Source organism: Mobula hypostoma, chromosome 3, assembly GCF_963921235.1.
Source record: "Mobula hypostoma chromosome 3, sMobHyp1.1, whole genome shotgun sequence".
In the NCBI taxonomy this organism is placed as follows: domain Eukaryota; kingdom Metazoa; phylum Chordata; class Chondrichthyes; order Myliobatiformes; family Myliobatidae; genus Mobula; species Mobula hypostoma.
The window spans coordinates 131,605,199-131,749,377 of record NC_086099.1 but is presented as its reverse complement, the minus strand read 5'-3'; the positions used below and the strand labels follow the sequence as shown (position 1 = coordinate 131,749,377).

General features: G+C 41.3%; 1 protein-coding gene across 1 annotated transcript; it reads left to right on the top strand.

Moving 5' to 3' along the window:
- Positions 1–23,746: 23,746 nt before the first annotated feature.
- itgb8 (integrin, beta 8) lies at positions 23,747–139,494 on the top strand. Its single transcript, XM_063043746.1, has 14 exons — positions 23,747–24,428; positions 24,673–24,758; positions 29,411–29,576; positions 37,327–37,573; positions 37,712–37,877; positions 39,532–39,690; positions 42,116–42,211; positions 44,476–44,565; positions 74,113–74,247; positions 82,884–83,304; positions 119,255–119,477; positions 125,960–126,057; positions 126,563–126,682; positions 134,503–139,494. The coding sequence occupies exons 1-14, from the start codon at positions 24,305–24,307 to the stop codon at positions 134,712–134,714; spliced, it is 2,343 nt and encodes a 780-aa protein (XP_062899816.1). The 5' UTR covers positions 23,747–24,304; the 3' UTR covers positions 134,715–139,494.
- Positions 139,495–144,179: the final 4,685 nt, after the last annotated feature.

Below are 144,179 nucleotides of genomic sequence, written 5' to 3'. Positions count from 1 at the left end.
AAATTCCCTAAAAGTGGCGTCACAGGTAGATAGGGTCGTAAAGAGAGCTTTTGGTACATTGGCCTTTATTAATCAAAGTATTGAGTATAAGAGCTGGAATGTTATGATGAGGTTGTATAAGGCATTGGTGAGGCCGAATCTGGAGTATTGTGTTCAGTTTTGGTCACCAAATTACAGGAAGGATATAAATAAGGTTGAAAGAGTGCAGAGAAGGTTTACAAGGATGTTGCTGGGACTTGAGAAACTCAGTTACAGAGAAAGGTTGAATAGGTTGGGACTTTATTCGCTGGAGCGTAGAAGAATGAGGGGAGATTTGATAGAGGTATATAAAATTATGATGGGTATAGATAGAGTGAATGCAAGCAGGCTTTTTCCACTGAGGCAAGGGGAGAAAAAAACCAGAGGACATGGGTTAAGGGTGAGGGGGAAAAGTTTAAAGGGAACATTAAGGGGGGCTTCTTCACCCAGAGAGTGGTGGGAGTATGGAATGAGCTGCCAGACGAGGTGGTAAATATGGGTTCTTTTTTAACATTTAAGAATAAATTGGACGGATACATGGATGGGAGGTGTATGGAGGGATATGGTCCGTGTGCAGGTCAGTGGGACTAGGCAGAAAATGGTTCGGTACAGCCAAGAAGGGCCAAAAGGCCCGTTTCTGTGCTGTAGTTTCTATGGTTTCTATGAGAGTGGAGAGATTTAATAGTAACCTGAGGTGTAACTTTTTCACCCTGAGAGGGTCAGTATGTGGATTGTGCAGCAAGAGAAAGTGGTTGAGGCAAGTACATTATCAATGCTTAAAGGGTACTTGGACATGTATATAGATAGGAAACTTTTAGAGGGATTTGGGCCACAGGGACAAGTTTAGATGGGAATCTTTGAAGGCCTGGTCTTTTTCTGTGCTGTATGAATCTATTGTCCTCTGGGGCAAAGATATTCACTGTTTTCTGTGAGAGGAGATTTCCACACAGAGTTTTAAATGACTGGTCCCCTATTTTGAAACTATGTACCCTTATTTGATCATAAACAAGAGAAAATCTGCAGATGCTGGAAATCGAAGTAACACACACAAAATACTGGAGGAACTCAGCAGGCCAGGCAGCGTCTATGGAAAAGAGTACAGTCGATGCTTCGAGCCAAGACCCTTCAGTGGGACTGGAGAAAAACGGTGAGGAGTAGATTTAAAAGGTGGGGGAAGAAGAGGGAGAAACACCAGGTGACAGGTGAAACTGGGACGGGGAGGGGTGAAGTATGGAGCTGGGAAATTGATTGGTGAAAGAGATACAGGGCTGGAGAAGGGGGAATCTAATAGGAGAGGGCAGAAGGCCATAGAAGAATGAAAAGGAGGGAGGAGCACCAGAGTTGTAATTGAAAGTAGCATCACAGATAGATGGTTGTAACAAAAACTTCAGGTACACTGCCCTTCATAAATCAAATTGTTGTAGAAGTTGTTTAAAATGCTTGTGAGGCCTAACTTGGAGTATTGTGTGCAGTTCTAATCATTTAACTACAAGAAAGAGTCAATAAGATTGAAAGGGTATAGAGAAAATTTGGAAGGATGTTGCCAGACCTGGATTATTGGGAAAGGTTAGGACTTCATTCACTGGAGGGTAAGAGAATAAGAGGAGATTTGATAGATGTATACAAAATTATGAGGTCTATAGACAGTGCGAAGGCAAGGAGACATTTTCTACTGAGGTTAAGCAAGACTAGAACTAGAGGTCATGGTTTAAGGGTGAAAGATGAAATGTTTAAGGGGACATGAGGGGGAACTTCTTTGCTCAAAGGGTGGTGAGAGTGTGGTACAAGCTGCCAGCAGAAGTGGTGGATGTGGGATCAGTTTCAACATTTAAGAGAAGATGGGATATGAATGTGGATGGGAGGGATATGGTCAGATATGCTCCAGCTGCAGGTCAATGGGACTATGCAGAATAATTGTTTGACACAGACTAGATGGCCAAAAGGCCTGTTTCTGTGATATGGTGCTCTAACACCCAGAATCAGAATCAGGCTTAATGTTACTGACAGATGTCATGAAATTTATTGTTTTGCATGGGCAGTACATTGCAATATATATATTAATAAAACTATAATTTACAATAAGAAAATATTTTAAAAAGAAAGTTAGATATCATGCAAAAAGAAAGGGAAAATAGTGAGATAGTGTTCATGGATTCATTGTACATTAAGAAATCTGATGGTGGATGAGAAGAAGCCGTTCCTGAAACATTGAGTGTGTGTCTTCAGTCTCCTAAACCGCCTCCTTGATGGTAGCAATGAGAAGTGGGCATGTCCTAGAAGATGGGGGTCCTTAATGATGGATGCCACCTATTTGAAGCATTGACTTTTGAAGATGTCCTGGATGCTGGGGAAACAGGTGCCCATAATGGAGTTGGCTGAGATTACAACTTTATGCAGTTTTTTCTGATCCTGTGCAGTGATCCCTCCATATTATACATTAATGCAACCACTTAGGATACTCTCCATGGTACAACTGTAGAAATTTGCAAAAATCATTGGTGGCATACTAATTCTCCTCAAAATCTAAATGTAATATACTCAGTGTTGTGCCTCCTTTCTAACTGCATGAATGTGTTGGACCCAGGATAGACCCTCAGAGAAGTTGACACCCAGGAACTTGAACCTTCTCCTCTTTCACTTCTGATCCCTCGATATGGACTGATGTGTAACCCCTTGACTTACCCTTCTTGAAGTCCACAATTAATTTCTTGATCTTACTGACATTGAGTGCAACGTTGCTGCTGCATCACCACTCAACCAGCTGATCTATCACTCCTGTACGTCTCTTCATCGTAATCTGAAATTCTGACAACAATAGTTGCATCATTGGCAAATTTATAGATGGTGTTTGAGCTGTGCCTAGCCACGCAATTGTGGGGATAAAGAGAGTAGAGCAGTGGGCTAAGCACGGTCTTGAGGTTGCCGGTGTTGATTGTCAGCAAGGAGGAAAGGCTGTTTCCAATCTGCACGGATTGTCGTCTCCCAGTAAGGAAGTCAAGGATTCATTTGCAGAATGAAGTACAGAGGCCCAGGTTTTGGAGCTTATTGATTGCAAGGATTGATTGTGAATGCTGAATTGTAATCAATAAACAGCAGCCTTATATAGATATTGCTGCTGTTCAGGAGATCCAAGGCTGAGTGGAGAGTAGGTGAGATTGCATCCACTGTTGATTTATTGTGGTGATTGACAAATTGCAGTAAGTCTAGGTTCTTGCTTGGGTATGAGTTGATTCCAACCATGACCAACCTCTCAAAGCACTTCACACTGTAGATATGAGTGCCATTGGGTGATAGTCGAGCCTATGACTCTAAAATTAATGTGTTACAACAGATGGTGATGGGTGCAACAGTAGCACATGAAAGCTGGTGAGATCACTGTAACCAAATCTGGAGTAATTGCCTACAGCTCAAGGAATTTCAGCTTTAAGATATGGGATTGGTATCTGAACTGTGGATACTCAAATACACAGGGGAGTGTGAGAGTTACTGGGTCATTATATTCCATGCAAAGCAATAACTTTCCTCAAATTAATTATTGTCGGTTTCCCAGCAATTAGCAACAGCGGGGTGTGTCTGCAAGTGAGGCAGATACGGGTATTCAAGCTCTTGAGGTGCCACAACCCTGGAAGAGGTAGGTATTCTTATGCCTTCTGTGAATGAGGCAGAGACTACAGGGAAGACCAATGAAATGACTCAACCAGAGCACTATAGTATAGAAATCATCTGAGCTGGGGGAATGAAAGGAAATGTAGTATTAAAAAGGAATAGTGTAATTAAGTAAGGCAACCCCTTCATTATAGACATTGAAATAAAGAATCTGTTTTTTGAACAACCCCCAGTCTAAACACATCTTTCATTAGAAAAGGTGACCAATTTGTCTATCATACTGTCAGAGTGATGTAATGTTACAATTTAGAATTATAAAATTACTTTAGTAGCTATAATTGATGTCCTTGCATGTTCAAGTACATTACATCACTTGCAGCCAAAGCATAAAGGGAATTTGAATTTTGACACATTTAACAATTGGAGAAGTTTTTGTCAAATCTCTTCCAGTTTAGCATGTAATCAAGGCTTATCACAATATACTGTCTGCAAATATTAAGGGGAGATTGATAGAGGTATACAAAATGATGAGGGGTATAGATAGGGTAAATGCATGCAGGCTGAGGTTGAGTGGGACTACAACCAGAGGTCATGGGTTAATGGTGAAAGGTGAAAAGTTTAAGAGGAACATGAGGGGAACCCTCTTCACTTAGAGGGTGGTGAGAGTATGAAATGAGCTGCCAGCACAAGTGGTGCATGCAGCTCGATTTCAATGTTTAAGAGAAGATTGGATCGGTACATGGATAGTAGGGGTACTGAGGGCTATTGTCTGGGTGCAGTCAATGGGACTAGAGAGCTGAAATAGACTAGACTGGACAAAGAGCTTGTTTCTGTGCTGTAATTTTCTATGACTATAATGCCAAAAGCAACAAGTATTTTACATGCAGTCAGTTGCCTTCTATAAAATGTTTTGTACATCTCTTTTATGTGCACTGCTATTTCACGCTAAAGCAAATTTCAATTTGTTTAAATTATGAAACAACTTGTGGTATTTATACACTTCATTTAAAAGATATTTGGATTGTTGCTTCATGGAACTGAGTTTATTATTTATGAAAATAATTCTTAGCTGGTGATACAGGAATTGCATTATTGGACTGGAAGATTTGGGCATTCCAAAAAAAAATAGATTTTGTCTGCATAAATAATCTTTACCAAATTTGTTCATCCTTTGTTATGGACATCAGCTGTCTCCAATAAATTATGTATACTTTGGAGCAGATTTTGGATAAACTCATATTATTCAAAAACAATGAATAACATCTGCAAAGTTGAAAAGGCTACTGTTATAATTAAGTGAGATTTTATAACTGTTTGATATACTAACATGAGATTCAACATTGTTTAATGTCATTTCCAGTACACAAGTATAAAGGAGAATAAAATGATTGTTACTCCAGATCCAACAGCCCAAAAAGTACACAATAATAAAAAAGCAATAAATATAAATGCATAAGTTTGTTTATATGTGTAGATTGATTATACATCCATAAAGTGATGCTAGTCGTAGGAGTGACAGTTCAAAAGATGACTTACAAGAAATGATAAAGTAGTGGTGGTGGGGGTTGTGGAAAGGTGGGTTAGTGATTGGAGGTGTTGATCGGCCTTACTGCCTGGGGAAAGTAACTGTTTGTGAGTCTTGTGGTCCTGGTGTGGATGCTACGTAGTCTCTTTCCTCTTGGGAGTGGGACAAACAATCCATAAGCAGGGTGGGTAGGACACTTCATGATGTTGCTGCCCCTTTTCCAGCACCCTTCTCTATATATGTCCTTGATGGCAGGTAGGCTGATGCCAGTGATGTGTTGGGCAGTTTTGACTACCTGTTGTAGAGCCTTCCCATCCACCACAGTGCTCCTTCTGTACCATGTAATAATGCAGCATGCTAGGATGCTCTCGACTGCGTGTCTGTAGAATGATGTGAGTATAGATGTGCATAATCCTGCTCTCTTCAGTTCCTCAGAAAGCAGAGGTGTTGCTTAGCCTTCCTGATTGTGTAGAATGTGTCCTGGGACATGAAAGGTTACGTGAGATGTTCACACCCAGGAGTTAGGAACTGCTCACAATTTCCACTGCTGTGCCACCGATGTAAAGAAGGGTGCTGTTGTAGTATTTGTCTTAACCTACCCACTCATCAAAAGCCACTCCCCGTGGGAGGCAGGGATTGGCCTGTATGAGGAGCACTGCTGCCCCTCCAACTAGCTGCAGTTTAACTGATGATGTCACAGCGCCAGCCAAGTTTAAATCAAGCACGTGGTAAACGACTTGGGTTGCCGTGGACCAGGTAGACAAGGTGTCGTGGAAACAATAGGCAGTGGGGAGTGTACTGCAGTGCAGAGGGCCCGGGCACACACTTTAGACAAATATTTGCCACTGTGTATATGTTTAGTATCTGCTTTGTCCTTCCACACCAGGCGCTCAGTTTAGAGAAGTGTCTGTGACCGTGTTTAGCTTGAAGAGTTTACTGAATGATTAGTGTCTGTTTTGTCCTGCAAATAGACAACTAACCTACTCAGTGTTGGTGTGGGTCTTCCGTCCCACTCACCGAGCCCTGACACTGATTTTCCACAGGCATCAGCGCTGAGAGCAGGCTTCGGTGTTTGTGCAGAAGGTGAGTATCTTTAGAAAGGAAAATTAAGAAGAGAACACGCTGTGTGAGGAGAGCCAAGTCCCGGAGTGGACCAACAACAAAGCAGGATTTGGAAATATCACCGACCCACTGGCGGACAACAGGACGCCCGTAGACTGGTGAGACAAGTTGGACTCTGTGGGGTGAAAATCAGACACCACATCATGTCTGTGCTTAATAAGACAGGGTTCCATGAGAGGAAGGGGAGCTGGAAAAATGCTTCCGGCTGCTGGCAACCGTGGTAAAGTGGCAGCTCGAGAAAATCTCACAAAAGCTGAAAGAGGAAGATGGTTTGAGGAAATAGGCGGAATTGCTAAACCTGTGATGTGTTGTTATGGGAGCAGTTCCCCAGGCAGCGCAGACCTGGGACAGGGAGTTAGAGGATAGGAACACTGAGAGGGCCGTTCAGCTAGTGGAGGTGAAGCAGGTATAGGCTGCCCACAGGGCTAATTGGCAACCGAGCCCTGGTGTTGTAGGGAGGCGATCCTGACACGTGGACGTGAGAATGGTGAGGAAGGAGAAGAGAGGTGAGAAGAGAGCCTTGGGGATCCCCCTCTAAGTGAGCACTCTTCCCCCTCTGTAGCCATGCCAGTACAGGTCAGACCGGTGGCTATGTGGTCCCAGACCCAAGCAAAGGGGCCGCTGGCCCCTAGTCCCTCCAGCCTCCGTGAAACAGGGTAAGGAAGAGCAGCAGGCTGGGGGAGAGGTATCAGGGAGATTACACAGCGGGTCACACCAAGATGACTACCATCAGGGAGTTCTCCGCCGAGGAACTGGCAGAGCTGGGAGACAGGTATAGGCAGAAGCCAGGCAAGCCTCTGCCTACGTGGCTGCTGAGGTTCTGGGACACAGGGAGTCTATCCAATGGGGAGATGTGTACCCTCGGGGGCCTGTCATCTCACCACATGAACAATCATGCCCTGAGAGTGCCACCCGCTTCTCGGGGGGGGGGGGGTGAGAATTTGCTATGGGGCAGGGTGATAGTGCATTGAAGGTCAGGTATCCCTCAGTCTTCCAGTGGGACTTTCAGCCCCAGGAAGAGTGGAGCACCATGGAGGAAGGGACCAGAGCCCTTCACCAGTGGGCTCTGATCACAGAGATCTACCATGACAGTGACGTCCCACTGGAAGGTCATAGGTTAACCTCAATCATGGTGGGAGTATTTCGTTAAGACAGCAGCTCACAATTTGAATTGCATGGTACTGCCAATAGGGGGTACCAGGGCAAGCTATAGGGGCTTCCAGTTTGAGACAGTGGTGTTCCCCTTAATGGGACACATGAGAGGGTACAATGAATGCTGTCATCAAATTATTGGAGGGATTAGAGCACATGGGAGGAGATAATCAGATGCACAAATTAGATAATGATCTGAGGGTGGAAGCCCTCGCCTGGCCTGTAAAGAAATGTTTATGGCATTGCTCTGAGCCAGAGTCCTGAGGGAGCAGGTAAATGGTGTTTCCACTCCCACCCTCCATGCCATGTAGAGGAAGCACTGCCAGAGAAAGGGAGGTCAGGAGACCATTAAGGGAGAAAGGTCCTTCTCCGAGCCCTCTCCCGATACGGGCTCCTTCTGTACTCCGCAGGATTCCTCACATTCACTCAGGGTTCCCTCTATCACTTGCTAAAGGCTCTGCAAAAGGCACTGGAGGACCTTCAGTGGCGGGGGGGTGGGGTGGTGGGTGGCCCACTCTCATTCAGGGGGAGGGAAATCATTCACCCTGCACGCTTCCCCTCTTATATTGAAGTGTGAATGGTTTGATTTTGAAAAATGTTTCATAAGGTGTGACCACACATTAGTTCACTTGAGTGAATGTGTGTGTGTGTGTGTGTGTGTGTGTGTGTGTGTGTGTGTGTGTGTGTGTGTGTGTGTGTGTGTTAAATCTGTATTGGAAGTCTGTTAAATTAACCCTATGCTTCAGCAGGAAAGGTGACCAATGAAATATTTTCCATTGGATGAACCCTAATGCCTTCACCATCGTTTTGGGGGATTTTAACCAGGCCGGTCTGTAAAACAATCACTAAGCAATTACCATCAGCAGATCACTTGCAGTACAGGAGGAAACAACACACTGGACCATTGTTACACACATCAAGAATGCCTACAGTGCTACTCCATGCCCTCACTTCAGGAATTCTGATCACCTGGCTGTATTTCTACTCCCTGAGTATAGGCAGAGATTGAAGACTGCAGCACCAGCAGTGAGGACCAAGGGAAGCACAGGAGTGCCAACAGGACTGCCTTGAATCGGTGGACTGGACTGTATTCAGGGATTCATCTTTGAACCTGGATGAGTATGCTGCAGTTGTTAGCAACTTCATTGAAACACGTGTGGATGAATGTGTGCTTACAAAGACTTACTGTACATTCCCAAACCAAAAGCCGTGGACGAACCAGGAGATATGTCGTCTGCTGAAGGCTAGTTCTGTGGCATTCAAGTCTGGTGACCCAGACCTGTATTAGAAAACTAGGTATGATTTGTGGAGGGCTATTTCAAGGGCGAAGAGATAATTTTGAACGAGGTTGGAGGCGACATCGGATGTACAACAACTAGGGTAGGGTTTGCAAAACATTACTTCCTACAGAGCAAAACCCAATAGTATGAGTGGCAGCAATGCTTCACTACCAGATGAACTCAATGCCTTCTATGCCTGCTTTGAAAGGGAGAATATATCTACAGCTGTGATGATCCCTGCTGCACCTGATGACCCTGTGATCTCTGTCTCAGAGGCCGATGTTAGGCTGTCTTTAATGAGAGCGAATCCTCGCAAGGTGGATGGTCCCGATGGAGTACCTGGTAAGGCTCTGATAACCTGTGCCAACCAACTGGCGGGAGTATTCAAGGACATTTTCAACATCTCACTGCTACAGGCATAAGTTCCCACTTGTTTCCCAAAGGTGACAATTACACCAGTGCCTAAGAAGAATGAGCTGGACCTTAATGTCTATCGTCTGGTAGCACTCACAACTACAGTGATGAAATGTTTTGAGAGGTTGGTCATGACTAGACTGAGTTCCTGCCTCAGCAAGGACCTGGATCCATTGCAATTTGCCTATTGTCACAATAGGTCAACGGCAGATGCAATCTCAATGGCACTTCACATGGCTTTAGCCCACCCAGACAACACCTATGTCAGGCTGTTGTTCATTGACTATAGCTCAGAATTTAATACCATCATTCCCACAATTCTGATTGCAAAGTTACAGAACTTGGGCCTCTGTACCTCCTTCTGCAATTGGATCACTGACTTCCTAACTGGAAGACCACAATTCGTGCAGATTGGTGATAACATCTCCTCCTTGCTGACAATCGACACCATAGAACCATAGAACCATAGAAACTACAGCACAGAAACAGGCCTTTTTGGCCCTTCTTGGCTGTGCCGAACCATTTTCTGCATAGTCCCACTGACCTGCACATGGACCATATCCCTCCATACACCTCCCATCCATGTATCTGTCCAATTTATTCTTAAATGTTAAAAAAGAACCCGCATTCCCATCCCTCCCTCCACATTCATATCCCATCTTCTCTTAAATGTTGAAACTGACCCCACATCCACCACTTCTGTTGGCAGCTTGTACCACACTCTCACCACCCTTTGAGCAAAGAAGTTCCCCCTCATGTCCCCTTAAACATTTCATCTTTCACCCTTAAACCATGACCTCTAGTTCTAGTCTTGCTTAACCTCAGTAGAAAATGTCTCCTTGCATTCACACTGTCTATAGACCTCATAATTTTGTATACATCTATCAAATCTCCTCTTATTCTCTTACCCTCCAGTGAATGAAGTCCTAACCTTTCCCAATAATCCAGGTCTGGCAATATCCTTCCAAATTTTCTCTATACCCTTTCAATCTTATTGACTCTTTCTTGTAGTTAAATGATTAGAACTGCACACAATACTCCAAGTTAGGCCTCACAAGCATTTTAAACAACTTCTACAACAATTTGATTTATGAAGGGCAGTGTACCTGAAGTTTTTGTTACAACCATCTATCTGTGATGCTACTTTCAATTACAACTCTGGTGCTCCTCCCTCCTTTTCATTCTTCTATGGCCTTCTGCCCTCTCCTATTAGATTCCCCCTTCTCCAGCCCTGTATCTCTTTCACCAATCAATTTCCCAGCTCCATACTTCACCCCTCCCCGTCCCAGTTTCACCTGTCACCTGGTGTTTCTCCCTCTTCTTCCCCCACCTTTTAAATCTACTCCTCACCGTTTTTCTCCAGTCCCACTGAAGGGTCTTGGCTCGAAGCATCGACTGTACTTTTTTCCATAGACGCTGCCTGGCCTGCTGAGTTCCTCCAGTATTTTGTGTGTGTTACTTCGATTTCCAGCATCTGCAGATTTTCTCTTGTTTATGATCAAATAAGGGTACATAGTTTCAAAATAGGGGACCAGTCATTTAAAACTCTGTGTGGAAATCTCCTCTCACAGAAAACAGTGAATATCTTTGCCCCAGAGGACAATAGATTCATACAGCACAGAAAAAGACCAGGCCTTCAAAGATTCCCATCTAAACTTGTCCCTGTGGCCCAAATCCCTCTAAAAGTTTCCTATCTATATACATGTCCAAGTACCCTTTAAGCATTGATAATGTACTTGCCTCAACCACTTTCTCTTGCTGCACAATCCACATACTGACCCTCTCAGGGTGAAAAAGTTACACCTCAGGTTACTATTAAATCTCTCCACTCTCATAGAAACCATAGAAACTACAGCACAGAAACGGGCCTTTTGGCCCTTCTTGGCTGTACCGAACCATTTTCTGCCTAGTCCCACTGACCTGCACACGGACCATATCCCTCCATACACCTCCCATCCATGTATCTGTCCAATTTATTCTTAAATGTTAAAAAAGAACCCATATTTACCACCTCGTCTGGCAGCTCATTCCATACTCCCACCACTCTCTGGGTGAAGAAGCCCCCCTTAATGTTCCCTTTAAACTTTTCCCCCTCACCCTTAACCCATGTCCTCTGGTTTTTTTCTCCCCTTGCCTCAGTGGAAAAAGCCTGCTTGCATTCACTCTATCTATACCCATCATAATTTTATATATCTCTATCAAATCTCCCCTCACTCTTCTACGCTCCAGGGAATAAAGTCCTAACCTATTCAACCTTTCTCTGTAACTGAGTTTCTCAAGTCCCAGCAACATCCTTGTAAACCTTCTCTGCACTCTCTCAACCTTATTTATATCCTTCCTGTAATTTGGTGACCAAAACTGAACACAATACTCCAGATTCGGCCTCACCAATGCCTTATACAACCTCATCATAACATTCCAGCTCTTATACTCAATACTTTGATTAATAAAGGCCAATGTACCAAAAGCTCTCTTTACGACCCTATCTACCTGTGACGCCACTTTTAGGGAATTTTGTATCTGTATTCCCAGATCCCTCTGTTCCACTGCACTCCTCAGTACCTTCCCATTAACCCTGTATGTTCTACCGTCCAACGTGCAATACCTCACACTTGTCTGTATTAAACTCCATCTGCCATTTTTCAGCCCATTTTTCCATCTGGTCCAAGTCCCTCTGCAGGCTCTGAAAACCTTCCTCACTGTCTACTACACCTCCAATCTTCGTATCATCAGCAAATTTGCTGATCCAATTTACCACATTATCATCCAGATCATTGATATAGATGACAAATAACAATGGACCCAGCACAGATCCCTGTGACACCACTAGTCACAGGCCTCCATTTGGAGAAGCAATTCTCTACTACCACTCTTTGTCTTCTTCCATTGAGCCAATGTCTAATCCAATTTACCACCTCTCCAAGTATACCTAGCGACTGAATTTTCCTAACTAACCTCCCATGCGGGACCTTGTCAAAGGCCTTACTGCAGTCCATGTAGACAATATCCACTGCCTTCCCTTCATCCACTTTCCTGGTAACCTCCTTGAAAAACTCCAATAGATTGGTCAAACATGACCTACCACGCACAAAGCCATGTTGACTCTCCCTAATAAGTCCCTGTCTATCCAAATGCTTGTAGATTCTGTCTCTTAGTACTCCCTCCAATAACTTACCTACTACTGACGTTAAACTTACCGGCCTATAATTTCCAGGATTACTTTTCGATCCTTTTTTAAACAACGGAAAACTGGTGCACCTCAGAGGTGTGTGCTTAGCCCACTGCTCTACTGTCTCTACACTCTTGACTGTGTGGCTTGGCATAGCTCAAATACCAGCTATAAATTTGCTGATGATACAGTCATTGTTGGTAGTGTCTCAGGTGGTGATGAGAGGGCGTACAGGACTAAGATATGCCCACTAGTGGAGTGGTGTTGCAGCAACAACCTGGCACTCAATGTCAGTAAGACAAAAGAGCTGATTGTGGACTCCAGGAAGGGTAAGATGATGGAACACATAACAATCCTCATAGAGGGATCAGAAGTAGAGAGAGTGAGCAGTTTCAAGTTCCTGGGTGTCAAGATTACTGAGAACCTAACCTGGTCCTAATATATCAATGCATTTATAAAGGAGGCAAGACAACAACTATACTTCATTGGGAGTTTGAAAAGATTTGATATGTTAAAAAATACACTCAAAAACTTCTATAGATGTACTGTGGAGAGCATTCTGACAGGGTGCATCACTGTCTGGTATGGCGGGGGGCGGTTTGTGCTACTGCACAGCACTGAAAGAAGTTGCAGAGGTTTGTAAGTTTAGTAGCTGCATCTTGGGTACTAGCCTACAAAGTACCCAGGACATCTGCAAGGAGTGACGTCTCAGAAAGGCAGTGTCCATTATTAGGGACCTTCAGCACCCAGGCCATGTCCTTTTTTTACTGTTACCATCAGGTAGGAGGTACAGAAGCCTGAAGGCACACACTCAGTGATTCAGCAACAGCTTCTTCCCCTCTGCCATCTGATTTCTAAATGGACATTGAACCCTTGAACACTACCTCACTTTTTAAATATATATTATTTCTGTTTTTGCACAATTTTTAATCTATTCAATATACATATACCATAATTGGTTTACTTATTTTTTTTAACTTTTTTTCTTCTACATTATGTATTGCATTGAACTGCTGCTGCTAAGTTAATAAATCTCACGATAATAAATCTGATTCTGATTCTAAATTGACAGGAAATCTTATCTTTCAAGAAGGCTGTGCATTTAAGCAGCTGTGTGAATGTGCTCATGTTTCGTGGGGTCCCACCCAGTAGTCTTTTCTTTCCCTTTGATCTTTAAAAAATGTGTTAAAGTTTTCCACTGTGGAAATCAATTGTTTGTTCTGGGTTTTGCAGTTACTTGTGAATGATCTGAAGGAAGCACAACACAAGCATGGATTAAGTTTGTTTTTGGAGGGAGATGAGTCTGCCATTACACATCCGCTACCACCTACAGGCAGCATGGTTGATCGAACATCCTGTGAACAGGCTGCTGAAGCAGCAGTAGTTATCAGTTACTGACCTCCAACCGTACCTTTCAGGGGCGCCTGAGTGTGTTGTATCAGGTGGTGGACAACCTGAGCTCCTGGCCGGGACGTCCTTCATGTTCCTGCACTTGGTCGTGTCAGATCCTCCCTAGGTAGAAGAGGTGGAATTGGAGGAGGAGCCAGGAAATGTTTGGGGCCACCAGGGCACGTGGAGACTGGGTATTGGTATGTGATCCTCCACGATATTCCGTGTGGGAAGAATTTAAACTGGAGGTGGCAGTGTTTTTATTTACGAGGTCGAGCTGCGAGCTCGACGTCAACCCAGCACGGAAGGAGAGCACGCTCGGGAGCGGTCTGTCACTGGATCGTACTCGGGAACCTCCGTTCTCGAGCCTGGTACAGATCTTGCTGCGCCACCAGCCAACCTGAATTGTGGTGCACGAAACAGTGAATATGATGACTGACTTAATGGGGGCGTAGAGGATAATCTGTCTAAAAACCCAGTGATTAACCAGTAGTCAGTGAGTGTGTGACCCCGACATTACTGAATAGTGAAGTGGTGGATGCTGACGGCAGTGGTGATGATGATGATGTTTGGTGTTAGATCATACAACATATTCCTACAGATGCCATGCCAGTATGCGAACCACACCAATGCTTTGGGACTGTTGTGTCTGCATGAGGGCACCATCCTACACTGCAGAAGAGATGCTGTTGATTCGTATCCCTTTTAACAATAAAGAACAGGACTGCTGGAAGAACTTGTCCAACATCTCGGGCTTTGGTATTCAGTTTCGGGGAAAGCTGTGAGGGCGGAGTCCATAACCCATCGTATGGGAATGGCTTAAGGAACCTAAATCTCAGTAACCCCTGGTGGAGTAGGTGTTTTAAGGGCTGGTGCTTCCCTACTTATGACTTGTCTAATTCTATACTCCCAACTTGGAGAGTAACCTCTCTGCCAGCAGGGAAATGGATGAAGTGTTGGTGCAGGCACAGGTCCAACCAGTCAGTGGGGAACAATAAGGGTGAGCAGGAGCAGTATCCTGGGCCAGCTGTGTCAACACTGAATAGTGCCCAGGAAGGTTCTGTCGGTAACCATATTGTTGAGTGTCCAGCGTGGCAGGAGTAGGGTTTTTGATCTGTACTATACAAGAGCTACTTCTAAAGTAAATTATCCTGAAGTGCTCTATCAGAGTTAGAAAACAAAGTTGGGCACCAAGCTTTAGGAAGAGATATTAGGCTGATGACCAAACATTCTGTTAGCTAGATAGGTTTTAACGAGTGTCTCAAGCAGAAAGAGAGATAGGAAGGTTGAGTAGTTTCAGAAGGTGCTAGTAATGGACTGATTAAATACATACAGTCAAGAGTTGAGAATGCAAACCGTACAGATAACTTGTTGAAAAGCACAGGAAGAGAGAGAACTGAGGGTGCAGAGGGATTTGAAGATCTGAAGCCACTGAAGGTCGCCAAGCAGAGGTGAGGTGGTGCAAGTTGGTGCTTTACTGGGGCAATGACCAAAATTAGATCTCAGCATCTGTCAAATTAAATATTATTGGTAACTTTTAGTGTACTTTGTACTATTAGTGATGTTCTAGTGTTAGGAGCAATGTTGTGGAAACAACAAGGGAATGATCTATTTTAAATTAGTGTTGCACATTGAGGAAAAATAGAGGACCAAGTAATTAAAGAGTCTTCAAGTCATAGTGATGATAATATGACAAAAACTGTTATAAAGATTGAAAGTGATTTAACTTGACATGTAACTAGGGAACTAAAACTGAATAAAGCAAACTATGAAGGCATGAAACATTACCTCACTAGGGCATGTTGTAAACTACATTGAAAAATGTGTCAATAAACAAACTGAACTGAATCAGTAAAGAATTAAATAGAGTTTAAAAGAAACATGTATTCCTTTAAGGAATAAAGTCCGAAAGGGAAATACAGTCCATCCATGGTTATTAAGAGAAGTTAAAATTAGTAATAGATGAAAGAAATGGCAGAGGATTTTACCAGGGAAAGCAGTAAGCCAGCAGATATTTCACAAAGGACAAAAACAATTTGTTAAATGTTTTATAGATAAATCTATTTTCTTCTTCTTAGCCTCTTCCTCGGACTCCAGGATGACATTTTTCTACCCCAGTTTTCTAGTTCTGAGGTGATTGATGTGGCCAGTGCAGAAGCTAAATTGGAGCTGAAGGTATTTGATGGGGTAGGACATAAATACAAGGTTGTGTGTACACGTGATCCTTCAGCCACAGACTCTAAGTTTCAGTGTGCTCTTGGCCCGGGGTCTCAATGTCCTTATCACTTCCTTCATCACTTTGTGTAATTATGGGCCAGGAGTCCCCAGAAATCAGAGGAATGCTGTGTTTTCTGAAGGAAGCTTTTAGAGCATCCTTGAATCCTTTTCTCTGTCCATGTGGCAGTCTCTTTCTGCGACAGAGCACAGAGGAGTGTCCATTTAAGGAGTTTGGTGGATGAGCACACAAACGTCACGACTTGACCAATATAGAAAACCGAGTGTAGGAAGGGTTTCAGTATTGAGGTGTTGGCGTAGAAAGAATGCTCACATTGCTTACTTGTTCTTTGAGTGATGCTGGAGGATTTTGCAGGGACAGTGTGGCAATAGCTATTATACAGAATATGGTGTTTTTTGACCTCACTGTAGCATTTGGCTCCAGCAATTGAGAGTGACTTGTAGAATACTCTTGCGAAATTCTGTAGCCCACAAGAATTCACCCCCTTGTCAAGCTTGGTAAATCAGCAAACCAAGATACCAACCAATGGACTAGAACTGAGCAAATCACAATGGGAACAGATGTTAAAGCGAAGTATACCTCATTGCCCCAACACTACTTTCAATCATTTTGCTATAAAATTATTAATTCCAACAAACTTCATGCAGATGAGAACCTGACCTTCAGAATTTTCAAGGAACCGTACAACCTATGGTAACTACGTTCGGCCCCAAAACCTCAGTGGAATGGCCACAGTACGAAGACTATGATTGTTTTTTTTTGCATATACTCATGACAGAGTTTAGTGGCATCACTGATTTATTTATTGAAGGATGTAAGAGTATGAGCTTTACACTCACTATTCACAAGATAAAGGTATTTAATAAACCTGTCCTCGCTTGGCCATGGTATCATTTGACGAAAGCAGGTCACAGCAAAGTAATCTTTTGAGGAAAGCGGACCAACGATGACACTCTCCAAGCTTTCAATGAATTACGGCAGACATTGGACACTTGAGGAATAGAGTGTTTGAAGATCGCGCCCTCAGACATGACAGAAAGCTCACCATCTACTGGGCAGCTACTATCCTCTTTCTTTCTGAGATTTACATCACCAACAATAGGCAGCTCAAGGCACAGAAGTAAAAGAAAGGGAAAAAACATAGCTGTCCCCTAATAAATTAAGATAAGTGGAATTGCACCATGGAAATGTAGATAAATTAAAGAAATATTTTAGACTATAGAACATGGAGCATTGCAAAACAGTACAGACCATTTGCCCCATGATGTTGTGTTGAACTTTTTTCCTATTCTAAAGCCATTCTAACCCTAACCTCTGATATTTTTCTATTATCCATGTGCCTATCTAAGAGTCTCCTAAATGTCCATAATGTATTTAAATGTCCACAAAGTATCTGCTTCTACCACCACTGATGCAGGGTGTTGAATGCACACACCACTCTCTTTGTAAAAAAACATAGCTGTGACATCCTCACTATATGTTCCTTTAACTATCGTAAGATTATGACCACTTAAATTAGCCATCTCTGCCCTGCAAAAAAGGTCTCTGGCTACCCAGTCACTCTATGAGTCTTATCATCTTGTACAACTCTAACAACTCTCATCTTCCTTCGCTCCAAAGAGAAAAGCCTTGGCTCGCTCAACCTGTTCTCATCAGACATGCCTTCTAGTCCAGGCAGAATTCTATTAGATGTCCTCTGCACCCTCTTTAAATCTTCTACATCGTCATCATCATCATCATCAGGTGCCATGCTCAGTTTGAGTTTTGACTGCCATGGCCCACGCACTCCTGTTTCGGGTCAAGTGGATCAATTCATTGGTATTCACTTCCAGTTCTCTGGCTGCTGTCTCCATCATCATTTGTCTTTGCCTTCCTCTTGCTTTCTTCCCTTCAATCTTTCCCATAATTACCGAGCATTCTAACTCCTCTTTCCTAATCACATGTCCAATGAAGTTACGTTGCCTTTTCATGTTCTCATACATCATTTCTCTTTTTGTGTTTGCTCTGTTCATGACATCCTTGTTAGATATTCATTTGGCCAATGATATTCTTTTTTGCATCCTCCTCAAAAACCATATCTCTGCTGCTACAATTCGTTTCCTCATGTAGTAACATGAGATATCGCCCAACATTCTGAGCTATATAACATAACTGGGTAAATGTAACATTTTAGTACTCTGAGGTTGGTTGTCATGCCTAGTTTAATATTGGTCAGTATACTCTTCATTCTCGTAAAGGTGTCTTTCGCCATCCCTATTCTTCTCTTGATGCCCATGTTGTACCTGCCATCTGATGTCACCCTGCTTCCTAAGTAGCAAAAGTTCTTTATTTGTTTTATGTCTTCCCCTTTTATTCTCAGCCTACAGCTAGGATTCTCCTTCTTTTTGGATATCACCATACATTCTGTCTCTTTGCAGTTGATAGAGAGACCCATTTTTGCACTTCCTTCAAAAATTATATCAAATAAGTTTTGTAGTTCTTCCTCCATACTTGCAATTAACACAGTGTCATCTGCATATCTGAAATTATTGATGTTTTTACCGCCAACTTTGATTCCCAAGATGTCTCTTAATTTTTGTAATATTGTTTCACTGTACACATTAAATAAATCAGGGGAGAAAACACACCCTTGTCTAACGGCTCTCTTGATTTTCGTAAACTGACTCACTTCTCCATCTATTCTTACAGCGGCAGTTTGTTCCCATTACAGATTTCTGATTAGGCGGAGTTCTTTCGAATCTAGGATCTAGAGTTCTACATCCTTCTACATCCTTCCTCTAATGAAGCAACCAGAACTGAACACAATATTCTATGTAAGATGGAGCCAAAATTACCTCACAGCTCCGGAACTCAGTCTCCCTAGTAATGAAGGCCAAAAGACCATATGCCTTCCTAACAATCCTATCAATTTGTACAACAGCACTGAGGGGTCTATGGACATGGACCTCAAGGTCCTTCTGTCCCTCCACACTACTAAGAATCCTGACATTAACAATGTATTCTGCCTTCAAATTTGAACTTCCAAAGTGAATCACTTCACACTTTTGAACTTCATCTACCACTTCTAAGCCAAGCTCTGCATCCTGTCAATGTCCCATTAGAACCCATGACAACCTTCTGCACGATGCACAACACCACCAAACTTTATGCCATCTGCAAATTTACTAATCCACCCTTCCACTTCCACAAGTTATTTATAAAAATCAGAAACAGCAGGGATACCAAAACAAGTGACACACCCGCCCCTACACCTCCTCCCTCTCTACTATCCTGGGTCCTAAACAGTCCTTCCAGGTGAGGCAACACTTCACCTGCGAGTCTTTTGGGGTCATCTACTGATGCTCCTGGTGTTGCCTCCTATATATTAGTGAGACTTGACGTAGATTGGGAGACTGATTAAACAAGCACCTATGCTCATTTTAACAGAAAAATCTGCATCTCCCTGTCGCCACCCATTTCAATTCCACTTCTCATTCCCATTCCGACCTGAGAGTCCATGGCCTCCTCTACTGCCGCGATGAGACCACACTCAGGTTGGAGGAGCAACACCTTATATTCTGTCTGGGTAACCTCCAACCTGATGGCATGAACATCAATTTCTCAAACTTCTGTTCTGTTAATTGCCCCCCCCCCCGCACCTCTCTTTCACCATTCCCCATTCCTGTTTCCCTCTCTCACCTTATCTCCATACCTACCAATCACCTCCTTCTGGTACTCCTCTCTCTTCCTTTTCTTCCATGGTCTTCTATCCTCTGTAATCAGACAGCGCCCCCCCCCCCACATCCAGCCCTTTTCCTCTTTCACCAATCATCTTCCCAGCTCTTTACTTCACCCCTCCCCCTCTCCCTGTTTCCCCTATTACCTGCCACTTTGTATTTCTTCCTCTCCTCCCCTGACCTCCTTATTCTGACCTCTTCCTTTCCAGTCCCGAAGAAGGGTCTCTGCCCGAAAAGTCAACTGTTTACTCTTTTCCATAGGTGCTGCCTGGCCTGCTGAGTTCCCCCAGCATTTTACATGTGTTTCCTTGGAATATTGTGCTCAGTTCTGGTTACTTCATTATAGACATGGAAGCTTTAGAGAGGGTGCAGAGGAGATTTACCACAGCGCTACCTAGATTAGGGAGCATGTCTTATGAGGACAGGTTGAGCAAGCTAGTCCTTTTCTCTTTGAACAAATGAGTCACAAATGAGAGGTGACTTGATAAAGGTGTATAAGGTGTTAAGAGGCATACATAGATTGGATAGCCAACACCTTTTTCCCAGGGCGGAAACGACCAATATGAGAGGGCATCATTTTAGGGTGATTGAAGGAATGTATAGGAAGGATGTCTGAGGTAGATTTTTTTTGAAATATAGAATGGTGGGTGCATGGAATGCACTGCCGGGGGGTGGTAGAGACAGATTAAAATACTTTTAGATAGGCATGTGAAACACAATGTGAGAGGGAAGTGTTAAGTTGATCATGGAGTAGGTTAAAATGTTGGCACAACATAGTAGGTCGAAGTGCTTGAACTGAAATTCTGTTCTATGTTCTATGTAACACAAGGCTATAAACATTCTTAAAAGGAAAAAAAAATGCTTTATGTAATGAACAGCTAAGTATCCCATTTCTAAAAGCAAAGTTCTGCAGTCTGGACATATCCTGTTATTAATGGACAATTAAATTAGAGAAGGACATTCCAAGAACATCACCATTCTCAACTAATACAGATCCCAACAAATGAATGTCTAGGACACGACTGAACTCCTGGTAAATGATATTAACTAGAGGGGCCAAGCTGATATCTTTTGTATCTTTCCTGGAACTCCACGATCTCAGAAGCCAGTCTTTTGACAATTTATTTATTTCATGTAATATTAAGAGTCAGCTGAAAGAATTGTATCTTGCAAAGCCCATTGGAACAGCTGGCATCCCAGCTAAAATGCTGAAGATTTGAACTGTGGAAATAGTTGCACTTGTTATTCAAACTAGCCCAATAGTTTCAATACTGTAATTTCCTCAAAATTGTTGAATTATCCATGTGTCATATCCATAGGAAGCAGGAAAATCCAATTAGGCTACACACTTCCACCTGTGGTGGAAGGTCTAATGAAATGTCTCTTGACTGCCAATAAGCAACTAGTGTTCTTCAGTCCCTTGGTCCAAATGTGAACAAGAGCGTTAACTTCCAGAAATGAGATGAACATACCTATCCTCGATATAACATGGAATCAAAGAGATCTGGTAAGATTCAATTCATTGTGAATTGAGAGGAAAATTTTCAGTGTCAACATATCTTGTGCTTTGGATGGCTCTGCTTGTTGAAGGTCAATTATCTCAGTCTGAGTGCATCTCCAGAGGGTATTCTTGGGCAGTGTCCTCGACTCAACCATCTGCTGTTTCTTCAACAATGTCAGAAACAGTAATTGAGACACAAGGGACTGCAGATGTTGGAACCTGGAACAACAAACAATCTGTTGGAGGAATTCAGTGGCTGCTGGTTCACCCACTGAGTTCCTCCAGCAGATTGTTTGTTGCTCCAGAAATGGAACGCTTGGTAATGACTCACAATACACAATTCTATTGAGAAGGTTAAGCAGACTGCTTCTGCATGTGGTGACACCTAGATATGTTATGACAAATGAGCCATGACACCATGTTTCTTCTCAATTTTTTTCTCTTTGCTTTGATATATACCTATGCCCTTGAAGAAATTTGCACTTATTTATACCAGTATGTCTTAACCTGATTCAAAAAATTAATGTAGTAGCAGAATTAGCAGATAACTGGAGAATAAGAGTACAGTATTATTGAGCTGAAAGCAGAAGAAAAAATTACAATTTTCTTTTCAGTAAATGTGCTGAAATACACTTTGCAGAAGTGCATAATTATGTATTGGTTTAAAAAGATGATTAGGGAATTAATTTAAAAAGGATATTGGTGATTATGTAGTTCAGAACTGCACAAAGACTAAACTAAAACTTCTGCTGTTATTTAAATAACTTTCACAAGTATAAACATTCATACCTTAATACTTTGTTACATGCTCTGCACTTGTATTCAATACCTGTTATGTATTTTTTTTAAACTTTGCCTCAAGAGGTGAAGTGATACAATTTGGAAGGTCAAACTTGAAGCAGAGTCCAAAATTAAAAGTGGGACTCTTAGTAGTGTTGAGGATAGAGAGATCTTGAAATCCAAGTCCATAGATCTCTCAAAGCTGTCGCACAAGTTAATAACAAGCAACACACATCAAAGTTGCTGGTGAACGCAGCAGGCCAGGCAGCATCTGTAGGAAGAGGTGCAGTCGACGTTTCAGGCCGAGACCCTTTGTCAGGACTTCGTCAGCACAAGTTAATAAGGTGATTATCTGATTTGCTAGCCTTCATTAGACTGAAATGAGCTCTACAGAAAGCCCAGTCCATCACAGGCAAAATCTTCCCCACCACTGAGCAATTGACATGGAGCACTGCCACAAGAAAGCAGCATCATGCTCTCTTTTGCTACTGTCTATGGACGGGAGGTACAGGAACCCCAGATTCCACACTACTAGGTTTAGAACAGTTATTATCATACAACCACCAGGCTCCTGAACTGGTGTGGATAACTTCACTCACCACAACTCTGAATTGATTCCATAATCTACAGATTCAATTTCAAGGACTCTTCAACTTATGTTGTCAGTATCATTTTTAAAATTTGTACAATTTATCTTTTTTTGCACATTGATTATTTGTCATTATTTATGTATAATTTCCATAAATTCTCTTTCATTTATATTCCTGTAAATGCCTGCAAGAAAATCATTTTCAAGGTAGTATATGGTAACATATTTGTACTTCAGTAAATTTACCTTGACTTTGATTTTAATATCTGTGTGAATATGTGGGCTTGTAATGGATGTTTGTTACTAACTTCTGATCGCTCTGCTGCTGGAGAGGGAAAGGTCTGCCACTGGGCCCAGAGAATGTTACCCAGGTTTTCTGCATTTTGCATATAGACTTGAACCATAGACTTTTTTTCAGTCCTGTAGTTTTTTTTATATACGAGGGGTGATTAATAAGTTCATGGCCTAAGGTAGAAGGAGTCAATTTTAGAAAACCTAGCACATTTATTTTTCAACATAGTCCCCTCCTACATTTACACACTTAGTCCAGCGGTCGTGGAGCATACGGATCTTGGACCTCCAGAAAGTGTCCACAGCAAGGGTGATTGATAAATTCATGGCCTAAGGTAGAAGGAGATGAGTTATACTGCTCTCATTACATGCACATGTAGTTCAACTCTTTGAGTGATTATGCAGAAAGTTTGAAGTAAGAATGAGCTAACTGGGACTAGGAAATTAGAAACTGTCTCTAATTGCCCTGTAAGACAGTGACTGGAGAGAGAGCAAAGACAAAATGAGATGATGATAAATGACAAAGAAAGGTTCGGCTCCATCACACCTCTCTCCCTGCAGAAACAGTCAAACCTGTTCTAAAGAACTTTCATGATGAAAAGTCATCGAACTAAAAGGTTTCCTCTCATTTTCTCTCTCCAGACAGAGCACGATTTCGGGTGTTCCCAACAGTTTTGTTTTTATTTACAAACACAAAATACTCTGCAGATGCTGGGGTCAAAGCAACACGCACAACATGCTGGAGGAACTCAGCAGGTTGGGCAACATCCGTGGAAACGAACAGTCAACGTTCCCACGGATGCTGCCCGACCTGCTGAGTTCCTCCCGCGTGTTGTGCGTGTTGTTTTTATTTACGATAATCGACGAGTTAAGAGAATAATCGCCTCTTTGATTTTGACGGGAATTTATCCGAGATAATGTAATGTTTGCTTTTAAAAATATAATTACAGTGGGATGCTATGATCGAAGTGAATCTTCGCGTTAGGAGGCAATGATGTCCTTTCCACCTTTAAAATGCGTCGGTGGAGGCCGAGTCTCCACAGTCTCCGCCCATATTGCCGTAGCAACAAGGATTTTGACTGCATAGTTTCAAAAGCTAATCGGAGAAGCTCCCTCTGTCCATTTTATACACTGCGGTGTGGTTGAATCTGTCGTTGCGACTTTATGTGTTAAACTTACTGAATGGTCTTTGGAACAAAGAGAACTGATTCTTTGTCCCCCCCGTCTGAAAAAAGACTTAAAGGAAGTCTTTAAATGTTGTATAAACTGCTGGGGGAGTAGTTTATTCTCCTTTGGACTTCCCTCGCCTTGCGATAGGCTTCTCGCTGAATGAGTGGGTGATTCGAGAGACTTCGAGGCTTGTGCACAATAGAGTGAATGTGTGTCGCAGAGCAAAGAGCTAAGTCCGTCAACGAGTGCTCGGTGCCCTGGGGATGCTTCGCTCTGGGGCTGGTGTGATTCTCTTCGTAGCTCCGGCGCTCGTCTCGTACGCTTTGTCCGATCACATACCCACGCTATGGAGCTGCGCGTATTTGTCATCGCAGCCGGTTCCTTTCCAAAAGCCAGGCACTTTCCAACGAAGGCGGTCTTAAGCGTTGTTCACATTTTGGCTATCGCGGTTACAGCAAGCAGGACAGGTGGTGAGTTTACAAGTGATATTATACGTGATTGTTTTCTAACTCGCCCCCACCCCCACTATATGGTAAACATCCGCGCCGCACTTTGAAAGGGAGTGTATTTCATTAAATCTTTATTTATTTTTTGTTTCTCGAAACAACTGTGATTGATACATTGTGGTTTGTAATTAGACCTTCTGGAGAAAGAACAACACAAAATAAATGAGCTATAAGGTTTTAATTCTTTCCATTGTTTTCAACATTGTAGTTAAGAACAAATGCACTGCCGAAAAAACGAACCGCTGCTCCGAATGCCTGCTCCTTGGTCCTGAATGTGGATGGTGCTTTCAAAAGGTACTTTGACCAGTGATCTGTTGCTCTTAATGTAAAATGACTGGCTTTTTGAGTTCCTGAGTAATAGGAGCCCAGATTGAGGGTGATAAAACAAAGGACCCAAAATGACATAACACAAGAGATTCTGCAAATGCTAGAGTTACATGGCTAGGAAAAAATTGACATTCAATTTATTATTATTTGGAAGATTTAAGATATTAAACAATTGAATATTCCTTGTTAGTTCGTGTAGTTAGGTGAAGCAGTTAAAACCTGGCGTTCTGAAATGGTGTTTCATATTGATTCTACTATTGAGTTTCCCGTGGATATGAACACCACTCAGGTCATCACGGTCCCACTAATGCTGTTCTTTCCACTGGTTCTGATTTATTTTGCTGCTTGTCTGATTTCACTATTCAATATAGTACATTTCTGACTGGATATCAGAAAGACAGAAACAAAAGATACTAAACTAATTTTGATTTTCTGACACTCAGGCAACAATGAGGTAGTAACTGTATCATATTCCACTGAGGCATATCTGGTGGCAGTGGACAATGTGACACTGTTGCTTGTTTGGCACTAACAACAAAGGATGAATTACAATTGTATTGTTCCCATGAACTTTCTCTGTAGCTCTCACTTCTGACTGGTTGCTGGCCGGGTAAAAAAGGCAAAGTTGTGGGAGTCATGGAGGATTTCAATATGTAGGCAGATTGGGAAAATCACGTTGGTGCTGGATCCCAAGAAGGGGAATTTGAAGAATGCCCAAGAGATGGTTTTTGTTAGAGCAGCTTGCGACTGAACTCATTAGGAGAAAGACAGTTCTGGATTGAGCATTGTGTAATGAACCCCCAGATTTAATTATGGAGCTTAAGGTAAAGATATCCTGAGAGGCAGTGATCAAAATATGATAGAATTTACCCTGCAGTCTGAGCATGAGAAGGTAAAGTCAGATGTATTAGTGTTACAGTCGAGTAAAGAGAATTCCAGAGGTATGAGGGAGGAATTGGGCAATTTTGATTGGAAGCGGACACTAGCAGGGATGATGGCAGAACACCAATAGCTAGAATTTCTGTGAGTAACTTGAAAGGTGCAGGATAGATGCATCCAAAGCTGAAGAAGTATTCTAAAGGGAGGATGAGGCAACCACGGATGATAAGGGAAGTCAAAGATGGCTTAAAAGCAAAAGAGAGTGCATATAATATAGCGAAAAATAGTGGGAAGGATTGGGGAGCTTTTAAATACCAATAAAGCTATTTAAAGGCAACTAAAAGGCAACTAAAAATATCATAAGGAGAGAAAAAAAGAAATATGAAGGTAAGCTAGCTAATGGTATAAAAGAGGATAACAAAAGTCTTTTTATAGATATATAAAGAGTAAAAGAATGATGAGAGTGGATATTGAACCACTAGAAAATGATGCTGCAGAGGTAGTAATTGGTGGGAGGGGGGAGTCAAAGAAATGGTGAACAAACTTAATAAGTATTTTGCATCATACTGCTGTGAAGGACAGCAGCAATATGCCAGAAATTGTATCTGGGGGCAGAAGTGACCATAAGTGAGTGTAGTTGTTTTTGCTAAAGAGAAGGTGCTTGGGAAACTGAAAGGTCTAAAGGTAGATAAATCACCTGAACCAGACGGACTTACACCGCAGAGTACTGAAAGAGGTAACTGAAGAGTTTATGGATGCATTAATAATGGTCTATCAAGATTCATAGATTCTGAAATGGTTCTGGGGGACTGGAAAATTGAAAATGTCACTCCGCACTTTAAGAAGGGAGACCAGTTAGCCTTGTCATCATCCCAACTGAACAGTGACAGGCATTGAAGTTTCATTGCTTCAATTCTCCCGATTATGGTTAGCTGCCTCTGTTCCTTTAAGACGCAAGACTGCCAATTATTGCCTGCCACATTCATTCATGGAAAGTCTTGTGCTGAGCACTCAGTGCTCAATCATATGAGTCCCATTTCTTCTACTTTTTGTGATTTCGCCTTTGGATTTTGTTTGTGTCGCCTTGTTCAGCCTGAGTCTGAGTCAGTTCTAGACTGTACTCCGCATTTGGGGCCACCACCTTCCTTAACTCTCACGTTACAAGCCTGACTTCAGTGGTTGGAAAGATGCTGGAATCCTTTATTAAGATGAGGCTTCAGGAACTTGGGGGCACATGATAAAATAAGCCAAAATCAGCATGGTTTACTTAAGGGAAATCTTGCCTAACAAATCTGTTTGAATTCTTTGAGGAAATAACAGGTAGGACAGACAAAAGGAAAGTCAGGGGATGTTGTTTACTTGGATTTTATGAAAGCCTTTGACAAGGTGCTGGGAATAAAGAGGGCCTTTTCTGGTTGGCTTCTGGTGACTAGTAGCGTTCTGCAGTGTCCAGAGTTTAAATTGTTCCTATTCATGTTGTATGTCCACTATTTCACATTGGATGATGGAACTGATGACATTATGCTCGAGTTTGTGGATGATACATACATAGGTGGAGGGACTTGTAGTGTTGAGTAAGGAGTGATCCTGCAGATCAGGAGAATGGGCAAAGAAGTGGCAGATGGAATACAGTGTTCAGAAGTGTATCAACATGCACTTTGGCAGAAGAAATAAAAGTGCAGACTGTTTTCGAAATGGGGAGAAAATTCAAAAATTTGATTTACCAAGGGACTTTCGAGTCATCATGCAGGATTTCCTAAAGGTTATCTTGCAGGTTAGTTGATGGTAAGGAAGGCAAATGCATTCATTTTGAGAGGACTAGATTTTAAGAGCAAGGAAGTAATGCTGAGGATATATAAGGTATCGGTCAGACTGCATTTGGAGTATTGTGAGCGGTTTTGGGCCCCTTTATATAAGAAAATATATGCTGGCATTGTTCAGGGTCCAGAGAAGGTTCACAAGGTTGATTCCAGGAATGAAAAGGTCAATGTATGAGGAGAGTTTGATGGCTCTGGGCCTGCTCTCACTGGAGTTTAGAAGAATGGGGGGCGGGGGCGGGGAATCTCATTGAAACCTATTGAACATTGAAAGACCCAGATAGAGTGGATGTGGAGAGGATGTTAGGATGTTTCCTGTTGTGGAGGAGTCTAGGACCAGAGGGCACAGCCTCAGAATAGAGATGTAGTACAGAGATGGGGAGGAATTTCTTTAACCAGAGGGTGTTGAATCTGTGGAACTCATTGTAATGGACAGCTGTGGTGGACAGGTCATTGAGTATATTGAAACCGAAGGTTGATAGGTTCTTGATTAGTCAGGGCTTCTAAGGTTATGGGAGGACACGGGAGAATGGGATGGAGGGGGATAATATATAAGACATGATGGAATGGTGGAGCAGACTTGATGGGCCAAATAGCCTAATTTGCTCCTACACCTTGATCTTATGGCCTTAACCTAACCATTTATAACCTTAGTATCCTGTTTGGTGCTTAGCTAAGTTTTGAATCTTAGTGGATATGTTCATTCTGTTGGATATCTGCCTGTCACTGCCTGACAGCTTGCAACCACAGGGTCTGCTGCTCACTGTTTACTGCGAGGGATGTGAAGGAGACTCAGCACTGACCTAATACAGGTTTATGAAATCATGAGGGTCATAGATAAGGTGGATTGGGGGGGGGGGGCAGTAGGGTTAAAGCTAGGGGACATTAAAGGTGAAAAGGGAGAGGTCTAAAAGGGACCTAAGTTTTTCCACACATTCTGTGGTGAGTATGTGGAACAGGCTGCCAGAAGAAATGGCCGCGACGAGTACAATACTACAATTTAATCTCTACAAAACATTTATACAGGTTCATGGATAGGAAAGGTTATGTGGGATATGGGCCATGTGCAGGGAAATTGGACCAACTCAGGATGATACTTTGGTCAACATGGATGAGTTGGACTGAAGACTATGCTTCCATGCTGTTTAGCTCTATGACTCGACCAGTGAGAACTCGCACCACTCACACCCCTCTTTGGTAGCACAGCAATGGAAACTGCGAGCCATTTCAAACTCCTGGGAGTGCACATCTTATACAAACTCTCATGGTCCCAGAACACATCCTTAACAATCAGGAAAGCTCACCAATGCCTCTACCTTCTGAGGAGTCTATGCTCATCTATACTCACGTCATTCTACAGACAGGCAGTGGAGAGCATCCTAGCATGCTGAATCATTATGTACACAATCTACACTGTGGCAGAAGGAAGGCCCTACAAGAGGTAGTCAGAACTGCCCAGTACATCCCCAACTCCAGTCTACCAGCCATCAAGGACATAGACACAGAGGAGTGCCGGAAAAGGGCAAGTAACATCATGAGGGATCCCACCCGCCCTGCTCAAGGACTGACTTGTCCTACTGCCAACAGGGAGGAGGCTATGAAGCATCCACATCAGGGCCACTAGAATCAAAAACAGTTAGTTTCCCTAAACAGTAAGGTTGATCAACACCTCTACATCCCCCAAACCTCACCAGCATTACTTTATCATTAAAGTCATCTTATGTACAGACACTCCTGTGCCCATTGTCACTTTGTGGAAATACAATCAATCTATGTATATATGCTCCCTTATGTATTTGAATTTATTGTGTTTTTATTACATGTACTTTATCCAATTTGTGCTGCACGGGATCTGTTGTAACAGGTTATTTTCTTCTCCTTTACGCTTGGATACTGGAAATGATTGAATTTTGAATTTGTTAGGAATTTTCAGAGGGAGCACTGCAAAGAAGGTGTGACTTGATCACCAACCTAATTCAAAGAGGCTGTGATTCCGATTTCGTTGAATCTCTTCATGTCAAAAAAATCGTGGAAGAACAAAAGTATTCTCAGCTGGTCCCTGGCAAAGTCTCTTTACAACTACAACCAGGTTTGAACCAGATTATCTTTGTCTTAACATGTTGGTGGTGTTTGAACATGCTTTTGCATTGCTTAATATCACAGTGATAATTTTAAGTTTTGTTTGACTTTAACTTTTAAGTGGTGAAATTAAACTCATTACAATTATGGTGTATGTGAATAACTGTTCATGACATTAATGTTTTAAGATAATACTTTGCAAGTGATGGCAATTGTTATCGATGATGGGTATTTTCAATACTACTGTTTGAATTGTACAAACGTTTGTAGATGACGTTCCTGTTGTTGAACAATAGTCTTTTCTTGTACTTTTTTAGAAGTATACCTTGTCTTTTTTGGTGCAACAGTTATTCGACTATAAATATTATAAAAAAAATACACTCAGTAACATGCTCAGAAACAAAAAATCATCTTTGAGTAACAAAAGAATCCTGTTTTATGTTGCTTCAAATATATTTCTCTTAGGCAGACTGGTTTTCATAAACCATTCTCAAACGTATCACAAATTGAATCATGACTTCAACCGGCTTCCCTCTAGAGTGTCCTTAACCGTCTGGAGGTTTGGGCTTCATTTTATAACTCCAGTATGCTGTGGGTGGACTTTTGAAATGACTGTGAAGCTCCCCTGGATCTCTGTACCGGGCAAAAGCTGCTCGAGTACGGAGCAACTCACAGCTTTTCTCCTTGTGGCAGTGAAGGGGAGATAGCAGGAAGAAGATTGCTGTGAAGTCTGGGGAACCATTATTGGACAAAAATGTAACTACCTTAAAACTTGCTCTTTTGTTTCAGTCCCATGCGTTCCTTTTAACATCACTCATTTAATGGATATAGGTGGGCACAGCCTATTCCTCAACTACTAGGACCCTACACTTGTACTTCTCACACAGTAACATATTGCAAGCAGACAGGAACCGTAGCTGCTACACTGCTGACAGTCTTTGAGAAAATGACTTGGCTGTTCTCAGAGGAAGGAACAGGCCAGTAAATAACTGTTATTTTGGTTTATACTCACCTATTCTAAGTGGCTAAGTAGTTATCATTTATGATGGACAGGATATACAGGTAGGTGCTCGTTTTGAGCTGAAAGTGATGTTTTCTGATTGCAAGACTGACCACAAGCTTCTGTTTGTCTGTCACTTTAATTCACAAACCCTGTCCAACTCTGACCTTCCTGTCTGCAGTGTTACAATGAGGCCCAATTCAGGTGACATGGCTATTTCTGTCAATCATCATGTTGGCTCAGTTCTTATTTCTGCAGTCTGTCCTACTAGGCAGCTCACTCTGCCTCACCATTTACAACAGATTACATGGATAAGGAAGTTTAATATGCTGATCGGTGTCCCCATTAAGCCATTTCAACTTGTCCTATCACAGACACTCCCATTGTTCTACCCATTTCCCTGGCCCTACACGCATCTTTGGAGCATCTGGACAGTAAAGACATGCATATTAGCCTATTGCTGATTAATTACAGTTCAGCCTTCAAGACTAAAATTTGAAGCGCACTCATCACAAAAGGCAAGACCTAGGAGTCAGCACCTCCATCTGCAAACGGATCCTCAACTTCATGATCAACACACTGGCACTCCATAAGGCTGCATGGCCAGCCCCAACTCTACTCCCTGTACACTCACAATTACGAGGGCAGATTCTGCTCTAGCTCCATCTACAAGTTTGCAGGTGATAGCACTGTAGTGGTCTGTATGTCAAAGGAAAATTATGATTTGCAATATAGGAAGTAGTTAAAGAGCTTGTTGCATGGTATTATAATAACATGTCCCCCAATGTCAACAAAACAAAAGAGCTGGTCATTGACTTCCTGAAGTCATGGTGCACGTGCTCCTGATTAGGTCAGTGATGCTGAGGTAAAGAGCTTCAGGTTCCTAGAAGTGAAAATCGCCAGTAGCTTGCCCTGGTTTAACCACATAGACACTATTACTATCACCAACACTGTTATTCCCTCAGGAGAATAAAGGAATTTTGATGTCCCTGTTGACACTTCGATGCACCATGGAAAGTCTCCTACCCGGATGCATCACAACTTGATTGGGCAACTGCTTTGCCTGTGACTGCAAACAAACTGTGAAGTATTGTGGATGTAGCTCAACGTATCAGAGAAACTAGCCTCCCTTCCCTGGACTCTGTTGATACTTCTTGAAGCCTCAGTAAAGTGGGCAATGTAATCAAAGACCCCACCCACTCTGGGCATTTTTCTCTTCCCTTTCTCATTGGACCTAAGATACAAAAGCCTGAAAGCATGGACTACCATGCTGAAAAAGAGCTTCTACAATGCAGTTCTGAAAGAAAGGGTTCTGGGTCTGATCTGGGTAAATGCTTAAATTTTCAACAAATACTGTCTAACTTGCTGAGTGTTTTCAGCATTTTAGAATATGAAACACTTATGGAGGAGGTTTTGAGAACATCCTTGAATCATTTTCTCTCTTTCCTGCTATGATAAAATTTGCAGTTGTGTATTTACGGATGTCCAAAGCAGCCAGCTGTCATTAAGGCTTTGATAACCAAATTGTTGGTTTGGGAGAGGACATTAATATTAGTTTGCTTATTTTATAAATAGATTTGGAGATTTCGTGGAGATTCAATTGGTAGTACATCTCCACAAATAGTTTAAGTCTCTGAAGATGTGTTATTTCCATATTTAAGGATTAAATTTTAAATTTACATCATTAAACTTCTACTGTTACTCATCAATAACAGCAGGTTTTCACTTGTGTTGGGCAAAACATAACATTTCTTTTGTTAAAATAATGATTTAGAGGCATACCGACAATAATAACAAGTTTATTCTGTGTTTAAAATACTATTCTAAAGCTATGATGTTGCGTGAATGAAGTCACCAGAGAAAAGTGTACTGGTAGATATTTAGCACCTTCTTTATTCAACACAACGAGATGCACCAGGTAGCATATGGAGACGCTTTTAGTGAAAGGGTATCTTACGTGCTAAACTTCAAAGGGCAATTCCATATTCACAATGTATCCACAACGTTTCTTTGAAAGTACACACAAATTTCACACCTTCCGATTCGCACCCACACCACAAACATCTAAGTGAATTTCAATCTGCACTGTCTGGTCTGTGATTCAAAGTTTGCAGGAACCTATTGTTCAGAGCTGCATTTTAAATTAAATCTACAATTTGTGTTCGGATTTGAAAATTGATGGCTGAAGTCATTTGCTAAATGTAAGTGTGCTAAACCCAAAAATGGCTTCAACAGGAGGATGTTTAGTAATGAATTTTAACATATAGAAAAAGCCAGACGAGATATAATTCATTTCCTAGCAAGTATGAAAACTCTAATATTGCAAAGTTTACTCTGACTATTGTACGCAATGGATATTATTGCTCGGTGCTTAAAAAAGTTATACTCTCTATCGTAAAACTAATCATTTGCAAGTTTTAGACTTAGAAAAATAGACCTGGGAGCTACTCTAGAAAGAATACTCATGAAAAGATCTTTCGTGCAATACTGCCATAGGATTATTTGATACTCAGATGTCAACATTGCAATCCATTGGAACCTAAAACTGGAATTGTTGGCAATCGGAAATAGTTAGCTTGGCTGTTCATTTCACAAGTGTTAACCAAACTCTTAAGTCTTGCATCTATTGTTCCTTTTCTGTAAAAGAATAGTAGTCCTATCTTCAAGTAAATTATGGCCAATGCATACCTTATAACATAAACACTGCAAATGCAACAGAGCACTAGACACCAATGGATGTTGCCAATGATGCAATGGAAAATACTTTGAGCGTGTTTTACACAACTTCTGTACCATAGAAGTAAGATTATAATTAGTTCATTATTTTGCCAGCTGTGTTTTATGTTGAAGGTGAAAAACTTGTTTTGACTAATTAATTGCGACATTCAGAAGTGTAATGCTCCATGCTCTTTTCTAACCAGAGCCAGTGTTTTCTTTACACTACAGCAGCCGCACATTCTTCTTCCAGTTGAAGATGGAAGTTATCTTCTGATAAGCTGCAGAAAGGAGTTGGCCGGACTCGCTTTATTTCAAAGTGTTGCCTCCTCACTGCACATCTGCACTAGTTGAATGCTGGCTGAAAGATATATTTTTTTTCTTCTGTGACTTTCCGGAGATTTGTGTGCAGATAATTGCAATTGCAAAAATGCAGAGAATAAAGCAAGTTTATGACTCTGAAACTAACAACATTAATTGACATTTGATATATAGAACATGGTAATGTCAAGCATAATAGCACCAGTTCTGTTATGTGGACAGTTTCATTGTGCAATATGCTAAGATTTCAGCTGTCTTTTACTGACTGACTGCAGTTTGTTCCCTTGTACTATCTTCCAATGGGACAAGATTCAATTAACAGACTGAAATGCTTCCAATTGCTGTGGCAAGCAGGAGACACAAGCATAAATAGTGTCTATAAAATAGCAACTTCAAGCAGTCGAAACAACCATGAGAAACTTATGGAGAGATTTTTTTTAAATAGCAGAATTGCCTTCTGTGGTTTAAGTGAGAAAAAAAAAAGAGGACATCATAGCTATGCTGAGACAGGATGGAGTTACAACACAGTTTCCAGCATAGGCAAAAATCCTAATCATCACTGATGAGGAGCCGTATCAATCAAAGAATCATTATAGGACAGAGAAAAAGACTGTGAATGGTCATATGGCATTTCCTTGCTGAGTCTTATTCTCATTTAATACTCTACTGCATTATTCAACAATCTCCAGCTCAAAGGGAGGAAAGAAAGAAAACAAAGGGAGAAGCTCAGGATACAGAGGGGAATAAATAGACAGAAGCTAAACAGAGATAAAGAGTGAAATTCTCAAAAGTGCAACTTCATGAAAGAACATAAATTTCTACACTTTCTGTTACTTTTCTAAAAAGCATTGATCCAATGTATAATAAACTAATTTAGCAGAAAAAATGCTTTTGGCGAATACCATTTTATTCTCTGAAATTTGTTCGCTTTTATTAATATTTTTCTATTCAAAATAGTTGTATGTTTCTTTGATTCATGTATCTGTGGCAGTGCTGAATGTAATTATGAAAAGCTGTATCCAATTTTGAAAGTTTCTCAATATAATGTCCAAGGATACACATTGTATCAAAAGGATAGGCAAGAAAGCAGAGGGAGTGGCGTTATTCTTGGTAAAAAATCAAATCAAATCATTAGAAAGAGCTGATGTAGGGTTGGAAGGTTTTGAATCCTCATGGATAGAGCTGAAGAACTGCAAGGGTAAAATGACCCTGATGGGAGTTGTATACAGACGTCCAAACAGTAGTAAGGATGTGGTCTACAAATTACAACAATGGGAGGCACAAAATGCATGTCGAAAGTTCAATGCTACAATAATCTTGGGGGAGTTCAATATTCAGGTAGATTGGGGAAAATCAAGTTGGCGCTGGATTACAGGAGGGGGAGTTTATAGAGTGTCTATGAGATGGCCTTTTAGAGCAGCACATGGTTGAGTCCACTAGAGAATCAACTATTTTGAATTGGCTGTTGTGCAATTAACCAGAATTCATTAGTGACCTTAAGGTAAAAGAATCCTTAGGGGAAAGTGATCATAATATGATAACATTCACCCTGAAATTTGAGAAGATGAGCTAAAGTCAGAGGTATCAGTATTACACTGCAGTAAAGGGAATTGCAGAAGCATGAGAGAGGAATTGGCCAGGATTGATTGAAAAAACCACTGGCAGGGATGACGGCAGAGCAACAGTGGCTACGATTTCTGGAAGCAGTTCGGAAGGTACAGGATAAAAACATCCCAAAGAGGAAGAAGTATGCTAAAGGAAAGATGACACAACTGTGGTTAATAAGAGAAGTCAAAGGCAACATAAAAGGCAAAGAGAGGGCATACATAATACAGCAAAAATTAATGGGAAGTTAGAGGATTTCAAAAACCAACAAAAGGTAACTAAAAAAAAGTAATTAAGAAAATAAGAATGGAATACAAAAGTAAGCAAGCCAATAATATTAAAGAGGATACCAACAGTTATTTCAGATACATAAAGTGTAAAAGAGAAGTGAGGGTGGATATCGGAAAGCTGGAAAATGATGCTGAGAAGTTGTAATGGAGTACAATGAAATGGTGGACGAACTGAAGGTTGATAAGTCACCTGGACCAGATCTGAAGAGACCATGGATACATTAGTAATGATCTTCAAAGAGTCACTAGATTCTGGAATAGTTCCAGAAGACTGGAAAATTGTAAATGTCACTCCACTCTTCAAGAAGAGAGAGAACAAGAAGAAAGGAAATTATAGGCCAATTAGTTTGATTTTAATAGTTGGGAAGATGTTGGAGTTGACTATTAAGGATGAGGTACATGATAAAGTAGGACATAGTCAGCATGGTTTCCTCGAGGGAAAATGTGCCTGACAAATCTGTTAGAATTCTTTGAAGAGCTAACAAGTAGGATAGACAAAAGAGAATTGGTTGATGTTGTGTACTTGGATTTTCAGAAGGCCTTTGACAAGGTGCCACACATGAGGCTGCTTAACAAGCTATGAGCCCATGATATTGGAAGAAAGAATCTAGCATAGATAAAGTAGTAGCTGATTGGCAAGAGGTAAAGAGTGGGAATAAAAGGAGACTTTTCTGATTGGCTGCCAGTGAGTAGTGATGTTCCACAGGGGTCTGTGTTGGGACTGATTTCTTTTTACATTTTATGTCAATGATTTTGGATAATGAAATTAATAGCTTTGTTGAAAAATTTGCAGACAATATGAAGATAGAGGGGCACGTTGTTTTGAGGAAGTAGAGAGAATAGATGAAGAAATGACAGATAGAATACAGTGTTGGGAAGAGTATAGTCATGCAGTTTGATAGAAGGAATGAAAGCATTGACTTCTAAATGGAGAGAAAATTACAAAAAACTGAGGTGCAAAGGGTCTTGAGAGTCCTTGTTGGATTCCATAAAGGTTAATTTGCAGGTTGAGTCTGTGATGAGAAAGGCAAGTGTAATGCTAGCATTCATTTCAAGAGGACTAGAATATAAAAGCAAGGATGTAATGTTGAAACTTTATAAAGCACTGGTGTGGCCTCACTTGGAGTATTGTGAGTGGTTTTGGGTCCCTTATTGTAGAAAGGTTGAGCTGAAGCTGAAGAGGGATCAAAGGAGATTCACAAAAATGATTCCAGGATTGAATGGCTTGTCATATGAGGAGCATCCGATGGCTCTAGGCCTATATTCACTAGACTTCAGAAGAATAAAGGGCGACCTCATTGAAACCGATCAAATAGTGAAAGACCTTGATAGAGTGGATGTGGAGAGGATCTTTCTTATGGTGAGAGAGTCTAAGACCAAAGGACAGAGCCTCAGAATAGAGGAGGGTCCTTTTAAAATGGAGATCAGGAGGAATTTCTTTAGCCAGAGAGTGGTGAATCTGTGGAATTCTTAGCCACAGGTAGCTGTGGAGGCTAAGTCTTTATGTATATTTAAGGCAGAGGTTTATTGATTTTTGATTGGTCAGGGCATGAAGGGATATGGGGAGAAGGCAGGAGATTGGGGCAGAGAGGAAAATTGGATCAGCCATGATGAAATGGCGGAACAGACTCGATGGGCCAAATGGCCTAATTCTGTTCCTGTATCTTATGGTCTTACAAGTTTAATATTTAATTGAAATTTTCTAAATTTTCTGTTTTCATGCCTTTCCAGAAATGTTATCCAATTTCAGATTTCTATATTTGCTTCTTTTTTTGTGTGTTATCTATGGTCATTTAACAACCACACTTTTCCTACATTTTGCCAAACAGGTGGTGAGACAAGTTTAATAGTGGACGTTCATCAACTGAGAAACTACCCTGTAGATCTCTATCATTTAGTTGATACATCGGCATCAATGGTGACCAATCTGGAAAGGCTACACTCCATGGGATACTCTTTATCACGAAGGATGGCAAAATATTCCAGTGATTTTCAGTTTGGGTTTGGATCATTTGTTGATAAGCCAGTCTCTCCGTTTATTAACATTCATCCAGACAAGCTTATTAACCCATGCAGGTAAGTACTTACTCGATCAAAATCAAATGAATATCCCCCTTTCAGGGGCATTTGAAATGTTTCATTAAAACCTTCTAGAGTATATTCAACATCGTTTGTATCTGGTGTCAAAATGCATTTTTTTTTCTTTCAATGTAGCGTTTATGAGACATCTTGTCATCCTGCTCATGGGTTTATGCATGTGCTGTCACTGACTGACAATATAACTGAATTCAGGAAAGCAGTGGAGAAACAAACTATTTCTGGAAATGAGGACACACCTGAAGGAAGTTTGGATGCATTGCTCCAGGTTGCAGTTTGTGAGGTGAGTTTTGCTTGACAGCACCACTCAAAAACCATAACAATTTTTTTTGCCATAGTAGTTCGAGGTAGTTGGTATATGGAATGAGTTTCCTTTAAAATAATTAGGCTAAATCTATTAAAAGCTAATGGGATATTAGAGTTGCTATAGCCTTCCCCCAATATCATTGGCTCTCTGCCCCTCTCCCAACCTCGGCAGTCCAACTGGCAGCCAGCACTTCAGCACTGAGGCTGCCTCAACGTAGTTGGCTGACGAGAATCTCAGAAGGACTTTGCCGGACTGTGAAGTGCTGCCCCATCTAAACCAGCAGTAACCAACTCTTTTTTTGTCATGGACCAATACCATTATGAAAGGGGTTCATGGATACCAGGCTGGGAACCCCTGATCTAAACTGTCAGCATCTTCATGGTCATTGATGTATTTGTGAACCATTTTAACTCTTATGATCGTTCAATACTAATAGGGTATGTTTATAAGAATTTGTAAGAAATATTTATATTTCAAAATCATATTTACTGACATGCAGCATGACTGGTCTTGGGTTTATTAAGTGTGTATATTGTGAAAGTTGTTTACTTGGAGAAACTAGGACATAAATTTTATTGTGTTTTAATTATAATAGCTAAAGGTCTTAGTCAGTTCATTTATTACTAGGAGTTGAGTTCGTTCACCACAAATAGTCTTATTATACCCAATCAAGACTTGCCTGCAAGTTCACATATTGTGAGCCTTTCAAGTGGCTCATCAGTCATATCTTCCTCAAGTAGCCAAGAATGTAAAGAGAGTGCTGGTGAGCAAGCATCTGGTTAACTAAGCACAATGCATTTGTAACATGCTATACATGGTCACATTTTGATTTGAAAGACTAATATGCAGTTAGAATGAAACCTATTGTTGTGAATAATCAGCATCTGGGTTTTAAAGTCAAAAAGCAGGAAATTCATGACTTAAAATTGTGGGCTTCAGTGTCCCATGAGGAAAATACGGCTAAGTTTCACAACAGTTTAATATATATATATATATATGTAATCCCTATCCCACCAGACTAATTATTGTAATAATTGCTATGAAATTACTGAGCAGATATTCTGCCATCGAGTTGAATTCCCTCCACCAGATTGAGTGAGCTAATTCACATCTATTTTGAATTATCATTGCTGTCCACTAGACCAATCTTTATCATTGTTATCTTCAAATGATAGTAAAAAAAAAACTCCCATTCCTGTGGCAATCTTCAGATAGCTTTATTCCATATCTAAACTATGCTGTCTCTACTCTTGGAATGTTTCAACTTAACTCAGCACAGAAAAATGTTTAATTCCCAAGCACTGAATAAATGCTGAGAAAAATAATTTATAGCATGGAATGTTGCTAACTATTGTTATCATAAACACAAGAGATTCTGCAGATGCTGGAAATCCAGAGCAGCACACACAAGATGCTTGAGTCCTGATGAGGGGTCTCAGCCCAAAATGACAGCTGCTTATTCATTTTCAGAGATGCTGCCTGACCTGCTGAGTCCCTCTAGCATTTTGTTTGTGTTGCTTTGTTACCGTCATTTGCCCAAAGAGATCAGATTCCAATTCTCCCTGGGTCTTCACTGACTGTTATAATCGAGTACTTAAAAATAAAAACTACTTTCTTTCTTTTGGTTTAGAGCCAAATAGGATGGCGTAAGGAAGCAAAACGATTGCTGCTGCTAATAACTGATCAGCTATCTCACTTGGCACTTGACAGCAGATTGGGAGGTATTGTCCTGCCTAACGATGGGAACTGCCACCTAAAGGACAATATGTACACTCATTCGACTGTTATGGTAAGGTAATTCAATGCTTAATTGCTTTGTGATACCTGGGAAAATATATATTGCAGTATATTTCATGAATGCACATAGAAGATTCTCTTTTTCATTACTCATCACCTTCCCCTCCCCTACAGCCATATTTTGTTACCAATATAACACCATAAATGTTATTGAGGCCAGATTATTTGTCTGGGGAGAATACATTTATTTTGATTTCCAAAAAATTACTCGTCTTGAAGCCTTAACCTGGGGAAATCAGACAGTGAACTGGATTCACACCATGACTTTCAACTTGTGATTTGAATTCCTTTCTATCCCTTTTCCTCTTCTCTTCCCTTCTCTTCCCCTTTCTGAATGGAAAATGCTGGAAATAGCAGGTCAAGCAGCATCTGTGGAGGTGGGAACAGGGTGTTTCAGGTCAATGATTCTGGAAATAACAATGTTTTACATCACAGAGGGAGGCAGGAGTGGAGAGAATATTGGCTTATTGCACTGGTTGATTATTGTCACGTGTACCAAGATCCAGTGAGTGGAAAGCTTGTCTTGCATAGTATTCACATAGATGCAGTCATTACACAGTGCATTGAGATGGTACAGGGTAAAACAATAACAATGCAGTGCAGGTAAACAAAAGAGTGCTGTGGGATCATAATGAGGTTGATCGTGAGGTCAGGAGTCCACCTTATCATACAAGAGGCCTGTTCTAGAGTCAGAACCTGTTCTTGAACCTGGTTTATATCTGCTTTCAGCCTTTTGTATTTTCTGGAAGAGGAGAAGAGGGAGTATCTCAGTGGTGGGAGGTGTAATTGATTATGCTGGCTGCTTTATGGCTCTTTCTCTTTCTCCCATGGTGCATTCTCCTCTCTTATCAGATTCCTTCTTCTCCAGAACTTTGCCATTTCCAGTTATCACCACACAGCTTCTTGCTTCTTCCCCCCCTCCCCCAGCCACCCACTTGGCTTAATTTATCACTTTCTAGCTTGTCCTCCCTCCCCCCCACCATCTTATTCTGGCATCTTCCACCTCCCTTTCCAGTCCTGATGAAGGATCTTGGCCCGAAATGTCGACTGTTGATTCATTTCTGTAATCACTGCCTGACCTGCCAAGTTTCCCCATCATTTTGTGTTTGTTGTAGTTTTATTTCAGTTCTTCTCCTTCTCTTTGTCTGGTCTGGCCTGCTGGTCATGTTTCACATCTTCACCATTAATTACAGGGCAGAAAATGTTAACCATGTTTCTCTTTGCACAGATGCTGCTTGACCTGTTGAGTTTTTTTTGGTTATTTCAGATCTTTGGTATCTCTAGGCATTCTACTTTTTACATTTTACTTCATATGCTGAAAGAATGACATCTGGTGATGGTATCTGGTAGATCAAACTGGCAGTCATCGAGATTTATTCCCACTGATTCTCTTCCCATATCACAATCTTATTGACCTTCTTCTGAGGAGCCAGTTCAAGGGATTCTCTCCCAAACAGGCAGTGAACTCATGAAATTGTGAATACCAGGCTCCAAAAATACCAAATAAAGATGTAATTTTATCGGTACTAAAATAAATAGAAATGTTGTGAGGAGGACATTGTGCTTCTGCAATGGGATATAGATAGCGATTGTGATAGAATGATTGGGTGAAAACTTTGCAGGTGTATTTTAATGTGCGGAATGTGCAAGGTCATGCACCCCAGTCACAGAAAAAAGGTGGATTATTATCTAAATGAAAAGATACTGCACATGAGTGAAGTTCGGAGGAATCTAGATGTTCCCGTACATGAAAGTTAAAAAGGTATGACAATGTTGGGCTCCATTGCAACCAGATTTGGAATCAAGTAAGAAAGTTTATTACAGTTGTACAGATTATTGTTGAGGCCACACCTAGAGGACTGTGCACAGTTTTTGCTCCCCCTACCTAAAAACAGGCTTATTAATGTTGATGACAGAACAAAGGAGCTTCACCAGGCTAAGTTCTGGATGGGAGTGTTATCCGCTCAAGTGGGGCCAGAAGGTCTAGGTCTCTATACCTAGGAGCTGATAAGACTGTGGAATGGAAGACCTTATTCAAACATACAAGATCTTAAGGGACTTTATAATATAGATGTTGAAGAGATTTTATGATTGTGAGAATCCTAAATAATTAGATAAGGTTGAGGAAAAGGGTCTGGTCGTTTAAAACCAAGGTATGGTTGTATCCATTTTCAAATGTTTTTAGGTGCTGCTGATGTCTAGATATGGCTAACTTATCTCGGATTGTCATGTTTAAGCAGCTAGTATTTAAAACTAAGGTCACAGAAATGTATATGTGAATTATACCCAATTTACTCTAATTAGATAAGGACAAATCCTTTAATTATATGGTCATGCTAAGCACAAAATGCTCTTCACAGATCTTTCCAAAATGCTCTCACCATGTCGTGTATAACACTGATCCATTCTTTTAACAGGAGCATCCATCTCTGGGATTGCTTGTGGATAAGTTGCTGGAAAATAGTATCCATGTAATTTTTGCAATTCAGGGATCAAGCATTAACTGGTACAAGGTGAGCTCACCATTGCTAACATTAGGGAAAGTTTGATGCAGTGTTGGCAGTTCATAGAACTTAGAACATAGGAAAGTACAGCACAGGAACAGGCCTTCAGACCACAGCCCAATGTTGTGCCAAACCAGCTAAATAAAACCCTCCCAAAAATGTATCCCTCCTAACTACACAATATCTGTATTCCTCCATCATCGTCACATTCATGTGCCTATCTAATTGTTTCTTAAAAAGCCTGTAATGTATTGTGTGCAGTTTTGGTCCCCTAATCTGAGGAAAGACATCTTTGCCATAGAGGGAGTACAAAGAAGGTTCACCAGATTGATTCCTGGGATGGCAGGTCTTTCATATGAAGAAAGACTGGATGAACTGGGCTTGTACTCGTTGGAATTTAGAAGATTGAGGGGGGATCTGATTGAAACGTATAAGATCCTAAAGGGATTGGACAGGCTAGATGCGGGAAGATTGTTCCCGATGTTGGGGAGGTCTAGAACGAGGGGTCACAGTTTGAGGATAGAGGGGAAGCCTTTTAGGACCGAGGTTAGGAAAAACTTCTTCACACAGAGAGTGGTGAATCTGTGGAATTCTCTGCCACAGCAAACTGTTGAGGCCAGTTCATTAGCTATGTTTAAAAGGAAGTTAGATATGGCCCTTGTGGCTACAGGGGTCAGGGGGTATGGAGGGAAGGCTGGGTTCTGAGTTGGATGATCAGCCATGATCATAATAAATGGCGGTGCAGGCTCGAAGGGCCGAATGGCCTACTCCTGCACCTATTTTCTATGTTTCTATGTTTCTATGTATTTGCCTCTACCACCATACCAGGCAGCGCATCCACCACTCTCTTGAGTGAAAAAACATAACCTTCACATCCCCTTTGAACCTGCCCCCTCTCACCTCCAATGCATGCCCTCTGGTATTAGACATTTCTACCCTGAGAAAAAGATACTCTGTCCATTCTATCTATGTCTCTCATAATCTTGTAAACCTCTATTAGATATTATCCTCAGCTTCCGATGCTCCAGAGAAAACAGACCAAGTTTGTCCAGCCTCGCATGATAGCACATGCCCTCTAAACCAGGCGTTTCCTGGTAAACCTCTTCTGCACCCTCACCAAAGCCTCAATATCCTTCTTATAGTGGGGCGACCAGAAATGTATGCAATACTCCAGATGTGGCCTAACCAGAATTTTACAAAGTTGCAGCATAACTCAATGCCTTGACTTATAAAGCAAGCATTTCATAAGCCATCGTAATCACTCTATCAACCTGTATAGCCACTATAAACTTGGATCCCAAGATCTCTCCTCTCAGCATCACTGCTAAAGGGTCTTGCCCTTAACAGTGCACTGTTTTCTTGCATTTCCTTACCAAGGTGTATCATCTCACATTTATCTGGGTTAATCTCAATCGGCCATTTCTCTACCCATATCTGCAACTGATCTAACTTTCCTGATTTCACTTTCCTATGAAAAGTGAATTATTTTGCAGTTGATCAGGTTACATGTAAAGCAGGGATACAAGAGACTGCAGATAGTGGAATCTGGAACATTTGGCACATGAAGCTTAGAAAAATAGAGGGCTATGGGTAACCCGAGGTAATTTCTAAGGTAAGGACATGTTCAGCACGGCTTTGTGGGCCGAAAGGCCTGTATTGTGCTGTAGGTTTTCTATGTTTCTAGAAAAACGGTGAGCCAGGCAGCATCTGTGAAGGAGAATGAACAGTCAGATTCTGGGTTGAGACTTTTTCAACTGGATTGAAATGTAGAGGGGAGATATCCAGTATAAAGAATCAAGAAGTGAAACAAACACCAGCAAGTGATAGTTAGATCTGGTGAATTGGAATGATAGGCAGATAGTAAGAGTGGAAATAGTGACATAGGCTAGGAGGTGATAGGCGGGGAGTACGAAGGGCTGCACGTTCATTGCTTTGATGACTGAATTATCACTAAATGCAGCTAATAAGATTTCAAACAGCAGTTGAAGGTACATTATAATTGTTGGTAGAATTGTTACAGCGTAAAATCACTCCAAACGAAACAAAATTTATAGCAATTTTCTAAGGTTATTCTTTTCAGGGGTCATTTGTGCTCACATGAACAATTGGATGTAGCAAATCTAAGAATTGATCGTTCATGTCAGTTTTAAATATAGAATTTAAACAATTTTTTGTGGTTGTTATTGATTTTAATGATTCCACTTTTCTTGGAAGCCTTTTTGCAAAAAAAAAGATTAATTTAAAAATAAATCAATTCTCTATTTTGCTTGAAGGATCTTCTTCCCCTGATGCCTGGTGCATTTGCTAGGCAGCTAAATTCAGAACTGTCAAACCTCTCTGAACTAGTGGAAGGCGCCTATCAGGTATGGTGCTACCCTTGATATCACTCTGCATGAGTATGTGAAAATGCATATCTTAATGAATGATTAAACACTTCAGCAATCACATTTGTAGTCTAGGATTGTTACAGCTTTGTTTGTAGACGTTAGATTCATGTTACTGGACCATTTTTATCTTTCTAACATAAATTTTAACCCAGTTGTACAATAACATTTTCAGAGCCTTCCAAACTACTACCTGAAGTTTTACAACGATGGCTAATATTTCCAAAAAATATGGACTTTTTTTATTCAATCTTGATATAACTATTCATTTGTACAATGGGTTGCGAGTATTCTGATACATTTTGTTTTCAATTTAATGCCATTTGTAACATTTACATTCACTGTGACAAAGTGCCTGAATAACAGCAAAAGGATTTATTACCAAGTGTCAATGTTTAGGTAAATATTGTCTTAGAAATCTCCCAGGCAAAAGTAAATATTTAGAGTTAATTGGATGTTGATGTAAAAAATCGGATGAAACATTTAGCTTGACAGAAGAAGAACCGTGGTATGCTCTGTAAAATGCCCAAGGTTGTATTGAGAATTATCAAAGTATTCTCTCTTCATTCCCATTTATTAAAAATATGGCTTTCCTCCTTTTATTCAGTTTTTATCATAGATCATACAAGACATCTGTTGTTCATTCCTTTGGGAGGTGTCACTTCAAGTTAGTAAAACAGGTTGCTGTACAAAGGAATTAATCCTTTCAATGCTTCTTGATCAACCCATTGAATCAGGTAGCTCCTGAAAGCTTTTGGAGCCAAGAGTAAGCAAATGGCTTGAACACTTTACTCTGATATGCATTTTATAAAATGCGCATGTATTACATTAGGATGAATAGATTTCATATCAGAGCTTTTATAATACAGAACTTAGTATGTTAGTGAATTGATTTTTGCTAGTACGTTAAGAGAAGTTTGTGCTTTCAAGTGTTGCACACACAGAATGAAATGACTGTTAGCAGAGCAAATCAAGTGGTTAGCCCACATGATTACCAACCCAGCATTATAGCCACTGGTACGTACGGGAAGGGCACAAAAGTGTATTTCACAGGATAAAAAGAAATAATGAAAATAGAGGAAATGCACCCTCTTTACCATATTTCCACTCTTGCCCTCTCAGCAGCTGGCCCTATTGATGGACTGCTGGGTCAGAAGTGCTGGAGGTAGGTGCCCAGAGTTGAAGACCAACCATGGCCACCAGAATATATCATGATTCAGTGACTGGTAGTAGGGAAGAAATTCAGACCATTAATCAGTAAGGAATGATTATGGATTTCAAATGAAAAGTAATTATTGCTGCAGATTGCCTGAGGACTTGTGGGGATATAGTTTTGTTCTTTGCACTTTTTTATAAAGCATTTTTCTACTGAATATATCTTATGCTGTTTCTCGTTAGTATGTTGCTTTCCTGGAGTCCTGAGTAACAAGCTGGCTCATTCTAAACTCAATTGATTTGCAAAACAGAGACCCAAATGGATGATTTGGAACACACACAACATACTGGAGGAACTCAGCAGGCCAGGCAGCATCTATGGAAAAGAGTACAGTTGATGTTTCGGGCTGGGACCCTTTGGCAGGACTGGTGGGAAAAAAAAAGAGTAAATTTAAAAGGTGGGGGAAACGCAAGGTGATGGATGAAACTTGGAGGGGGAAGGGTGAAGTAAAGAGCTGGGAAGCTGATTGGTGAAAGAGATACAAGACTGGAGAAGGGGGAATCTAATAAGAGAGGACAGAAGGCCATGGAAGAAAGAAAAAGGGGACACTTCACCTGTGAGTCTGTTGGGGTCAATCACTGTGTCTGGTGCTCCCGGTGTAGCCTCCTGCATTGATGAGACACAACGTAAACAGGGAGACCATTTGCCGAGCACTTACGCTCCATCTGCCAGAAAGAGTGGGATCTCCCAGTAACCACCCATTTTAATTCCACTTCCCATTCCTATTCCAACATGCTGTCTCTACTGTCGGGATGAGGCCACACTCAGGTTGGAGGAACAGCACCTGATATTCCATCTGGATAGCCTCCAACCTGGTGACACAAACATCGATTTCTCAGATTTCCAGTAATGGCCCCCACCTCTCCTCAGGCATCCCACCCTGCAAAAACTCATTTCAGGGAGGTAGCACCATCAATTTGCAGGAGATTCCTGGAACTTCCGGGAGAGGTGGGATGTCTGCAATAGAGTAGCTCCTTAGCAGCTGGCCAGCTGGTTTAAATAACGTTAGCTATGCTAATGAACGAATGACACCTGTTAAACTCACCTCAACATGTCTTTTACATTTTAACCCACCATGGGCAATAGAAAAGTCACTGTTGCAAACAGTGCAGCGAGCAACACTGTGATTATTTTGACCCCTATTAGGCAGGGGTACACTTTAGTGTAGTCTGGGGTGACATAAGTTTTATATTTTTTTTGGAACACTCTGCCATGGCGTGCTCTCTCTCTCTTTCTCTCTCTCTCTGTCTCTCTCGTGGTCACTCTTTGTGCTCACTCGCACGCTCTCTCGCACTCTTGTTTGCGTGCTCTTGCTCTCTCATGCGCTCTCTCTCTCATGGTCGCTCTCGCACTCTCGCTTTCTCTCTCTCGCTTGCTCGCTCGCTCTCAAAAAAGTTGATTTCCGTGATATTGTATATAATTTGCGGGCATCAGGGAGCCGCTATTAATATGCGGGAGACTCCCGGAACTTCTGGGAGAGGTGGGATGTCTGTCTCCTTCACCATTGCCCATCCCCTTTTCCCTCTCACCTTATCTACTTGCTTGCCCATCGCCTCCCTCTGGTACTCTTCCCCTTTTTTCTTTCTTCCATGGCCTTCTATCCTCTCCTATCAGACTCCCCATTCTCCAGCCCTGTATCTCTTTCACCAATCAATTTCCCAGCTCTTTACTTCACTTCTCTCCCTTCCAGATTCGCCTATCACCTTGTGTTTCTCCCTCCCCTCCCCCTACCTTTCAACTCCGACTCCTCTTTTCCTTTCTTGCGCTGCTGAAGGGTCCTGGCCCAAAATGTTGACCATATTCTTTTCCATAGATGCCGCCTGGCCTGCTGAGTTCCTCCAGCATTTTGTGTGTGTTATCTGGATTTCCAGCATCTGCTGATTTTCTTTTGTTTGTGATTGGATTATTTGGACATTGCCAAATTGACATTTTCGAAATGGAATGATGGTTTCAGGTGGGGGTGGTGTTGTTGTAAAGAGGAGCTGTTGTTTCACTTTCGTCCATTATCATTGTACTGACACAATTTTGTTGCCCACTGGCCCTGACTGTTGTTTGGTACAACAGATCTGTAGGCTCCTCTAATCCCAGGAAAATACCTTGTCCAGGTGGGCAATTTTTATTCTGGAATCCTAACTATGTCAAATTAGACTGCTTTAAAATAAGTTATTTTGCCAAAATTATGTCATTATAATTGTTACCGAGCTGAGTTTTTGGCTTTTTGCCCATTGTCAACCTCTACTGTATAATCAGGTCACAAAGAACAAGTAATACTGCAGTTAAGTAGTCACCCTGTTATCTTGAAAGAACAGAGCCACTTTGTTGTTCCACTAAGCTGTTTATTCGTATCAAACCTTCAGGGCCAGCTTCTGATCTTAGGAAAGATTTAGTTACTCTTCTATTGAAGATTGCTTCCAAATTCCTGAAATTCAGGAGGTTGAGTTGATTCAATATTAACATGTTCACTGGATATTTTCCACAAATGCAAGGGGCTCCAGACAATTGTTTGGCAGGGCATTCAGAGTGCAGCAGTTCTTAGAAGCTGCATACAAGCATAAAAGGGAAGACAAGCATATAATTAAGTCATATGCTGTATTTCACTGAAGCCTGGTGGCATTGTAGAGCAATTTGAAATTTAACCTGCCTAACCCCATTTAGCAAAGAAACTTGAATGTGTACAGAAACAAGGACAGATGAGAGAAACAATAATATTTGTTGATGGTGGAATTCCCCCGGATAGCCAAATGTGCAGCAAGACAGGAAAGAGACTGAGGCACAGCAGGGAAGAGCAGTGGGTCATTTAGCCTTCCGAGCTTGCTTTGCTGAACATTCAGAGAGCTGAGTAACTCAATGCCTTGTACCCCTTGTTACCTTTACCAAATACAAATCTACTATACTGTGTGGTGAAGATCCCAGTGGTTCCAGCAGGCGAAACATTTTAGGAATGGCTTTAGCTCTGTCATTTGTGCTGATGTTTCCCTAGTTTAACTCTGAATGACTGCTCTCTGAATTTAATGGATTCGATTTCCTGCTGTTCTTACTCACTGCCCAAGCTCTGTACATACCTACAGACTGCTTATTCTTTGGATGTACAGTTTATGGTCAGGTGGATCACACCCTTCACCATAGAGGCTTTAAGCAAGCATGAATCCTATTGAGAGAAGGCCTCAGCCTGGTATGCAGTCTCCTCCGAGGAAAACCTGTTCAGACAGGTTGAAATAAATTTTTAAAAGGTATACTGAATTATCAGAATTTTAAAATAATAATAAATATCAAAACATGTAAAAATAAAGTGAAATAAGTGAAGCATTTACTGTTTTCCGTTGACAGTATCCCTGTTCTGGGCTGACTGTATCATCATCATCATCAGGTGCCGTGCCCAGTTTGAGCTTTGACTGCCATGGCCCACACACTCCTGTTTCGGGTCAAGTGGATCAATTCATTGGTATTCATTTCCAATTCTCTGGCTGCTGTCTCCATCATCATTTGTTTTTGTCTTCCTCTTGCTTTCTTCCCTTCAATTTTTCCCATAATTACCGTGCATTCTAACTCTTCTTTCCTAAACACATGTCCAATGAAGTTACGTTGTCTTTTCATGATCTCATACATTATTTCTGTTTTTGTGTTTGCTCTGTTCATTGTTACGTACCTTGTAACTGGGTTGCCAAACCAGCAGAAATGGACCACTTAGTTGGAGTCTGGATTACTGGAACTAAGAAAGTTTTATTAAAGAAATAAGTAACACAGTACTCTAATGGTAAGGATATAAATGCAACAGGTTAGCAATGAATAAACACACATGTACACAGAACTAGGATAATAGGATCAATCAAACTCTATCGCAGTCTAGGGGTAAAATGATCAGTCTCAAGTGACACAGAGTTCAGTTCAGTTTCAGTTCGCAGTAATCGCTGTCGTGCCGTTGGGGAGAGAGAGAGAGAGAGAGAGAGAGAGCGAGAGCGAATGATGATATTCAAATCGGATTCAACAGACCGACCTTTGTTCTTCGCAGTTAGCTATCGGCGCGAGCACTTTTTAATGTCTTCTGAGGTCACCGACTGTGACACCTCTGTTCCGGATACAATCGTGCTTTTGCAGTGAACCCGGCACCCAGGCAAGGGTGGACACACACACCAGGTTCCCGCCGACCGTACCTTCTCACCCTGTGCGTCTATGGTTGGTCCTGCGACCAGACCTCCAAAACTCCCACCAACTTGTGGGGGCACACCGCTTTTCCAGGGTCTTGTTATCTTGTGGTGTCGTGTGTGTGTCTGTTGCCTTAACGAACCTGTTCCTTTTATCCCCCTGCTGGGGTATTGCCTGTCCATCAAACTTCAAACAGTTCAGGTTCAAAGCAACTGGTCTCTGACAATATTCGGAACTGTGTCTCCTTTCGTAATCTCTCTCGTCTCCCATTAACATTTCTGAAAGTTCCCCCATTGTCTTTCTTATCGGCCTCAATCTTCTGATAACTTGGTATTTTGTCACATCATGACATCCTTGTTAGATACTTGTTTCGTCCATGATATTCTTTGCATCCTCCTCAAAAACTACATCTTTGCTGCTACAATTCGTTTCCTCATGTTACTAGATATTGTCCAACGTTCTGAGCCATATAACATAACTGGATAAACGTAACATTTCAGTACTCTGAGGTGGGTTGTCATGCCTAGTTTAGTATTCGTCAGTATACTCTTCATTCTTGTAAAGGTGTATTTTGCCATCCCTATTCTTTTTTTGATGTCCATGTCGCACCTGCCATCTGATGTCACCCAGCTTCCTAAGTAGCAAAAGTTCTTTACTTGTCTTATGTCTCCCCCATTTATTCTCAGCCTACAGATAGGATTCACCTTCTTTTTGGATATCACCATACATTCTGTCTTTTTGCAATTGATAGATAGACCCATTTTTGCACTGTCTTCAACAACTATATCAATTAAATTTTGTAGTTCTTCCTCCGTACTTGCAATTAACACAGTGTCATCTGCATATCTGAAATTATTGATGTTTTCACTGCAAACTGTGATTCCTAAGATGTCTCTTATTTTTTGTAATATTGTTTCACTGTACACATTAAATAAATCAGGGGAGAAAACACACCCTTGTCTAATGCCTCTCTTGATTTTCGTAAACTGACTCACATCTCTATCTATTCTTACAGCGGCAGTTTGTTCCCAGTACAGATTTCTGATTAGGCGGAGGTCTTTTGAATCTAGATCTAGAGTTTTCTGTAATATTTCAAATAACTTATTGTGCTTCACTTTATCAAATGCTTTTGTGTAGTCGATAAAACAAACAAACAAATCTTTTTGCACTTGAATAGCTCGTTCTGATAGTATCCTTAACATCAATATTGCGTTTCTTGTACCTTTGTCTTTCAGGAAACCACATTGTTCTTTGCTTATTTCAGCTTGTGTCTTACTTTTAGCTCTTCTGCTGTTATTCCAATCTCATAAATGTCATTGATTGAATCAGTAAGTTTTTCAATTCCATAATCTTCAAGGGCAATAATTTGTTCTATTACTAATTCATCAGGACCTGCTGACTTTCCTTTCTTCATCTTATTTATTGCATTACGAACTTCAGATTTTAAAATACTTGGACCTTCAATGTTTTTCTTAATTTCTGGTTTTTCGCCTCGATTGTTTTCAAACAATTCCTGAATGTACTCAGTCCATCTGTTCATAATCTCATCTTTTTCCATGATAATGGCACCATCCTTTGCTTTCAAACATCCGCCTGAAGATCAGAGGAAATTTTTACCAGTGATATTCTTGATTTGTTGATGTAACCTCTTTAGATCAGTAATAGGGATTCTTTCTATTTGCTCACGTTCCTGGTTTAGCAGTTCTTCTTTGGCTTTTTGACATAAACTTTTAACTTTTTTATCTAAGGACTTGTATTCTATAGGATTTGCTTTCTTCCATCTCCTTTCTTCCATTAGATTTTTGATTATTTCATCTGTCATCCATTTATTCTTTGTGCTTTTTTTCTTTTTTAGGAACCTCTGACTTTGCTAATTCTACCAAGGCATCCTTTAGAGAGTCAAATTTCATTTCTACATGATTGCTATCATCTTCAACAGATTCTTTTTCTAGACATTGAAATCTGTTCCTTACTTCAATTGTAAATTTTTGTCTTAAGTTATCTTCTTTAATTAATTGTTTTTTTGCCTCTTTAGTTTCTTAAGTTTTACTTTTACATGACATACTACTGGGTTATGGTCACTATTACAGTCTGCACCTGGATATGTTTTGCATTGAGTCACTGAGTTTCTAAATCTTTGGTTTATAGTAATAAAGTCAATTTGATTTCCAGTGTTATCACCTGGACTTTTCCAGGTCCACAAGCGTTTTGGATGGTTTTTAAAGCAAGTATTCATAATGACCTGATTATTCATCTTGCACCATTCTACCCATTTCTCACCTCTTTCATTTCTTTCCCCGAGTCCAAATTTTCCTAATGTATTTACATCAGCACCTTGTCCTACTAGCAGTTAGAGTTCACATGACAATAACAATATCTTGAGATTTGCATCCATTCTTTGCTTGTTCAAGCTCTTCATAGAATTTATCTATATCCTCATTTGTTCCACCTGTTGTTGGTGCGTATACCTGTATAATTGCTAAATCGAATGGTTGTCCTCTGAATCTAACAAGGAGCATTCTTTCTGATATTGCCCAATGCCCTAAAACACTTTTTGCCATGTTTTCATCCTTAAGAATTCCTACTACATTAGTATGGGATGTTTCACAAGAATAAACTAGTGTTTTATTTCTAATCTGACATGTTCCAGCACTTATCCAACGAACTCCCCTAATTCCCATGGTGTAAATCTTCGTCTTTCCATTTCATTTATCACATTGTCCAATCTTCCTGCTTGATATAGGGTTCTTACATTCCAAGTGGCAATAATTTTCTTCTATGTTACTTTAATTTTATGAGCAGTAGCTTGATGATGGTCGGGGATCCCCTGCTGGCCAGAATCAACCCTACCGAGCGAAACATCTTCAGAGTTGTCTTGGAGATCCTCTTGATGCTGTTGTTGTGTGATACGTTTTGTGAGTTTGACCATGGTTTTCTTAGCAAATTGCAACAGCTTGCTATTGCCTACCGTTGGACGAACTAAAGAAATCACCATTTCTCTTCCCAAATGTTCATCCGCCTATACTATAGCCGTTGACATTTGAGGTCCTAGCTCATCCGCCTCCTCTGTCATAAGTTCAGCTGCTGAACCTGCCAGATCTGTCGTTGGCCTTCGCTCGTATCCTGAGCAGGAACCCTTGCGGGTGCTACTGTTCCAGGTCAGAGCAGCCCTGGGAGCAATGAATGACTAAGGGGTAATTCCACCTTCCCCAAAGCTCTGGAAGTCCCCAATCAGAGCCTCATCACCGGTTGCAGTTTGGAGTCATACCCAGGACTGACTGTTTGTATGCCGACCCTTATCCTAGCAAGAAGCTGTGGCTTGGATACTGAATATATCCAGGGGCCATCTTCAGCCATTTCGGTAACAGAGAGTAAAGTCACATTTACTACCATTTGTCTGGTAGCACACCTCCATTTGACTGCATACACCAGGAAGTCATCCTGAGATGTCAGCACAGTTCAGACCTGTGTAATACTAGCTCGTTCTGGACTTTCACCACCAGAGGCAAAAAGTTATCCATGTCTACCCTGTTCCTTTTTTAATTTTAAATCAAAGTTCAAAGTAAACTTCTGTTCAAAGAATATACATGTCACCTTATACAACCCTGAGATTCATTTTCTTGTGGCCAAACTCAATAAATCCATAATAGAATAATAACCATAATGGAATCAATGACAGACTGCAGTGTGACTGTGGTGTGAGTCCTCAGGTCCCTACACCTGCAGTGAGAAGATGTCATGACCTTGGGTGGTGGGGGTCCCTGATATTGGATGCTGCCTTCCCGTGACAATGTTTTGTATAGGTGTGCTCAATGGCGGGGGGGGGGGGCTCCACTACTTTTTGCAGGATTTTCCATTCAAGGGCATTGTTTTTTCCATACCAGGCTGTGATGCAGAGAGTCAGTATACACTCCGCCACACATCTATAGAGGTTTGTCAAAGCTTTAAATGTCATGCCAGGTCTTCACAAGCTACTAAGGAAGTAGAGGCACAGCTGTGCTTTCTTCATAACTGCACTTAATTGCTGGGCCCAGGACAAGTCCTTGGAAATGATAACAGGAGGATTGGTTCATGGACCTCTCATTTCCTCCTCCTGAAGTCAATAATCAGCTCCTTGGTTTTGCTGACATTGAGTAAGACACTGTTGTGACACCACTCAGCCAGATTGTCAATCTTCCTCCTACGTGTTGATTCATCACCACATTTGATTCGAGCTTGGTGTTGTCAGCAAACTTGAAAAGGAGATTGGAGCTGTGCTTAGTCACTTAAGTAATTTATCATCCATTCAATCTTCTTAGAATGTTTATGTAACTTGTTGTTATGTAACTTTTTAAGCTTGGGTGAATCTGTGGTACATTCCTGGTCAGTGCTAATATATCATTAGAATCACGGAAACATCCTGCATAGAAACTGTCCCTTTCAGCCTGTCTCATGCCTGATGGCCACGTTAGGTCTGTATCTGTCTACACCAGCGGTTCCCAGCCTGGTGTCCACAGACCCCTTGGTTAATGGTAAGGATCCATGGCATAAATAAGGCTGGGAACCCCTGCTCTGCACCATTAATATCCAAGTTTTTGTCCAAACAACCTTCAAATTGTAATTGTATCTGCCTCCACCACTTCTTCAGCCAACTCATTCCAGATATTCATCACCAAATGTAAAAAACGTAATCCACAGATCTCCTTTAAATTTTTCCCTCTTACCTTCAACATGTGACCTAATCCTAGATTTCCTGACTTATGAAAAGACAATCATAATAATGTCCCTCCTACTTTTTTTTTATGAAACTCTCAGTCGTCCTTTTCAGGCAAGATTCTGGTGAATTTCTTCTACATTCTTTCTATTGCTGCCTATAGTTTGTCCGAAAAGTGAACATAGCATTTAATTCAGTATCTGACAAGAGTTTTAGGCAGCTAGTAAATAGTATTCAAATGCTCTTGATTAACGTTTGGTTATGATGGCTGGTTCTTCGCTTGTGAAGATCAGGAGGGAAAATTCCATTGCTGTAGAAATTTTCTTCTCGCCTACACTGCGTAGGTTTACAGTGAGGATCAGTGCATGTGAACCAATTCCACTCTTTAGACTGGGGGGCATTCCACAATGGCACAGCGAGCTGCGCCGACTGTGGAGACCGCAAGGCTGTAGATTGAGTTTCGGAGCTTTCCTTCTCCTAGACAGACTGCCTAGTAAGGCTCACGGGTCCCATCTGCCTGGGTTTGGAATCAGAGTTGTCCTTCTCCTCGGCTGGTTGCTAACCTAGGTTGATGTGTCCAGCCCACCCACCCAGTAATGCACTCGGTCGTGCCATGACATCGCAAACTCTGTAAGAACAGGGATGCCACGTGAAGGTGTTGCTATAGACACAGTAGTGTAGGAGAGGCCATATGCGAGTGACCTCCTGTATAGCAAGCCGAACAGTGGTCCTGTGGCAATCACTACACTTGGAAAGGTGCGGCTGTGGAAAACCACTTCACTTTAAGTGAGCAGGACATCCAGGCTGGTGTGCACGCACCATTGTACCAACACTGTATCTCTTCTGTGTATGCTGCCTTATCTTTGTTGTTGATGAGACCAACTACTGTTGTGTAATCAGCAAATATGATGATTTGGTTTGAACTGGAGGTAGTGCAGTCATTTGTCAGCAGTGTGAACAACAGTGGGCTGTGCATGCCGTCCTGGGGGTTGCCGGTGTTCAGTGTGATGGAGGTAGAGGTGTTTCTGCCAACACTGACTGACTGTGGCCTTTCTGTCAAGAAGTCCAGCATCCAGATACAGAGAGAGGTGTTGAGACCCAACAAGGACAACAATGTTTTCAAGGAGGTTGTTACTGTGTCCTTGTGGACCTTCTGATCACTTTGTTCATGGTTTGCGAGCCAGTTGATAGGGGTAATTGGCTGCATTGCGCTTGGAAAAGGTTATAGTTGTACGTGACAATTTTATAGTTTGTCAGCGGGATGCCTGTGTTGTAGTTGGAATGGCTTATCAAACTTGTCAACAATACAGCTGATCTTATGAAGTTGGGTACTTGATACTTTCTTCACATCACTTACTATCCACTGAATTTGACTGAGTGATATTTATCACCTGGGGAAGGGGCTGTAATGGATCATCTGGCACATCTCACTGGAGGTTGTTGTAAAATCTCTACTAGTTGCATGCTCCAGCATCATTGACAAATGGGGATGTTCATGCAGCCAGCAATTCATGTTAGCTATTTAGTTGTCCACTGGCATTTGGGATTGCACTGCAGAATCTCATTTAGGTTGTGGGATCACTTTGCTCTGTCAACAGTATCTTATGTGCATGCATGTCTTACCATCTCAAAAGTCTGGCAATGTGTTGACATTTACTATTAGTTTCAAAGTTCCAGAGTAAATGTATATGAAAGTACATACTGTATAGACTGAGATCCAGTTTCTTATGGGCATTCACAGTAAATACAAAGAAACACTATAGAATAAAAAAATGCACAAAAATATGGATGAACACCGAATATACAATACACAATTAAGTTGTACAAAAACAAAAAGAAAAACAAAATTATAATAGATGAATAAGTCATAAATAATATTGAAAACCTATGTTCTAGAGTCATTGAAAGTGAGTTCATGGGTTGTGGAATCAGTTTAGTGTTAAGGTGTGTGAAGTTAGCCATTCTGGTTCAGAAGCCTGATGCTTGAGGGTTAATACTGTTTCTGAACATGATGGTGTGGGGGCCTGGATCTCCTTCCTGATGGAGGCAGCAAGAAGAGAGCAAGGCCTGGATGGTGGGGGTCCTTGATAATGGATGCTGTTTTCCTGTGACAGCACTTCCTGTAGATGTGCTCAGTGGTGGGGAGAGCTTTACCTTCGATACACTGGGCTGTATTCACTTATTTTTGTAGGATTTAACATTCAAGGGCATTGGTGTTTCCATACCAGGCCATGATGCAACCAGTTAGTATACTCTGCACTGTGCATCTGTGGACATTTGTCAAAGTCGTAGATGACATGCCAAGTCTTCACAAACTTCTAAGAAAGTGGAGGTGCTACCGTACCTTCTTTCTAATGGCACTTACGTACTGGTCCCAGGACAGATCCTTTGAAACAATAACGCCAAGGAATTTAAAATTATAAGACCTAGGAGCTAAATTAGGCCACATGGCCCATTGAGTCTGCTCCGATTACTGACGTTATCTGATACCCTGATGAGGAGTGGCTCATGGACCTATGGTTTCCTCCTCCTGTAGTCAAAAATCTGCTGTTTGGTTTTGCTGATGTTGAGAGCTTGTTGTTGTTGTGGCACCATTCAGCCAAATTTTCAATTTTCCTCCGGTATACTGATTCATTGCCACCTTTGGTTCGGCCAACAACAGTGATGTCATCAGCAAACTTAAGTATGATGTTGGAGCAGTACTCAGCCACACAGTAAAATGAGCAGAGTAGGGTGCTAAGCATACAGCCATGTGGTGAACTTGTGATGATGGCGATAGTTGAGGAGATATTGTTGCCAATTTGAGCTGAATGGAGTCTGCAAGTGAGGAAATCAAGAATCCAATTACACAAGGAGGTATTAAGGCCTAGGTCCTGGAGCTCATTGATTAGTTTTGAGGGCATGATGGTTTTGCGTGCAGAGTTCTAGACAATGAAAAGCGTCCTGATGTATGCATCTTCACCATCCAGATGTTCCAGAGACGAGTGAAGAGCCAATGAATTGGCATCTGCCATGATGGTAGGCAAATTGGAGTGGATCCAATTCGCTCCTCAGAAAGGAGTTTATATGTTTCATTACTAACTATTGCAGTTCCTGGCATGTTCCCTTGTGTCCTGATTGAGCTAATTTTGACTCTCTAGTTTGATGGCAATTGTCAAGTGGGGTCTAGGTCTATCATTCTGTCATGTGTTTGCATTTCAGCTGTTACTGATGGACCATGGATTCCCAGCACTGAGTTTCTGTGCTCTGAACTTGCCCTGTTAACTTTGCCTCTGCGAGCACTGTGCAGTAGATAGTCCGACCATTTCCACCATATTTTGGCTATAGGTAGAATGATGAAATCATTGTTTATGCTTCACTGTACCCCTGTGGACTTTCCCCCCAATAACAAGCATGCTGATTTGGATACTGCACCCAACTTCAGCTCCTGACTAACCAGCTCAAGGAGCTGAAATGCACTCAGGACCGTAAGGAAGGCTCAAAGCCTCATTGGTGAACCTTTTGCTGAAGTGGTCATACCCAGAGTGGAGGCTTCAGATAGTGGATGGGTGACTACCAGAAGAAGTAAAGGGAGTGAGCCGTCAGTGCAGGCTCCCCTCTGGCCATACCCCTCAGCAACAAGTAGACCTCTTTGGATACTGCTGTGGAGATGACTAGTCAGGGCACAGCAGCAGCAGCCTGGCCAGTGGTACTGTGGCTATACCTGAGGCTCAGCAGGGAAGAGTGAAGCCAGGACAGAGAGATAGGAGACTCGATAGCTAGGGGGAAGGACAGCAGATTCTCTGGCTGCAGACGAGAAGCTGAGATGGTGTGCTGCCTCCCAGGTGCCAGGTTTCAGTTTGTCTGTGGGGCTACAGAAGATCCCCAAGGGAAGGTGCGCCGCAGAGGTTGTGATGCATGTTGGACCAACAACATAGGTAGAAAGGCGGATGAAGTCCTGCGCAGTCAGTATAGGAAGTTGGGGAAGATGCAGAAGAGTAGGACCTCCAAGGTAGTAATCTCTGGATTACTCCCACTACCCTGTGCTGGTCATGACAGGAATAGGATGATAGTACAAATGAAAGAATGACTGAGGAAGTGGTGCAGAGGGCAGGGTCTCATATTTCTGGATTACTGGGCTGTCTTCCGGGGAAGGTATGACCTGTTCAAACAGGATGGGTTACACCTCAACGTGAGTGGGACCAAGATCTTTGTAGGCAGGTTTGCTAGAGCTGTTGGGGAAGGTTTAGACTAATTTGGCTTGGGATGGGAAATGGAGTGATAGGGCTGAGGATGGGACAACCTGTATGCATGTTGATGCATTGTGTAATGAAACTGAGGAAGTGTGCCACCACACCAACACCTGGCCCCAGACAGATACTGTACCGATTTGTGGAGAATGCAGCAATTGGCAATCGGCACTGATCTGGGCCGACAATTATGTGTCGGGCAGCACATAATTAATTAGCATGTGTATTTCGGCTTTTCTCTTAAAGATGAGCTGGGTGCATCCCGGCTACTGCTGGACCCCTGCGTGCTTCGCGGCAATGTATCACTCGGCGGCCTGGAGGGTGGGGGCCACTGCACCACCCAAACTCCGACTCAGCCTAACACACCATCATCAGTGTGCTTGGCGCTGAACCAATTCCGGTTAGTGATACTTCACTGTACATACATTATTTCTACTTTATATCGGCTGTGTATTTTTACATGTTATTTGGTATGATTTGGCAGCTTCATAGTTTAAAGATTACTGGAGAGCGCGTGCACCGTATTTTTGTCAACAGCGCTTGCGTGAGATTTTCGCTCCAGAGAACATTTCAGTAATGATTGTGGAAAAGTATTTCTACTTTATATAGACTGTGTATTTATCATATCATTGCTGCTTTTACGATATGTTACTGTTATTTTAGGTTTTATGTGTTATTTGGCATGATTTGGTAGGTTATTTTTGGGTCTGTGAATGCTTACAAAATTTTCCCATATGAATAAATGGTAATTGCTGCTTCGCTTTACGACATTTCGGCTTATGAACCGTTTCATAGGAACGCTCTACGTTCGGATGGCGGGGGAAACTTGTACCTATACTGTAATGGATTTACTTATTTATTATTGTTATTTTTGTTATTTTGTTTTCTCTTCTACATTATGTATTGCATTGAACTGCTGCTAAGTTAACAAATTTCACGTCACATGCCGGTTTGAGATTGGCATGTATGACATTGTGGCTGAAAGATCACAGTTGGGAGCTTAACATCTAAAGCAGAGAGGGTGGAGTGGCTCTTGGTAAAAAAAAAATAAAATCAAATGCTTAGAAAGAGGTGACACAGGATTGGAAGATGTAGAATCCTTGTGGGTAGAGTTAAGAAACTGCAAGTGTAAGAAGTCCCTGTTGGGAGTTATATACAGGCATCCAAACAGTAGACAAGATGTGGGATATAAATTTCAATGGCAAATAGAAAAGTCACGTAATAAGGGGAATGTTACAACTGTCATGGAGTAGTTCAATATGTATGCACATTGGGGAAAATCAGAAACACATGAAATTCTGCAGATGCTGGAAATCCTAAGCAACACACACAAAATGAAGAAGGGTCTCAGCCTGAAACATCGACTGTTTATTCATTTCCATAGATGCTGCCTGATGTACTGAGTTTCTCCAGCATTTTGTATGTGTTGCATTTGAAAAATCTGGTTGGTGCTGGATCTCAAGAAAGAGAATTTATAGAATGCCAGTAAGATGGCTTTTTAGAGCAGCTTTGGTTGAGTCCCCTTGGGGAAAGGCAATTCTGGATTGGGTGTTATGTAATGAACCATATTTGATTAGTGAGCTTAAGGTAAAGGAACCCATAGGAGAGTGATCATACTGTGATAGAATTCACCCTGCTGTTTGAAAGGGAAAAGATAAAGACAGATCTATCAGTATTCAGGTGAACTAAAGCAAATTACAGAGGCTTGAAAGAGGAGCTGGCCAAAGTTGATGGGAGGGGGACACTAGCAGAAATGATGGCAGAACAGCAAATGATGGCTGGAGTTTCTGGAAGCAAATCAGAAGGCACAGCAAAGATATATCCCAAAGATTAAAGCATCATACTATAAAGGGAGAATGAGGCAACTGTGGCTGACAAGAGAAGACAATGACAGCATCAAAGCAAAATAAAGGGCATATGGTAAGTTAGAGGATTGGAAAGTTTTTTAAAAAATCAACAGAAGGCAAGTAAAAAAAAATATGTGGATAGGAAAGATGAACCATGAAGGAAAGTTAGCGAATAATATCAGAGGATACCAAAAGTTCGTTTCAGATATATAAAGAGTGAAGGAGAGGTGAGAGTGGATATTGGACAGTTGGAAATTGACATTGGAGAGGTAGTAATGGGGGCAAAGAAATTTGGGATGAACTGAAGTATTTTTCACCAGTCATCACTGTGGGAGACACTAGCAGTATACCAGAAATTTGAGAGGGACAGGGGGCAGCTATGAGTTTAGTTGATAAGAATAAGGAGAAGGTGCGTGGGAAGCTGAAAAATCTGAGGGTAGATATGTCACCTGGACCAGATGGACCACACCTTAGGGTTCTGAAAGAGGTAGCTGAAGGGATTGTGGAGGCATTAAGAATGGTCTTTCAAATATCACTAGATTCTCAAATGGTCCTGGAGGACTGGACAATTGCAAATGTCACTACAGGTTTCCCCCGCCATCCGAAGGTAGAGCGTTCCTATGAAACGGTTCATAAGCCGGAATGTCGTAAAGTGAAGAAGCAATTACCATTTATTTATATGGGAAAATTTTGTGAGCGTTCGCAGACCCAAAAATAACCTACCAAATCATGCCAAATACAACATAAAACCTAAAATAACGGCAACATATAGTAAAAGCAGGAATGATATGATAAACACACGGCCTATATAAAGTAGAAATACTTTCCCACAATCATTGCCTGCACTGTTCTCCGTAGCGAAAATCTCATGCAAGTGCTCTGGGCAAAAACGCGGCGCTAGTGCTCTCCAGTAACCTTTAAGCTATGAAAGCTGCCAAATCATACCAAATAACACGTAAAAATACACAGCCGATATGAAGTAGAAATAATGTATGTACAGTGTAGTATCACTTACGGGAATCGGGAAGACAGCGCAGAGCACACTGATGATGGTGTGTTAGGCTCAGTTGTCGGAGGTTGGGGTGGTGCAGTGGTACCCACCCTCCGGGCAGCAAACCAATACCGATCCATGAAGCATGCAGGGGTCCAGCGGTAGCCGGGAGGCACACAGTACATCTTTAAGAAAAATGCCAAAATAAACAAGCTAATTAATTAAGTGCCGCCCGGCACGTAAAGGTCGACCCAGATCAGAGGCGATTGCCGATTGCATCGCCTCTGATCTGAGCCGACAATTACCTGCCTGGCAGCACCTAATTAATTAGCATGTTTATTTTGGCTTTTTTCTTAAAGATGTGCTGTGTGCCTCCCGGCTACTGTTGCAATCTCCGCGAATCGGTATCTGTCCACAGCCTAGGAGTTGGGGTGGTGGGACACTGGGGTGTCATCTCATCGTCGCCTGTTTCCATTAGGGCAGGCAAGGTCATCTTCTTCTATCTCTGCCTGCCTCGATGTCGAAGGTCGAGGTTCGTCGTCTGCTGTGGCAGATGTGGAAGGCTTGCTTGACTGCTTAGCGTCGCGCATTTTTAGATCATACAATTCTTTGTAAGAACTCAAACCATCCTGAAAATATCCCCTAAACCGACATACCCTTTCAAAATTAAAACTGTACTTTATCATTACTCATTCGGTTTCGATTGTTATCCTTTCGTCTTCCAATTGCATCAGCTCTTCATCTATCAGTTGTTGGTCATGGGATGCTAAAATCTCTTCAACATCATCTTCGCCAACTTCCACAAGCCAGACTCACTTTGTCCTTACTTCGTTCACCACGGTCAAAGCGCTTAATTATGTCTAGTTTTACGCTAAGTGTAACACCCTTACGAGCTCTTCTAGGTTTTTCCGATACCATAGAATTCATCACAGGCACGTGTTTAAACAATGCCGGCGAGAGTCCAGGGGAGGAGCGGTTGCTTGGGGCGCGCGGCACGCTGCTTTTTCCGTGCGCTGCTTTTTTTCGTAACAGTGAAAACACCTTCTGTTAGCAAAAACAGGGAACTAATTTAGGTCTATCGTAACAGTGAGGTTTCGTAAAGCGAATGTTCAAAAAGCTGGGGACACCTGTATACATTTTAAGAAGAGAGGAAGGCAGAAGGAAGGAAATTGTAGGCTTGTTAGCCTAACTTCAGTGGTTGGGAAGATGTTAGAGTCTATTGCTGAAGGGGGTTATTCTGGTTGGCTGCTGGTGACAAGGTGTTCTGTAGGGATTGTTACTTGGACGGTTTCTTTTCATGTTACATGTCTGTGATTTGGAGGACAGAATTAATGGCTTTGTGACCAAGTTTACATATGATAGAAAGATAGGTGGAGGGGCAGGAAGTGTTGAGGAAGCAGGGAGTCTGCAGAAGGACTTGAACAGTTTGGGAGAATGGGCAGCAAAGTGGCAAATGTAACATAACGTAGGGAAGTGTATGGTCATGCAGTTTGGTAGAAAGAATAATATATAGGCTATTTTCTAAGTGGGAAGAAAATTATAGCACAGTACTGGCCCTTCACCCCATGATGTTTTGCCAGTCTTTTAACCTACTCTAAGACCAATCTAAGCCTTCCCTCCCACATATCCCTCCATTTTTCCATCATCCATCACCCTATCTAACAGTTTCGAGGTCCTGAAGAGCGAATATAGGGGTCTAGGTAAGAAGCTGAAAAGCAGGATCTGCTTGTGCCATGGCCAGTGACGATAAGATTAGGATGACATGCCAGGTGAATGTGTGGCTGAAGAACTGGTGCTGGGAGCAGGATTTCAGATTTGTGAATCATTGGCATCTCTTCTGGGGAAGCTTATGACCTGTACAAAAGTGATGGGTTAAATCTGAACTTGAGGGGGACTAATCTCCTTGCAGGCTGGTTTTTTAGAGCTGTTTAGAAGGGTTCAAAATATGTAGGCAGTGGACAGGAGCACAAGTCAGAGAATGGAGAAGTTGTTGCCAAGTTAGATGCAGCATATAGAAAGACTGTGAGGAAGGATAGGCATTGGATAGGATGTAATTGCATTCACTTGATGGGTTGAAATATGTCTACTTTAATGTGAAAAGTATCAGGAGCAAACGTAATGAAAATAGAGCATGGATCAGTACATGGGACTACGAAGTTGTGGCCATCTGAGACTTGGCTGTCAGAAGGGCAGCAATATCTGCTGGATGTTCCATAGTTCAGATATTTCAAAAGGGACAGGAAAGGAAGTGGAGTAGTGGCAGTGATAATCGGAGACAGTATCACAGCTGCAGAAAGGGAGGATGTCATGAAGGAGTTGTCCACTGGGTCAGTGTGGGTGGAAGTCAGAAACAGGAAGGGAGCAATCCTTGTGTGGGAGAATTACATAGACCTGCCCAACAGCAACAGAGACACTGTAGATTAGATTAGGATGCAGATTTTGGAACGGTGCAAAAATAATCGGGCTATTGTCATGGGTGGCTACAACTTTCCCAGTATTGATTGGCGTCTCCTTAATGCAAAAGGTTTAGATGAGGCAGAATTTGTTAGGCATATCCAGGAAGGTTTTCTGACTCAATATGCTGACAGGGCAACTGAAGGAGAGGCCAAACTGGATCTAGTACTAGGCAATGAACCAGATAAGGTGTCTGATCTGTCAGTGGATGAGGAACTCAGAGATATTGACCATAACTCCTTGACCTTTACCATAACCTTGGACAGGGAATATATGATGACATGGATATTTATAGTATACTGCTATTTATAAATAGCTGTATTTAATTGGGGAGAAAATGTATTATGATGCTATTATGTGGGAACTTGGGAGCGCAGGTTTGGAAAAGATACTCTGGGTAATGCAGATGGGAAATGTGGAGATTGTTTAGAGAGCACGTGCATGGTGTTCTGGATAGGTTTGTCCCACTGAGGCAAGGAAAAGATGGTAAAGTGAAGGAACGCACATCAAAGTTGCTGGTGAACACAGCAGGCCAGGCAGCATCTCTAGGAAGAGGTACAGTCGACGTTTCAGGCCGAGACCCTTCGTCAGGACTAACTGAAGGAAGGGTTTCACCGATGCAGAGGAGGCCGCACCGGGAGCACCGGATGCAATAGATGACCCCAACAGTGAAACCCGATGTAGATTGGGGGACCGCTTCGTCGAGCACCTCCGCTCCATCTGCCACAACAGACAGGATCTCCCAGTAGCCACCCACTTCAACTCTGCTTCCCACTCCCATTCAGATATGTCCATACATGGCCTCCTCTACTGCCATGATGAGGCTAAACTCAAGTTGGAGGAGCAACACCTCATATACCGTCCAGGTAGTCTCCAGCCCCTTGGTGTGACCATAGAATTCTCCAACTTCCGGTAATTCCCTCCCCCTCCCTTCCTCTATCCCTATGTCACTCTGCCCCCTCCCCCAGCTGCCTATCACCTCCCTCATGATTCTGCCTCCTTCTACTACCAATTGTGTTTTCCCCTATTCTTTTTTCACCTTTCCTGCCTATCACCTCCCTGCCTCCCCTCCCCCACCCCTTTATCTTTCTCCTTACTGGTTTTTCACCTGGAACCTACCAGCCTTCTCCTTCCCACCCTCCCCCCCACCTTCTTTATAGGGCCTCTTCCCCTTCCCTCTACAGTCCCGACGAAGGGTTCCGGCCCGAAACGTCGACTGATCTTTTCCACGGATGCTGCCCGACCTGCTGAGTTCCTCTAGTGTGTTGTGAGTGTTGTTTTGACCCCAGCATCTGCAGATTATTTTGTGTTTAGGAGCTCGAGAGGGTCTTTGAAGAATTACGAGGGCTTTGAGTAGGATTGAGGGAAAACCCCAAGGCATTCTACACATATGTGAAGAACAGGAGGGCGACTAGAGTGATGGTATGACTGATTTAGGGAGAAGATATGAAACGTGACTGGAGTCAGAGGAGATAGGGGAGGTCCTTAATGTATATTCAGTGTTCATCTGTGAGATGAACCTTGACAAGGGCTGATATGCTGCAATATATTAATGTTAAGAAAGTGGATGTGCTGGAACTTCTGAAAAATATTAGGATAGATGGAGCTAGACAGAATATACTTTTTGTTACGATGAGAAGAGACTGCACCTTTGGTGATAATTATTGAGACTTCACCTGGCATAGAGGTACCACCGGGAGATTGGAAATTGGCAAAAGTTATTCCTTTGTTCAAGAAAGGTTATAGGGATATTTCTGGTCATTATAGACTAATGAGTCATGTCACTGGTGGGCAAACAATTGGAGAGGTCTTAGAGAATTTAGTGGAAGGTTTTACGAACTTTAGTGGAAGCATTTTCTGATTACAATTGTGAGGGATGGCTTGTGCCTTACAAGCTGCCTGAATTCTTTAAGGAAGTAATAAACAAATTGATCTAGGCAGAGCAATCGATGAGATGTATCTGTATTTAGTAAGGCATTCCAGAAGGTTCCCCACAGGGGGCTCATTCAGAAAGTCAGGAGATGGAATACAAGGTGTTGCTCCTTCAAACTGAGTGTGGCCTCGTCACAACAGTAGAGGAGGCCATAGACTGACATGTTGGAATGGGAATGGGACGTGGAATGAAAATAGTTGGCCACTGGGAGATCCTGCTTTTTCTGGTGGTGCTCAGTGAAGTGCACTCTCAATCTACATCAGGTCTCACCGATATACAGGAGGCCACAGTAGGAGCACCGGGGTTATTTTCCAGGGGTTCAATACCCACTCTCAACTCTCATTAACTCTTTACATAAAATTGAAAAATCTTTGGTATGCTCTTTGATATTATTAGGTAGCTTACCTTCCTGTTTCATCTTTTGTCCACATTTTTTTTTGGGTTACCTTCTGTTCGTTTTTAAAAGCTTCTTCCCATTCCTCTAACTTCCCGCGAATTTTTGCTATATTACATGCCCTGTCTTTTCCTTTAATGCTGTCTTTTCCATTTATGTTGTATCTGATCCCTTGTCAGCCAGAGTTGTGTCATCCTCCTTTGAGAATATTTCTTTATCTCTGGGATGTATCTATCCTGCAACTCCCAATTTGCCCCCAGAAAATCCAGCCATTACTGTTCTGCCACTATCCCTGCTAGTGTTTCCATTCCAATCAATTTTAGCCAGCTCCTTTCTCATGCCTCTGTCATTCCCTTTACTCCACTGTAATACTGATATATCTGACTTTACCTTCTCCCTCTCAAAATGTGTATCTCATAGGCATTCTACAAATCCCCTCTCTTGGAATCCAGCACCAGCCTGATCTACCAATCTACCTGCATACTGAAATCCTTCATGACTACTATAACATTGACACTTTTACATGCCTTTCTATTTCCCTCTGAAATTTGCATCCCACATCCTGGCTACTGTTTGAGGGCCTGTGTATAACTCACATCAGGGTCTTTTTAGGTTTGCAGTTTCTTAACTATACCCACAAGGATTCTGCATCTTCTGATCCTGTGACTTCTTTCCAAGGATTTGATTTCATTCTTTTGCCAACAGAGACGCCCCACCCCATTTGCCTATCTCCTTGTCCTTTGAGTGCAAAGTGTATGCTTAGATTTTAAGCTCCCAACTTTGATCTTCATTCAGCCACAACTCAGTTAGTGATGCCCGCACCGTCATGCCTGCCAATCTGTTACTGCGCTATAAGATCATTTACCTTATTCTGTATACTGTGTGTATTTAAATATAACACCTTAATTCCTCTATTCTTCACAGATTTTGATTTTGCCTCTATGTTACCCTTGAACTCATCACACTGACTGAAAATTTGCCCTATCATATGCCTGTTCATCCTTACAATTTCACTACACACTGCACTGACACGTGTACCAGCTGCTTCATCCTCAGTCCTGGTTCCTATCCCAACTCCTGTTTTAAATGATTGGAGAAAGGTATAGTGAGGATGTCAGAAGTAGGGTTTTTTAAATGCAAATGATGTGTTCATGGATCACACTGCCAGGAGTTATGTTGGAGGCAAATACATTACAGACATTTAAGGAACTTTTAGATAGGCACATGGATGAAAAAAAATGGAGGGCTACACAGAAGGGCAACATTAGTTTACTGTTGGATTAGATTAAAAGTTTGGTACAACATTGTGGGCCGAAGGGCCTGTACTGTGCTAAACTGCTCTATGTTCTGCAGTATGCTTCCCATAAATTTGTCTCCTTTTTTTCTCCTGCCTTGGAGGTATGTCCTTCAGGACGATGGCAGCTCATTCAGAGGAACAGTACTCTTTGTAGCTCCTCTGCCTTTGGTGACCTCTGCTCTGTGTTGTGTTCAACATTGAGCAGTGACATTTAATCAGCTGAGAGGATGTGGCTTTTAATCATCAGGAGGAGATATTCTCACCAGTGTTTATCTTGGTGCCGGTCAGGATTTAAAGCGGACAGTTCCAGTGGCTGCTCCTATTCATCCAAACAAATCTACATAAACACATCTGGTAGATCTCTACTACCATTTAATACCTAATGAAGCATTTCAGTTTTCTCCGTCCACAAATAACAATTTATATGTTTTGCCCCAGAGCTGATTTTATGATCCTTTACAGCATAAAATGGTTCTCATGCTAAGCTCATGAAGCAATGCAAATAGTTAGTCAAAATCCTTTCACTTTAAGAAATGAGTTAACATTACAGAATCAAACTGGAAATTAAAAATGTAATAAGGTTTCTAATAATTATTTTCGGAACTCGAGTTACACAGGTTTATTGACAGTACCCATGCAGTTTACTGTGATGTTCAAAGAAAAAATATCTCCCAAAGTTTAGAAAGTAAGTTCATGTTTACTTTATCAGTGGGGTCTCCACGGAACTCTGTGTACTGACAGCTTGTATTGATCAAACCAATAATACAGATAATTATCAAATTTTTTGTTTCTAGAACTTGGCTATGGGTTGATTTGTTGCCAATTTGTCACGAAATGGAAAGCAAAATTTGTTTTTCTTTCGAAAGCTTAAAATAATGCAGAGAAGATACTAAATTCTTCTCTCCATTATTTTAAGACATTAGTTACAGATTATTAAGAAGTGTTTGTCTAAAGCTCTATTATAGATATGGATGCCCAAAAATCTTGCCTGACATAACACTGTCGAAGGTTCTGTGTTTATTTTTATTAAGCTGGTCGCTGCAAAGGACCAGAGCTTTATTTTGAACAAGTATAGGGTAGGCATCCACATTTTTCCTAACTCCTTCTCAATCAATTGACTGTAAACAGATTATTCAGTGTTCATCACATTATTGTCTGTGGAAGCTGGCTGTGCAAAAGTAACATCACCTTTCCTGCATTTCACCTTCAAAAACAAAGTACTTCATTGGCTATATATTTCTGTGGGATATTTTGTAAGGAATACAATAGGATTGTTAGAAAATATTTCCCTTATTTCCATTACTTTCAATCTGACTATTTTGATTTGGATCTAATTAGATTAAGGAAGCGAATAGTTGAGTTTTGGCAGTGCCATGATACATTTGGTACAATTTTTAAGGTTCATGCAAGAACAATTGCGAATTAATATATATTTTGAAATCAGATAAATATTACTTTCTGTGTAGGTGTCGCTTGAAGTTAAGGGATCTCAATTCAGTATAGTTCAGCTAGTTGCACCGAAGTACTATGTGTAATTAGGCATAATAATAGTAAACACAACAGTTAGTAGGTGTAAACTCAAAATTCTCATGCTAAATTTAGTAACTAAGCTTAGTGGTCACCTCAAAGTAGGCTATTGCACTGACTTCTGGTGAAATTACAAGAACTTTTAGAAAATTATCAATGCTTGTGTTTTCACAAGCTTAAAGCATTTTCCCAGTTTTAACGTGGCCTTATCAGTACAGGCTTAGAAGTAGTCAATAGGAAAGTTGTTTTTAGTGGGTATTACTTTCTTTTCCATTTATATTTGCACAACCCTCCTTCAGGCCTGTGCCTCAGCCAGAATCAGATCTGTATTTAGATTACACACATACTCGGATTACAATTTAGGTTATGATGAGATCTAAGGGCACATCTAGGATGGTCATGCTCCCTAACTAGTTACATCACCATTTCTTTTTAGTACATATTCTATTAAAAATGAATGTACAATTGATTATATTTTTGTACTTTGAAATGCCATGTTAAAGTTGGAAAAATACTCTTAATTTTGTGAAGCAATTGAAAGAATTATAGGGCACTCTCCTATTTTTCTGAGTCTGAACAGAATATTCTTCATTCACTGATTTCATCATTGCAACAAGCATTGAATAGCAAAGATTTTGGAAAAAGAAACCTTTGGTGCATTTAAATTTGACCATGCTTCAATTGAACAAATTGCTGAATGACCACCTTATCATCTACTGTGATTGGAACTCAATGGATTTTGTGGCGGAAAGTTACTTCCACTTTTGAAGTAATCTTGAATACATAAATTCATGCATCACTGAAGGAAGCTGTTCAATCCATTATGCATGTTCCATCTTCCCCTCTCACCTCTTTATCTAGTTTATTCTTTTGAAGATTTAGATTGAATCTGCTTCCAGGACTCTCAGAAGCTGTATATATAAATATGTTTTTTAAATACGCATGCTCCTTTTGATTCTTTTGTCATTAAACTTACAAATGGAATGTTAACTAAAAGCATAATTAAGGAAAGAATGACAGCAGCTGAGATGGCATCAGTGGAAAAATGAATGGTTAATATTTTGTGTCGTAGAGCATTTGTAGCACGGATAGAGATTATTTGGCCCACTGAGTCCATTATGACCACAGTGCCTCCTCAGCTAGTCCTAATTTCCTGCATGTGGCCCATATCCTTCTAATCCCTGTCCTTCCATGTATTTTTAACCCAGCCAACCTGTTCATATTCCATACCTTCACAGCATGGTCCGGGTCAATTTTGACCCGGCTCAAGAATCCCCTCATAACAAGCGTTTATACCAAATTTTGAACCACAGATCTATTTAGAACATATAAATAGCCTATCTGACATTAATAAATGGGTGATTAATCCTTAGTTAATGTTTCAGCGATCTAAAATCCATTTCAATAGATACGGGTCAAATTTGACCTGGAACACCTCAATGTACAAAAATTTGTAGCACATGTACAAAAGTATAAAATTTTTAAGTATAATTTAACGCAAACAACAGGAATTCTGCAGATGCTGGAAATTCAAGCAACATACATCAAAGTTGCTGGTGAACGCAGCAGGCCAAGCAGCATCTATAGGAAGAGGTGCAGTCGATGTTTCAGGCCGAGACCCTTCGTCAGGACTAACTGAAGTCACTCTTCCTTCAGTTAGTCCTGACGAAGGGTCTCGGCCTGAAACGTCGACTGCACCTCTTCCTATAGATGCTGCTTGGCCTGCTGCGTTCACCAGCAACTTTGATGTAAATTTTTAAGTATTTTCATTTTTGCATATTTTGGGTCACTTTAGGTAAAGTCATCAAATTTTGGCTAAAAAAAATAGCATTTAGGGTGTTTTTACTGCTGTCAAACGTCAAAATGGGTCAAATTTGACCCGAATAGTATGTAATGGTTAAGATCTTTTTTATTATACCTGCCTCCTCTGGCAATTCATTCCATATACTCAATGTGAAAAGGTTGCCCGTCCGATCCATTTTAAACCATTGCCCTCTCATCCTAAATCCACTGTTTGTCTACTGCCCTCACTTTGCATTGCATACAAAGCTAGGCAAGGAGTTAAACACCTTCTCAAAGATGACCCAAGCCAAAGGTTTCATCAGGGTTTTTAATGAGAAAACTTTGTGAAAGTGCAGAAGATTAAGCAAAAGATGTATTAGATTCAATCCAGAGTCGCCTCGTGCCCGAATACACTAATATTATTGATTATTCTCACAAACAGTGTTAAAAAGGTAATACAAACATGCTGCATTCTATAGCTATGCCGTGGATTAGAGCAAACTCATGGCGTGACGCTGGCTTAATAACGATAAACGATGAACATAATATTTCCATCAAAGTACATCTACGAAATGTTTACCAATATTAAGAAAGCTTAAGACTCACAGATATTGCCATTCCAAGGGCAAGTAAAGAGGGATGGGGATGGATGTCTTTCTACTTTGTGTGCTTCGAGTCAAAATCTGAATGAGCCCCTTCTGGAAGTGATGTAAAGAAAAAAAACAGCTTATGAACATGGAGTGATGTTTGTACAAAATGAACTGCATACAAAACGAACAGCACCTCTAGAGTTAGAATACTATGCCCCCTATTTTGGACTCCGCTATCCTGGGGAAAAGGCAGTTGCCCACCTTCTATAAGATGGCCTGTCATTCTCCTACATTCTAAGGAATAATGACCTAGCGTGGCAAACCTCTGTATAACTCAGGCCGTCTAGTCCTGGAAACATCCTCGTATATGTTTTCTGCACTGTCTCCAGTTTAACTGCGTCTTTCCTATAACAGGATAACCAGAATTATACATGGGACTTCAAGTGCCGCCTCACCAATGACTTCTACAGCTGTCACCAAATGTCCCAACTCCTACACTCAGAGTCCTGACTGATGAAGGCTAGAGTGCTAAATGCCTTTTTCACTGTGCTGTCCACCTATAATGCTGATTTCAATGAACTATACGGTTGGAATCCTAGGTCTTCATGTCCCGTTGCACTTTCCAATGCCCTACCATTCATCGTATAAGTCCAACTCTGGCTTGATTCACCTCAATATTATTCTATATTGGAACTTGTTTGTGAGTTCTCGACTCACTTCCCTAACTGACTAAGGTCCCTCTGTAATCTAGGATAGCCTTCTTCATTATCAACAACACCTCCCAATTTTGTATCATCTGCATACTTACTGATCAAGCCTTGTGCGTTTGCCTTGTTACATTAATAAGAAATAACAAAGGACCCAGTACCTCAACCTGCAGCACACCACCAGTCACCAGTTTGCTTACTCTTAGTCAGATTGTGCCAATCCAATAGCTGGTAGATACTGTCCCTCAGAATTCCCTCCAGTAACTTCCCCTCACTGATATCTGGTTGACTGGCCTATAGTTTTCCTCAGCTTGACTTACTGCCTTTCTTAAAAATGGATCAATGTCAGCTACCCTCCAGTCTTCAGCAACTTTTTAGTGGCTAGCAAGAATACAAATATCTCTGCAAGGGCCTCTGCAATACCAAATATGGCTGTCCACTAGAAATGCAGCAAAAGGCATTGGATCTAGCTGTGGTACTGAATACTCGTGCTCCAAACTAACTGTGCCTCCAGATATGATGTTCTGGCTTCATGAGGATACCTACATTTTTCAGCTGTTGCCATGCATGCCAGGTTAGGGGCTTCGGTTTGAGGGGCAGCTTCATTTGTATCAGGATGGCAAGCAGTGGGAAGATGTATAGGTACTCTGCTCCAGTTACATGTACAAAGCTAAAACAAAGCAGGCTTGCAGCTGGGTAAGCCTGTATTTCAGATAGCTGGGATCAGCAATGTACACCAAATTCTAGAGGAACTCGACAGGTCAGGCAGCAACTACGGAGAGAAATAAACAGTCAACACTTCGGACCGCGATCCTTCACTAGGACTTTATCCCCCTCCATAGATGCTGCCTGACTTCCTGAGTTCCTTCAGCATTTTGTCTGGCATTCAGGATTTCCAGCATCTGCAGAATTTCTTATGTCTCTGATCAACATTTTAGATTAGTAGGTGGGTGGACAGTGATCAGAATGACACATAAACTTGTTATTGCTAGTTTTGATTATATAACCTTAGAACTAATCTTTTTTGCTATTTATTCTAAAAATGAGAAATGAAGTTGTTACTTATTTCCAATAATGAGAAATTAAGGTATTTTGCCATCTTAAGCTCAGCTTAATTAATGTTGAAGAATAAATGGTTACATTTCTTTATTTGCCAGCATTTAAATTTTTAAATTTATTTCTTTCAGGAAACTCAGATTGTAAGGTTTATGTACAGATAGGGTGTTCTTGAGGAGCTGAAATATTATTCGGACTTTTCCTTTTATATGATTTTATCTACTTGGTATATTAGATTTGTCTGGGAATCGAAGAGTTAAGTTTACATCTGTGATGCTGGGAAGGCTTGTTAGCTGTTTGGTTATTTGCTTGATTTCCAACATGGACCTTTAGCATTTGAAGCTTTGGACCAGAACTATCCCTGAATTATACTGAAACCTTTTCTGAACTGATCTTTGGAAAAACCTGAACACAATAATGCATTCATTTCACATATCAAATATAAAGAGGCATTGAATTTTAATATTTTGGATGGATTTCTTGGAAATAATAAACACTTACTACAGATATGTAAGTCATTTCTGTTGCTTGTGTGAAGTAAAAACGATTTGATTGTATTGTTAAGCCCTCGCTGTCGAATTATTTCTTACTATGTTAAAGCCACAGAATTAGAGTTAGTAGTTTATTGCATGATTTGTTTTTATGTATGTGTTCTCCTTTTACACAGGCACTGCTTTCTGAAGTAGAACTGCAGGTGGACAACCACATCAGAGGGGTTTATGTGAACATTACTGCAATTTGTCCTGATGGAAGCACAGTTACAGGGCAAAATAAGTGCAGAAATGTGAAACCTAATGAAACAGTAAGTTTTAAAAGAATCTCTGCGTCAGGGATTCCCAACTTTTTTTATGCAATGGATGAATACCATTAATCAGGGGATCCGTGGGCACCAGGTTGGGAACCCCTGCTCTACTTTCTATAAATTTAGTTCAAGTTGATATTCCTTGGATTACATAATCTATACAATGTTTTTCACAGAAAGAGCACACTTACTATTGTTGGATCACTTTATATTCATGCTGCAAAAGAGTTTGACTTCCTGGCAGCGGTTGAAAGTGGTTGCAAGTTCTAAAATTGTTTCCAGTAAATACACATTTATCTGAATTATCATCAGGTTTATGTCATGAAATTTCTTATTTTGTGTGCACAACATAAGAAACATAAAAATAAAGAAAGAAGTAGATATAATTAGTGCAAAAGAGGAATAACAAGGCTTTACAGGAGGAATGGAGATGGGCTAACCACTACTGAAGAATTTAAAGTTGTTGACCCTCTCCACCTCTGATCCTCTGATGAGGACTGGCTCATGGACTTCTGGTTTCCTTCTCCTGAAGTCAATAATCAGCTCCTTGGTCTACCTGACATTGAGTAAGAGGTTTATTGTTATGCCACCACTTGTGGTGCATCTGGGCTAATGGAGATCGTGGAGGAAATATTGTTGCCAATCTGAACTGACTGGTATTTGCAAGTGAAGAAATCGAGGATTCAATTGCAGAAGAAGGCTTCATTGACCATTTAAAAATCTGATGGCAGAGGAGAAGAAACTGTGCCTAAAAAGTTGAGTGTGGGTCTTCAGGCTCCTGTACTTCCTCCCTAATGGTAGTAATGAGAAGAAATTGTGAGGAGCCTTACATATTATCGAGGCATCAGCTTTTGAAGTTGTACTCGATAGTGGGGAGGGTTGTGTTGTCTGAGTCTACAATCCTCTGCAACTTCTTTTGATCCTGTACCAGAGGATGATACAACCAGTCAGAATCCTCTCCACAGTACATCTGTAGAATTTTGCTGGAGCCTTCGGTGACATACCAAATCTCCTCAAGCTCCTAATGAGGTACAGCCACTGGTGCGCATCTTCATGATAGCATCAATGTGTTGGATCCAGGATAGATCTTTTGAGCAGACGATGCCCAGGAAACTTACCACTCACCCTTTCCACCACTGACTGCTCAATCAAGACTGGTGCGTGCTCTCCCAACTTCCCTTCCTGAAGTCTACAATCAATTCTTTGCTCTTGTTAATGTTGAGGGCAATGTTGTTGTTGCGTTACCACTTGGCCAGATGATCAGTGTCACTGCTGTACGCATCCTCATCTGCCAATCACAGTGGTGTCATCGGTGAATTCATTGATGGCGTTATCAAAGACACAAGTAATTCCAGGTAACAGCGTGGTGAGAGCTTTGACACTAAATGAACTTGGGCAGCTTGTGATGTAAACTTGGATATGACAGCATTTTTCTATTGCAGCTATTATTTTTGAATACATTCTTCTGCTCATTACCTCTCTTAATGTCACACAGTTCAACAAGCATGAAGAAGTAAGTCACTGGCACTATTTATAGGAATTGGTTTATCGCTCAGTTATAAAAAAGCCTTGTGCTCTCTGGAGTTCTTCAGATTTGGTTGGAACCCGCAGAGAAAGGTGTAGCAGGTGCTAAAAAACTTTGCCTTCACATTTAAAATCCTACTATTACGGATAAGTGATTATCAGGCCTTCCCTTTTCTTTTCAGCAAGGCTGAGAGAATGAGCAAAGGACATGCACACCAGAATAGACTGGTGCACAAAAAAATGGGGAGAGGAGGGTAGCAATCTACCACTTACTGTCATACTGCACTTCCTGTACTGCTGAGGAAGATGCAACACCCATCCATTCACCTCTTCCCTTCCCAATGTCAGAATCAGGTTTAATACCACTGGCGTATGTCATGAAATTTGTGGTTTTGTGGCAGCAGTACATAATAATAAACAACTATAAATTACAATAAGAAATATATATAAGAATATAAATTAAGTAAGTAGTGCAAAAGGAGCGTTAGAAATAGTGAGGTAGTGTTCATTTTCTACCAAACAGTCCCAAAGGAAGCAGTGATTCACATGCACTTCTTCGATTCTAATGTGCTGTATTTGATGTTTACAATATATTGTAAAAATAAACAAAGAAAAATCGGCATGTTAAGCATCTGCACTAAGTTGGTAGGAGAGGCCCTGAGCTTCTGTTTGTCAGTTTCATTCACCAACTCACTTCCACTCTGATTTTCAGGACTCAGTGTGGAGATCTTCAACTCATACTTATCTTTCTGTACCAGAGCTCCCCATTTCTGCCACTCATCATTTTCAAGTCAAGTCAAGTCACTTTTTATTGTTATTTCTACCGTAACTGCTGGTACAGTACACAGTAAAAACGAGACAACATTTTTCAGGACCATGGTGCTCTATTAACAATACAAAAACTACACTGAACTATGTAAAACAACACAAAACTACACTAGATTACAGACCTACGCAGGACTGCATAAAGTGAACAAAACAGTGCAGGCATTACAATAAATAATAAACAAGACAATATGCACAGTAGAGGGTAGTAGGTTGGTGTCAGTCCAGGCTCTGGGTATTGAGGAGTCTGATGGCTTGCGGGAAGAAACTGTTACATAGTCTGGTCGTGAGATCCCGAATACTTTGGTGCCTTTTACCAGATGGTAAGAGGGAGAAGAGTTTGTATGAGGGGTGCGTGGGGTCCTTCATAATGTTGTTTGCTTTACGGATGCGGCGTGTGTTGTAAATGTCTGTAATGGCAGGAAGAGAGACCCCAATGATCTTCTCAGCTGACCTCACTATCCGCTGCAGGGTCGTGCGATCCGGGATGGTGCAATTTCAGAACCAGGCCGTGATGCAGCTGCTCAGGATGCTCTCAATACAACCTCTGTAGAATGTGGTGAGGATGGGGGGTGGGAGATGGACTTTTCTCAGCCTTCGCAGGAAGTAGAGACGCTGCTGGGCTTTCTTTGCTGTGGAGCTGGTGTTGAGGGACCAGGTGAGATTCTCCGCCAGGTGAACATCAAGAAATTTGGTGCTCTTAACGATCTCAACGGAGGAGTCGTCGATGTTCAGCGGAGAGTGGTCACTCCGTGTCCTCCTGAAGTCAACAACCATCTCTTTTGATTTGTTCACATTCAGAGACAGGTTGTTGGCTCTGCACCAGTCCGTTAGCCGCTGCACCTCCTCTCTGTATGCTGACTCATCATTCTTGCTGATGAGACCCACCACGGTCGTGTCATCGGCGAACTTGATGATGTGATTCGAGCTGTGTGTTGCAGCACAGTCGTGGGTCAACAGAGTGAACAGCAGTGGACTGAGCACACAGTCCTGGGGGGCCCCCGTGCTCAGTGTGATGGTGTTGGAGATGCTGCTTCTGATCCGGTCTGACTGAGGTCTCCCAGTCAGGAAGTCTAGGATCCAGTTGCAGAGGGAGGTGTTCAGGCCCAGTAGGCTCAGCTTTCCAATCAGTTTCTGAGGAATGATTGTGTTGAATGCTGAACTGAAGACTATGAACAGCATTCGAATGTATGTGTCTTTTTTTGCCCAGGTGGGTTAGGGCCAGGTGGAGGGTGATGGCAATGGCGTAGTCTGTTGAACGGTTGGGACGGTACGCAAACTGCAGGGGGTCCAGTGAGGTGGGCTGTAGGGTCTTGATGTGCCTCATGACGAACCTCTCGAAACACTTCATGATGATGGATGTGAGTGCGACGGGACGGTAGTCATTGAGACAGGACACTGAAGAGTTCTTTGGCATGGGGACGATGGTGGCGGCCTTGATGCACGTAGGAACGACGACGCTACTCAGGGAGATGTTGAAGATGTCAGTGAAAATCTCAGCTAGCTGGTCTGCACATCCTCTAAGCACTCTGCCAGGAATATTGTCTGATCCGGCAGCCTTCCGTGGCTCAGTTTTCCTTTTTCTTTTTGAGCTTGCTAGGTATCTTCCACAACCTCGCTATTTACAACAGACACAAACCAAGAAAGTAGTTTGTTCATGACTGCTACTCCTTTTACCCCTATTAACCCATTTGGTCTCAGTCTATCAGAGATGCTCTCGTTCGTTTACCTTTTCCCTCCTCCATTTTCTCTGTTCCTGCAAGTGAATATGTTTCCACAGATGTTGCCTGACCTATTGAATATTTCAGTATTTTCTTCTAATATTACCTTTGAGTTGTGTGTTCTGATTACAGCATATGTTACAATGGAAGACTATAAGGAAGATTCTTAGAGAAAAGACCACACAAAAAAGGCATTAAGTAATATAATTGCTTGTTCAAAGGACCCAGCGCATGCATCAGACACCTGTAAGGGATGCTTCTTGCTTGCCCTTGCTCAATATAGCTGGCAACACTCTTCTGGCTAGAAACCTATGGTCACTCCTGGTTGCGAAGTAGGGCTATTGTAACTTCCTGCAATCAAAATCAGGTGATATTTGAACCAATTTCTCACATACTGGGTGAGGTTTCAAATTGAGATGAAATATCAAACTGAGACGTTAATTTCCATTCAGAAGAATCTAAAATATAATTTGACACCGTTCAGGAAAAAAGAGGTTTCCCACTGTTTTACCTAATGTCAATACAGTTGATTGTTCATCCACTTTATGAATGGAAGATCACATTTTCCCCTCATGTGGTGGTATAAATAGAGCATAAAAGTTAGTTTCAGACAAGCACTATTCAGATTTCCAAGATATTTTGTGGAATGCCATCAGATATGGGCACCACGGTGGCATAGCCGTTAGCACGATGCCATTACAGCTCAGCGTGTTGGGGTTTGGGGTTTAATTCTGATGCTGTCCGTAAGGAGTTTCTACATCTTCTCCATGAACTCGTGAGTTTCCTCCAAGTGCTCCAGTGTCCTCCCACATTCCAAAAACGTTAGTAGGTTAATTGGTCATTGTAAGTTGTCCTGTGACTAGGCTAGGGTTAAATAGACGGATTGGTGGGTGGTGTGGCTCATTGGGCTGGAAGATATGTTCTGCACTGTATCTCTAAATAAATAAATAGAAATTATGCTGTTATAGATTACAAACATCTGTTGAATAAACAGAGTGGTTAAATCCATTTCAAGTTGTTTATGGAATAATGCACACTAGGAAAACTGAATCGTATTTGAGAGAAAGATGGATGCAGCTGAGGTAGAATGGAGTAGAAGATTATACCTTTAAGGGTAGAAGCTGCCTCATATGAAGTTTAAATATTACTGGTCAGTTCTGCCTGGCATGTTCCTCTGCAATTTCTATGTTGTTTATAGAAATTCACCCTCACTCCTCACTTCTCACTCCAGTAGCCGGCTGGTGGTGTAGTGGCATCAGCACCGGACTTCGGAGCGAAGGCTCCCGAGTTCGAATCCAGCTGGCTCCCTTGCACGCTTTCCATCCGTGCTGGGTTGAGCGTGAAGCTCGCAACTCGGCCTCATAAAAATAAGAAAACCTGCTTAGAAAGAACGCCGTCATGACAGCGTCCCGATGACTCCACTCGGAGTTAAGGGCTTTCTTCTTCCTCTTCTCACTCCAATAAGCGTGGAAGTAGGATGGAAATAAACTCCATGCATGTGACTTTGCAACACATGTCAATTAATAATAATTTTGTACAATCATAAAATTGCATTGATTACTTTTCTGGCCATTTTACCAGCAATTGATTTGAAATAATCAAAATTCAAAATGACAGACTATAGCATGGTAACACCTCAAGAATCCTTTTTTGATATCCTTTTCTTTTTTTACTCCATTGATAGAGCATTTTATTCTCATAAATGGTTACAATATGCTAAATTGAAGGGGAAAGTTATAATGGCTTTGTATTTTGTTTGGTTTCGTGTTTGCATGATATTAACAATTGTAGATCTAAAGATCCTTGCATTTAGCTCCAGGGATTGTCAGAGCTAGAGGGAGGAGCAGAAATCTTTTAAATAAATCAAAACCCAACTGTTAGCTGAAATGAAAGGGCGATGTGAATCAAGTTCAGTCTGCTTCCATGGAATGTGAAAATAAGCGATCTGATATCGTTGCAGAATAATGCGTTTCCACATGAATTCCATATCTACCCAGCATAGAGAGAGAGGCATGTTCCTTTGTGTGTTGTTATCAATATCCAATAACAGAGCCACAGTGAAAACAACAATGATGTTGTTTTCAGGGTTAAAGGGCAGATTGTTTGTTTGTGTCTCCAGCAATCTACATTTATACAACCAGTTAACAGTGAGAGGCTAGATATAGGTTTATGGTTTACATTATTCTGAGGAAATGTAAAGAAGCTCCTCAGAGCAAAGAAATATAGAATATTTTAGATGGATCTTATTGGATGTTAAACAGTTGAGTTGGAATTGAGAGCCAAAGAATGTGGAATATTAAACAAAATGATACTGTCTAGAAATTAGTCATGTATAAAATTAATTCTGTGTAAATGCAATCATGTCAGTGATCATTTCCCGGTTGATTAGCAAATGTTGGGAAATCAGGGAATTCTGGGTGTGATTCATCATAACCCAAAGGACATTTGCTCTAAGGCAATCACCATGGCGTCAAAGATCATGCACTGCACATTTTCCCCCATGACAAAGAGAAATCTATGTTCTGGGGAAAACCTATAGTTTTCATTGTTAATTCTTTAAACAAATCAGGAGAACATCACACAGGCTTAGGAGTGGAATAGCAATTAAATTGTGGGTTTTGCCACATTAGTGTTCTGCTTCATCCTTATCCTCAGTTTTTAATGGCTTGCATGTTAATGAGTTTATGGAGTTCCCATCACTGATCACAGCCTCTTTTAATATCTATGGTGCTCACCTGGCACTCAGCTCTCGCCTGTGGCTCCCCATAGCTGTTTGCATGGGACAGCGGCCACACCCCAGGAAACGGCTTCGACAAGCCGGCTAAACCAGGTGAGAGTAGCCGACGGGTCTCAAACCCTCGGTGAGATAGGGGGTTGTCTATCCCAGCATGTGAAGACAGACTCCGGCGGATTGAGCGGGTGAGACCAATGGAAGGTCCAACAATCAAGAAGGCAGTCTCTGCAAGTGTCGTGGAACGTGTAGAGCAGGACAAGACACAGAAGACATCCTGGTCATCCACTGTGCCTAGTCCCATCTCCAGCCGTCCCAACTCTGTCTTGTCACTGGATCCAGATGGGAATTGGGAAGAGAGAGTGAGGTTGACGCTGCACAACTCTCCCTCACTTAAATCCAAATCATGCGCTAGTCTTGGCACCATCATAATGGTGTCAAGGTCCTCATCGACATTGACGATGGATGAATAGCTATCAGTGCTGTGTTCAGTGGTCATTGGATCACACTGAATAGGGTTGTGGTGCCACTCACAGTATGGGAGGCAATCAGGCCAAACCCTCACTTGGGGTTGCCCAGGCACATTAGAATTGTGATTTTCCTCCCATGTGCTTTCCTTAACTCCCAAGCAGCTTATTCTGCCACTGATGAGCAGTAGTGATGGGGAGAGTTCTTTTGGCCTTGACTTTCCTCCAAGTAGTCAGGCTAGCAACTGTGAGGCAACAGAGTATTATGCAAATGTCTTAGGCACACGTGTATACCTCGAAGTCCAAGTAAATTTATTATGAAAGTACAGCTATGTCACCATATACTGAGATTCATTTTCTTGTGGGCATACTCAACAAATCTATAGAATAACAACTATGACAGAATCAATAAAAGACCACCCAACTAGAGTGTTTAGACAGACTGCAGAAGACAACAAACTGTGCAGAACAAAAAGAAACAGCAATAATAAATACATAAGCAATGAATATTGGGAACATGAGATGGAGTCCTTGAAAGTGAGTCCTCAGGTGCAGAAATATTTCATGATTGGGCAAGTGATGTTGAGTGAAGTTATCCCCTTTGGTTTAAGAGCCTGATGACTGAGGGGTGAATACTGTTACTGAACCTGGTGGTCTGAGTCCTGAGACTCCTGTACCTTCTTCCCTTGGCAGCAGTGAGAAGAGAGTATGACCATGATGTGGTGATGACGCTGCTTTCCTGTAACATGCTTCATGTGGATGAGCTCAATGGTGTGGAGGGCTTTACCTGTGATGGACTGGGCCTTATCCACTACTTGTAGGATTTTCCATTCAAGGGCATTGGCACAGTACTTTAGTAATTTTATCTATTTCACTATACTATTGTCACACAAAAAAAACCAAGTTTCATGACATATGTGAGTGATGATAATCCTTATTCTGATTGGGTCTCTATTGTGAACTGAGCGTGGGAAGAGAGGAGAGCAAGAAACACCAGAGGGACATACTGTAATGACCAATCAATCAATTACTTGGAATCAACTGACTTTGCCTGAAAACTATAAAGGTCTCATTTTGATGCAGGAACCTGTGGGCAAAATCCCCTTTCATTACTTCTAATAAGTTTTTTTTGTATCGTTTCATGATTTTACCCCAAAAGAGCACGAGGACATTTAGCATTCTGTTTATCATTAACAAGCTTAACATACCAGGACAGGGGAAATCCAGTTGTTAAGCAAGCAGGTTTCAAACAAAAAGAAAGATAGTTTTTAATTTTTATCTTGTATTTTACTTACATTTTGGTAAAATATACTTATAGCCGAGCGTGGTCCTCCCAATGCTAATTCTCGGATTTTTCTTTCGATTTAGGCCTCGTTTAATGTGACAATTGGAGTGACAGAGTGTTTTGAAGGCATCAAGTCTATTACTTTAAAACCCGTTGGATACAATGAAACAACTGTTATTTCTATAAGCAGCACTTGTACTTGTCAGTGCAAAGGACCTAAAGGTCATGAGTGTGGAAGATGCTTCAATAAAGAGATTGACCCAGATTGTAGACTTTGCCAGTGTGAAGACAATGCTACCAATTCTTCCTGCAGAGGATTGTCCCAAGAACAATGTCTCACTGAAAGTTGCCGGCAATATAAACACCAACCTGTTTGCAGTAATCGAGGGATTTGCAACTGTGGGAAGTGTTTATGCTACCAAACGAAACTAGGTAGAGTTTATGGAAAATATTGTGAACTCGATGACTTTTCTTGTCCTTATCATCAAGGGCAGCTGTGTGCTGGTAAGCTGATGAATTCATGACATTCATTAACCTCCTGTAGAAAGCTAACTATTCACTAGATTGTTACACTATTTCTTTCAATATTAGTAAATTAAACCTTGATATGGAACTTTATAATGAGGATGTGAATTTTAATCCTTTTTGCATTGTTAATATCCATGCATACATTTAAATGCTATCTTCCGTACTTTATTGCAAATAACAGAGTATGAGGATCTCTCTCAGCAACAGTGCATCATGGTTCCACATCAGATAAGCATACTGAGAAATAAAAACTACTCTCGAGCAACCTTATGATCAAAATTCAGGGAAAATGGCAGCCATTACTGCGACTCTGGAGACTAGTAACTGAAAATCTGTGAGCAAACTAAGAAATTTGAGCATTAATCTCACATGCCCCTTTTGTATCAGCAGCATTTTAGGGTCAAGCTTGAGCCAAGTACAAATAGAAATCGTGCAGGTTAAATGTGCAGAAAATGACTGTGATTTCCGGAAAGCACCAACCCACTATCTTTCCCTTTTAAATCTCAATGCACCAAGCTTCAGGTGAGCAACTATTACCCATTACTGGTCCTTTCACCCCCCCCCACCCCCGCCCACCACCTCCCCTCCCCACCATATCCCTCAGGAGTGGCATGTTTCTTCGAGTCATGAATCTTATCTGCGATTTCATATCCTTTTATTTACTAACTAAAATTGGTCAGTGAAAACAAGATGGGCATACAGTGGTATGTTGGGGGCCAAGCAGTTGCCAGGGAGATTAGTAAGCATTGCCACAGCTGTTTTCTTGGATGATTATGTGAAAGGCTTCCTTCACTGAATTTGTGACAGCTGCAACATTGATATATGTTAATTATGACAAACGAGCTGCACTGAGGAGCTCAGAATATCCACATCAGCCATAAATGCTGACAATGCTGCCTCAGCTTGTAACTTGTGGTCAGGACAAAATTGAACATGGATATCTGCAGCACAAAATGGTGGGCTTCAATGGTGAGATGCAGATTGCAGAAGTCCATCCCTGCATGTCCAAGCAGAAGATAAAATTGTTTGAGTGAAGCTTTCCTGGTGGCTGTGTGCATTCCCCCTCAGGTCCAGCACTGGAGGAACTGAGCACTGTGATCAGCAGGCACGAGCCTGCGCACCATGATGCCCTGCCTCTCATTGCGGGAGATTTCGACCAGGCCAGCTTGAAGCAATCTCTGAACATCTACCATCAACATATCACCTGTGGAACCGGAAGAGCTGTTTAGTAACTTCAAAACATTCAACTAATTCAAAGGTTGACACGGGAGTCCAGGAATGTGGATGTAACTCCGGGTATACTGTAAGCGAGGCACACACATATCATGTGGCAGCTTGATGATGTATGCAATTCACGTATTTATACATATAACTCATAATGAATTATTTGAATGAACCAGAATGCTTAATCAGCCAATATACAGTATATACACAAGACTACTCAAATATTAAATAGACAACACTCCTCCCTGCTTAGCTATAAACTCCAACTCAATTGAGAATGCATCTCAATAAAATACTCAGTACATTATATAATACAACTACTATATACAGACATCCACGGCATAGTAAATTTTCAATTGTCCCATTCAGGCTTTGAGATTAAATCAGTGTGGATGATTTCTTACTCTTGTGGGTTAACGTCTTACCTGATAAGGAGGATCACTCTGCTTGGCAGGTGAGACTTGTTGCTGTGAAACAATCTCAGGTTCTGGGACCCCCTCTGTGGTGATCATCTGAATTGACACTGAAACTGCAGGAAAGTTGTTCTGACAGCTCTGGACACATTTCTTCTTCTAGTTTGTGCATCTTGATCTTGGGAAGGTGCATTTAGTTCACTGGAGTATTCTCTTATTAATCCTTCTATTGCTCCCTTTATGATCTGACCTCTCCTCTTGGTCTTCTCTTCCACAGCATCATCTGACGAATCCTCTGTTTTCGTATCTCCATTGACTTCTTTCTTTTTGGCCTTCTATTCATCCAGTTGGGCTTTGGTCTTTGCATCTACCTTTACAAGCAGCTTTTTGTCTCCCATTTGAAGTTCATGCAATAACCTGAATGCACACAGATTAGATTCTGGTTCTTTATACTCACGAAAGCCAAATGCTTGCAACTTTCCTGAAGCTCCTTGAACTCTCTTCCAGCTTAAAACCAAGCCACATTTCACAAGTAACTGCTTGATTAACATATCAGAAGCTTTCTCAGATATGCTGCTACAAAAACTGTTCTAGTCGGACCAGCACTTTCATGCTTCCTCTGAGCAGGATTGTCCTTTCTTGGTCCAATATGCTTTCCAACCAGAGGCACAGAGGTTGATACCAACACCTGTTTGTCCTCTGTTGGGCAAATTTGCATGGTGTTCAGCATGGAGACAGATTTGAAATCATCCAGTACCTTTCTTAATTTGCTTTCAGTTATCCTTATTGCAGGGGATGTGGCATGCAAATAGTGTATGGATCTCCAATCAAGTTGTAGTTGTCTTAGCAATCACGCCCCACAATACTGGTCCTCCTGGTTTTACCACATACAAGCTCAATGTGGCTTGTTTCACTGTTACAAATGTCATTCCCGCCGTGGGTATCTTTTCACCAGTAGAAGTTCTCAGTTGGATATCTGCAAGCTTCAGTTTAGTATCTTTGAAATGCCTCTCAAACTTGTGGAATGACAGAAAAAGCTGAATCAGTGTCCAATTCCATTTTAATTAATTTGCCCTTCACTTCTGGCATAAGTCATATTGCTTGACTATTGTTAATTTTCATGCTGGATATCTCAAGGTGACACAGTTCTGTGTCGCTCTCATCATTATCAGATTTTTCATCAAATGTGTGTAGATTAGTCCTTTATGAAGCTGCATCTAGACTTCTTATCTTTTCCTCTTTCCTGTGTAGTCCATTTATTTCTGTCTGCCTGACATGCTCTTTCTATGTGTTCTACACCGTTGTTATCATGGGTGACTTTAACTTCCCTAATATTGATTAGTTCCAATGGTTTAGACGGGGCAGAGTTTGTTAAGTGTGTCCAGGACGGATTCCTGTCACAGTATGTGGACAGGCCGACTGGGGGAATGCCATACTAGATCTAGTACTAGGTAATGAACCGGGTCAGGTCACAGATCTCTCAGTGGATGAGCATCTGGGGGACAGTGACCACTGCTCCCTGGCCTTTAGCATTATCATGGAAAAGTATAGAATCAGAGAGGACAGGAAATTTTTTAATTGGGGAAAGGCAAATTATGAGGCTATAAGGCTAGAACTTGCAGATGTGAATTGGGATGATGTTTTTGCAGGGAAATGTACTATGGACATGTAGTCGATGTTTAGAGATCTCTTGCAGGATGTTAGGGATAAATTTGTCCCGGTGAGGAAGATAAAGAATGGTAGGGTGAAGGAACCATGGGTGACAAGTGAGGTGGAAAATCTAGTCAGGTGGAAGAAAGCAACATACATGAGGTTTAGGAAGCAGGGATCAGATGGGTCTATTGAGGAATATAGGGAAGCAAGAAAGGAGCTTAAGAAGGGGCTGAGAAGAGCCAGAAGGGGGCATGAGAAGGCCTTGGCGAGTAGGGTAAAGGAAAACCCCAACCCCAATTAATTTCTTCAATTATGTGAAGAAAAGAGGGTAAGAAGAACCTGATGGGAGTTATTTACAGGCCTCCAAAAAGTGGACAAGATATGGACTACAATTTACAATGGGAGACGGAAAAAGCTTGTCAAAAAGGCAATGTTACATTAGTTATGGGGGATTTCAATATGCAGGTGGATTGGGAAAATCAAGTTGATGCTGGATCCCAGGAGAGAGAATTTGTGGAATGCCTCTGACGTGGATTTTTAGAGCAGCTTCTGGTTGAGCCCACTACAGGATCAGATATTCTGGATTGGGTGTTCTGCAATGAACCAGAATTGTTTAGAGAGCTTGGGGTAAAGGAACCCTTAAGGGCCGGTGATCATAATATAGAATTCATCCCTGCAATTTGAGAAGGACAAGTCAGGTGTATCGGTACTGCAGTGGGTAAAGGGAAATATAGCAGCATGAGAGAGGCTCTGGTCAAAACTGTTTGGAAGGCAATGCTAGCAGAGACGATGGCAGAGCAGCAATGGCTGGAGTTTCTAGGAGCAATACAAACGCAGAGGATAGATACATCCCAAAGAAGCAGAAGTATTCTAAAGGCAAGATGACAAGGTAAATCAAAGCCATCATAAAAGCAAAAGACTGGGCATGTAATATAGCAAAAAATAGTGGTATGTTACAGGATTGGGAATTTTTAAAAAACCAACAGAAGGCAACTAAAAATACCTTGAGGGGAGAAAGACGAAATATGAAGGCAAGCTAGCCAATAGTATCAAAAATGATACCAGTAGTTTTTTTTAATATATATAAAGAGTAAAAGAGAGGCGAGAGTAGATGTTAGATGGTTGGAAAATGATGTTGGAGAGATAGTAATGGGGGACAAGGAAATGGCAGATGAACTGAATGCATATTTTCCATCAGTCTTCGCCGTGGTAATATGCTCTAGTAATATGCTCCTGTCCCTTCCTATGGTCTTCATTTCCTATCAGATTACCCCATTCTTCAGCCCTTTATCTCTTTCACCTGTCAACTTTCCAGCCTTTTACTTCACATCCTCTGCCTCTCCCAGTTTCACCTATCATCTGCCTCCGTGTAATTCTTCCTTCCCTCCCCCCACCTTCTTACCCTGATTTCTCCCCTTCCTCCCCAGTCCCGATGAAAGTTCTCAGCCTGAAACATTGACTGTTTACTCTTGTCCATTGATGTTGCCCGGTCTGCTGACCTTCTCCAGCATTCTGGGTGTGTTGCTTTGGATTTCCAGCATATAGAGTTTCTCGTGTTTGACGTACTAGTCGTATGCTGCATGTTCGAGGGCGTCAAGGGGCAGAAGTAAGTGCAGTTGCTATTACTAGGGAGATGGTGTTCAGGTGTTCAGACTGTAAAGTCTGAAAATAGATAAATCACCTGAACCAGATTGACTAAATCCCAGTATTCTGAAAGACATAGCTGAAGAGATTGTGGACACATTATTAATGAGCTTTCATAAATCAATAGGTCTGGCTTGGTTCCAAAGGACTGGAAAATTGCAAATGTCACTCCCCTCTTCAACAAGGGAGGGAAGTAGAAGAAAGGAAGTTATAGACCAGTTAGCCTGACCTCAGTGTTTGGGGAGATGTTGGAGTCAATTGTTAAGCACGTGGCTTCAGGATACTTGGAGGCACATGACAAAATCGGCAAAGTAAGCATGGGATCCTTAAGGGGCAATCTTGCCTGATAAATCTGTTGGACATATAGCCAGATAACAATTACAGCACGGAAACAGACCATCTCAGCCCTTCTAGTCTGTGCCGAACATCTTTGAAGAAATAACAAGCAGGGTAGAAAAAGGAGAATCGGTGGATGTTGCACATTTAGATTTTCAGAAGGCCTTTGACAAGGTGCCGCACATGAGGATGCTAAGCAAGATAAGAGCCCCAGAGTACTACTGGAACGATATACCATGGATGGTAATATTACTCATGGTGACTGGCAGAAGACAAAGATTAGGAACAAAGGGATCCTTTACAGATTGGCTGCCAGTGACTAGTGGTGTTCCATAGGGTTCTGTGTTGGAAGCGCTTCTATTTGCATTGTATGTCAACGATTTGGATTGTGAAATTGATGGATTTGTGGCCAAATTTGTGGACAACATGAAGGTAGATGGAGGGACAGGTTGTGCTGAGGAAGCAGAGAGGCTACAGAAGAACTTAAACAGATTAGGAGAATGGGCAAGAGATGGCAGATGGTTACAGTGTTGGGAAGTATATACCCATGCACTTTGGTAGAAGCATAGACTATTTTCTAAATGGGGAGAAACTTCAAAAATCCAAGGTCCAAATGGATTTGGAGACCTTGTGTGAGGTTCCCAATGGTTAATTTGCATGTTGAGTTGGTGGTGAAGAAGGCAAATGCAATTTTAGCATTCGTTTCAAGAGGACTAAAATATAAAAGCAAGGAAGTAATGCTGAGGCTATATAAGGCACTGGTGAGGCCTCACTTGGAGTATTGTGAGCTGTTTTGGGCCTCTTTATTTAAGAAAGGATGTGCTGACATCGGAGAGGGTTCAGAGAAGGTTCTTGAGAAAGATTCCGGGAATGAAAGAGTTATCATGTGAGGAGCATTTGATGGCTCTGGGCCTGTACTCATTGGAATTTAGGAGAATGAGGGGGGACCTTATTGAGAATGTTGAAATACCTCAATAACGTGGATGTGAAGAGGATGTTGCATTTGGTGGTGGAGTCTAAGACCAAAGGACACAGCCTCAATATAGAGGGATGTGCATTTAGAACACAGATGAGGAGAAATTTCTTTAGCCAGAGAGTAATGAATCTGTGGTATTCGTTGCCACAGGCAATTGTGAAGGCCAGGTCATGGTGCATTTAAAGCGGAGGTTGATTAGTATTTGATTAGTCAGGACGTGAAAAATTATGGGGAGAAGGCAGAAGATTGGGATTAAGATAGAAATGGATCAACCATGATGAAATGGCAGTGCAGACTCGATGGGCCGAATGGCTTAGTCTTATGGTTTATGTACACGGGAGGTGGAGGAGTGCTTACAGAGCTGCTGTGAGTTGTTGGACTGGACAAGATTCAGGGATTCATCTTCAATTCTGAATGAATTCATCCAGTATCAGTACCACAGCATAAGAGCCAGGGCCAACAGGCTCTGGGACAGCTTCTTCCACCAGGCCATCAGACTGCTTAATTCATGCTGATGCAACTGTATTTCTATGTTATATTGACTATCCTGTTGTACAATATTTATAATATTTATTATAAATTACTCTAAATTGCGCATTGCACATGTAGTCGGAGACGTAACATAAAGATCTCTATTCTCATGTATATGAAGGATGTAAGTAATAGTCAATTCAATTCAATTCAATTCATTTCAGTTGTAACCATCTTTATCAAAACCTGATTGCATGAGTTTGTGCCTTTGAGAACATACCAGACATTCCCAAATCAAAAACCGTGGAAGAACCAAGATATTCATAGCCTGATGAGGGCTAGATCTGTGAGGCATTCAAGACCACTGATCCAGGAATATGCAAAAAGTCCAGGTATATTCTACAGATGGCTATCTTAAGAGCAAGAAACAGTTCCAATTGAGGTTAGAGGTAGAATTGGATGCACATCAGCTCTGTCAGGATATGCAGGCCATTACTTCCTGCAAAGGGAAACCTAACATCATGAAAATGCTGGAGGAACTCAACAGGCCTGGCAGCATGTATGGAAAACAGTAAACAGTCGATCCTGGCAGTCCTGATGAAGTGTCTCGGCCCAAGACGTCGACCGTTTACTCTTTTATATAGATGCCGCCTGGCCTGCTGAGTTCCTCCAGCATCTTGTGTGGACTACTTTGATTTCTAGCACCTGCAGATTTTCTCTTGTTCAGGAACAGCAATGATGCTCAATGCCTTTTATGCTCGCTTTGAAAGGGAGAAAAAATTACATCTATGTGAGTTCCTGCAGCATCCAGTGACTGTTTGATTTCTGTCTCAGAGGCTGATGTCAGAACATCTTTTAGGAGGGTGAACCCTCGTAAGGCATCAGGCCCTGATGGTGTACCCTGTAGATCTGTGAAAAACCGTGCCAACCAAATGGCAGGAGTGTTCAAGGAAACTTCAGTCTCTCACTGCTGCAGGCAGTTAGACTTTCCCACCTACTTTAAAAGAGTGACAATCATACCCAAAAAGAATAGGGTAAGCTGTCTCAATGGCTCACCCAGTAGCACTCACATCCACGGTGATGAAGTGCTTTGAGAGGATGGTCATGGCCAGAATCAACTCCTACCTAAGCAAGAACCTGGACCCTCTGCAATTTCCCTATCACCATAATAGGTCTACAGCAGATGCAATCTCATTGGCTCTCCAGTCAGCCTTGGGTCACCTAGACAATCGTAATACCTATGTCATGCTGCTGTTTACTGACTACGGTTCAGTGTGCAACATAATCATGTCCTCAGTTCTAATCAAAAAGTTCCAAAACCTGGGCCTCTGTACCTCCCTCTGCAACTGAATCTTTGACTTCCTCACCGGGAGACCACAGTCTGTGCGGATCAAAAATGACATCTCCTCATCGCTGACAGTCAGTACTGCCACACCTCAAGGGTGCGTGCTTGGCCCACTGCTCTCATCTCCCTACAACCATGATTGTGTGGCTAGGCACAGCTTAAGCACTCTCTATAAATTTGCCGATGACACAACTGCTGTTGGCAGAATTTCAGACGGAGATGAGAAGGCGTACATGAGCAAGGTAGATCAGCTGGTGGAGAGGTATCGCAGCAAGAACATTGCACTCAATGTCAGCAAGACCAAGGGATTGATTGTGGGTGAGGATAAGGAATGGACTCCAGGGATCAGAAATGGGAAAGGTGAGCAGTTACAAGTTACTGGTTATCAATATTTTTGAGGGCCTCTCCTGAGTCCAACCCATAGATGCAATCGCAAAGAAGGGACAACAGCAGCTATAATTCTTCAGGAATTAGAGAAGAATTTGTATGTTACCAAAGACGCTGACAAATTTCTACAGATGTACCGTAGAGAGCAACCTAACTGACTGCATTACTGTCTGGTATGGACGGGCCACAGCGCAGGATCAGAAAAAGGTGCAAGAAGTTGTAACTTCCCCATCAACGAGGACTCCTTCAAAAGGTGTTGCATCGAAAAGACAGCATCTATCAGTAAGGACCTCCATCACCCAGGACATGCCCTCTTCTCAGTGTTACAGGTACAAGAGACTGAAGACACACACTCAATGTTTCAAGAACAGCACCTTCCTGTCCACCATGTGATTTCTGAATGGACAATGAACCCAAGAACACTTTCTCAGTATTTTCCCCTTTCTTTTTGCACTCATTTAGTTAGTTTATTAATCTATTTATTCATTCAGTACAGCACAAAGTAGGTTCTTCTGGCCACAATTATTGTAATTTCACATTTTTATTATTATGTATTGCTATGTACTGCTACCATAAAATAACAAATTTCATCATATGCAGGTATGCCAGTGATATTAAACCTCATTCTGATTTTCGTTTTGATTCAATCAGTAACAGAAGTTTGAAGCAGCAACTGCTATCCATTGGATTCAGAGGCCCGGCCACATTTTATCATTTAATGTCAATGTGCCCTCAATTTCTTTGCCTTAGGATCCCTCTGTGATTCTGAGTAAGGCACTTGTAGGAACTCAATCAGTGGTGTGTACTTGCATAAGCTAAATGACTAATGACTTGTCCATGATGACACAAGATAGAATGAACAGGCTATAAACATGAGAAAATCTGCAGATGCTGAAAATCCAAAACAACACACACAAAATCCTTGAGGAACTCAGCAAGTCAGGCAGCATCCATGGAAGTGAATGAACAGTTGAAGTTTCAAGCTGGGATCTATGTCCTGAAGAAGTGTCTTGGCCCGACACGTTGACTGTTTAGTCATTTCCATAGATGCTAATGTGGAGGAGGAGAAGATGGCGGTGCGACAGCAGCGCGCGCGGCCACTTCGGTGGTGATGTCTGTTATCTGTCAAGTAGGGGACCGTGCACAATTCTGATTTGATGGAGATGGACGTGAGAGTACGGAGGAACATCTGGAAAACTTCTGAAATACCCGGTTCGCCGCTACTACTACTGTGTGGTAACCGGTACCCCGGGAGCAGAAAGCCCCGAAATCCTCGGCTTTGCGTGTTTCAGCGGCCGGGGCAAGGTCGAAGGCGCTCGGCAGAGGATGGCGCTCAGGAGGCTGTATCGGAGAGGCTGGTCAGAAGCTCGAAGTTTCGGACGGATGGACTCAGTGTTGGCTGTGGTCAGCTGCTTCCAAGGCATCGGCAAGTTGATGGTGCCTGGAGGTTTATGGCAGGGAGTTTCTCACTTTTACCGCCTGCTATCGGGGACTCAGGAGTCGATCGACTTGGGGACTTTTGAGACTTCATTTACCGTGCCCATGGTTTGTTCTTCATCAAATTATGGTACTGCTTTGCACTGCTGTAACTATATGTTATAGTTATGTGGTTCTGTCAGTATTAGTCTTTGGTTTGTCCTGTTTTCTGTGATATCACTCCGGAGAAACATTATGTCATTTCTTAATGCATCTATGCATTTCTAAATGACAATAAAAGAGGACCGAGTGTTCTCATAATCTAATCTAACTGACCTGCTGAATTTCTCCAGCATTTTGTGTGTGTTGCTTAGAATGAATAGGCATCTGGATCATTGACTCTTGAACACATGCATGCATAATTATAAGGGCTAAGAGTGTTGTAAAAACAAGCCTGAAGGTTTTGTGTGTCAATGCAAGGAGCATTTGTAACAAGGTGGATGAATTGAATGTGCAGATAGTTATTAATGAATATGATATAGTTGGGATCACAGAGACATGGCTCCAGGGTGACCAAGGATGGGAGCTCAACATTCAGGGATATTCAATATTCAGGAGGGATAGACATGAAAGAAAAGGAGGTGGGGTGGCATTGGTGGTTAGAGAGGAGATTAACGCAATAGAAAGGAAGGACATTAGCCGGGAGGATATGGAATCGATATGGGTAGAGCTGCATAACACCAAGGGGCAGAAAATGCTGGTTGGATTTGTGTACAGGCCACCTAACAGTAGTAGTGAGGTTGGGGATGGCATTAAACATGAAATTAGAAATGCGTGCAATAAAGGAACAGCAGTTATAATGGGTGACATCAATCTACATATAGATTGGGTGAACCAAATTGGTAAGGGTGCTGAGGAAGAGGACTTCTTGGAATGTATGCGGGATAGTTTTCTGAACCAACATGTCAAGGAACCAACTAGAGAGCAGGCCATTCTAGACTGGGTATTGAGCAATGAGGAAAGGTTAATTAGCAATCTTGTCGTGTGAGGTTCCTTGGGTAAGAGTGACCATAATATGGTGGAATTCTTCATTAAGATGGAGAGTGATATAGTTAATTCAGTAACAAAGGTTCTGAACTTAAAGAAGGGTAACTTTGAAGGTATGAGACATGAATTAGCTAAGATAGACTGGCAAATGATACTTAAAGGGTTGACAGTGGATATGCAATGGCAAGCATTTAAAGATCGCATGGATGAACTACAGCAATTGTTCATCCCAGTTTGGCAAAAGAATAAACCAGGGAAGGTAGTGCACCCGTAGCTGACAAGGGAAATTAGGGATAGTATCAATTCCAAAGAAGAAACATACAAATTAGCCAGAAAAAGTGGCACAACTGAGGACTGGGAAAAATTCAGAGTCCAGCAGAGGAGGACAAAGGGCTTAATTAGGAAAGGGAAATAAGATTATGAGAGAAAGCTGGCAGGGAACATAAAAACTGACTGTAAAAGCTTTTATAGATATGTGAAAAGAAAAAGATTGGTTAAGACAAATGTAGGTCCCTTGCAGTCAGAAACAGGTGAATTGATCATGGGGAACAAGGACAAGGCAAACTAATTGAATAACTACTTTGGTTCTGTCTTCACTAAGGAGGACATAAATAATCTTCCGGAAATAGTGGGGAACCGAGGGTCTAGTGAGATGGAGGAACTGAGGGAAATACATGTTAGTAGGGAAGTGGTGTTAGGTAAATTAAAGGGATTAAAGGCAGATAAATCCCCAGGGCCAGATGGTCTGCATCCCAGAGTGCTTAAGGAAATAGCCCAAGAAATAGTGGATGCATTAGTGATAATTTTTCAAAACTCTTTAGATTCTGGATTAGTTCCTGAGGATTGGAGGGTGGCTAATGTAACCCCGCTTTTTAAAAAAGGAGGAAGAGAGAAACCAGGGAATTATAGACCGGTTAGCCTAAAGTCGGTGGTGGGGAAACTGCTGGAGTCAGTTATCAAAGATGTGATAACAGCACATTTGGAAAGCAGCGAAATCATCGGACAAAGTCAGCATGGATTTGTGAAAGGAAAATCATGTCTGACGAATCTCATAGAAATTTTTGAGGATGTAACTAGTAGAGTGGATAGGGGAGAACCAGTGAATGTGGTATATTTGGATTTTCAAAAGGCTTTAGACAAGGTCCCACACAGAGATTAGTGTGCAAACTTGAAGCACACGGTATTGGGGGTATGGTAATTGGTTGGCAGACAGGAAGCAAAGAGTGGGAATAAACGGGTCCTTTTCAGAATGGCAGGCAGTGACTAGTGGGGTACCGCAAGGCTCAGTGCTGGGACCCCAGTTGTTTACAATATATATTAATGACCTAGATGAGGGAATTAAATGCAGCATCTCCAAGTTTGCGGGTGACATGAAGCTGGGCAGCAGTGTTAGCTGTGAGGAGGATGCTAACAGGATGCAGGGTGACTTCAATAGGTTAGGTGAGTGGGCAAATTCATGGCAGATGCAATTTAATGTGGATAAATGTGAGGTTATCCACTTTGGTGGCAAGAACAGGAAAACGTTATTATCTGAATGGTGGCCGATTAGGAAAAGGGGAGGTGCAGCAAGACCTTAGTGTCATTGTACACCAGTCATTGAAAGTGGGCATGCAGGTACAGCAGGTGGTGAAAAAGGCGAATGATATGCTGGCATTCATAGCAAGAGGATTCGAGTACAGGAGCAGGGAGGTACTACTGCAGTTGTACAAGGCCTTGGTGAGACCACACCTGGATTATTGTGTGCAGTTTTGGTCCCCTAATCTGAGGAAAGACATTCTTGCCATAGAGGGAGTACAAAGAAGGTTCACCAGATTGATTCCTGGGATGGCAGGACTTCCATATGATGAAAGACCATAAGACAAAGGAGCAGAAGTAGGCCATTCGGCCTATCGAGTCTGCTCCGCCATTTTATCATGAGCTGATCCATTTTCTCCTATTTAGTCCCACTTCCCTGCCTTCTTACCATAACCTTTGATGCCCTGGCTACTCAGATACCTATCAATCTCTGCCTTAAATACACCCAATGACTTGGCCTCCACCGCTGTCCGTGGCAACAAATTCCATAGATTCACCACCCTCTGACTAAAAAAATTTCTTTGCATTTCTGTTCTGAAAGGGCGCCCTTCAATCCTTAAGTCATGCCCTCTCGTACCAGACTCCCCCATCATGGGAAACAACTTTGCCACATCCACTCTGTCCATGCCTTTTAACATTCGAAATGTTTCTATGAGGTCTCCCCTCATTCTTCTAAACTCCAAGGAATACAGTCCAAGAGTGGACAAACGTTCCTCATATGTTAACCCTCTCATTCCCAGAATCATTCTAGTGAATCTTCTCTGTACCTTCTCCAATGTCAGCACATCCTTTCTTAAATAAGGAGACCAAAACTGCCCACAGTACTCCAAGTGAGGTCTCACCAGCGCCTTATAGAGCCTCAACGTCACATCCCTGCTCCTATACTCTATTCCTCTAGAAATGAATGCCAACATTGCATTCGCCTTCTTCACTACTGACTCAACCTGGAGGTTAACTTTAAGGGTATCCTGTACGAGGACTCCCAAGTCCCGTTGCATCTCAGAACTTTGAATTCTTTCCCCATTTAAATAATAGTCTGCCCGTTTATTTTTTCTGCCAAAGTGCATAACCATACACTTTCCAACATTGTACTTCATTTGCCACTTCTCTGCCCATTCTTCCAATTTATCCAAGTCTCTCTGCAGACTCTTTGTTTCCTCAGCACTATGGCCCCTCCACCTATCTTCGTATCGTCAGCAAACTTAGCCACAAAGCCTTCTATTCCATAATCTAAATCGTTGATGTACAATGTAAAAAGAAGCGGCCCCAACACTGATCCCTGCGGAATACCACTGGTAACCGGCAGCCAACCAGAATAGGATCCCTTTATTCCCACTCTCTGTTTCCTGCTAATCAGCCAACGCTCTATCCACGTATGTAACTTCCCCGTAATTCCATGGGCTCTTATCTTGTTAAGTAGCCTCATGTGTGGCACCTTGTCAAAGGCCTTCTGAAAATCCAAATATACAACATCCACTGCATCTCCCTTGTCTAGTCTACTGGTAATTTCCTCAAAAAATTGTAATAGGTTTGTCAGGCAGGATTTTCCTTTAAGGAATCCATGCTCAGTTCTGCCTATCTTGTCATATGCCTCCAGGTACTCTGTAACCTCATCCTTCACAATCGACTCCAACAACTTCCCAACCACGGATGTCAAGCTAACAGGTCTTTAATTTCCTTTTTGCTTCCTTGCCCCCTTCTTAAATAGTGGAGTGACATTTGCAATCTTCCAGTCCTCCGGAACCATGCCAGAATCTATCGACTTTTGAAAGATCACTGCTAATGCCTCCGCAATCTCCACAGCTACTTCCTTCAGAACACGCGGGTGCATTCCATCTGGTCCAGGAGATTTATCTACCTTTAGCCTATTCAGCTTCCTGAGTACTTACTCTGTCGTGATTGTGACTGCGCACACTTCTCTTCCCTGCCACCCTTGTGTGTCCGGTATACTGCTGTCTTCCTCAGTGAAGACTGATGCAAAATACTTGTTCAGTTCCTCTGCCATCTCCTCATCTCCCATTACAATTTCTCCAGCATCATTTTCTATTGGTCCTATATCTACTCTCACCTGTCTTTTACTCTTTATATACTTGAAAAAGCTTTTAGTACCCTCTTCGATATTATTTGCTAGCTTCCTTTCATAATTAATCTTTTCTCTCTTAATGACCTTCTTGGTTTCCTTTTGTAAGGTTTTAAAAACTTCCCAATCCTCTCTCTTCCCACTAATTTTTGCTTCCTTGTATGCCCTCTCTTTTGCTTTAATTTTGGCTTTGACTTCTCTTGTCAACCACAGTTGCATTCTTTTTCCACTCGAAAATTTCTTCTTTTTTGGAATATACCTGTCTTGCACATTCCTCATTTCTCGCATAAACTCCAGCCACTGCTGCTCTGCTGTCTTTCCCACCAGTGTCCCTTTCCAGTCAACTTTGGCCAGTTCCTCTCTCATGCCACTGTAATTTCCTTTACTCCACTGAAACACCGACACATCAGATTTCGGCATCTCTTTTTCTAATTTCACAGTGAACTCAATCATGTTATGATCACTGCCTCCTAAGGGTTCCTTCACCTCAATCTCTCCAATCACCTCCAGTTCATTACACAATACCCAATCCAGTACAGCCGATCCCCTAGTGGGCTCAACAACAAGCTGTTCTAAAAAACCATCTCGCAGACATTCTACAAATTCTCTCTCTTGAGATCCAGTGCCAACCTGATTTTCCCAATCTACTCGCATGTTAAAATCTCCCACAATTATCATAACACTGCCCTTCTGACAAGCCTTTTCTATTTCCAGTTGTAATTTGTAGTCCACATCCCTGCAGCTGTTTGGAGGCCTATAAATAACTGCCATCAGGGTCCTTTTACCCCTGCTATTCCTTAGCTCAACCCATAAAGATTCTGCACCTTCCGATCCTATATCACCTCTTTCTAATGATTTAATATCATTTCTTACCAATAAAGCCACGCCTCCCCCTCTGCCTACCTTCCTATCCTTCCGATACACCGTGTATCCTTGGATGTTCAGCTCCCAGAGACATGCATCCTTTAGCCAGGTCTCAGTGATGGCCACAATATCATACCTGCCAATCTGTAGCTATACGACAAGATCATCCACCTTATTCCTTATGCTGCGTGCATTTAAGACTGGATCGACGAGGTTTATACTCTCTGGAATTTAGAAGATTGATGGGGATCTGATTGAAACGTATAAAATTCTAAAGGGATTGGACAGGCTAGATGCAGGAAGATTGTGCTCGATGTTGGGGAAGTCCAGAACGAGGGGTCACAGTTTGAGGATAAAGGGGAAGCCTTTTAGGACCGAGATGAGGAATAACTTCTTCACACAGAGAGTGGTGAATCTGTGGAATTCTCTGCCACAGGAAACAGTTGAGGCCAGTTCATTGGCTATATTTAAGAGGGAGTTAGATATGGCCCTTGTGGCTAAAGGGATCAGTGGGTATGGAGAGAAGGCAGGTACAGGGTTCTGACTTGGATGAGCAGCCATGACTGTACTGAATGGCGGTGCAGGCTCGAAGGGCTGAATGGCCTACTCCTGCACCTATTTTCTATGTTTCTATGTTTTGACGTGACAATCACTGTATCTGTTAAATCAGACCCAGGACTTATTCTGTCCTTAGGATATTTACTCATCAATATGCATTTGGGTGCAGCCATAAAAGGATCTGTCTTGAAGTTTAATCAATATTCCCAGGTAGCCACCTGAATGCAAAAAAAAACAAGCTTCTGGAGGAGCTCAACAGATCAGACAACGTTCGTAGAGGGAAATGGACAATGGATGCTTCAGGTCCAAGCTCTTTATCAGAGTTGCCCTAGCAGTTTGTTTTTTTTGCTTCATATTTCACCATCTGCAGCCTTCTATGTCTCATGTCTATCACATTGTCTTCATGCTCTGGCAGCCCACCCTTTCTGGAACCAAAGGATATCTCCTTAATGCTGTATATGCCTAATGATACCTATCAGAGATACAACAGCACAAGGAAAGTCCAGTGAGAAGCACTGGTGTCATTGAGCAAGTTAAATGTATGCTCAAGGTGCCTGAATAAATTTGCAAATACGGTCGGCCCTCCTTATCTGCGAGTTCCACATGCGCGAATTCAACCAACCGCGAATCGAGAAAACCCGGAAGTGCTCTTCCAGCACTTGTTGTTCGAGCAGGTACAGATTTTTTTTTCTTGTCATTATTCCCTGAACAATGCAGTATAACAACTATTTTACATAGCATTTACATTGTATTAGGTATTATAAGTAATCTAAAGATGATTTGAAGTATATGGAAGGATGTGTGTAGGTTATTGTGGATCGGGATCGAAAAAAAAACGGAAGTTCTCCTACTAAGTAAGTCGGAATCGGTACATCCGGTATTATTTAGCGTCAGTCAAACGTTTGTCTTAGTATATAACATATATTTTACTTCTCTATGCATAGAAAACACTTAAGAAACGTATGTTTCAGCGCCAGGCTTGGGAACAGAAGTTCCCAAGTTCGATCCAGTGACAGATCGCTCCCGAGCCTGCTTTCCATCCGTGTCAGGTTGATGTGGAGGATCAAAAACCCAAAACACCAAAACCCCAAAACCCAATAATTAAACCACTGCGTTGCTTAGTAATAATTGTAGCTTTCATCGGGGCAGGGCCTTTCTCACTTTATCCTTTAAAATTGTTCCGATCGTTGACCAACTGTAGCCTAACGCTTTTCCAATGACCGATGGCATTTCACCTCTTTCCGATTGCTTTATTATTTTCACTTTATTTTCAATTGTGATCGTAATTATTTTCGTGAACAGAAACACTGCGAATTCAGAGCTTCACCGCTGGGTCCTAATGTCCACCGCACTAAGACAGGTTAAATAAGGTCCGGGGTTCCGCTGGGTCCTAAGATCCACCGCATTGAGACAGGTTGAATAAGAGACTTGAGCATTCGCGTTTTTTGGTATCCGCGAGGGGTCCCAGAACCAATCCCTCACAGATAAGGAGGGCCGACTGTATTCATCTACAGGTATAGGATCTGTGCAGTGATGATTGTGCAGGATATTGAACTTTGGGCCGTGTTTTGCAGCAGTGAGGCTTGGACATGCAAAAGGCACAGAGCAGTGCTCATCCTCACTTCCAAATTAATCGGCCACCAAAATTGTTTCACTGCTCCCACTTTGCCAGCGTCAGTTTCTGTTTTGCCATCAATCCACAGTGAACAAAAATGATTAAGGCAAGCAAGTTTTAGAGATAAGTAATATGTGTGTTAGTCAAAATTACAGCCAAAAATCAATTATTTAAAATGATATTTGTTGTCCATGTGCATTTACTTTTACAAGAATTCGAATGTGAGGCATCCCTTCTGGTATCTTCAGAGTTAGAAGGAGGTTGTTCAAACTGCTGATGTCTTCTTCGCTTTGAAGCTTTTGAGTGTCTGCTGCCTGTCCAGCCATTTAAGGTTGGATTCACCTATGAATCAGTCTAAAGTAGGCTTGGATTGTGTGGGGCTGGGAGGGTTTTTTTAGACAGAACAGACAGAAAGCAGAGGGATTTGAGCTAATGCTCCTGTGGCCGTTAATTCTCTCATCCTTCTCAGAGCTTACCTCCACTTTCCCGTTGCTGCATGCTTTGCTACAGACGATGGGTGTACAAATGACTGACACTCGAATGGCAGACCTCAATTGCAAACCTCCATTAAAGACTGCCACATATGTTGCTTCATGCAGGTGACAGCTCTTTTGATGGCTGAAGATATCATCTCAAAGACCTGTGACATCTTGCCTTTCATATTCAAGAAGGCTTTCTTCAATCTCTAAGCCTACCCGCTGCAGCAAGGATACCTACCAGTACATTGTCTGTTGTTTGGGGCAGTGCTGGAAGTATCCTGTTCACTGAAGGCTCAGATATGTAGCATCCACATTCACCTGTGTAGAGCTTTAGGCACCAGTACCCACTGACGGGGACTGCTGATCATCTGCTTTTCCTCCCTTGTGTGATGTCAAGCGCCACTTGGAAATCTGCTTGAAAAACTATCATACGAGTCCTGGAATTTGTAATAGTGTGCCCCAGCAGAAGATTCTGCATCACATCTTGCAGGGTGCATGAAAGGTGTTAGGGAGATTCAATATTTGAATTAGTACAATGACGCTAGTAATTTTCCAGATGATTATTATGTACTGGTGGCTCAAAGTCAGCATTGATGAGTGTTATATACCTTGTGGCTGGATGTGATTGAATTCTGACACCAGATAGATGTGAAAGTCCCACATTAGACAGCTGTGTATTCAGACGTTTTGTGCATCTCTACTGCTATATCATCTGTAGGAAGAGTGCCCTGCCTCTCCTTGTTTCTGTATCTGCTTTTGCCTGCAAGGATGGAAAAACAGAAACAAATATTGAATGATCAAGTGGTTGGAAAGTTTTTTAAATATTAATGAAGAAAAGCATTGTGTTATATAAAAATGAAGTGCACATCGGTCGTGCCTGGACAGACAAGGATATATGAAGTTGCATAGACAAGAGAAAGGGGTATTAATGCAGTGTGACTTTCAGTCTTGGAAAAGATCTGCTGGAGTAAGCTTATAGAATAGATGGAACACAAGTAATTGCAGCGAAATGCATGTAAGAATAAGGTGAATGTCCCACGATGACTGACATTTCTGATCTGATAAGGTTGTTAATCTACTTTTTGCATTGCAATATTGTCCTTGAATTTAAATTCTTTTGTACAATTTCTTGAATCATTAAAGTCTGTGAAAATGTTTGCCTCTTCCCAAAACTGGTATTTGAATTGTTGTTTTGTGCTCAGGACTGTCTCCATTCCAGGTGAAGGCAGATCCTACTGGCTATTTCCCAGAACACAGTTGGGGTATTTAATGTCAAAATTACCAATGAAAATAGGTTTGGTCAACTTTAATTGTTTTCAAAGAAAAAGTTTGAGTAGAAATTTCAAATTTTATTCACATAAAATTTGTATTAAACAATTCTTCGTGCATGCACAAAAAAGCAGAAAGTTTTTTCAGGCAATGATGGACAGTCTGTACTAACATTCTATAACAATGACTTTTCTGTTTGAATAATACTCGATGACTTAAAAAAATACAAAACCACAAGGGAACCAAAAATTGTCTCTTAACCCCAATGCATATCACAGGTGGAGAGTGGAGAGATCAGTTAGCAGTTACCAGAATATGAGACAAAACTTGATCCTATCTCAACTTCTTATGTTATTGTTATAGGCATCCGTTAGTCTCGTGAGACCATGGATTTGTGCCTTGGAAGGTTTCCAGGGCGCAGGCCTGGGCAAGGTTGTATGGAAGACCAGCAGTTGCCCATGCTGCAAGTCTCCCCTCTCCATGCCACTGACGTTGTCCAGGGGAAGGGCACTATAATATGTTATTATCAGGAGTAAGAATTCAATACTAATTTTAACACCGTGCATTCTAACATTATTTTTTCATTCATTTCTAAATCCCTCTGGTTACTTTTATAAACTTTGCCTTTATAAATTTCTTAAGCTGGAATTCTGTTCTGCCAGCGGAGGCATCTCTTTAATTCTCTGATTGTAAATCTGAGATCCTCATACAATTTCCTACATTTCAGATACGTAAAGGCTATTGTAACTGTTGAACTAACAGTAAATTCCTAACATTATTTCATTATTTATTCAGATTAAAAAAGGAAAGAACAAGATAGCAGTCAGAACTTAGCAAACACCATTGTACATCTAATCTTGTCATAACACAGCAGTGCAGGAGTGATCCGCGGTGAAAGTTAGCACATTTGTTTTAATTGTGGCCATAAATGGGCTTATCAAAACAGAACTTAGTCAGTGGCTCAAAGTTATAGTAAAAGGATTGAAAAGATTGTGTGAGAGTTACTTACATGGATATTTTAAAATAATTCAATGAGTGTAGGTGTATCTGGTAGCACCTGCATTTATTACTTGTTGTCAAGGTTTGATCAAACTCAGTAGGCAGACCTGAAAACTTTTCTAAATGGATAACCCTGTGACCCTTTAGCCTGAAGACTCCAACTACAGTGGCAAAAATAGAGCTTCCATTTATGAGACATGTTTAATTCATCAGTTGCAAATCCAGATCTGATGGGAGTCTGAAATTCCTGGGATGTAATCTCCTGTTTTCCTTTGATATGGATTTGACAACTCAGTAAGACAAAACTATACAAACAAATCAGCCTTCTTTCAGGACTATTGAAATATAAGTTGTAGTTGTTGCCTGCTTGTACATCTGAAAACATGTTATTCCTTGCTTCAAAACTGCTAGGAATTTGTAATATTTAACATTTAAATTATCAATATTATGGCTGTACAAAATATGAGCAAGAAATTGTCTAGGATGGAACAGAATTGGTGAATACTGCAAATATATGTATGTATTTTATACATCAGAATTTGTGGTTTAATTTCCTCATGATAAATCCCTCTGCAGGTCTGGCGTATTTCATCACATAAATAATTATCAGCTAATTAGCTGTACTCTGTAGGCAATATTTGGTATTTAGTTTAGTTGGTTAGAAGTGATCTTTTTTTCTCAGCTACTGACATAGCCAGCTGGCAAGTCTTTATTCAGCCAAATTCAGGAATGTGGGAGTCCCAAGTTTGCTATCTGTTCTTCTGTCCCTGTCTCCACTACAATACTATCCTCCTTGTGGAGTCCAGGGTTGAAGTGCAAAGTTACTGCAGTTCACTAGCATTTCCATTACGGAATCAATAGCTGAAGCTATAGCTGTTTATTTGAATGGAAATGATTGACTCTGAGAGGATGGTTTATGGTACAGTTGGTAGAGTTGCTGCCTCACAGATCCAGTGCTCAGGGTTTATCTGTGCATTTCATGCCATCTGTGTACAGGAATTGACTTCCTATCAGGTGAGAGTCATACCAACCTATCCATTTAAATTCAGCAATTTTGTTAGCACTGAATCCCACACCATTAATATTCTCGGTGATACTATTGCCCAGAAACGTTAGTAGACTAACAAGGTATAGTAATGTTGAATTATCCAATATTGGACTGTTCAGGAATCTTATCAACTGGCTCATTCACTATCAAATGAGAACAGGGAGGTCTCAAAGGACAAAAGTACATTTTAGTTAATTTATTTTGTTCTAATTGTTTTACTTGTTTTAAACATTTTAATTGTGTTAGTGTTTATGCTTCTGGAGTTTTATTTTTTTAGTATTTTATATTTTAAGATGGTAGATTTGCAAGACATTTGTGCCAAGGCTGTCTATGAAAATTAAGTTTGTTCTGGCTTAACTACACCAGTGTAACTTATACTTTCATTATAGATGTGAAATGGATATTGAGTGTTACTGTTGGGAAGATCTAGAGCCCATGGATTACAGTGTTCCTTCATTTATACACTTATTCTTTTCCATACAGCATTAAACTACCATCTTTTCCATGGTGTTGATTTTCAACCATTTCAGCCAATATAAACTGAGTGTGTCAGTAATTACAATTGCCCACGTTGCTTGCCAGCCATAGAGAAACCAGATGCAGACCATCTGCAATTTTAGAGTGAAAATGAAAATAGCAGAAGCTGGAAATACGAAATAAATTCAGAAAGTATTAGAAACATACAGAGGCCAAAACTCACACATCAAAGGGCAAACAGCTCCTGTTTCAAGTCCGGGGTCCTTCATCAATACTGAGAATTGAAGGGTTCCAGAACTAAAGCATCTACACAGAAGCAGACTGGCCTGCTAAGTGTTTCCAGCATTTACAATGTTCGTTGGTTGCAAAGGGAGCTGAGAGAGTGTGATGAAATGTCTCACTCAGCTTATTAATTTCAGAAAATTTAGCAGATAAGCTACTTTATGAATCATCTTCTTGCTGAACTAACTATTCAAGTCCCTTGCCCCTTATTCTGTAGTACTAATTCCCAAGTTTATTTATTTTTAGTCCATGAAATGCAGAGCAGAATAAGCCCTGCCAGCCCTTCGAGCCCTTCGAGCCGTGCCATCAACAACCCCTGATTTAACCCCAGCCTAATCAGGGAACAATTTACAATGACCAATTAACTTACCAACCCCTACGTCTTTGGACTGTGAGAGGAATCCAGAGCACCCGGAAGAAACCCACACATTCCACGGGGAGGGTGTGCAAACTCCTTATGGAGGACGCCGGGATCGAACTCTGAACTCCAATGCCCCGAGTTGTAGTAGTGTGACACTAACTACTGTTCTACTGTGACACTCCACAGTGTGTGTGTTTCTTACTTTGCTTCTTCTAATAGTGTGTATTTTTCACCAGAATGATTGTATCACTGAGGAGAATGGTCAAAACATACTGGAGATTTTTACTGAATGGAAAATTCACATGCTTGAATTCCCGTTACTCATTATTTATGGGCAAAATTCCACAAGGGGTATACAAGTCCATAAAATTAATCTTACAGCTTAAATTTAGTTATCTACAACATTACACAGCTTTTCACTCTTCTACTGTGATAATTGACTTCCCCCTGGTGGTTAGAGAAAAAACTTACGACAAAACTCAGGAATGGGTGTGTTCTAACTAAAACCAGATGAAGAACTAGTTTTATGAGAAACTACATGGCTGTTGGTTATTAGCAACATACAGCCCCTACTTTTACAAATTTCTAAAGGGGAAAAAAATCCTTACCAAAATATACTATTAACAGCAAAATTGTTAACTATTAACAGTTATTGTGTACAGTTTTGGTCACTGAGTTATACGAAAGATGTCAACAAAATAGAGAGAGTACAGAGAAGATTTACTAGAATGTTACCTGGGTTTCATCACCTAAGTTACAGAGAAAGGTTGAACAAGTTGGGTCTTTATTCTTTGGAACGTAGAAGGTTGAGGGGGGACTTGATAGAGGTATTTAAAATTATGAAGGGGATAGATAGAGTTGATGTGCATAAGCTTTTTTCCATTGAGAGTGGGGGAGATTCAAACAAGAGGACATGAGTTAAGAGTTAAAGGGCAAAAGTTTAGGAGTAACATGAGGGGGAACTTCTTTACTCAGAGAGTGGTAGCTGTGTGGAACGAGCTTCCAGCAGAAGTGCTTGAGGTAGGTTCGTTGTTGTCGTTTAAAGTTAAATTGGACAGTTATATGGACAGGAAAGGAATGGAGGGTTATGGGCTGAGTGCAGGTCGGTGGGACTAGGTGAGAGTAAGCGTTCGGCATGGACTAGAAGGGCTAAGATGGCCTGTTTCCGTGCTGTAATTGTTCTATGGTTATATGGTTAATTCTACCCTGTTATATAAGAAAAAGGGGTAGGGGGAGGTACAATGATAATATTTTTTAAAAAACTTCTTGACTGGTTTTGGAGAGGGAAAGATTTAGAGCTAAAAGGGCCAAATGCAGGCAAATGGGACCCTCTCATGAAGGCACCTTGGCCAAGCTGGACCAAAAGTTCTGTTCCCATACTCCAATATTCAATGACTGAATTCCTATTGATTTATCCCCATCCATGACACATTTCTGTTTGCATTAATAATATTCAAATTTAATATATGTGCCATATTGACAGTAGCAGTCCAAAGCAGAGTTTTTGTTAGTTTCACTTTCAATGTGTTCAATCTAATGGTTTTGAACTATATGCTGTAAAGTTTTCTTTGTAAAGTGGAAGAAAGGTATAAGCTTGGAACTTCCATAAGAGCAGTGGTACAGAGGGCTGAACATTATTGCCATAACCTTGTTCCAAATGCGTGAAATGTTGTCATTTAAGTTGCTGGGTAAGTGTTCATATATGTAATAGAGGTAGAAACTTTGCTTCCCACTAGGTAACCCTGATGTTCTCAGATTGGGAGGTGAGGAATGGTAAATCAAGCCTCAGATTTGGAGCCCTATTGCAATGGCAATGAGAGACTATTTGTCTTTTTCCTTCACTATTGCATTTCCAGTTTAAAGCATAAAGCAGATGTAGATCCTGTTAGTCTAACTGAGAGCATTTGATTAAAATTTGAAGAAGTTGCCTGTAAAACAGCTCAAGAAATAAAACAACACACATCAAAGTTGCTGGTGAACGCAGCAGGCCAGGCAGCATCTATAGGAAGAGGCGCAGTCGACGTTTCAGGCCGAGACCCTTCGTCAGGACTAACTGAAGGAAGAGTGAGTAAGGGATTTGAAAGCTGGAGGGGGAGGGGGAGATGCAAAATGATAGGAGAAGACAGGAGGGGGAGGGATGGAGCCGAGAGCTGGACAGGTGATAGGCAGAAGGGGATACGAGAGGATCATGGGACAGGAGGTCCGGGAAGAAAGACGGGGGGGGGGTGACCCAGAGGATGGGCAAGAGGTATATTCAGAGGGACAGAGGGAGAAAAAGGAGAGTGAGAGAAAGAATGTGTGCATAAAAAAGAGTAACAGATGGGGTACGAGGGGGAGGTGGGGCCTAGCGGAAGTTAGAGAAGTCAATGTTCATGCCATCAGGTTGGAGGCTACCCATACGGAATATAAGGTGTTGTTCCTCCAACCTGAGTGTGGCTTCATCTTTACAGTAGAGGAGGCCGTGGATAGACATGTCAGAATGGGAATGGGATGTGGAATTAAAATGTGTAGCCACTGGGAGATCCTGCTTTCTCTGGCGGACAGAGCGTAGATGTTCAGCAAAGCGGTCTCCCAGTCTGCGTCGGGTCTCACCAATATATAAAAGGCCACATCGGGAGCACCGGACGCAGTATATCACCCCAGTCGACTCACAGGTGAAGTGATGCCTCACCTGGAAGGACTGTTTGGGGCCCTGAATGGTGGTATGGGAGGAAGTGTAAGGGCATGTGTAGCACTTGTTCCGCTTACACGGATAAGTGCCAGGAGGGAGATCAGTGGGGAGGGATGGGGGGGACGAATGGACAAGGGAGTTGTGTAGGGAGTGATCCCTGCGGAATGCAGAGAGAGGGGGGGAGGGAAAGATGTGCTTAGTGGTGGGATCCCGTTGGAGGTGGCGGAAGTTACAGAGAATAATATGTTGGACCCGGAGGCTGGTGGGGTGGTAGGTGAGGACCAGGGGAACCCTATTCCTAGTGGGGTGGTGGGAGGATGGAGTGAGAGCAGATGTACGTGAAATGGGGGAGATGCGTTTAAGAGCAGAGTTGATAGTGGAGGAAGGGAAGCCCCTTTCTTTAAAAAATGAAGACATCTCCCTCGTCCTAGAATGAAAAGCCTCATCCTGAGAGCAGATGCGGCGGAGACGGAGGAATTGCGAGAAGGGGATGGCGTTTTTGCAAGAGACAGGGTGAGAAGAAGAGGAATAGTCCAGATAGCTGTGAGAGTCAGTAGGCTTATAGTACCACTAAGCATATCTTTCCCTCCCCCCCTCTCTCTGCATTCCGCAGGGATCGCTCCCTACACAACTCCCTTGTCCATTCGTCCCCCCCATCCCTCCCCACTGATCTCCCTCCTGGCACTTATCCGTGTAAGCGGAACAAGTGCTACACATGCCCTTACACTTCCTCCCTTACCACCATTCAGGGCCCCAAACAGTCCTTCCAGGTGAGGCATCACTTCACCTGTGAGTCGACTGGGGTGATATACTGCGTCCGGTGCTCCCGATGTGGCCTTTTATATATTGGTGAGACCCGAGGCAGACTGGGAGACCGCTTTGCTGAACAGCTACGCTCTGTCCGCCAGAGAAAACAGGATCTCCCAGTGGCCACACATTTTAATTCCACATCCCATTCCCATTCTGACATGTCTATCCACGGCCTCCTCTACTGTAAAGATGAAGCCACACTCAGGTTGGAGGAACAACACCTTGTATTCCGTATGGGTAGCCTCCAACCTGATGGCATGAACATTGACTTCTCTAACTTCCGCTAGGCCCCACCTCCCCCTCGTACCCCATCTGTTACTCTTTTTTATGCACACATTCTTTCTCTCACTCTCCTTTTTCTCCCTCTGTCCCTCTGAATATACCTCTTGCCCATCCTCTGGGTCACCCCCCCCCGGTCTTTCTTCCCGGACCTCCTGTCCCATGATCCTCTCGTATCCCCTTCTGCCTATCACCTGTCCAGCTCTCGGCTCCATCCCTCCCCCTCCTGTCTTCTCCTATCATTTTGCATCTCCCCCTCCCCCTCCAGCTTTCAAATCCCTTACTCACTCTTCCTTCAGTTAGTCCTGACGAAGGGTCTCGGCCTGAAACGTCGACTGCGCCTCTTCCTATAGATGCTGCCTGGCCTGCTGCGTTCACCAGCAACTTTGATGTGTGTTGCTTGAATTTCCAGCATCTGCAGAATTCCTGTTGTTTGCAAGAAATAAAACATTGAAGATCAGAAGGAGGGCTGGCTGCCCAACAAGCCATGAATGCTGCTGACTGGACTTGGATCAAAATAGCCATTAGAAAGGTGAAGCTACTCACATTTAAGAGGAATAGAGACCAGGGAACTGCAGATTCAGTCCAAATTGCTGATACCCCATTTTCATTCTGACAGAATCATTCAGCAGACTCTTTTATGTTGATAGATTTTTTGATTAGCTCATATAATCAATTTTTCTGGATTATACCAGTTCCTTTCACAACAATACAGCTCGCAGCAGCTGTTGACAGAATTGCTATAGCACCATCACCTGATTTAAGGTGGTAAAGTGGATATTAGCTGTAATAAATTGACACACATGTTCCTTTTCCACCATAGAAGGAAGCCATTGTTTCAGGTTTCTATAGTGGAATTTCAGGATTGCCAGGATCAACACTTTCAATGTCATTAGTAGTAATTTTGACTTTCTCATGTCCCATGAATCTAAGGGTGATTGAAATTTTAAAGGACAGTGATTAATTCCATTAATTAAGGTATTTTGTTGATATGGTCAAATATTTAAGTTCAGTTTCTGCAGTCATAAAACAAAGCATCATTTTCCTATGAAGGTTTCAAAGGTACATTTAATGTCAGAGAAATTTATACAACATACATCCTGAAATGCTTTTTCTTTGTAACTATCCACAAAAACAGAGGAGTGCCCCCAAAGAAAGAATGACAGTTAAATATTAGAATCCCAAAGTCCCCCCCAGCTCCCCTCCCTCCCGCGCACAAGTGGCAGCAAAGCAACAACCCCCCCTCTCCCCGCCGGCAGGAAAAAAGCATTGGCATCCGCCACCGTGCACTCAAGCCAAGTCAAGTCACTTTTTATTGTCATTTCGACCATAACTGCTGGTACAGTACACAGTAAAAACGAGACAACGTTTTTCAGGACCATAGTGCTACATGAAAAAATACAAAAACTACACTGAACTACGTAAAACAACACAAAAACTACACTAGACTACAGACTTACCCAGGACTGCATAAAGTGCACAAAAGAGTGCAGGCATTACAATAAATAATAAACAGGACAATAGGCAAAGTAGAGGGCCTATAAAGCGTGACCAAGGTAACAACAAAGACACAGACTTGCAGTACTCCAAAGACTACTTGTTCACCCGGCATTCGACATACCACAGGCTCTCTCTCTCCCTAATAAGGGAGACAGAGATGACTCCGTTTCACAGCGAGAGGGGAGACATAACATATGATTCGCTGGTTTATGATGTTAAAAGCCCGTTGCGTCGCTTCTTCCGAGCTCCGTGCCCAAAGATCTCGGTTCTCTGGGCACACAGCCGGAGATCTTCCATCTCCAATGACACACCGACCACTGATCCCGCTCACTCCAGAGCCACAAAATCTCGGTCCTCTGAAGGTGAGAGAAGCTCTTAGGCTGAGCCCTTGGTGTGCCGAACAATGACCATTCATGAAACCCCACGAGCGGGTCCCATTCCCGTAAAGAACCGTAGTCAGTGTGTAGGTCCAGGTCAGGGTCTTCTAAAGAACCTTGAAAGGGTAAAATAGAGATATTAAAGATGGAAATAGAGCTGTTTCCGAAGATGCAAGTGAAGGAGTCACTGTTAGGTGCCATGTAATTTGGTCAATAAACAACCAGTAAAGTTTAATGTGGAATTTTTTTTTGAGTGATTTGCTGCTTTCACAGATTGTGTGGTTTGCAGCCTTCACCTTGGTAAAAGAAAGGTTGGTGATTCACTACATTGAGATGTCTGCTTTAGGTGATTCCTGTTGCAAAAAGACACAAACGGGCAGGGATCACTCCTGCCTGATAGTTTCTTACCTATTCTATTCCCTGGACGGTTGTAAAGATTCAGTCATTGAGATCACTTAGAACAAGAAGCAATAAGTTTCTGGGCAGTAAGGGAATTGAGCGATGTGGGATTAGTGCAGGAGAACGATTGAAGACAAGCCACAATTTTGAAGAATGGCTGAACAGGCTTGAAGAGCCAGCTAGTGTTCTGATGCTCCTAATTTCTGTATTCTTGTGGTCAACTATAAATATCTATAACATTCAGTGCATGCATGCAAAATATTTCTAGTAATTTCATAGGCACTGTAATGCATAAAATACAGATATGTCTCAATCACCGCAATTAAGAAAATAATGTTGATGTCATTTCCATTTGTCATTGTCTAGAACAGTCACAAGTTACGTGTTACAATATTTTATTTACATAAATGTTGATTCAAGATCCAGTATCTTATGAAACAGTCTAACTCATACTTTTGTTTCCAAATTGAGGAGCTTGTGCATGTTCTGCCTTATATATGGGCTGTCGGCATTTCTTGCTCTTCATTTACTATGTGCTGTGTGTCTAGTGGATCAAATGCACTCTTTAACTTTAAACTTCCTCTCTCTCTCAAAAATAATTGCATCTCTCAAAATAATTGCATCGCTCTATCCAGCTGATTAAACCCTGAAAGCATAAATTGGAAAGCATATTTTTTGGCCACACATTTTAATTCCACATCCCATTCCCATTCTGACATGTTTGTCCACGGCCTCCTCTATTGTAAAGGTGAAGCCACACTCAGGTTGGAGGAACAACACCTTATATTCCGTCTGGGTAGCCTCCAACCTGATGGCATGAGCATTGACTTCTCTAACTTCCGCTAATGCCCCACCTCCCCCTCGTACCCCATCCGTTATTTATTTTTATACACACATTCTTTCTCTCACTCTCCTTTTTCTCCCTCTGTCCCTCTGACTATACCCCTTGCCCATCCTCTGGGTCCCCCCCCCCGGCCTTGTCTTTCTCCCCGGACCTCCTGTCCCATGATCCTCTCATATCCCCTTTGCCAATCCCTCCCGCTCCTGTCTTCTCCTATCATGTTGGATCTCCCCCATCCCCTCCCACTTTCAAATCTCTTACTAACTCTTCCTTCAGTTAGTCCTGACGAAGGGTCTCGGCCTGAAACGTCGACTGTACCTCTTCCTAGAGATGCTGCCTGGCCTGCTGCGTTCACCAGCAACTTTGATGTGTGTTGCTTTTTTCATCTGTTATGTTTGGAAATAATTCTCTTTGCCATGCACATAATAGCATTATAATCAGTAATCAGTTGTGGAATTAAAGTTAACCTTTAAAGTTAAAGTTTATGTAGTTCAAAAAATCCCTGGCATAGCTACAATTCCCCCTGCCTTTCTGATATTGCTGAAACCTGTACTCAAATATCTAATAGGGATTATTTACTAGTATTATCCAAGTCCGGATAAAGTATTCTTACTGGTACCACATACCTGTGAATAATATATGTTGTATATGTGAACCAAGAGTTTGGGTTTTGTGTAATAATTCATCATGGATAAAGAATCAATATAAAGTATTATATATGTAATTACTCCAGTTTATTTACATCATATATATCATCTGTTTCATCATTTACATCACTTATTAAAAAACAGGTTCACTATAATTAAATAGATTGAGACATGTCCAATAACCTGAATAACCTGAACTTCTGGAACAACAATAATGTGGGCAGCTGGCATGAAACCTGTGTAATTTTTTAGTTTCAGATGCTTTGAAGTGAGGTGGTGCCTGATGAAACTGGAAGTGATTCTGATTAACCGAGCATAATATTTGCGGTCAGGAAATATTGCTCACAAAAGTAATAAGCACGATAGACCTTTCCACCTTTCCACAAAAGTTTCTTTGCAACTGGCTGCAGTAAGCAGAATAAACTTTATAATCTGCTAAGGAGTGTTTTGCCTTTGAGAATACAGTATTATGTACTCTAGATCTTGGGAGATTACTGGAATTTTCTGAAATTCCACTGAACTATATTTGTCTTAATTTCACTGAGGATGACAATTTCAAAAGAAACCCTTGTGGTTCAAACTATGTCACAATTCTTCTTTAAGCCTGGCATAAAAGATTCCCGCCCCAATATCTTGCATTCCCACAAGACACAGAAGCACAATTAGGCCATTCAGCCCATCGTGTCTGCTCTGCCATTCCGTCATGGCTGACCTATCATCCCCGCCTTCTTCCATAACCTTTGATGCCCTGAGTAACAGAGCTGATCAACCTCTGCTTTAAATAAACTCTATGACGTGCCCTTCACAGCCATTCTTGACAATGAATTCCACAGTTCACCACCCTCTGGCTAAAGAAATACTTTTTCACTTCTGTTCTCAATGGCCTCTATTCTGAGGCTGTGCCCTCTGGTCCTAACTTCACCCACTAAAAGAAACATCCTCTCCACACCCACTCTACCTAGACCTTACAATATTCAATATTTGATAGGATTCAATGAAAATCGCAGTCATTCTAAACACCAGAGGTTACAGGCCCAGAGCCATCAAACGGACGTCATTCATTAACCTTTTCATTGCTGGAATCATTCTCCTGAACCTCCTCTGAAACCTCTCCAATGCCAGAACATCTTTTCTTAGAGAAGTGGCCCAAAACTGCCCACAATATTTCATGTGTGACCTGACCAATGTCTTATGAAACTTCTGCATCACATCCTTGCTCTTATGTTCTAGTCTTTTCAAAATGAATACTAACAGTGTATTTGCCTCCCTTATCACTGACTCAACTTGTAAATTAATCTTTAGGGAATACTGCACAAGGACTCCCAAATCCATTTGCACCTCTGATTTTTGAATTTCCTCCCTGTTTAGAAAAAAGTCTGGACCTTTATTCCCTCTACCAAAGTGCATGACCATACACTTCACTACACTATATTCCACCTGCCACCTCTTCGCTCATGCTCCCAATCTGTCCAAGTCCTTCAGCAGACTCCCTGCTTCCTCAACACTACCTACCCTTCAACCTATCTTTGTATCACCTGTAACCTTGGCTACAAAGCCTTCAATTCTGTCATTCAAATCGCTGACATATAAGATAAAAGGAAGTAGTCCCAATACCGACCCCTGCAGAACACCACTTTTAACTAGCTGCCAGCCAGAATAGGCGACATTTATTCTGCATCTCTTGCCAATCAGCCAATCTTCTAATCATGCTAGTATCCTTCCTGTAATACCATGGGCCCTGATCTTGTTTAGCAGCCTTATCTGTGGCACCTTCTCTCTCAAAGACCTTCTGAAAATCCAAGCAAACAACATCCAAAATGCTGCAAGAACTCAGCAGGCCAGGCAGCATCTATGGAAAAAAGTACAGTCGACGTTTCAGGCCGAAACCCTTCGGCATGACAGGAGAAACCTTCTCTCCCTTCTTGAAGAGTAGAGTGACCTTTACAATTTTCCAGTCCTCCGGAACCATTCCAGAATTTAGTGATTCTTGAAAAATCATTATTAGCACCTCCACAATCTCTTCAGCTATCTCTTCAAAACCATGGGTTGTAGTCCATCTGGTCCATGTGACTAATCTGCCTTCAGACCTTTCACCTTCCCAAGCACCTTCTCCCTAGTAATAGTAACTACTCTCATTTTTGCCCAGAATACTTATTAAGTTCGTCTGCAATTTCGTTATCCCCCATTACTACCTCTCCAGTATTATTTTTCATGGTCCAATATCCACTTTTGCTTCCCTTTTACTCTTTGTATATCTGTAAAAAACTTTTGGTATCCTCGTTCATACGTTTGGCTGATTTACCTTCATATTTCTTCTTTTATCCCCTTATGGTTTTATTTAGTTGCCTACTGTTGGTTTTTAAAAGCTTCCAAATCTTCAAACCTCTCACTACTTATTGCTCTACTGTACACCTTCTCTTTTGATTTTATGCTGTGTTTTACTTCCCCTGTGAAGACCCAATGAACTAACCTCCACAGCTGCCCATGGCAATTAATTCCACAAATTCACCACTCTCTGGCTAAATAATTTCTTCCTCATCTCTGTTGTTAATGGACATCCCTCTATTTGAGTCTGTGCCCTCTGGTCCTAGACTCCCCCACTGTAGGAATCATCCTCTCCTTATCCGCTGTATCTAGGCCTTTCAACAATCTATACATTTCAATGAGATCCCCCTTATTTTTGTAAAATCCAATGAGTACAGGCCCAGGGCCATCATAACTTCCAAACCCTTTCATTCCTGGAATCATTCTCGCGAACCTCCTCTGAACCCTCCCCAATGCCAGGGCATCCTTTCTTAGATGAGGGCCCCAAAACTGCTCATCATACTTGAAGTGAGACCTTACCAGTGCATTAAAAAACCCTTGGTATTACATCCTTGCTTTTATATTCATCCCGTCAAAATGAATGACAATAAGACCATAAAATATTGGGCCAGAATTAGACCATTTGGCCCATCAAGTCTGCTCCGTCATTTGATCATGGCTGATCCATTTCTCTCTCAACTGCATTCCCTTGCCTTTTTCCCATAGCCTTTCAAATCCAGACTTATCAGGAATCCATCAAACTTCACCTTAAATACTCCCAATGACCTTGCCTCCACAGATATCTGTGGCACTGAATTCCACCGATTCACCAACCACAGACTAAAGAAATTTCTCTGCATCTCCATTTCAAATGGATGTCCCTCAATACTGAGGTTGCTCCCTCTGGTCCTAGACTCCCCCACTATAGGAAACATCTTCTCTACATCCACTCTATCTTGGCATTCAACATCTGATAAGCTTCAATGAGACATTCCTTCATTCTTCAGAATTCTACCGAGTACAAGCCCAGACCTTTTGCAGCATTCCTGCTTCCTCAACACCACCTGCTACTCCACCTACCTTCCTATCATCCACAAACTTAGTCACACAACCATCAATTCCGTGAATCAAATCATAGACATATAACTTAAAAAGAAGCAATCCCAACACCAATCCCTCCGGAACATCAGTTCTCATTGGCAGCCAACCAGGAAAGGCTCTCTTTATTCCCAGTCTTTGCCACCTGACAATCAGCCAATCCTCTGTCCCTGCTAGTATCTTTCCTGTAATACCATGGGCTCTTATCTTGTTCAGCAGTCTCATGCATGCACCTCATCAAAGGCCTTCTGAAAATCCAACTACACAACACCCACCAAATTTCCTTTGTCTATCCTGCTTGTTATTTCTTCAAAAAATTCCAAAAGATTTATCAGGCAAGATTTCCCCTTAAGGAAACCATGCTGACCCTGGCCTATTTTATCATGTGCCCCCAAGTACCTGAGACCTCATCCTTAACAATCGACCCCAACATTTTCCCAGCCACTGAAGTCAGGCTAATTGGTCTTTAATTTCCTTTTGCCTCTCTCCCTTCTTGAAGAATGGAGTGACACTTGCAATTTTCCAGTCCTCTGGGTCCATGACAGCATTTAGTGATTCTTGACAGATCATTACTAGTGTCTCTACAATCTCTTCAGCTACCTCCTTCGAGCCCTGGGATGTAGTCCATCTGGTCCAAGTGACTTATCTACCTTCAGATCTTTCACCTTCCCAAGCACCTTTTCCCTAATAATAGTAATTGCGGTCACTTCTGCCCCTTGACACTCTCCTCTCAAACCTTCATCATACTGCTCATGTCTTCCTCATTAGACTGATGTAAGATACTTATTCGGTTCATCCGCTATTTCCTTGTCCTTCATTACTATCTCTCCAGCAGTCTGACTCTCACCTCTCTTTCACTCTTTATATAGCCAGAAAAAAAACTTTTGGTATCATCTTTGATATTATTGGCTATCTTAATTTTTTTTTCATATTTTCCCCCCTTATGACCTTTTAGTTGCCTTCTATTGGGTTTTGAAACTTCCCAATTTTCTTAAATTCCAACTAATTTTTGCTCTGTTATATGCCCTGTCATTAACTTTTATGTTGTTCTTGTTTTCCCTCGTCAGCAACAGTTGCATCAACCTGCCTTTAGAATACCTTTTCCTTCTATGGGATGTATCTATGCTGTGCCTTCCAAACTGCCCCCAGAAACTCCAGCCTTTGCTGTTCTGCTGTCATCACTGTTAATGTCCCCTTTCAATCAACTTTGGCCAGCTCTCCTCTCTCATGCCTCTGTAATTCCCTTTACTCCACTGTAATACTGATACATCTGACTTTAGCTTCTCCCTCCCAAATTGCAGAATGAATTCCATCATATTATGATCTCTATCTCCTGAGGGTTTCTTTACCTTAAGCTCCATAAGGAAATCCATTTCATTACACAACACCCAATCCAGAATAGCCTTTCCCCTAGTGGGCTCCCCCTTAAGCTACTCTAAACAGTCATCTCGTAGATATTCTTACAAATTCTTTCTCTCTTGGGATCCAGCACCGACCTTATTTTCCCAATCTATCTGCATATTGAAATCCCCATGACTATCATAACCTTGCACTTATTACATGCCTTTTCTATTTCCTGTTGGAATTAATATCCCACGACCTGGCTACTGTTTCGAGCCCTTTTCTAACTCCCATCAGGGTTTTTTACCCTTGCAGTTTCTTAACTCTACCCACAGGGTCTTGCCTGTCTTACCTCAAAAGCCCCAAAATTCTATATGGTTGTAAATAATTTAATAGACAATGGGTGCAGGAGTGGGCCATTCTGCCCTTCAAGGCAGCACCACCATTCACTGTGATCATGGCTGATCATCCACAATCAGTAGCCTTTTCCTGCCTTATCCCCATATCCCTTCACTCCGCTATCTTTAAGAGCTCTATCTAACTCGTTTTTGAAAGAATCCAGAGAATTGCCGTCCACTGCCTTCTGAGGCAGAGCATTCCACAGAATTCCAACCCTCTGTGTGAAAAAGTTTTTCCTCAACTCCATTCTAAATTGTCTACCCCTTATTCTTAAACTGTGGCCTCTGGTTCTGGACTCCTCCAACATCGAGAACATGTTTCCTGCCTCTAGCGTGTCTTGAATTTCAAGCATTTCACTATACTATGCAATTGAGATGCATTTGAGATTGGTGAGGAGACGGAATAACTATTCGCCCTAGGTCTGATGTTTATTTATTTATCTACTTGGAGGTGTAATGGTGACTATTTTTGGCAAGTGTGTAGTTTGCCTCCCCTGTTAATTTTAAATAGCTATGTTTTTAAAGTATTGTAATATAATGCAAATGTGCACATTTTTTGAAAAAAAATTAATAAAGTAAAATATAATTCAATATGAAACCTACCATTTTTAGCAAGTCTGTGAGGTGCTCTGTGTTTGAAATTAATTATGACCAAATTGTGGTTTCCACCATAGAAAACAAATGAAGACATGGATGCCCAGTTACTTAGCATCCTGCCTCTTTATTATGTCTCTTGTTGCAGGGAATGGTGAATGTAAAGGAGGGGAATGCCAGTGCTACTTGGGCTGGCAAGGTGAAAGCTGTAACTGTTCTTCATCTCTGATGTCCTGCAGAACAGAGCAGGGTCAGATCTGCAGCGGAAGAGGAGTGTGTGTCTGCGGCCGTTGTCATTGCATTGACTCCAGAGCCTCTGGCCCTTTGTGCGAGCTTTGCCCAACGTGTGAAAATTCCTGTGAACATAGCCGGTATGCTTGTGCAATTCTCATCTGTTCAGTTTCACACTTTTAACTGCAGTATTAACTGAATTCGATTCATGCAGCACATTTTGTAGCTGATGAGTACCGTACTTGTCTTTCCAGCTCAGGCGCACCAAATAATTCAAAGTTCAAAGCAAATCTGTTACCAAAGCACTATACACTACCTGGAGATCTGGTTTCTTACAGGCATTTACAGGAAAATTAGGAAATACAATCAAATTTATGAAAACTATAAAAACAAAGACTGACAAACAGCCAGAGTGCAGATAATAAAAATAAATAAATAATACTGACTCAGAGTCCTTGAAAGTGAGTCTCTAGGTTGTGGAATCAATTCAGTGTTGAGGTGAGTGAAGTTATCCACACTGCTTCAGGAGCCTGAAGTTGTTCAGTAATAACTGTTTCTGAACCTGGCTGTGTGGGATCTGAGGCTCCTGCAGTTCCTGTCCGATGGTCGTAGCAAGAAGAGAGCTTAGCCTGGATGATTGGTGTTCTTGGATGATGAATGCTGCTTTCTTGTGCTCAGTAATGGCGAGGGCTTTTCCTGTGATGGGCTGGGCTGTATCCATAATTTTTTGTAGACCTTTCCATTCCTGGACATTGGTGTTTCCATATCTGGCCATGATACAACTAGTCAGGATACTTTCCACTAAATCAGTAACGACAATAAATTTACATCAACAGTGAGCACACTACATGAACAAAAGTCACTTAAGTTCCTTACTATAACAAGAACTTTTAACTGTTGAACTCTCAAATATTTAAACTATATTAAACAGAGTTTATAATTTAGTCTCCACGTCAATTCCAGGATAATGAATAAGTGCACCAATTTATTTGTGAGATCTTGTGGATAGCAAAACAGAAGAGACTTATAATTATAATATAATTGCAAAGAAAGCACGACATCACTTCTACCTCCTCAGGAGTCTGCAGAGATTTGGCATGTCATCTAAAACATTGGCAAACTTCTGTAGAAATGTGGTGGAAAGTGTGCTGTCTGGCTGAATTACGGCCTGGTATGGGAACACTAATGAGCACAAAATCATACAAAAGGTAATGGATTCAGACCACTACATCACAGATAAAACCCTCCCAACCATTGAGCACATCTACATGAAACATTGTTGTAGAAAGGCAGCACCCATCATCAAAGATCCTCACCACCCAGGCCGTGCTCTTTTCTCGCTGCTGGCATCAGATAGAAGGTGCAGGTGCCTTAGGACTCGCACAGCTCTTATGACCCCTCAATCATCAGGCTCTTGAACAAAAGGGGAAGACTGCACTTATTTAAGGACTCTTTTACCTTGTTGTTTCATGCTCATTTCTTATTGCTATTTATTTATATCTGCATTTGCACAGTTTGTTGTCTATTGATCCTGTTTACAGTTACTGTTCTATAAATTTGCTAAGTATGCTCACAGAAAAAGTATCTCATGGTTGTATGTGGCGACATGTATGTACTCTGATAATAAATTTTACTTTGAACTTTGAAATTTGAGCCTTTGGCATATCATTCCCAATGTCAAACATGGTCTGTCTCTATGCATGGTTGTGTACTGTTATGAATTAACTTTGAATTTCTCCCAATCCATTGCTGTAACTTCTAAACTGGTGCACCTTCAACATTGCAGCTCTCTCTTACCATGTCCCCAATGCTACTTCCAGAATGACTGAGAACAGAATCAGGTTTACTATCATATATCATGAAATTGGTTGTTTTGCAGCAGCAGTATGGCACAAGGTATAACATTTACCAAAAGTTGAAAAATATACAAATAGTGGGAAAAAGAAATAACGAGGTAGTGTTCATCAAATTCCCTGTATGTGTCCACATACTTGGCGATAATAAAGGATTCTGATTCTGATTCTGATTCATGGACTCTTCAGAAATCTGATGGTGGAGGGGAAGAAGCTGTTCCTAAAACACTGAGTGTGTGTAATCAGGCTGTTAGATCTCCTCCCTGATGGTAGTAATCATTAGAGATCATGTACTGTATGGTGAGGTGGAATGATGGAGTTTGCTTTCTTGCACTGCCTCTTGAAGATGTCCTCAGTGATGGGGAGAGTTGTGCCTGTGATGGAATTGGTGGAGCTTACAACCCTCTGCAGTTTCTTTTGACCCTCCACAATGGAGCGTCCATTCCAGGTGGTGATGTAACCAGTCAGAATGCTCTTCACCATACATTCTTAGAAGTTTGCTAGGTCCTTTGGTTATGTGCCAAGTATCTCCAGACTCCTAATGAAGTAGAGCCTCTGTTGTGCCTTCTTCATGACTGCATCAATGTGTTGGGCCCAATATCTGAAATGTTGATGCCCAGGAAATTGAAATTGCTCACCCTTTGCACAGTTGAACCCTCAATAAGGATTGGTGCACATTCTCCCAAATTCCCACAATCAGCTGCTTGCTCTTGTTGACATTGAATGCAAGGTTGTTGGTGCTCAAACAACTGATTTATATCCCTGTACACCTCTCATTGAACATAAGAACATAAGAAATAGGAGCAAGAGTAGGCCATCTGGCCCATTGAGCCCACTCTGTCATTCAATAAGATCATGGTTGATCCGGCCGTGGACTCATCTCCACCTACCTGCCTTTTCCCCATAACCTTTAATTCCCCTACTATGCAAAAATCTATCCAACCTTGTCTTAAATATATTTACTGAAGTAGCCTCCACTGCTTCATTGGGCGGAGAATTCCGCAGATTCACCACTCTCTGGGAAAAACAGTTCCTCGTTATCTCCATCCTAAATCTACTCCCCCGAATCTTGAGGCTATGTACCCTAGTTCTAGTCTCACCTACCAGTGGAAACAATTTTTCTGCCTCTATCTTATCTATCCCTTTCGTAATTTTATATGTATGTATAACTTCTCCTCTCATTCTTCTAAACTCCAGCGAGTACAGTCCGAAATTGCCATCTTAGATTCTCCCAACGGCAGTTGTGCCAATGGCAAATTAATAATGGCATTTCAGCTATACCTAGCTACACAGTTATGAATGTAGAGAGAGTAGAGCAGTGGTCTAAGCACCATTGAGGTGTGTCTATGTTAATTGTCAGCACGGACAAGGTGCTATTACTGATTTTCTCTGACTATGGTCTCCTGACAAGGAAGTCAGGATCCAGATGCAGAGCAATGTATAGAAGCTCAGGTGTAGAAGTTTGTTGTTTGGCATGGTTTTGAATGCTGTGCTGTATTCAATAAACAGCAGCCTGATATATGTTTGGTTGTATAGGTGCGCCTGTTGAGTGGAGAGCCAGTGAGACGGTGTCTGCTGTAGACAAGTTGTGACAGTAGGCAAATTGCAATGACTTTAGGGCCTTGCTAATACTCGCTATGACCAACCTCCCAATGCACAATAGATGTGAGTACTACTGATTGATAGTCAATGAGGCAGCTTGGGCGCTGGAATGACTGCTGCCTGTTTCAAATTCTGACTAAAACAGTGAGAGGTTGAGATGTTCTTGAGCACCTCAGCCAGCTGGTTGGCACAGTGCCCATCAGGGCCTTGCTGTTGGTCCCTATTCACGTGCCAATTTTGCTTTTCCATCTTTTCAATCAATAACTGACAGTTTATTTGTACCCCTTTCACTTTTCATCCCCTGCACCATACCTAATCTTTCTCTCCAGCACCACAAACCCCAAACCTCATGCTTGAGGTCCCTCTCAGCCCATATCCATTCTTCAGTCTCTCTCCTTGATCACCAACCTTTCCCTACCTCTTGCCCTATCAGTTGATATCACCTTTAATGCTCATGCTAAACATTATAAATGCTGAGGTCATCATCTTCAGTCCTCACTAATTACTCCATACCTTTTCCTGCACCAAACTCTTCAGTACCTCAAGATCATTTCTGCCCTAGAATTGGAACTCAGTTGCATACACATTTGTATGCAGATCATGCATTAAAAATATTTTCTGCAAATTTGGGTATACCAGCAGCAATCTGGGTCATTACAACAAACAGAAACTGTCTGTGGCTGAAGTTCAATCAGCATCAGATGTACACATAATGATATCACAGCTCACACAGCATGCATATCCTCCACTGCTGATAGAAATTCTGCACTTTTACAGGAAACCTAAATGTCATAAGACCACTAGACACTGGAGCAGAATTAGGTTATTCAACTCATCCACTCTGTTTTACCATTCGATCATGGCTTATTTATCATCCCTCTCAAACCCATTCTCCCACCTTCTCCCAATAACCTTCGACACCCTTTCTAATCAAGAAACTATCGACCTCCACTTTAAATATACCTAATGACTTGACTTTCACAGCTGTCTGTGGCAGTGAATTCAATTCAATTCACAGTGGTTGAATTCAAAAGAAATTCTTCTTTATCTTTGATGAGGCTGAGGTTCCCAACCTGGGGTCCATGACATAAAAAAATCTGGGAACCCTTGTTCTAAAGGAACCTCCTTCTATCCTCTGGTCCTAGACTCTCCCAGTATAGGAAACATCCACTCCATGTCCACACTATCTAGATCTTTCAATATTGGTTAGGTTTCAATGAAATCTCCCTCATTCTCTTAAACTTCAAAAAAATACAAGTTCAAAGCCATCAAATGATCCTCAAACAGTCCTGAACTTAAAACCTTTATTGTTAATTTGGATAAAAACTTTGTTTTAAACATAGTGCATTGAAGAATAAAATACCAGAGAAGTCTGGACTGATACATTGATGTTTTGCATACACCTCTGACCTCACTTTTTAAACAACATGAAAAATAATTCAGTACCCTCAACCTATCAGCCTTTTCTTTAAAAAAAGAAAGTTGTCGCCAACCTGTTGTGCTCACTGGCCCTTCAATCAGTCTGTAGTCTGTTCCTTTCAGTGGTTTGGAGCCATTTGGGCTCAGGGAGTGATCAGACATGTTCCAAGTAAGGAGGATTTTCTAATACAACTGAGATTGGCTGATTTCTCCTATTGCCTTCCATGTATTTTACCTCACCTCCAGAGCAGCCTTTCTTGCAGTAGGTCTGTGGCTTCCGCGTTGTGGTGTTATTCATGTTCGAACTGCCATCCCAACAATGACACAGCACCTGCAAGATCCATGTACAACTTTAAATGAGAACCACATAGTTTTCTTTCACGTGCATACATCTATGTGCAAAAAGGTTCACCAATTCCTTTTGCATAAATTTACTCACTTTAGCACTAAATTCAAACATACTCCGTGCACTAGAAGAGTGTCAGAAAAAATTTAGTCAACTGGTTTCACCTTCAAAATGTTACCTGCAACCATTTTCCAAAATACATGTCAAATTTCTGCCTAAGGCTTGATATGTGTCTTGTTTTGCTTAATTTTGTATCTTGTATCTTGTTTCTACCCCAAGGAGTGTAATGCAATGTTTATTATGGTAAGTTAGTTATGTATGGGAGCTTCCTTAATGGATACGAGTTTATTTTTCAAACAGAAAAATTGTTGTGAATCCTGAGGAATAAAACTCTCATACTTTTGTAGGTAAGAGCATTAGATCCAGAATAGACTTCTACCAACTTGGGGTTCCATAGGTAGCGCACTGCTATTACAGCTCAGAATTTAGATTTCATTTCTAGTGTCCTCTATAAGTGACACGTTCCTTCCTCCAGGTGCTCCAGTTTCCTCCCACAGTCCAAATATTTACTGGTTCATAGGTCATTGTAAATTGTCCTGTGATTAGGCTAGTGTTAAATAGGTGGGTTGCTGGCGATGCGGCTCGTTGAGCCAGAAAGGCCTATCCCACGCTTTATCTCCAAATAAATGTAAAACAACCATTTTCCGATGAATTATTTTTTGTGGTCATGGCTGAACTCCTAATTATTCACCATTGCTCCATATCTTTTGATTACTTTGCACAACAAAGTAAAATAGCAAATTTTGTTTTGTAAATTTCAGTTGATGCCACACCTGCAGCTTCAGGGAAGGCAATTCTAGATTTCTATTCAATAATTCCATTCTTAGATGGTGTCACTGCAGCATCAACTGAAGAATCCCAAGCAAAACAGACTCATTGCAAAACAATTTCAGAAAAGGGCCAGAAAGTGGACTCTAAACCCAATTTTACAGATGCTTTATGTCTGGAGCAATCACGCTAAAGAAGGAAGAACAAAAACTACAGTTCCTGGAAATTTAAAATAAACACGGAAAATGCTGGAACACTCAGTTGCTGTGGCAGTGTGTGTGAGTCAAGAAACAGATCAGAGACCCTTCTTCAATGAAAGAAGCTCCATTTATGAATGTAGTTACACAAATGTATATTACATGAAATCCACAATGGATCCTTATTGTCTTTGTTGCCCAGAAATGAGAGTCAAGAGAGCTGTTTAAATCGTATAAAGTATCTAATACACTCCATATAGTTGGTGAACAATATTGTTTGATTCTTGCTATGGCTGAAGAGCTTGCATATAGTCATAAGTATACTGTCTAACTGTGTATATTTACATTTGTATTCCTTTTTAACTTCTCCGTTCTAGGAAGTGTGTACAGTGCCATGTATTAAACTACTGGGCAGTATATCCTGCCAATTGCAGCGCCTCATGTTCTCAAATGATGGTAGTGGACCAGATTTCAGGTATATGTTGCTTTTTGTAGTTTGGTATTTTGTAATGTATGTGGTAATGAAAAGAAGAAAGCAATGAGCAAGACTTTCATTCTTAATAAAGATGAAAAATTGACAATATTAGATCACTCACCATTCATCTTCTTAAATTATACAATGCATCTCCATTGATTCGTGGCCGGTTAAGTTCTATAATGGTTAGTCATTCAATATCATTTGGTTTATCCTATGAATCATTCTGATTATTGACTTCACTGAAACTGAATTTCAGGTGTACACATAATTACGTTATAACATGTTTCGTCATGCAACTGAGGGCAAAATTCTGCCTCACAGTACACCAAAAAAGTAGACATTTTTTGAATCACTTGATGAAAACTTGGAAAAACACATTAGAGTCCTATGCCATTAATCTCAGTGCTTCTGTCTTCAGTTAAGTAATATGAAGAACATTCAGTGAAAGACTATCAAAACCCTGTTTTGCTAATTATGTTATTATTTTATATTCCATTATCAGAATCTGAGGAAGAAAAATCACAATACTGTGTCTTTCAAGAAAGCGATAAATTGTTATACAAATTTAAAATGGTCACAACAAGCACTGAGAAAGAACTTCTTTATGTACTGAAAGGCCCAGGTGAGTCTCTAATATAATTGAGTAAGGGCATTACTCAAAACTTGAGTTTCTAGTCAGTTTCTCATAGGAAATTCTTTAATTACCTTTAATTACTTTTAATAATATTTTGTTTAGATTTTTGAATTATTTCAAGTTATAGAATCATCCAGCACAGAAACAGTGCATATTGCTTGCCATGTCCAAATCAATATCCATATCAAATGGCAGATGCTGTGTTTAGAAAGATACGTTAGCAAAAAAAAAACAAGGAATGACTATTTATCACAGCCGAAGAAGAATGGAATATGTGGAGGATTATGATATCTGCGATGTGTCACCTCACAGGACCACTTGCACACACTCAACTTTTTTTTTGAGTGGGCTAAGTCCTCCTTAGCATTCAAACGTCAGGGAAACAAACCAGCAACAATCCAAACAAAAACAAAATTGTTGGAAGAACTGAGTCACTCAAGCACCCACCGTCTGTGGGAAGGGAAACTGGTTAACGTTTCAGGTCAGTGATCCTTTCTCAAAGCTGGAGGAAGAGGGGAGGGTTCACTGTTTTCAAGGCAAAGCTGGGAGAGGCATGAGCTGTTTGGTAAATAAAGCATACGGCGATCGGTTAAGGCAGATCTGATAAGGAACATGAGGACTGATCATTAGTAAGAAACATGAGGAGAAAGAAACATAAATATGATAGGGAAAATAATGAGAGAGCAGCTTACCTGATGCTGGAAATTCCATGTTCGTTCTGAAAGTTTGAAAATATGCAGATGGCATATAAGATATTGTTCCTCTAATTTAATTGTAACCACTAAGGCAGTGGAAGAGGTTGCAAGCAGACATGTTGGAATGGAAGTGGAATTGAGTCTGAAGTAATTTGCAATGGGAAGCTAAGGATCATCCCATGGATTGAGAATTGGTGCTCTGCAAAGTAACCATTCAACCTGGAGTCTCCCTGGTGTAGAGGAAGCCACCGTGTGAACACCAAGTGAATTTGAAAATGTGCAAGTTAGTCACTACTTCATCAGGAATGATTGTTTGGCCCTTGGATCCTGGGATAGGAAAAGGTGAATGGACAGTATTGCATCTCGGGTTGCTTGGAAAGGTGCCACAAGACGAGTGGAGGGTGTAATTGAAAAGTCATGAAGTGAGCAGCCTCCGTGAAATGCAGAAGGGGATGGTTGGGGGTTGGGGAGTGGCAATCATGTTGGAGCGAGCAGAACCTGCAAAGGATAATGCTTTCAAAGCAACAGCAGGTGGAGTGGAATAGGAATAGACAGGAAACTCTTTGTTCTATCCCCGTATAGAGGGGATGAGAGCAGTCATGTAGAAAATTGAGGAAATGTGGTTGAGATCTCCATCTGCTATTGTGGAGGGGAAGCCCAATTTCAGGAGGAAAGAGGAAATTTGAATGGTATCGAAGAGGAAGGTTCCATCACTGCAACAAATTACATTGAGATGAGTAATACTCAAAAAAGTGAAATGATGACTTACAGGAAGCAGGGTGATAGATGTGTTGTAGGGTAACATAAATGGGAGAAATGTATAGAATTCATAACCACCGACTCTGAGTTGGCATTTCATTTTATGAGGCTGGTCTGACATGATGACATCGTTACGTAAAGATTTTTAGCGCACTTTTGTGTTTAGGTTTTGGATTTCTTTCTGTTTACCTGGACGGCATACTTGTCACTAGTGCATCCAAATCCAAACACGTATGTCATCTCTGCACACTTTTCGAATGCTTAAGCCAATGTGGGTTGATTACTAACCCTGTTATGTGTCAGTCTGGGTAGTCAACCATTGACCTTCTCTGCCATCACATCTTCACAGAAGGTGCGAAACCCCTTCCACCAAAGGTAGCCACTATTATTGATTTCCTACTGCCCCATACTACCAAAAAACTACAGGAGATTTTAGGCATGGTGAATTTCTATCACCCTTTTAATCCATGAGCTACTGAACTTATGCTCCCCTTATATAGTGCACTTAAAGGCAATACCCCTAATCACTTGCTTGACTGGTCAGCAGACATGACCAGGACATTTGTTGATTTCAAAGAGCACTTTCCAATGCAACCCTACTGGTGCGCCCACTCTCCAATGCACCCATAGCCATTACTATTGATGCCTCGGACTATGCTGTGGATACTGTGCACGAACAGTTGGTTGGAGCTGGGTGGCAGCCACTTGCCTTCTTTAGCCAGCAGGTCCGTTCCCCCAAAAGGAAGTACAGCAAGTTTGACTGTGAACTCCTCAGTCTCTATCTGGCTGTCCGCCATTTTCATTTTCTTCCAGAGGGTCACCATTTCACAACATTCATTGACCAGAGACCCCTCGTGCATGCGATGGCCAAAATATCAGACCCATGGTCTACCTGGCAAAACTGCCATGTGGCCTACATATCCAAGTTCAAAACTGATATACAACGTATCAAGGGGAAAAATAATGCTGTGGCCGATTGCTTCTCATGGCCAGGCATTGAGTCTACACCCATACGGGTTGACTATGCTGGCATGGCAGTCGACCAAGTTACTGACCCAGAGGTCCAGGCGTACCGAACAGCAGTCATGGACTGCGGTTGGCTGACTTTAAGTTCAGGAAAGCTGGGCTTTCTCTCCTGTACAATGTCTTAACCAGTCACCCTCAGCCCATTGTGCCCGTAAAGTAGAGGCGGACTGTTTTTGATTCCATACCTGACCTCGTATCTGGGCTGGAAGGCCTCACAGAAACTGGTTGGAATAATGTTTATTCGGCATGGCCTCAGAAAGGGTGTGTGTGAAATGACTGCAACTTGTGTGGAGTGCCAGCAGGCAGAATTCAACCATGAACAAAACATGGTGTCAGAATTGGTGCCACAGACTAAGTAAGATCCCCAACGAAAAATAATTTACAGTACGACTATTTTTGTTTGCACATATCTATGAAAAATATCCAGAGACTTATCAACCTAAACTGCCAATGTTAGCTTGCTGACTGTATGCTGTGCACCATGAGGCATGAGCTGAGAAAGGGTGAGGATTGCTAGGCAACACTTTCAAGCTAGACACAAAAGTGAATACATTGTAATAATCTGTGGGCCACTAGCCTGGGGTAGTGCACAGAGACACAGACACAGAAGAGAAGTCAGTCATAGTCTAAAAGAAGACTTTTGTAGTCCAAATAAATAAAATACTAAATAAGCAAAAGAACAGGAAAATTATGCAAATATCTACTTACTTAATAAAGCTCTTCCCCCACCCCCCTCCCACCAATATATTTCATTTCTCTAAACCAGGGGACTTTGAAAGATGGCCCAGATGCTTTGAGAGAGTTAGGGTTGCAAGCAATCTAACTCAGGCTTCAGAGGAGCATCAAGTAAGCACACTGATATACTGCATGGCTGACAAAGCAGATGGGTAGATTGGGACTGACAGATGCTCAGAAAAAGGAGTACAAAATAGTCCAGGACAAATTCAAAGAATATTTCACAGGACAATGAAATATGATATATGAGAGGGCAACATTCAACTCCAGAGAACTGGAACCAAATGAAAGTGTAAATGACTTAATTGCATGTCCTGTCAGACAATTACTTATATGAAAATCTGAGAGATAATCTCATTAGAGACAGGATTGTTTTTGGGCTATTCAACATCAAATTGTCAGGCTGACTTCATTTGCAAGTAAATCTCACCATAGAGAAAGCTATAACTATGGTCCAAGCAGAGTAAGGAGGTTTGTCAGCATCAGGCAGAACTCAGGCACAAAAATGATGCTGAGGTGAAGCTAGAAAAAGTATAAAAAGAAGGTACAACAAGGTGCAGTCAGAATGAACAGAAAGGGGTGACAGTAGAGCTCAGCTCAAACAAAACAGACAAGTAAAACAAAGAGCAGGTAAAATGTCCAACTCCAGAAATGCGGCAAGTCTCCATTCCACGTCAAAGAGCTCTGTCCAGAAAAAAGAAGTGAATTTGCACCAGTGTAATAGAGTCGGCTATTATAAAAGCCAGTATCACTCACAGACAGTTCTTCAGGTCAAAGACCATGATTCAGATTAAGAGGGAGCTTTCCTTGTGTTTCTAGATTCAAATAGACAAGACTGGTGTACCATGTTTCAATTGCAAAATGAAACAGTGACTTTCAAAATGGACACGGGGCAGATGTCACCGCCATCCCCGAATGTTTGTTTACAAAACTGGTGAAGGAAACAGGCATTGAGCTAAGTCAGCAAGGAAAGTGCTAATGGGGCCAGGGAAACATAAGCTCAGTGTGAAAGGAATGTTTTCTACTCCCATCCGTAAAAATGAGAAACAGTTAAAAGAGGATGTTCATGTTGTTCAGAATCTATTCTCACCACTACTGGTATGATATGCCATTGAGAATCGCAAAGTTGGATTTGCTAAACAGTGTGTCAGTGGCAGGACAATTATCTGGTGTTGTTCACAGGCTTGGGTGTACTGAAAGAAGAGTACCTTATCCCACTGAGGCCAGGAGTGACATCCTACTCTCTGATCACGGCAACGTGTATACCAGTCCCATTGATAAACAAAGTCAAAGCTGACATTGAGGGAATGGAAGCACTTAACATTGTAACTAGAGTGAATGGACCTACTGACTGCTGTGTTGGCATTATTCCTGTTCCCAAGCCAGATGGCAGAGTGAGGATCTGTGTTCATCTGATAAAATTGAATAATGCTATGATAATGCATGATACTCACTTTTGGCACCCCATTAGCCCATGAACTCTTTCGGATGAGGATGGACCAAATTTTGAAGGGACTGGAAGGAGTAGTCTATCACATGGATGATATATTTATCTTTGGAGGCTCAGGTGAGGAATGTGACAAAGCTGCCTTGGAGAAACTGAAACAAGTTGGAACCACCCTGAACAAAAATAAAACCAAATTTGCAAAGATGGAGATGAAGTTCTTAGGCCATCAACTGTCACTGTAAGGAGTGCAACCAGATTCAGACAAATTGGCAGGAGTTTGGAACATGGAACAACCTACAAAGGTATCAGATATCTGCAGTTTTCTTGGCATGGTATACCAGCTGGGAAAGTTCATTCCAGATTTAATGGAAAAAACAAGGCCACCACGGGACTTCCTCGCTCAGAGAGCACTTAGACCTAGTATGCACTACAGGAGAAGTAATTTTCATCATTTAAAGCAGAGCTTATCTCTCCGTGAATATTAGCATTCTTTGATCCAAACAAAGCAACCAAGGTCTCAACAACTGCCTCTTCCTTTGGCCTTGGGGGAGTGCTCATGCAATACTGCAGTGTTGTATGTAAACTGGTGGAACATGCATCAAAAGCACTTCCGCCAGTACCTACTCATACACCCAAATCAAAAAAGAGACACTGATGCTAGCTCTCGTATGGGCTTGTGAACGCTTCAGCTGCTACTTGATAGTCACTAAATTCCTACTTGAAACAGACCAGCTACTTGTCAGCCTCAACTTGAAACACTTGGATGACTTACCTCTGTGTTTGCAAAGATTCAGAATGAGGCTCATGTGATACTTATATGAAATTGAACATGTGCCCTGCAAACCTTTCACAACACCAGACCCTATCAAAGAGGCCACGCAAAAGTGAGTGGACCGTAGCTCATTCCACCCTCATGGGAGATACCAATATCTGCTTAGCTCAGGTACTTGAAAACTTTCCTGCATTACAGAGTAAACTGGATGAAATCCTCACTGAGTTGGAAAAGGAACAAATCTGCAGCAAGGTTATGGAATACTGTGAGCATGGATGGCCAGCTGATCCAAAAGGAGTTCACAAACTCAGACCTTTCTGGTTTGAAAGAGACACACTCACCTTTCTTGATGGTTTGCTGCCAAAGGGCTCCAGACATCATTCCTGCTTCTATGCACAGAGAAATCATCAGTCAAATCCACCAAGGGCATTAAGGCATCAAACAATGTTGCCTAAGAGCAAGGCAATCTGTGTGGTCACCTGGGAAATTATGTAAAGCAATGTGAAGCATGCAGGAAATTGCACAAAAATCATTCTGATCCTTTCAGTCCCCCACAGAATTCCCTGCCTTTCCATTGCAAATTGCAGGCTCAGACATTTTTGAGCTGAAAAGAGACAAGTATCTTCTCATTGTGGATTACCACTTACAGAATGTAGAAGTGTCCAAGTTGTCCTGATCCTCAGCAGCTGAAAACTGTATTCACTCACCGTCGAATACCAATGACACTTGTGTTAGACAATGGTTCACATTTCAGGGGCTCAGAATTCAAAGCCTTTGCTAGGCTCTATGAGCTCAAACACCAGACAAGCATTCCACAGTACCCACAGGCAAATGGAGAAGTGGAAAAAGCAGGGAAAACTGTTCAGAGTCTCCTACTGAAGGCTAAAGACCCCTACAAGGCACTGCTAGCTTATCACTCCACACCTCTTGTGAATGGCTACAGTACAGCAGAGCTGTCAATGGGTTGGAGTCTGAGAACAAGCCTGCCTGTTCTTCCTTCTCTTCTCCAACCTCACTGACTGGACTTAGACAAAGTGAGACATTTTTTGAAACAACACAGCATGAGAAAATGAAGAGCATGCATGAACTCAGACACAGAGCAAAATCTTTGCTCACTGCTCAGGAGTGGTGAAACTGTTGTGTTTCAGACCAATCCACTGAAGAAACAATAGTCCATCAGCATGCACCATGTTCGTTTGTGATAGGACATGACAAGGTGAAATCAGAAGGAACAGGCATGCGTGTGTGTACCTTCAAAGTCCACGAAAAGTAGAGGAAGTATTAGAGTGGCCTGATCTTATGATGAGTACTACTTACCTGAGGTGGACACATCTGTTCAAGAATCTCCATCCTCTCTAACACTTCCAGGAACTTATAATGGATCGGGTCATTTATCTGTCCCACCACAGAAATATACGCCATAGCCTAATAGCTTAGGAGAAGTGACTAAAGAGGCAGGATAATCCTCTCGCTTTGGTGGAGTGCACAGGCAATCTGCCCTGACTCTATTAGATTTAGTGCTTTTTAAAAAGAGTTCTAATGTTGAAAACATTTCACAAAAGGAGACCATTCTTTTAAAAAAAAGAATTGGCGAAAAAGGAGGAAAATAAAGTGAGAGAGACTGTTAAAAATGAAGAAAAAGAGATAGTTATAATGTTGGCAATTCTTTTTTATATTTATTTTAAGGAGCATAAGTTACATGCTATAGGTGAAGTGAACTGAATCATTCAATTTCAGTGATATAATTTCAATACTATAGACAAGAAGTCCATACCTAGGAGATGTAGCAATAGCTAATAGCGTTATTCCCATGCCACTCAGTTAGCCACTCCCACATGAGAGGAGTTCACATACAGCACAAGGAGGGATCAATAAAGTTCAGCTGAGAATCCTGCATGCTGGCATCCTGGTGTGCTCTGCACTATCCCTCAGTAACGAACACAACACGGTCTACATGAATGCTAGTGAACATAAAAGCAACTTTAACAAACTGAAAGGGAAGTACAGACTACTGCTGTTAACTTGATGTCACAGTTTACTCAAAAAAGATTGAGTTATCTGAATTTTATTTTCAACTTATTTTAATTAATGTATTATTTGAATTATATAGTATTGAATTCAGAAGAGTGGAATTTACAACCATAGCAATCTATAAACACAACAGTTCTGAAGACTTAGTTCATTTTATTTATAAGTTGTAACCTGTAAAATTAGTTGTTTAATATAAGTACAGAGTAAATTAATTTTGATCATTTCAAATATTTTTGAACATTCATGCACAGTAATTACACAACATTTGAAGTGAAATTTGAATGTGAAGCATTTCTGTTTTTAGATTTGTCTCCGGACTCTAATTAATATTATTGTTTTCCAGAATACTATTCTAGACACAAGGTTCTTGCAACATTTCTTATCTTTTCTGCTGGTACAGTCATCACAGGATTAATCATTGTGATCGTAATCAGGCAGATAATGATGCACTGGAATTCAAATGAATCAACTCACCCTGGAAATAATTGCAAAGTATCTCCTCCACAAAAAGTAGAACTTATAGGTTACAGATTTACAAGTAGCCAGAAAGTTTAAAAAGTGTTTAGATAGTTTCTGGTAAATTATTGTGATGAAAATATGCTGATATATACTACTGAGGGTGTAAATTTACTTCCCTTTTTAAGGAAGGAACTTCGTTATCTATAGTTAGTTCAAATACTGTATCTTTAAAGCATGACAAACCAGAAGAGTTTCATGCATACATTGACAAATGACAAGTAATTCAGAACAGTAAATTACAATAGAAACTTTAAAGAATAGTGTAGGATCTCAAACTGGTTAATATATTTCAAATCATCAGAATGTGGAAGGCAATGAGCATTGTCTCTGCTCTGATCCATTCAGAAGGGCAGCATTGTCAACTGCCTACAATATTCATCGCTTATTGCATTCACATTTGAAGGTCTCTGCCAGATTTATTGAATGAGGAAATCTCTGCCATAGAGAGAAATTATTCTTGGCTGCCAATGCAAACAAAACAGCAGAATTGGAAAATCTATTTGATAAGTATAAAGTGGGTTGCCGATTAATTATTAGTTGCTTTCTGCTATAGCCCAAATTTCAGCCCTAGATTTTGATTACTCTCCATAAACAAAACTTCCTAGCACCAATCTATCTATATATTTATGACCTATACTCATTCATTCTAAGATTACAGCTTAACTTTAAGTCACGTTCTTCATTTTCCTTTTTTATACTATTTACAAATACTATCTCAGTTACCTCCCATTAGAAATGAATACCTTCACTTGCTTCTTTTTTCTGTTATAATTCAGTACTGTGAAATAGATTTTTTTTCTGAGAGAACTGCTTCCATGTATCTGAATACTAGATATAACACGAGATTGCATTTAGTCTTCAAGATAACATATCATGTGATGAATTGATATTTTGACTTTACTGCAACCTCAGATGAATTATATCTCATTCAGACTCAAACTAATGGAAATTAAATGTGAATTAAATTGTAAGTAATGACCACAAGAGAGTTATCCTATAATTCTGAACATACCAGCATTTCTTCAAAACTTTTTCTTTGATAATATGCTGTAACTTATGTGAACTATGGCTCCAAGAACCAGTCTTTGTGCAATATACTTGTAAGCAAATCCCTGGAAATAATAGAAATATTATTGTGATTTCTACAAAGTACACATTTACAAAATGATCACCAATATTGAATTGGTTCCAAATACAATCTGTGAAAATAATTCTCAAGAAAGTAACTACTGTGATCATTAATTAACAATTTCACCTTCTTTTACTCTCAGTTATATTTCTGATCATCAGTATCTATACTTACTTTCAATTGCTATTTATGTTTTTAAATATTTTGAAATTGCTGATGTATTTTTAATAAGTATAGTAAGTATATACTGATTATCCGAAATAAAGTGGATATGAACTTCCATGGTAGGACCCTATTTATAAGCCGGTTGTGCTAAAATTAGCCATGTGGCACTTCACAACACTGATGAGGTTACTCATTACATCTTTGCTTCAGATTTCAAAGCCCATGTTTTGTTAGAAGAAGTTCCTTAAAATTATAGTCAACAGTCTCTCTCAACCCTTGAAACTAAGCATGATCCAAGGTTTTCCAGGATGTGCACACTTATTATTACTTTCTGTCAGATGTTATTCATTGTAATGAAAACATCCCCTGTTTACCTTCAGTTTCTCTATTCCTGTGCGATTTTTATGGGTAACCAATCTTTTCCTAAAGTTACCAATATTTCACCATTTACATCAATTTAATCAAAAGAAGGGCTGATTTTAATTATCAACAGTAGCAGAAGAATGTTTGCAGAGGATCAAGCACCCTATTTGATTTTGCTTTTCAGTCAAAAACCATACAATTGATCTCAAAAAAAATCTTCAAATTCAGTTTTAAGTCTTCATCATCTACTTATAAGCAGAATCTCACATAATGTATTTGCCTTAAGTCTAATAATATATTTATTTAATAACCAATAGTGTTGTTGATTTACATGTAGCTATATGTACAAGTGTGTATGCATAAACAAACTTTCATGTTTTTTTGTGTAATGTTTTTGCTGTAGAACTGTGAAGTACTTTTTAATGCACTGGAGATATTCTGTTTGTGAGACAGTCATAAAATTAACATTCAGCTTTATAATTTATGTGAGGTTAACCAAGTTTTACAGGGTCAAAAGCAAGGGCAGTTGTTTTAAAGATGAAACTGCGTAATTGTTTATATCCGCTGTTGGGTTTCTTGAAGTGAGTTGTCCTATCTGACCATCTATTTCCAGCATTACTGTGCATGTTGTTAGCACATTATTGTTTTTAATTATAACCCTGGAACATAATGGTAGAGGAGCATTTGAGCCAAGTTACATTTTCTATTATATTAATTTAAAGGGGCATTTAAAAAAAATAGCAATTTAGAATCTGAATTAACATAATATTCATAAACATCTCAAAGAGTACAGAGGTTGAATTCTCATATATGCTTTGTGCTCTTATTTTGCATGTGTTAGAATTACCCCAGATTTGGTGGTTCAAGTGGAATTATATCCGTGAGCATTAACATTATATTTCATTCTTTAACCAAAATGAGGAAAGCATTAAATTAGAATTATTTTGTTATAGCTCTGTAGTTTGCATACTGGTGTTTCCTACTATCAACACAACCCATTTCAAGGATGACAAATATCCCAAGCTTTTCATTTCCTTAGTCACCTTGCATATTTCTAAAACGTGCAATGATGCCACTGCTATCTTTGAAATGGTACAACAGCAATTGAAAAGAATTGCAGGTCAACTTTTATTTGAATGGTATAGCTTGGCCTGCAATAACACAACCAATTATTTCATAATAGAAATTCTTGAACTTACCAGAGGCATTGGTTAACACTATGCACTTTAGAAAACAACATAATCAGCAACTGGTACAATTTCTCACATTAATTACTGAAATGATAAAATAGCAATAGAATGTCAATCCCCAACTCTAAAACTTGCACTAACAATTAACTAAACTTCTCTTATTTATTATGAATTCTGATCCATAGAATAAATAATTATATAATATCTGAGTTTCAGTAAATTATTTTGATTTCTTTCTATAGGCGATAATTTTAGGTTTACACTTGGTGTCTGTAAAATGTTATATTCTTAAAGAATCTAAGACAATAGTTAACATACTGTGTGTTAATATGTTGTTTAAGCATGTTATTACCAAAGTGGTTTATTCTTGCAGTCTCACATAATGATGATGCATTTGTCTTCAAAATTGCTGCTAATTAATCATTGAATGCTGCAAATGGCTATTTAATTGATTCTCTGCAAACCTCTGATAGAGATATCGAAGGTCTAAAATGGATGAAGTATGATCAGTTAATGAGGGTTCTTTGTTCAAACATCATAAGCTAAATAAACACCATGCAACATGGTCCTAAATTATTTCTAAAAAAAAAGTAATCTGATTTTTCATGTCCAAGTTACAAAGCACAAATGCAATCCAATTACTTAAACAGGTTATCTAATTATTTTAGACATTCACACCACATCAATTATAAACATTTTAGAAACATTTTATTGTCATAAAATGTATGTTTTTGCTTAGAAATTCAATTCTAGAGTGATCCAAGAGCCTCTGCTGGAACATGTGCAATGGTGGCCTCTGTGACTTTTAACTATTCATACATTGCTCAGTGACAGAACTAGTTAAACATTTCAATACATGTGAGGCCTACTTTGGCATTACTTAAAAGGTTCTTGCCAAATACAGTCACAGATTATCAAGTTCAACACTGGTTGCTTACTCCAGGTAATTCTACGGCCTGTTACACCACTGGCGTTTAGAACAGTAATGAAGGTCCTACATCTTTGGTGCTGTTCAGGACTTCCATCATTGTGTCAGTAGCTCATTCTTCACTACTGTCAATCATGCAAGTTCTGGGTGGAGACTCAGGAACTCTGTCAAACTCAGATGTAGAAAGGTTCTGCATTAATGTTTCCATAATAGTTTTGTTTTACCAGTCAGGATTGTTAGCCCTGAGCTGAACCCCCAATCCTGGAGGACTGGTGGACCACTCTTAGTCTGGCCTCTACCCTTTGACCTGTTTGGCATGGGTGAACCTACCAAGAGCCAAAGCATAGAGAGCTTTGCCATAATAGCTCCCCAGCTCACTGAAGTATGCAAGCCTCCAAACTCTTCAGGTCAGTTTACAAGTTAAAAGCTTACTACCAATGGAAATTTTGGGGTAAGAAAAGTCATCCTTATGACTGTTCTTCCTCATTAACCCTGGCCCTCCTTACCCTAAAGGTCATTTCCTCTATCTTTTTTTTTTCTAAATGAGCACAATACCAAGTACTCTGGCCCCAAACAAAATGCTGTATGCTTATTTTGTTACTAAATAAGTTTTGATGCACAGGAAAGTTACAGGTTCATTTATACATGGTGATGCTACCAGGGCTGAGAAAATCGGAAGTTGAAGACTTCTTTTAATAACATTGCAGACCAATACTCAACTCGAACATTGCAACAAATTGCAGACTTCGAATAAACCAGTCTGGTTGCTTAATCAACAAACCTAGCACTGAATATTGACAAATTTGTAGCATTTTAAAATTATATTGTAGTGTTATGTTTTTTTAATAATTTCTTTGATTACTGTTGTTATATCTTACAATACTAAATAGTTGAGACTACTTTTACAATAAAAACAATAATTATTAAGACTGTAACATTGTTTTCCTTTCAAAATATTCTCCTGTAATTACTTGGCAAAATTATGGCTTTTGTAAGTGTTTTCAAATGTTCTGTTGAATAAAACTTCATTTGTTGCATGGACAGCAAACCAAAATGTTTTAACCATTTGTCAGAGGCTTTTTACCAAGGCTGACATGGCTAGCATGAGAGGGCACAGGTTTAAGGTGCTTGGAAGCAGGTACAGAGGAGGTGTCGGGGGGGTAGGTTTTTTAATGCAGAGTGGTGAGTGTGTGGAATGGGCGACGTTGGTGGAGGTGGATATGATAGGGTATTTTAAGAGACTCCTGGACAGGTACATGGAGCTCAGAAATATGGAGGGCTCTGGGAACCCTAGGTCATTTCTAAAGGTAAGGACATGTTCGGCACAGCTTTGTGGGCCGAAGGGCCTGTATTGTGCTGTAGGTGTTCTATGTCTATGTTTCTATTTGCATTTCAGGAGGAAACGTCAGTGATAGCTTGAGAATCTGAGTCATCCAGTTGTATATGGCAGATTTCTATGATGGTTTATGAAATATGGCATGAGCAGGATCCTGATGCACTTTGCCCCCGTGCATATGACAAAAATCACACTAGGAGCTTCCCATTTGTTTGAGGCCATTGAAATTCCTCGTGATGATCTGCCACGCCATTTTACTCCTAGGATCTCTTTCAGAGTTATGAAATGTCTGATTAACATTTACCTCACTATTTTATCAGAACACATGCTAACTGTCAGAGACGTTATTCATTGAGTGAAGTAGCAAGAACAGTAGGCAGTCATCTTCCATGATTATAATTATGTCTTTAAATATGCTTCCTTTTAATATACAAAAACCATTGTTTATTTTATTTATTTAGAGATAAAGCACAGAACAGGCCCTTCTAGCCCAACAAGGTGCACCACCTGCAATCCACCTATTTAACCCTGGTTTAATCACAGGAAAATTTACAATGACCAATTAACCTACTAACCCATACATCTTTAGACTGTGGGGCGAAACAGGAACACCGAAAAGAAACGCATATGGTTCACGGGGAGAATGACCAAACTCCTTACAGACAGCGTTGGAATTGAACTCCAAACTCTGGAATACCTCAAGCTGTAATCTTGTCGCCCTACCGCTACACTACCCTGGCACCCTCACCTTTGTAATCATTGTTCTGATGTTACAAAGTCTAACGTAGCTCATAAAGATTATTCAAAAATACTCGATGTGCTAAATTGGGCTACACCATGAGAATCTAATAATAGGAAAAGGTAAGGCTATTTTACTGTATACAATTATGTCAATCTGATTTTGCTCTTTATTCTAATCCACATCTGCTCCCCATACTTCATGACACCTTGTCTTCTAGAAATCTGTCTTAGACTCGAATTCCCTGCACCATAATTCTCATGTGCATGGAAACTCCTTACCCTTCCATTAAATGGAAAACTGCCTTTTCCGAATTAATGCTCCTAGTTCCAGATTTTACTGAGAGGAAACAGCTCTATGCAGGCTGATAAATTTCATATTTCATCTTCTAGTAAGTATGGGCCCAATCTGCTTTGTGCTTCAGTTCCAGAAATCAAGTTGGTGAACTCTCTTCAATTTCCCTCCAATGCAAATATATTTAAATTTAAATGAAAAAATTCAAACTATGTGTGGTACATTGCGTATAGTTTCATCAGTGCCCTGCACGATTGTAATAAGACATTGTTACTTTTCAACTCTATCACTTTTGCAAGTAAGACCAACATTACATTTATCTTCATAATTGATTCTTAGGTCTGCATTCTAACAATGTGCTTCATTTACGAGGACAGCAGGATTCTGCAGTTTTTACACTTAAGCTATGTTCTGTTCTTCCTAGCAGCGTGGATAAGCTCACGCTCTGTTTCCTCATATTATACTCCGTCTGCCATATTTTTCCCCAAGCACTCAACTTATCATATGTTCTCCTCATAACTGTTTTCCTTCCCTTTCTGTACTGTCAGCAAGTTTAGTTACAGGAAAAATTAATCCAGTCTTTAATAGCTATTTTGTTTATGTGACCATTAGACCACAAGATAATAAGACAGAGTTGCAGAATTAGGCCATTCAGCCCATTGAGTCTGCTCGGCCATTCCAACATGGCTGATATACTATCCCTCTCAATCCCATTCTCCTTACTTCTCACTGTGACCTTTGAGGCTTCAACTAATCAAGAAACTATAAACCGCTGATTTAAATATACTCAAAACCTAGCTTCCACAGTCATCCGGTGGCAATGGATTCCATAGATTCACTAACACCTGGCTAAAGAAGTTTCTTATCATATGGTTTCCAAATGTACTTCCCTCCATTCTGATGCTGTGTGTTTTGGTCCTAGACTGACCCACTATAGGAAGTATCTTCTCCACATCCACTCTGTCTGGGCCTTTCAATATTCAATGTTTCAATGAGATTCCCCACACCCCCCATTCTTCTAAACTCAAGCAAGTATGGGCCCAGAGCCATCAAACACTCCTCATATATTAATCATTGCATTTCCAGAATCATTCTCATAGATCTCCTCTGGACACCCCCCGCCCCCGACATACACACACACACCAATGCCTGAAAATCTTTGGTCCAAACCTGCTCACAATATCCAAGTATGGTCTGATGACTACCTTATAAAGCCTCAGTGTCACATCCTTGCACTTATATTCCAGTCCCTCAAAATGAGTGCTAATATTACATTGCCTTCATTTCCACCACCTTTATTCCTTTTACGAAAGCGCATGATCACGCACTTCCATACAGTATATTCCATCTGACCCTTTACTCATTCTCCTAATTTCTCAAGGTCCTTCCAAGAACTCCCTGCCTCCTCAACTCTACCTGTCTCTCTACCTATCTTTGTATAGCCTGCAAACCTGAGCACAAAACCATCAACTCCATCATCCAAGTTGGTGATATATAGCGTGAAGTGGTCCCAATTCCAAACCCTGCAGAACACCGTGGCACCAGCAGCCAATCAGAATAGGCCCCTTTACTCAAACTCTTTGTCTTCTGCCAATCAGCAATCTTCTATCCATGCTAGTATCTTTCCTGTAATACCATGGGCTCTTATCTTGTTAAGCACCCTCATGTGTGGCACTTGCAAAAGGCCTTCTCAAAATTCAAGTAACCAACATCCCCTGACTCTCCTTTGTCTGTCCTACCTGTTCTTTCCTCAAAGTATTCCAACAGATTTGTTAGGCAAGACTTCCCCTTAAGGAAACTATGCTGGCATTGGCCTACTATAGCATAAACCTCCAAGTATCCCGAAACATCCTTAATAATGGACTCCAACATCTTCGTAAGCACAGAAATCAGACTAGCAGGCCTATAATTTCCTTTCTTCAGCCTCCTTCCTTTCTTAAAGAGTCACATTTGCAAATTTGAAGTGCAACGAAACCATTCCAGAATATTGTGATTCTTGAAAGATCATTACTAATGCCTCCACAATCTCTTCAGAACCCTGGGATGTAGTCCATCTGGTCCAGATTACCTATTTACCTTCCGACCTTTCAGCTTCCCAAGCACCTTCTCCTTAGTAACAGCAACTGTACTTCTGCCCTCAGGCACCCTTGAATTTCTGGCGTACTGCTAATGTCTTCCACAGTGACGATTGATGCAAAATACTTATAAAGTTCATCTGCCATTTCTTTGTCCCCCATTACTACCTCTCTAGCATCATTTTCCAAGGTCCAATATCCACTCTCACTCCTCCTTTACTCTTCATTTATCTGAAAGAACATTTGACATTCTCTTTGATATTTTTGGCTCCTTACCTTCATAATTCGTCTTTTCTGATTTTTTTTTGTTACAGTTGCCTTCTCTTGGTTTTTAAAAGCTTCCTAATCCTCTATTTTCACATTAATATTTGCTATATTGTATGCCTCTTTTTTGCTTTGATGCTGTTTTTGGCTTCCCTTCTCATCCATGGTTGCCTCATCCTCCCTTTCGAATATTTCTTCTTCATATCTATCCTGCACCTTCTAAATGGCCTCCAGAAACTCTAGCCACAATCCCTGCTAGTGTCCCCTTCTAATCTTCTTTCAGCCACATCTCAGTGATGCCCACAATGTCTTACTTGCTAGATTTTCATTGAGCTACAAGATCAGCTACCTTATTCCGTACACTGAGTGCTCTCCAATAAAACAGCTTCATCCTGCATTCAGGATGATTGTTTTTACTTCCCCCCACCCCACTACACTTAGACTCATTCCACTGACTGTAATTTTGCCCAATTCATCTGTTTGTCCACCCTCACCGTCTCACTAAACACTGCCTCAACTTGTATACCAATGGCTCCAACCTCAGCCCTATCACTCCAGCTCCCATTCCCCTATCAACTTAGTTTAAACCTTCCCCAACAGCACCAGCAAACCTGCCCTCAATTATGCTGGTTCCCCTCGGATTCAGGTGCAACCCATCCTTTAGGATCCTGTGAACATACTTCCAATGGGAGATACACAGAATGCTATTCCAGAACGGGAATGAAGCCATTGGTTCTAGTGTGTGTATGTGCAAAATAGATGGTATTGCCACCATTTTTTTAGTTGGCTTGGTATGGCCTGGTATTAAACTGCTTTCCTTAGTTAGCACTCTGCCTTAATTTTGCATCGATGAAAAGAGTGAACCCACCCACCTCTTTGTAGTCATCACTACCTCAAAGAATCATTAAATGTGATGGATGTTTGTTTCTCCTGCTGGTTGTCCATTTGATAATTGATGCTTTGAAACATTTTGATAATGGAGGGAAGATTACCAGGAGCACAGAAGGGTACTGCAATC

What these genes read in the sequence shown, in the direction of transcription:
- itgb8 (XM_063043746.1), top strand. Translation starts at nt 24,305, where the DNA reads ATGGAGCTGCGCGTATTTGTCATCGCAGCCGGTTCCTTTCCAAAAGCC. An exon ending in TCAAGGGCAGCTGTGTGCTG is followed by an intron (nt 83,305 to 119,254) that starts GTAAGCTGATGA and finishes CTCTTGTTGCAG; the next exon opens with GGAATGGTGAATGTAAAGGA. An exon ending in TTATGTACTGAAAGGCCCAG is followed by an intron (nt 126,683 to 134,502) that starts GTGAGTCTCTAA and finishes ATTGTTTTCCAG; the next exon opens with AATACTATTCTAGACACAAG.